The 144,179-nt window shown below is 35.8% G+C and overlaps 1 protein-coding gene across 1 annotated transcript; it reads left to right on the top strand.

Moving 5' to 3' along the window:
- The first annotated feature begins 31,036 nt into the window (after positions 1–31,036).
- Positions 31,037–131,990, top strand: LOC138699422 (uncharacterized). Its single transcript, XM_069825324.1, has 5 exons — positions 31,037–31,119; positions 97,092–97,425; positions 103,337–105,652; positions 113,984–114,452; positions 131,723–131,990. The coding sequence occupies exons 2-5, from the start codon at positions 97,125–97,127 to the stop codon at positions 131,877–131,879; spliced, it is 3,243 nt and encodes a 1,080-aa protein (XP_069681425.1). The 5' UTR covers positions 31,037–31,119; positions 97,092–97,124; the 3' UTR covers positions 131,880–131,990.
- Positions 131,991–144,179: the final 12,189 nt, after the last annotated feature.

The raw sequence follows: 144,179 nt of genomic DNA, 5'->3' as shown, positions 1-144,179 counted from the left end.
AGATTTGGATGTTAGCATTTATTGGTTTTCATTTGCACCGTTGCCCATCCTTGAATATCCTACTTTATAAGGTCAACAATAGCATTCAGATAGGGCTTTGATTTCACTTTTAATTGTTCTCGCACAGGGTGGTTCTAAACTGTGTCTACAAAATGACAAGGATAACAGTGCCATGCCTTGTGTGTGAAGAGTTCTGTTTACATAGGGATGAGTGGACTTGAAATATTTTTTATCCACAATAAGTATATATATATTTTTTTTGTGTGTGTGGCATGTGAAGAAGTAAAGAATGTCTTTGTTGATCAAATAGAGAATAATACAAACAGCTTTTAAGAGTGAGAGATTCGGTGGTCCAGTAGTTACAGGGCATGAAGTAGGGGAGTAGTGGGTACAGTGAGACACAAAATATTAAGACAAGTATGCAAGTGAAATTTCAAGTATTTTTAAAATCAATTGCAATAGAAATAGACATTAAAAATGGAGTACAATAATACATAAACTGAAATGTTAATAGATGAAGGACATAATATACAATGCATGTTTGTAAAAAAAAAAAAATGCAAATGTCTCACTGTTCCCATTCAGGGGGGTACAGTGAGACACCACAGTGTCTATTAACGGACATTGAAATGATTTACATTTATTTCAAAAGAAAGGAAAGCTTGCTGTCTCTTTATCTTGCCATGTTCTGTAGACTTATTTAGAAACATTTTGATGTCTGACTTCGAAACCATTGAAACATTTGGAAAAGTGAATTTTCCATGACTTTTCAAAATTTTGCGAGAAAATAGAATGAATTTTTGGTGACAACAAAGCTTATAATTATAAGAATTTAAATTAATTCTTTATTGTTCTTTAATATCTTCTTAAATTTTGTGAATAATTTTTTATTTAAGAAACCATTAAACGTAATATATCAATTATTTTAAGCTATAGTTCCTAAATTGGTTACTAGTATGTTCATTTTTAATGTTAATTACTGGTAAATGTAATATAATTACTGTTTGTTTTTGCAAATCATTGGTACAAGGGAACAGTGAGACGTCTCAGTGTACCCTTCAATGGCATGTCTCACTGTTCCCTTTACACATAGTTCTTTTAAAAATGGCGCCATCACTTCAAAATCAAAACAAGAAAGACGAAACTTTGCCAAACATAACGTCAAATACCATAGTATTAGGTAACAAAACATTCATATTTCTATTTCATTTGTATATCCAATATAACCTTCATTAAACACAAGCCAAAATTTTACTTCTAGAGTGAAAAATTACGAATTATTTTTTCATCACTCACCTTTATAACTAGAATCAAATCGAGTATGAAAATACTGTTACTTTACTCATGCAACATACAACTACACTGTTACCAACATTTCAACATCAAAATTTACCATCTAATGAAAAATGTCTCACTGTTCTCCCTGTCTCACTATACCCACTTCTCCCCTACCTCTGGACCAAAGTATCGCAAGTTCAAACCTGGTCGAGGTCAGTGGGTTTTAGGTGGGAAAAATCCTAACTGTGGCTTTTGTTTGGTTCAAATTACAGCTTCATCTGCAGAGTAATTTTCTAATTTATATACTCTGTACTTAAATATGGCTTCTGTGCGTCATAGCTACAACACTAGATGATTTTTCCAACTGAAACAGGATTTTCATAACCAGGGCATGGCCCTTCTTTCCTCATATCAGTTTGTAAAGATAGATTGGTCCACTTGCTACTGCGACCACGTGTATTTTCCGTATGGATACTATTTATAGCAATGTGAACTCCTGAAGGAGCAAAGAAATGACACCTTATGACTCTTTGAATAATCGAGTTGATGTTATTTAAAACAGAAAGATAATAGCTTTTAAAATGAAACGTAGTTTTCAGTCCCTAGTGGAAAGCTGTTATCCTCCTGTTTGTCAGCCATGATAGTCTCTGCTTCAACCTCCCCACCTCCATAAGGCCCGTAACACACTTGAAGAGTTTTCGCTAGTGAGAAATGTGTTGCAAGAAAGAGGCGAGTTCTCGCTATCACAGATCACACCTCGCTATGATCATCTATGCACTGCCTTCATGCAGAAAGCATTTTCTGATTATAGTAATCACTTGTTGGGAGAAATATTATAGGTTATGTATTTACGTATATTGTCGTACTTAAATATATAACCTGTAAGTACATTGTATTACTTTACAAACTATGTACGAACGCTATGTTGAATCTGAGTATTCAGATGATGAGGAAATGGAGTTATATGAACATATTTTGTTAATGAAAAGAAGAAGTAGGCCTAAAATTAAAGCCAGAAATATCTGAAAATCACATTGTATCTTACGAAAATAAGGGCGAATTTTGGACACTGGTTTCAATTTGAATGATGATTTGTTAGGCGTTATTTCAGGTTCAATGGACCACAGTTTTTTGCCATTCATGATATGATAGAGGATTCTTTGCTGTGTTCTGATTAAAATTACGTAAACTGTTAAGACATGTAGATACATTATTTCAAATGTTTAATCAATACTATTAAATCTCATCAAAATAAAATATAGCCATATTTATTATCAGATAATCTGATATTTGTCTCCAGATTTCTTCTTTAAGTTTCGTGTTTTTATAGTTTTCATCCCGTGTATCATACAAATAGGCGTATGGTTGGCATCGTACAAATTCGATAAGTTTCTGACTGCAATTATCAGCCATCTTTCCTCATTTTCAAATAAAAACAATACAATTCCTCGCCACCTGTGATATCTTTTTCTACATTCAATCGTCATAAAAAGTATAAATGTCAAACATCTTTGACAAATGTGTCAAGAAAATTAGCTGAGCTACCGATTCCAGCGAGAAACTCGTGCGAGGTTTTTGCCTCGAACGAGAATCTCTTCCAGTGTGTGGACATCCATTTGAATCCATGTTATCAATCTTTGAATGTTCTCGCAACACATTTCTCGCTAGCGAAAATTCTTCAAGTATGTTATGGGCTTAAGATTTAACTTTTTACAAGTCCTCACTGACCTCTTTGCTGATCATCCGCATAATTGCTTGGTTCTAAAGAGTATTTTACTGCATAATTGATACTGAAAAAGCAACAGGTAATCTATTTGGATTTTCTTATCTTTTCTTTTTAATTTCACTGTTTATAGGTGTTATACATTTGAATATAAATAGAGGATAAGACTGTATTATCAATGCTTGCCTCCTCAGTTATCTGAACCTTACACTTTAGAGATATCAGTGGTGTTGTGTATATACATAGCATTGCTATTTCTAAAAATGCTATTATAAGAATTGTAGTTGGAAGACAGTCCACATTTTTATTGTCATTATTTATTCTTTGATTTTGACTATTCTGCTTAACTAAGTACTTTTTCAATTTCTCATTTATATGACACCAGGACTGAGTTTTGAAAATGTCTTTCAAATTCGGCAGGTTTGTTGTGTCTGTACGTTTAAGGGGAGAGGATGGTATTTTTCGGTAAAAAATGAGTAAATTAAAAAAAAATCTTTAAAATACTCTGTGATATGTATGGAATGTATAGCATAATATTTTGTGGATATTTGTGTCCTTATCAGATGTTGAGACGCCATTTTTAAACTTCCTGCATTATGGATTTTTAAATCACTCGCCCGCTTTTATTGTTGTTTCCGGTAAATTGAATTTAAAAAAAAAAATGTTTTTTTTTTTCCTTTAAATACCCTTTGATATGTGTGGAATGCATTGCATAACATTTCGTGTTTATTTGTGCCCTTATCGGATGTTGAGACGCCATTTTTAAACTTCCTGCGCAATGGATTTTTAAATCACACGCCCCCTTTTATCGGTTTACGGTAATTTCATTTTTTGCTACATTGCCAGACAAAAATGGATGTAACTTCTGAACTATTAAAGATACATGCATGAAATTTAGAACACACATTCTTTGGACTATTAGGAAACTTTTCTATGTAACAGAATTTTGTTAATTGATTTCATTTTAAAACTACGTCCGTTTGTTTGCAAGGAAGGAAATCAGAAAAGTGTTATAAAATTTTAATTGTTTATTTTACAAAGGTAGGAACAAATATCAAAATTCTGTTACAGACAGTTTGTAGAGGATGCTTTTGCAAGTACATTGTAAAAAACTGGATGAATCTATCTTTAAAAATGGTTTAGATGTATCGGTTTTAGTAAAATCCTGCATTGAGTATATTTTTTTTCAAATCTGCGCCCCCAAATATTTTTTTTTTTTTTTCAAAATATTTATTTTTGGTTGATTTGCTACAGCTATGAGCTCTCTACATACAAAAAATTAATATTTTACACCAAATAGGAAAAAAGTTTTAAAAATACCATCCTCTCCCCTTAAGTAGCAGTACCAAATACCATCACGTTTCATTCATTAGTTCCTTAGACATTAATTTTTCTTTGTCAGAAGAGAGCAATTGTTGATCCATAGGTTTATAAAATGAGACCTTACTGAAGCAAAGAGACTGGATAGAGATATCACTTGAAGAGGTCTTGGTTGCAAATATTTTGTCTGTTTTGCAATATTATCGACTTCTCTCTTTACAATCTGTACAACAGAAACCAAATGACCTGGAAATGTACAAAAACTTGCCCAGACATGTTCAAACATTTTTAACAAGAGCCAGAACAGGTCACATTGTCACTCAATTGTACCTACACCGATTTCACCTTTCTGATAATCCTACTTGTCTGTGGTGTAATAATCTTGATGAAGATCTGGAACACATTCTTCTATACTGTCCATCCATAAACCACAAAAGAAGTAAATTAAAATCATCAGTACCAGTTGCAGAAGACACAGCCCTGCAGTATATATATTGACTACACCCCAACTCTGGTCGGTCAGCACGTCTGGCTGCAAAACCAGGTGGCCCGGGTTCGAATCCCGGTCGGGGCAAGTTACATGATTGAGGTTTTTTCCTGGGTTTTCCCTCAACCCAATATGAGCAAATGCTGGGTAACTTTCGGTGCTGGACCCCGGACTCATTTCACCGGCATTATCGCCTTCATATCATTCAGACGCTAAATAACCTAGATGTTGATACAGCATCGTAAAATAACCCAATAAAAAAAACCCAACTCTGGCTACTAGCAACAGGCATCTATAATGAACACCAATCAAAATACCCCTCATTTCTCGTGAAAAACAACAACTGAAAAGAGTACAGTGGACTATAGTGGACTTTATTGTTGTCAACAAACAGCTGGATACATTAAGAAGATTGATTGATTAGATATTAATTTTCACGTATTTTAATGATATTAAATTATGCGTAAATTCAAAACATCCTTGACGGCTTCAGAAATTGTTTTTCCTTTTAAACATCTTCTGTGAAGGACTTATATTTCGTGATAAAGAAGAATGTGCATGGATGTTTAAATTTGTGAATTGATTCATAAGATAAAAATTTTCTTACAAATCATAATTTTTGCTTGATAATTTTCTTTATAATTTTTAGAAGTTAAAAATTCATATGATGAAAAGTTTTCAGTGAAGAGTTGATTCCATGCACTACTTTGTGTATTGCAATATGGTGAATATTCTTTGAAAGTCTCGTGTAAAGTGGAGCAAATGGAAGCTGCTAGGAACTTGATTGTTGACCAAAAACGTAGTTTTGAAAAAACGCAATTTTTAGTGGGTGTGTAATTTTAAAAATGGTCGCCAGACCATTAAAAGTAATAGGTGGGAGCTAACTATAGGACAGTGTTAAACAGTTGTATAAGGTAATTACTAGAACTAGGATTTTGATGAAATTGCATCTTTTTTCTAGTAAGCCAGAAACATAGCTGCTTTAGTATTTATATGTTATGTGATAAGCTGAGTGTTTTAAGACATATTTATTAGGGCATTTTTTTGCATTTTTTGCCTGTTTCAACTCATAAGAGCATCTTTTGTGTTATTCGGACATTTTTGAGGCATTTTCATTTAATTTTGGCCACAAATCCTCATTATTAATATAAAATAATGTTTATTTCATTTGATATTTTGTCCATTAATACCCATTATTTTTTTACTTGGTTATTTAATTACGCTGTACCAACTACGAGGCTATTTAGCGTCGATGGAGTTGGTGATAGTGATATGATATTTGGCGAGATGAGGCCGAGGACTCGCCATAGATTACCTGACATTTGCCTTATGGTTGGGAAAAACTCCTGAAAAAATCCAACCAGGTAATCAGCCCAAGCGGGAATCGAACCCGCACCCAAACGCAACTCCGGATCGGCAGGCAAGCGCCTTAACCGACCGAGCTACGCCGGTGGCTAATACCCATTAGTTTGTATAATATTTTAATCGTTTTTCTACACAAATATTACCCTTTTAACGTAGTACATCCCATGTAATGGATCAGTCCAACCACCCCTTCAATATAGACTCCTCTATACCTGCTAATTCCGTATAAGGGTGGCCTTGTGGTGGGCTACATGGAAACTACATCAGGTAAAATAATTAATTAAAGTGTAACACTTAGAAAAAATTACGTAAAATTAAATAAACTTAAATGTTGGTACTAGAATTTAATTTAATTACTAGTCTAAATATTAAGTAGCACAAAACTCCTTTTCCTACTAAGCCAATTTTGGAATGTGAGATCAACTTTTAGAGCATTTTTTAAAGATTTTTAGGTCATAAATGCATTGTTTTTAGGACATTTTTTTATGATTTATAGGTCATCAAAATCCTAGCCCTAGTAATTATGTAAAAAGCAAAATATTTATTTTTTATCATTTTGGCCAAAAATTCAATCCTAGTGTCCCTTAAATGAAACTGAAGGAATGATGTAATCAGTGACTGCAATGGCAATTTTATACTTGACTGTGGATTGTCTATTTAGTTTCTGTGAATGGGGCATACAGTGAGCCATATTAAAGAGACTACGTGCTTGAACACTGGGTAAGAACAAGAAGATATATGTTGTTTTTAAGTATGCTAATTAGTCATGTCAATTTACTTTAATAATCCTGTTCAATGGTCATGTGAAGGACAGATTTTATAAATCTCATTGTATATAAACGTACAGAGGTGTGAAAATTATTAGAATAATCTTAATTTTAAAGGTTTTTAATAGTTCCTTCACAAATATTAATTGAATTGATGAATATTGGTATATATTACTATACTGATGTAGGATATATTTACTACTAACAATGCCGGAAAGCATTGTTGTACATTGGTATTTTTCTTATTTTACAATTGTTATGGGAATTCAGAAATTATTATATTATGTTGGCGGAATTGGAAACATAAAAAAGTATTTGCACAAAACAGATGTATACGTTCATTTGAACCTTCACAACAATGTAAACGCAAAGAACAATTTGTTTAAAGCATTTCTTAATTAATTTTTGATGTTTCCAATTCCGCCAACATAATATAATAATTTCTGAATTCCCATAACAATTGTAAAATAAGAAAAATACCAATGTACAACATTGCTTTCCGGCATTGTTAGTAGTATATATATTCTACATCAGTATAGTAATATTATATACCAATATTCATCAATTCAATGAATATTTGTGAAGGAACTATTAAAAAACCTTTAAAATTAAGATTATTCTAATAATTTTCACACCTCTGTAATTGTAATAATTGTGTTAGTGTTCTGTGTGTATACACAACACAGATAGTATCTCTGAAAGTGGATGATGAGGATGATTATGATGATATTATGATTATGAATTGCCATGAGAGATCTTAAACCTAAGTCTAACCTAATTTCCAGACCATGGAAGAACACAGGAACATTTCCCTTTAAGGAAAAATTCCTGTATTCTTACGGAAATCGAACCCGAGATCTCATGAACTGTAGTCAGAAGCTCTTATCATTAGTCCATGAGGCTGGTCTATTATACAAGTATTAATTACATGGTATAATGTAGAGTTTATTGCGAATATGTGTAAGAAGCACTTTGTCTTCTTTTTATGCCATGGGCTCGAAAATCGAAACTAGCAATGAAATAATACCACAGTCACGAAGCTCAATACGTAGTAAATATGCATCCATAGATAGTTGCTAACCACTAGGATCGCTAATATCGCCTCATTACAGACAATGCGAAATAGTAACGGCATAGTCTATTGTTCCTAGCACCCTCACAACTCAAGCTTCGTGACTGTATATTATTATTATTATTATTATTATTATTATTATTATTATTATTATTATTATTATTATTATTATTGTATCTCCAATGGGGGGGGGGTAGCCCTATTTTACGTATGTGTGCTAGGGCTATAGTTTTACACAAAAATAGGCCTAAGCATAAAAACAAATTGAAAAGAAAAATAAATTAGCTTACACAATGTAAACAAAACATAAACAATCCGTAATTTAAACATTGTGATTGCAAATCAAACATCAGGCATCAATTTGAGACATACAGAAAACAGTTACAACACATAAACATAACATTTCTTATAGCCGTTCTCTATAACACAATTATGCAACTTTCTGTAACATACATAATAAATTAATACACAATAGTCACACAAACACAATTAAACTATAATTAAGACATTGCGACGACATCAAGCATCCCATAACTATGACTCACTTCAACATAGTAACCACACTTTTAAAAGTTACAGATTTGGCTCAGAGAAGAATAAATAGGACACTGTTATTAAATACTGTTATTTTCTACAAGGTCTTAAACACATCTGTAATAAATCTGTGAAGTTCCTTTAAGCAACATTGCTTCAGAAGAACTTTTATTAATGGTGGTGAGAAAGTTGTATCGCACATGCTAAGACGGGTTCCTAGCCGTATCTCTTGCGTTCTTGTAGCGGGCACTCGAATAACAGGTGGTCGACTGTTTGTGTGGGGTGTTCACAGGGACATGAAGAGCCGTTTGGGTTGTCAATTTTGAAACGTTCAAAATATGAATTAAATTTTCCGTGTCCAGTCATAAATTGCGTGGATATGTATGATGGTTCATAATTCTTTGCGGTTAGTCTATCTTCAACTGTGGGAAAATATAGTGATTTTGTGATTTGGCCATTTGTACTATTTAACCACGTTGCATTCCAGTCATTTAACACGTCCACCTTCATTTGCATTTTTACATAAGAGAGGGGTTGTTTAGAGTATGTGTGTTTTGTTTCCTATTTCGCGGCCATCTTGGCTAGATGATCTGCTCTTTCGTTTCCTGCGTTCCCTACATGACCACGTACCCAATCGAAACATATATGTTGCTTACATAGTAACAAAGTTTCCCTAATACCAACTGCAATTGGATTGAGGTTATATTTATCGTCAATTGCTGCGTCTGTATATACTAGACTGTGGTAGTACAGAAAACAATGGCCAACATAAATAACTTTTAATTTACATATAAACAACTTATATATTTAATTAAACATTCATGTTCTTGCTTTGAATACTACCTGTCACTTTTGTGCTCATAAGGTGTCATTTTGCATGCTTATTCAAGTGTTTAAATGTCTATAAAAAGTGTCTTTAAAATATTGGTGCATCTGGTCGCAGTGTCAAGTGTGGTATAGAATGACTCTGTACATTATAGCTAGCTGATTGCTTTCTGCTGTGAGAGGCAGCTAATTCAGTAATAATGCATTGTGTTTGCCTTCCACAGGTACATACCTTAGAGGAGGTTGCTGCCTTAATGTTCTCCTGCTATATCATTGTGTCTCAATACAGAATAAACAGCAACATGGACTGGGACCTGGATGTGTCTTTCCTTTGTGTAAGAGCTACAGTGTTTGATGTGGGAAGGAATGGCATATCTCTTCTTTTGAAAAACAAAAAATCTTTCAGACCATCTTAGTGATAATGATACCCTAGAGTTGATCAGAGAAGAAAGAGAAAGGTTACAGGGTTGTAATATTCATAGAACAAAGCAAGATTTACCATAAGAAATTGGCACTGTAACAGGTTGTTTTTTTTCTTAAGGGGACACTCTAGTGGAAAATGTGAAAATTTTAGAGATTTCCCTCCCTCCTTCCACTTAAAAACATGATTACTATGTGTACTTTCATCCTGTCAAAGGAATTTGCTCAATTCCGCTTCTAATTTGGTTTAAAATTGTTTTTATAATGTTTGTGTGGGCAATAGAATGAACAGCATTTTTAAATTCCCATTGAAAAATGTGAAAATTTTAGGGACTTCCCCCCCCCCTATTTAAAAACACCATTACTAAGTGCACTTTCATCCTGCCAAAGGAATTGGTTCAGTTCTGCTTGTAATTTGGTTTAGAAATGTTTTTATAATGAAAATAGTACTTTTAAAAATCACCATTGAAATATGAAAATTTTAGGAATTTTTTTTTCAACTTAAAACACCATTACTTGGTTAAAAAATGTTTTATAATGTCTGCATGGGCAATAGAATGGAAATAGTACTTTTAAATTGTTATTGAAAAATGTGAACATTTTAGGGACTTCTTTGCTTTCACTTAAAAAACACCATTACTATGTGCACTTTCATCCTGCTAAAGGAATTTGTCCAGTTCCCTTCTAAGTATGTTTAAAAAAATATTTTTATAACATCTGTGTAGACAGTAGAATGAAACATTTACTCTAACTTTTTTTTTTTTTTTTAGAGTATTTCGGATTCTAAATTTTATTGTAAAATTGTCCAATCTTCATAAAATTTTGCAGGCACATAGACAATATATCCTACATCAGTTTCAAGTATCGATTTTATATAATTTTGTTTGTGCCCCGAAATAATTTTTAGTGTTACCCTATCAAATAAAAAAAAAAATGAATTATAAATTTCGAAGGCAATAATTACAAAACTAAAGGGCATACAGGAAATAGTAATATGCATTACAAGAGCAGTATGTTGAAGTTTTCATGTTCGAGGAAAAGTTTGAAAAAGCAAAATGTAGTTGAGCTTTTTTAATTTCCAAGAATTGAAAGAAAACATACCGCTCGTGTATCGTACATTATTTTGTGCGAAGATCGTTTATTACATACCTGAAAGAGGAATTTCTAATTAGTTGCTATGAAATCTCCATCTTGGTTTCTGTTCAATGACGGCAAATTTGTACAACAAAAATATCTATCTTCAACATTGTTACTTTAAAATGTTTTCTGTGTTTACTATACTCCAACAGGCCGTGATATACGTCTGTCTTTTTTTTTTCCCCAGTCCATAAATGCGAACTTAAACGGTAAGGTTATGTAATGATTTATTTTTCATTTTAATATTTTAACAATATTATTTATATAACATATTGCAGTAATAACATTGGCATCTGGAATCTTGTTGATTTTTTCACGGCTTCTTTAATGTTACTTGCATCACGAATCCAGTAACTTAGTGGAGTTGTAGCGTTCACTTAATTTTTGCAAATATTTAAAAACAATAATTAACAGTGCAATTTAGGTGAAATTGCAGTGGTAAGTTTCCAATTTATAATTATTACTATATTGAACGTCTCTAAAAATAATATGTTAGAAGCCTAAAGCAATAAAATCAATATGTCACTTAAGCGGTAAGAAGAGGGAAATTGTTTTGTGTGTTAGGTTGGGAATACTGAATGTGGAATTTTAGACTTACCTGGGATTGGTTTTGTGCGGAAACCAAGCAAATACGCACGATCTCGCACAAAATTATATTAAGAGTTGTTTCTCCTAACTGTTCTGCACTATATATTAAAATCTGATAAACTTAAAATTAAATTTGAGTCCTGCGTCTTGGTGTTGTGGTCTAAGGCATCCTGCCTAGGACTCTTGTTACACAATGCACACTGGTTCATGTCCCCATGGGCGAAGAAATTTTCTCATGAAATTTCGGACAGTGTATGGGACCAGTGCCAACCCAGCATCATAACATCATGATGCATTTGGGAAGCTACAATAGGTAGTGAAATCCGGTTACAAAAGCCAGCTACAATGGCTGGGGTGAATATCGTGCTAACCACATAATATGTCTAATCTGGTTGGATGATCGTCCATCTCTGCTTCGGCATGGTAAACATGAGGCCAGAGCCAGCTGGTCGGTCTTAACGGTATATGTACGTGAACGACCACAAATATTATCAGAAAATGCAGACTCTAAATTTCTAAAATTTTATAAGGAAATGAACTCATAATTGGACAAAAATTACAAGGTACACAACAAGACTTATTAGAACTTAAATATCTGGTAAAAGTATAAAAAAGATTACTAATAATATTTTTTAGAATTCACGTTTTACTTTAAATTAAATTTTCCAAAATTTGAAAATTTTCACACATATTATTTCATAACTCCACAACCATTAGGGATAGAATTCTGAAATTTTGTACACTGATTTGACATGCATTTATGCAAAAGGCAGACTACAATAATGCCCATTTCTTTGCAAATAGAAAAATTAGGTCACAAAACATTATGCATATTTTAATATATTTTATATAGGACAAATAAAAAATTAATTGTATTAAAATAAACAACTCTGCATGTCTGAAAGTAGTCTACTTTTCAGAAATAAGTGTTTATTACATGCAGGAAAAATATTAAAGATGTCGGAGAGATCATAATAATGTTATCGTTATCAAATGACGTAGGCCTAACTGCAGAATTGTTTTTGTTTTTTTTTTTTCATACTTTGGTAAAACTGGTTTGAAAAATATTGTTAGTAAACTTTTTTATACTTTTATCAGATATTTAAGTTCTAATAAGTCTTGTTGCGGCACCTTGTAATTTTTGTCTAATTGTGAGTTCATTTTCTTATAAAATTTTAGAAATTTAGAGCCTGCATTTTCTGATAATATTTGTGGTCGTTCACCTACATATACCCTTAAAAGAGTTGCAGAGCCACGAATTATTATTATTATTATTATTATTATTATTATTATTATTATTATTATTATTATTATTATTATTATTGGGACTAAAAATACAGGGTGTCCAAAAATACTAAAAAATATAATTAAAAATATATTATTAAAAAACTAGGAATTGAGTTACTTTGAAATATTTAATATTTCAGTATGTCAATGCGAACATACTGCGGAAATTTGGTTGAAATCTGTAAAATAGAAAATAATTTTTTATTAAAGTTGCCAGAGTGTCCCCTTACATAATGTTCTGCTACAGCTAGATCTCACCTGGCGAGGGGTGTGGCATCACTGCCAGGCTGAGGTTGAATGAATTCACTGTACGTTTACTGTAGGTCATGGATGGGCATCGTGCCTCACTTGAGAAATAATGCCTCACTGACCTTCACAGAGCTTATCGCTCTGAGTGACATCACCTTCACAGTCCCCGTTCCTCCCTCACGTAGCTCCTAGGCGTGGGCAGGTTCTATATCAGTTTCATAAGCAATATCAGTGGTGGCATAATGGCATTATCAAAGCAGTGTGTATGCGTTAGAAAACGATTATTTCACGAGAAGTGGGAGGAAAAGTTTCTTGCTGTTTAGAAGGGGAGAACATACGATGTATGTTATGCTCGAAAATCCTATTAGGCATTAATAAATTTAATATACAACGACATTACTCCTTATGTCATAAAGAACATGCTGAATTAGAAGGTAAGACAAATTAAATGTTATTTTTCGTACTATTCCGAAGAAAATTTATGATCATAACATTTTCATAGTACATATACTAAATACGACATTATACCTTAAACATGCTGCATTAAAAGGTACGAGGAATTAAATGTTGTTTGTACGTATTATTACCAAAAGAAATTTATAAAAAAAAATATTAAATATGCGTAGAAAACGAAATATGATTTTCTGAAATTATTTTAGGTCGAGAACGTGCAAATCTATTAAGTAATCTTGATAAACGCGGGAATATTCAAGAAAATAAACGTAGACAACGTGATGGAATATTATTGGCTAGTTACGCAATTTCTCGCCTGTGATTTAAATCAATTCAATGATGGAGAAATAGTGAAGAGGTTTATGATTAAAGCTGCCGAATTAATTTGCCAAACTGAATAAAAGTTTTCGAGTCTCTCACGTTAACCAAGCACTGTCCTAATAATTCGCCACTGACCGTCTTAGCGATTACAATAAGGTGACGCAGGTCACAGCAGTTTATATTTCCCATCCTACTCTGCAGTCTGCTCTCCTAGTAAACAAACTATTTCAAATCGAGTGCCTCACGTAACCGAAAATTGTGCCCATGTATGCTGTAGGTTCTGCATTACAATTCAAATTCTGTGACTGTATTGCTATAATTAGAGCAATTTATTCGCAAGTAGTATTGTACATAGATTGATGGGATCAACTGCATGTCCAGCAGCATTAATACAAAAAAAAATCACATCCCATAAACTAGTGGTTCCCAACCTGTGTAAATTTTTCATCATAAGTTCTGCATTTTCTTTCCAAAGTGAGGCATACAGTGCTTGTGAAAAAAGTTCACATTGTCACTCAGAAGTTCAGGACATTTTCTCAAAATATATTCTCGCAATATTTTGTTGAAAATTTGGATTTATCAGAGAAAATTGTAAAATTCAACAAATCAATGGGGATCCAGCGGCGGATTTTCAGGGGAGGCAAGGGAGGCCGTGCCTCCCCTAATATTTTACCAGAACACAATATGGCAATAATAATTTCAGTTGAATTAAGATCTCAGACAAGTTACAGCAAAGGACGAACATTTTTCCTTTTATATTAATTTTACTATTCACTACGACTAAGATGTAAGTTACGTAAAGTCGACCACATCAGTTGGTGATGCCCGCTCGCTATACTGTAGATAGTGCAAATAATTCGTACTGAAAAATTACAGATAGCGCTGTAACCTGTATAGTCGACATCTAGTAGCCTGCAGTGTCTATGCGAGAGCGGGAGAGAGGAGTCGGCTACATGACGCTACTCCCTGGTAACCATGACAACAGCAGTTCAACCAATAAGATAGCTGGTTAGCGGAGTGTTTAAACTTGACTAGAACGCGCGAAGGGAGCCGATTTGGAGACGTCCTACCCACCGCTGACAACTGTACTGCTTAGTCACGGCCGGTTTCGGCTGTATCGGGAAGCTCTCTCTCTTTCTCTCTTCTTGGTTTTAGAAAATTGAGTCACGTGTTGTTAGTTTTCTCTCCCTGCGTAGAAGTTTTCATTTACGTTGTTAGATTTTCTCTTGTTTGCGGGTGTTCTTGTTATTTTATTCTTTTGTGTTACGAGATGTATTTACTTATACAGTATTTTAAATATATCGAGAGTTTAGAAACAAATGCAGATTTGTCTCTAGCTTCTTCTAGTTGCAGTTATTCAGTATGTTGTGACCTATTTGATCAGTTTGCGAAGAAAGAGGAACGTCCAGTTAATTTGCTGTAAAATTAGACTATGTAATAGTATGAGCAAGCCCCGGATTCTTAGGTTCGAATCAATTTTGTTGCTATCTCGTAACTCTCGTTCTTACTCGTTTTATGTAGCAAAGGGTAACATTCTTAAATTCAATATGACCTAAAAAGACCTAATTCGTAGGTTAGGACTTGGAGTGTCCTCAAGAGAGCCAATCTTTACCAAGCTGTTGTAATATATTGACAGTATGTTGTTTATTTTTATTTTTTCCCGTAAAATCATATAAATTCCTAAACATAAGATTTAAAATCCTAAAACATAAATTGGAAATGAATACAATTTAATATTTTATTACTCAGTCAATGACAAATCAATGTGAAATAATGACTTATTTTATAGTCATTAAGTTTATATACATGAATTACAAAATTGCGAACGTTTTCGCCTATTCAGGCATCCTCAGGCAGAGTTATACAATATCTCAATGTCACATACGTAGCTATTGGTGGTGAGTATTATTTGAATTAATGATGTACAAGCCATCTCCATTAATAAAATGTAATATTACAGGTAGTAAACTTAATAATATTAAAAATGTTAAAACCATTTAGTAATTAAACTTCATAATATGTGGAACTCTTGTTCAGTCCAATGAGTGGTGAATATCTGAAATGTATAAAAAATATAATAGAAATGGGAATATCAAATGTAAATTGTAATCGAATTGGATATTTTTAAAAGTACTCACGTCGATTTAAAATGTGACAACTGCATAGTTAGCAACTGTATGGATTACTACAGAGTGATATATATAGAACTGACACATTTCTTTCATTAATTGTTTCAAAACGAATTGTGCTAGCGACAACTTATTATACCTAAAATGTAGAGGAATTTTGGGAGATTATTTACCTTTATAACAAATGTTGAAAATGTCCTCCATCCTGCATAAGGCACAACTCAACACGTCGTTCCATGTTACTGGCCACTCGTTGGAGGACTCTGTTGTCAATAGCTTGAATCTCCTGTGTGATGTTGTGCTTCAGATCGTCCAATGTCTGGGGACGTGTGGCGTAAACCCTGTCTTTTAAGTAACCCCATAGAAAGAAGTCCGGCGTTGTCAAATCCGGAGATCTCGGTGGCCACAGGTTCCTGGAAATTATTCGGTCGTCAAAGAAACTTGCAATTAGTTCCATGGATTTATTTGATGTATGGATGTAGCGCCATCTTGCTGAAAAAATCCTTGACTCAGCTCTACATCGTCCAGTTGCTCAACAAACTCCATGAAAATCAGTCGGTACTCTGCAGTGTTCACAGTCTGGTTAAAAAAAAAATTGGCCCCACTATTCTCTGTGCGGATATTGTGCACCAAACTCCGATTTTAACCGGGTGCATAGGTGCTTCATGGATGGCATGTGGATTTTCGATGGCCCAATGGCATTAGTTCTGTGAGTTCACATAACCGGATAAATGGAACCATGCTTCATCTGTGAACCATGTGATGGACAATATGGCAGGATTTTGCACAATGAACGCCTGAAACCAACGACGATAATTCAATCTTTTTCCTTCAATCTTTTATCCTTATCTGTTCCTGTAGCTGATGAACAACCGTAACCCTATATGGCTTTAGGCTGCCAACAATAGGAATAAAACATAAACATCAGCGCATCTAGTGACAAGGAATCGAAACTCCAGGACATTCTGCTTAATTTGGTGCTAAAATCGGGTCATTGAATGAATTTCCAACGGAATAATTAAAGAAAGAAATGTGTCAGTTCTATATAAATCACTCTGTATAACATCCTGTGTTTAATGTAAATTATCTGTAATGAAATAATAATTAATGTCAATTTTAGTAAAATTTGAAAAATTCATTGGAGGGCTAAATTATGGAGGTACTTACATAATACTTATTAAGTTTACTACCTGTAATATTACATTTTATTAATGGAGATGGCTTGTACATCATTAATTCAAATAATACTCACCACCAATAGCTACGTATGTGACATTGAGATATTGTATAACTCTGCCTGAGGATGCCTGAATAGGCGAAAACGTTCGCAATTTTGTAATTCATGTATATAAACTTAATGACTATAAAATAAGTCATTATTTCACATTGATTTGTCATTGACTGAGTAATAAAATATTAAATTGTATTCATTTATAGAAATTGACAATCTGAATATTCCATCATGCTTTCTAAGTTAATAAATTGGAAAACCTAATTTTAGTTTCTTAAAACCTATAAATTCTGCGCTTGGTAATGAGGTACGTCACAAGCCTTATATTTTCATATTCTCATCATTCACGTCTTAGCCTCCTCAACTTTCAAACCCATCGTCCACTGCTTTGGGCATCATTAATAGAGTTTCAAAACCTTCATTAGTACAAAAATCAACTCGTACTCGTCTTTATCAAATAATAGCTCGACCAGTCTTATGTTATGGGAGTGAAGCGTGGACTATAAGGACAAAAGATGAAAGCAGACTAACAGCTTGCGAGATGAGAACAGCTGGCTACACTAAATGGGATCGGAAGAAAAATGAAGATATCCATCAAGAATTTAATGTGTTATCAATACTGGACTATATCTCCCGATATCAGTTAAACTGGAAGGAACGCGTCTCAAGAATGGTTTCATCCAGGATCCCTAAGGCAATAATGAAGTATTGTCCTAATGGGAAACGGTCACTTGATCGACAAGAATCGCTTTTTCAGGCTGTAACAGTTCTTTTGGGACTAGTACTTGACAGGATGATGATGATGATGATGATGATGATGATACTTTTAATGTTGGACCTATCTACACAGATGGGTCTACTATCGATAACAACTCAGGATCAGGAATTACGTGTGCGTTATTCTCATTTTATCAACCAGCAGGACATCATACAACAAATTTTGATGCGGAAATAATGGCTATTCATATCTCACTCCAACATCTACTGTACAGAATAGATAAATTTCAAAATGCTGTCATTCTCTCTGATTCTAAAGCAGCATTATATGCAATAAATTCATATAAAATGATGTCAATCCAAATTAAAGAATGTCACAAAATGATCCAACAACTTCAAAAAGTACAGAAAAGAATTCAATTGCAATGGATACCTGCACATTGCGGAATTGCTGGAAATGAAACTGCTGACTTTCTTGCCAAAAAAGGATCCAATTTAATTCAGAATACAAATACAAGCCTACCTTTTACATCCATCAAAAGACTAATTAAAAATAAATATAAAATCAAGCAAAACCAAGCACTATGTACCAAAGCCAAAGATAAAAAATGGAGCATTTTAATAAAAAAACAAATTATTCCAGAAATCCCACGTAAATCTGCAGTAGCAAAATTCAGACTGCTTACAGAACACGATTATTTGGCCAAACACTTGAATAAAATAGGAATTTACACAAATCCAAATTGCCCTCTATGCAACAAAGAAGAAGAAATGACTGAAGATCATCTCATAACCTGTGAAGTTCTACCTGATGGATCCACCACAGAGAAATATTGGAGAGCAAGAACGCTAATGACTTCGTTGCCAAAGCCCGGCATTAGATAACAACAACAACATGTTGGACCTAGGTGTTGGTGCTGACATTATGTTTGTACTGTGGGGAGTGTAAAGAGTTCTAGAAGGCAGAGGCTATTAGTCTTTTAGTAGGGGTGTTCAATTTCACAGTAGTAAATTGTGTGAAGGGTAATCAGCACAGTTCACTTGGAGAGTTAGAAGATTAAAACTCTTGTAAAAAGCTGTAGATTCTATGCAAGTCACAATAATATCCTAGAACTTCGACAAATGCCAGTGGCAGCTGCATTTAGAACGACAACATAACTTCCTAAATAAACTTTTGCAAAGTATTGGAATATTTCAATCACATTTTGTCCTTCATGTGATCTCAGTGAAGAAATGACTCAGTTACACCTTCATGAATGTCCAGAACTTATCTGTATGAGAATTATCAGACTTCAAGCAGAGTTCCCAGATGTCCTGGATTTTAAGGAACAGTCCCTGTATTAAAGGAGAGAGGATGGTTAGATTATTATATTTTTCGTAATCGATACACAATTTTCATTTTTTGTATATAGAAATGTCATTGCTGCAACAAATTAAATTCGAGATTATTTAAAAAAAAACATTTGAGCCCACATTAAAAAAATACCAAAATAAATGCAATATTCACTAAAATGGATATATCTGAGCCATTTGTAAAGACTATTACACTTCTAATACGTCATACTATTTTTGATCGATTAAATTGTATGAAAGGATATCTTTCATCCAATCATGACTGCTTATCACACAATTTTATCACTTCCCTAGATAAAATAATAATAATAATAATAATAATAATAATAATAATAATAATAATAGTAGTAATAAAATAGTGCAGTACAAAGCATACAATGAATACAATATTTTTAGGCACACACAGTAAGGAAAATTATGATTATATATAGCTCAACTTATCACATTATAGACATACCATTATTGGAAAATATGAAAACAAAAATATAAAATAAGTTAAATATCACTAGAACATAAAAAAAATGTGAATACGTGAAAACATGCAATACAACACTTGTCATAATAGTAAGTTAGTTTGGCAACTCGTCATAAGATAATTTTCTAACTTGGATTTGAAAGATTTCAATGTTCGGCAGCCCTTGACTTCAGGCAGCAGAGAGTTCCAGTGACGAAGGGTAGCAACTAAGATAAACTTATTTAAAGTTTTGTCCAAATTTTTATCATGTATAGAGTACCTTGAGAAATAGCTTCATTCTTCTCAGTCAAATGCTGTCTTAAAAATGAGAACATTAGATCATAAATTGGTTTTCACATTGAAATTTGAATTCTGTCTTGAATTTTATAATGTCAGTGATTCTTTTCAATATGCAAGTAATGATGATAAAGTGAATGACTTGCATTTTTAATTATGGGGTTCACAACAAGAGCTATTACTGGACACAATTGCACATATGAACAGTGCAGTGTTACTGAGCTGACAAACGACGAACTGTTCATGGAAAATATTATTAAATATAAGCAGTTGAAACACCGTTAACTCACCCAATTAAAGAGATTCTGGAACTCTGCCTAATCTGGTCTTGGCTTGCACACAGACATCAGCCATGTCTTTGGCTCACATTCCAAGGCATTTGCTAATGCTGTGGCTTTCAGTCAGATAATTTGCTTGCTGAGTATATTGGCAATAAAGTGCCACATTTTGCTGAATTAACATCTTTTTATTTAAGCATATCAGTTTGAAATATATAGGGTGAACCGTAGGTAATGTCATTAATTCCAGGGGTTACTCTTTGAGATATTTAAAACGAAAAAGTTTCATACAGTTTAGCTCGTTTTTGCTTCCTTTCTGAGATAAAAATTGTTTTATATGAAATATTTCATAGTATGTTTTTGGAAAGCTGTTGATTTAATTCCCAATATGCTCACTTAATTTAAGAGAGCAGTGTATTATGATAATAAATTATTGAAAGAATTTTAGTTTCGTTCTTTAAATGTGCAGAAATTTAATCCAAACAAATGTAACTTTTTCTTCTGAAAAGAAATTTTAAAATGTTACATTTGAGCAGAAATTTGATCCGAACAAATGTAACATTTTAAAATTCCTTTTCAGAAGAAAAAGTTACATTTGTTTGGATTAAATTTCTGCACGTTTAAAGGACATCATTTATCATTTTGAATCATTTATTATCATAATACACTGCTCTCTTAAACTGACTGAGCATATTGGAAATTAAATCAACGGCTTTCCCAAAACACGCTATTGAAAGATTTCTTTTTTTCAAATGACTTTGACATCTATCAGATATTATTTAAGATAGATTTATTTCTGTCTTTATTGGGTGAATAACGAACAGTCAAGTACCTGCCATAAAGAAATCTGTCTTATTATAGTCATGGCGCTGTTATTTCCGGCATGACTCCTCCTCTTTGCTTACGTCTTAGGAAGTGAAGGCTCTATAAAGTCTAGGTAGGTAGTATCGTTCGCCATTTTTGTTCTTTTGTTGCCGAGCTACCATACGAGGAATCTATTTGCCACACCGTTAAACATTATCATGTCGTAGCTCCTATGATAATAAATCAAACGCACTGTAATTCAGCAAATAATTGAGCGGCAAATAACGTCTTCGTGTGCTTCCTGCGAACGCCAACGAAAGAGCCAAAATGGCGGGCGATTATATTATTTATCGAGCCTTAGGAAATGAATAACATCTTCCTCAGCGAATCACAAGACGCACACGTTTAAATGTAGCCGACCTGCAACGTGAATGGCTGCCGGAAATTAGAGCGACGGGACTATAGATAAGAACATGTTGAAAAAGGCTTCTGGCGATGGTGAATACAGTTATTAATTTGATCCTGCAAGTGACCAAAATCAAAATTAATATCATCACTATCATTGGCATTAACAGTTATGTCCTCTTCTGCTTCAGATTGTGGAGTAAAGGTTAGCATGTCTAACTGTGAAATGAACTGACCTGGGTTAAAATCCTGGTTGGGGTTCCCCCCCCCCCTCAACTAATTGAAGCAGAATTGTTTGGCAACATTCGACATTGGATCTCTGATTCATTTTTCCTTTATTAATTTCAGTTTCATCTTTCAGTAGTTTCAGGTCGATGGAGGATTCACTGGATGTAGTACCGTGTTTTAAATATATGTGACAGTCTGAGGAAGTGCAGAAGTCCCAAAGGAATGGAGAGGTATTCATAAAGAGACTCCAACAGACCTGGGTGATGTGCAGCTCAATCGATAGATGGTACCAAATAGTGAATCATGATATGGTAATGCGACCTTCAGGTAAATATAGGATGCAGCAGCTATTTAAGGAGGCAGTGGCGGCTCCTGCATATTTCTTAAGAGGAGGAAAGAAGTTAACAGCACTAAATGACACCTTCTTGAATGAAACCTGCTACAAATTAGCCTACATGCATACATGTAAGACCAGGTAGTGTTGGGGTTGGCCTTCCCTTCTGTATAGCAATAATCTGTACTTGTAAACTGAGTTTCCTAAATTTTCCAAAATATATTATGATTTCACTTCCATTCATTGTTGAATAATTGCACAAATTAACAATTACAAGGAAATTCACAACCTCGTAGCATTTTTCACGCACACTACAGCATCACACGTGTTGGAAGAGACTAGCTACTAACTCGTAACCGCAACCGTTTTATGGAAATGGAAATGAGAATGGGAAATAATCTGAGGAAAGCAAGAACACTACACCCACCCACGTGGTCTGTGTTGCCACATCAGGGGCGTATTTTGCGGGCTAGCGGGGCTACCAGCGGTAGCCCAAGGAAATTACAAAAGAAAAAGTTTATAATATAACATAATGTAATAATTTTGTATTATTAGTTTTACCATAGTAATTAAAATTAAAGTAATTGTTAGATATATTTTGTGTAATAATAGGGTCAGCGGTAGCTCAAACCCTTTAACCAGTATACGCCACTGTGCCACATGTACATTTTACAAGTTCAGTATCACATGCTTTTGAAGAATGTCGGTTCTTGTAAAGTCATACTATTATTGTTGTTCAAAGCTACCGGTGGCCGATTAATTTTTTATGTTAAAAATGATGTAGTTTGGAGTACCTACTTTCAGTTTCAAATATACTTGTATAAAACTGACAACTTGGCTGTTACCCTGTCTAGTAGACAATGAATAGAAGTGAATTTCAGGGACCAACTACGTAAAACTACTTCCTCTTTGTTTTACATAAACCCGACTTTAACTTTCAAATATCCTTGAAAGTTTCAAACCATGAATATTAGCCTACATAAAGTGCAATGAATAATATTTTTGATTTATAATTTAAAAAAAAAAGTTTACATGGTGTCTTTCATAGCGTTGCGTTAGAACTGTTTTTGTTGTGTCTCCTCTAGATGTGTTATAGTCTGGTTGAATGCAGCATCGTTAGATGGCAGCAGTAGCGAGCTTGCTGCACGACCAGTCGGTTTCTATTTCCCGCCCATGACTGATTCAGAGGAGGCTCTCCTCCCTCTCCGTTCATTTACTCGCTTTAAAACTCTGCTTCTTTCTCTGGCCGCTAGTGCGCTGTTGTCTATGTGTGTTAACTGCAGTAGAGGAGGAATGGAGTGCCTTTCCTCTACACAAACAATCTCGCATCTTTCTCACAGTTTTCTAGCAGCACATGAGCGTGCGTCGTTTAAAACTCGATTAACCGAGGTTTTCTTATAGCTGTGAACTTAAAAATTATCGAATCTTCCTCGAATTTCAAGGCACATATTTTATTTGGTATTTACTTTCAAAAGAAGCAAATGTGAGGAGGACGTTCCTCCCTTCCCTCCCCCGAGGAACCGCCACTGTAAGGAGGCCACCACAATAAATATCAGGCTTCAATGCAAGCCTCCAGGCCCTCTTTTAACACGAAAAAAAAAGCTGTTTTCATCATTACTTCCTTGGCCATCCAAGATCTTTCTCAAGAGCTCTGTAATTAAATAGTCTCTGGAAAATCTGTGGTTGAAAATTAATGTACAGGATGTAAGGTCGTTTATTAGAAGCTAGTTGAAAATATTGTTATATTTGTGTGTTGGTCCACTGCTGTGGCATAATGGTCATAGACAAATAATGGTGAGCTTGCCTGACTGTGAAATGAATGGCCCCAGGTTCAAATCCTGGGACAAGTTACCTGGTTGAGGTTTTTTCCAAGTTTCATTCAGACGCCACATAACCACAGCACTTGATAAAGCATTGTAAAATAACCAATAAAAATAAATCATGGTGTGCAACAAAATTTTTCACTGTTTCCAAAGCAATAACAGACTTCCACTGTATATAGGCCATACTACAGAACGTCCATATGACAGAACGGCCATATGATAAAACGTCCGCTAGGTCAAAATGTCCGTAGTGTCAAACATCCATAATGTCCAAGTTCAAAGGAAAATTCTGCTTGAATAGAACACAGATTTTATTCCATAACTCGTACAAATAAGTTATTAATCATCAGGAATCGGAGCCCCACTTTTAAGATGGTAACCAATACTTTTAAGATTTGAGAGAATTTCTCCTTTTTCTTTGTACCTGTTGTGGTTTCTCACAATCTGGAGAATTTGTCTTTGATTCGTCAAATACGTTTCATTCCCGGCTCTTTAATTTGTGTACGCCTCACTCTTGCTTGCAATATTTGTGTCCAAATTCCATTTTCTTCGCGCTTTAGGCACTGTATGAATCGCCAAGTGGATGGATGTACAGCCATCACGCGTTGAAGAAGATTGTGCCAGTCTTCTACCGCGTTGTGTGCTGCATGCCTTCCAGGCTTGGGAGGTTCATGTTCCTGTATCGCCAATATATTTTTGTCCTATCTCTATTAAAGCCATGATGTTGGTACAGGTATCCACGAAAAGAAAGAAGCGGCTTACCCTTCTGTGACGGCACTAACTGAGGATTTCGTTCCCCCTTTAAAAAATTCAGTTCTAATTAGTTCTGCATTTGAAAATGTTTACATAGGTTACTATAACTACCATGAACAATGGATATAGTGTACATTATAGAGCTATGAACATTATGTCTCTGGACATCAGAGTGAAGTGGACATTATAGAACTATGGACGTTTTGACTCTGGACGATTTAACATGGACATTATTCAATGGACATTATAATCCTGGACTTTATGTCTGGTAACCAATAACAACATCATTATCATCGTCATCAACAGGGATTAGGCCTTTCGACCTGTTCCGTCCTCTCAAAGAAATTGATCTCTCCATCTCTTCGTAGGCCTTCCTCTGTCTCTCTTGCCTTTAGGTTTGTACTCTAGAATCTTCTTAGGAATACGGTATTCTGGCATTCTTTGTACGTGTTCATAATATTTTTCTTGGTATTCTTTTATTTTATTATTTAAGTTGAATATATTCAGTTCGTCTCTTATCGTTTCATTACATTGTCTGTCTGTTCTTCTGTATCCAGCTACTGACCTCAAAAATCTCATTTCTGATACTTCTATTTTGTGTTTTTGGCTTTCTGTTAGGGTCCAGAATTCTGAGCCATACAAGAGAGATGGGACTGCCAAGACTTTGTAAAACTTCAAAATGGTTTCTTTCCTTGTTTTGTTTAATAGGGTTCTTTTAATCGTTCCACATATTTGATTAAAATTTTGTAATTTTCTTTGTTGATCTAATTCTCAGCATCATTAAAGGACATAAAATTGTTGAAGTCAAGCATGGGTAGCTTCGAATTTCAAAGTGGGTCGCATATTAACAAGGAATATGTGCAGTATTTTTGCGTTCTTACATTTTCACGACAAACCTAATTTCGTGCAGAATTGACTTTAGCGTTTCGTATCTCTTCGGGTTTAAAGTGTGATCGTATGTGTAAAAAACGTATAACCGGAATAAATTAACATGTAAAGTATAGGAATTTTGCAGAGACTTCAGAAAAAATATATAAATGAGAAACATATAAAAGAAGTTTTACTTTAGTTTATTGAACAACGATTGAGAATATTTACTTGGAGAGTGATTCTTCTAGGCTTCTGTCCGTTATTCTGATCTGAGATACTTGAGAGAGCAAATAACTTCAGTATTAAATGCTCAGTTTTAACATCAACTAACCAACTCTGGTAGAACATTCTTACAGATAAGAAAGTAATACAGTTGATATCAGCTGATGACACTTTCTTTGCTATGAAAGCATACAACTTCATGCACTTCCATGAGAGAAAAGTTTTTCGAGCAGATAATGTTGAATTGCCACACACAGGATTCTAATCACATCACACTGAGCTTGCTACTGTCAATGAAATAACTAGTTTGATTTATAGAGCTTGTAACCTTTTTTCTTGCTGATCAACCTACATGATATTTTATTTATTTAAAACGATGTAATTTCTCCCTCTGATAAGTTAGTAAAAATGAAAGGAAAAATATATATAACAGAATGCTTTGTTGTGTGCTATGATATTTTAGATATAAGTGGTAAGTTACAATTTGGAATCCATTCCCTATCCTGCCTCATCACAATTAACAGTATGAAAGTGTAGCAAAGGATAAATAAAAGCTTAAAATATTACTTGCGAGTTATCTGTCACATGACTGACTACAAAGAAATACACAAAATGGCACCAGTATTTCGTGGATGATAATATGAATCAGAAGTTCTTCATCTGTGAAAGGTTTTTTTTTTAATTTGATAACATAAATTAAGTATGATGTTCTTAAAGTTGTAGGAATGGTGCTATACTTACCCAGCACATCTAATCCTGGAAATCATGCCTTTCTGATGTGTGAACAGATGAAAAATGTCAGAAGAGAAATGTGTTCTCAAGATATTTTATGCATTTTAATTGCAAAGTAAATTTTATTTTAGCTGAAATCAGAGATAATGGTCACTTTTGAATGTTGTGTTATCACAGATTTAAAAAAAAATGCATCATATCTGACGTAAGACATGTTTGTAATTGATGAAAAATAACAAGCCTTCAATTTATTATTACAGAACAGACAAGATTTTAAAATCGTTTTTAAATAAATAGGGATTTAACATTCTCATAAGAAACCTACGTACAAAAACAATAAAGAATTAACTTAATCAGTGGGTCAGAAATTAGAAATTGTCAAAGCTTGATGTTCTCTTGTTTTACAAATTGTCAAGGCCTGCTAATTTCTAAACATGGCCCACTCATTTAAGTTATTTCTTCATTGTTTTTATACATAGGTTTCTTATGTCAATGTTAAATCCATCTATGTGCTATACCCAGAAAAACACAATGCTAACAAAATTAAGATTTTTTTTTTTGACTTCATTTCATTACTCTTCATTGTAGTTTCATCTCATGTTTGTCTGAAATGAAATTGTACTAGTACTTTATTTTAAAATCTATCATTGTTCCGTATTCTCTCCACAAACCATATTGTATTTTATTTTTAATTTAACCTCTGTTTTGTATTCTGGATCCTAGTGTCCAGCCATAGATGTCGGCCAGATGTCCCAAATTGTGGAATTAATAGTTCAATACATCCCAGGACATTGCAAACTGGTAAACAGTGAGGTCGGAAATAAAACAGCAAAAATAGGAGTTACGTTACTTCATAACCAACCGCTGTCAATAGGTGTCAGTATCATGAAAGAACTAATATCTGGAATAAAACTCTAAACCAACATTAGCTTTGCAAATATCAAAAGGAACTAGACGATTTCCAATTGTGAAATGAATCTAAACAGACAAGTACAAACTTTTCAGCTTGAGCAAGAACAGGTCATGTAGTTATCAGCTAGTACCTGCTTAGATTTGATCTGACAGACTGGAATATACAAGAATGAAAAAACAAGCAATACTATTACATTGTGCCAGTAAAACCATCCTTTAACTAAATAGAGATAAATCACAAAGGGACAAGAATTATTCGTAATAACATCATTACCAACTTATTTTTACTTCAGTTAGCTGCTCAGTGTTTTAGGATTATCGTTAAAATGGCGTCAGTTGATGCTGGTACCATTTTACCAAAAAGTAAGCAAGAATTCAAGAAATGACTGAAGAGAACGTGAATGGTCGGGAACAACAGGTATGTATGGCGGGCCTTTACGTATTTCTTAGCCACTTTTCATTGTTCTCTTGATTTTATTTATAGATTTTGCAGAAAATGGAGATGAAATGTGTTTCTTTAAATAATGCTTTTATATGGAAACAAGAGAGTTTTTGCAGTAGTATTGTATGTTTTATGTAAAGAGTATGTATGATATTATCGCCGCGGACTCATGTTTAACATGTCGGCATCATACAATAACGTGCGGTGTGCTTTAAAAAAATAATTTTGCCGACCGATTGTTGCTCTGTAGGTTTCACTCTAAGCGTCACGTTGTCACATCTACTTCCTCGATAAGAATAAGCACTAGTTTGTTATGTTGTTAAATGGCTATTATTATTATTATTATTATTATTATTATTATTATTGTTTTAATGAGCTAAATGACAAAGGTTTCCGTGTGTTTATTTTGAGATTGGCACCCTTCTTAGCTAATGTGTCAGCCTGTTCATTCCCATGTAGATTACAATGTCCTGGGATCCACTGTAACACAACTGTTTTGCCACGTTATTTTAAAGTTGCAAGTATTTTTTTGACAATTATTGATTTGTTCTGTGTAGGGGTGGTCAGTTTTATTTATGGACAAAATGGCTGCTTTTGAGTCCGAGAGGATGACGGCGTTTGTGAATTTATCCATATGGAATAAAAGTTGATTTAAGGCAACATGTATAGCTTCAATTTCTCCATCATAGGCATTTCGCAACAATGTAGGAAATTACTGAGGGATATACCTCCTGAACCCAGAAGACTGGCAGTTGTAAGTTTTCGCCTTAACACTGAACATGGCATCCTGGGTAAGCACCTCAATCGTCTTGGCATTCTGCATTTTGTGCCATCAACAGGAAGACATGGACAGACAACATCTTGCAAAACGCCCCGCTCTGAAATCCTCCAAGGAAGTCGACCGCTACTGGGAAGCCAGAGCCCGAATGTTTTTAATTACTTAATCCGTAGTTTTGTTGACCACTTTCTTGTTTTTCCCTCAGTCAATGATAGTAAATATCATGTACTAGGCATTAGACAAATAAATAATAATAATTATTATTATTTCATATACGAGTACGTTGACATTCTTAACTCTTAATAATAACTCTTTAATAATAATTTTTAATCACATACCTTAATGTTCGTCCTCAGCACAAGACATTGCAACCTCGGTTTTAGTCCACGTGGATTAGACAAGTAGGTGTCATTTAATAATGGAAGCAGCTTATTGGTTGCAATATTGAAATTGAGGCGAGTGATTGGAGCGGCGACATAGGAAATTGAAAACAATAATACAATTAAATTTCAAAGACCTGCCGAATGTTATGTATGAGAGCACGGCGATTATACCCTAGAAGTCAGGACATTGTTGTCAGAAGATCAGAGAGCTTTCTATCGTATGCGACTTACCCTATTTTTAGCTAAAAAAATTGATAGTGTTCCTTTTGAGCACAAAATATGATCTTCCTGATGTTAAGGATTTACACTAGCTTAGAAAGTACGTGTGTTTGTAACCAAGAAAAGTCAACTTATGAGTTGTTTTCCAAGCCGTGTGGCTGATGACAATGTTACACAATACAGGGCAAAACAGAGGTGGCAACAAACACGAAAATGTAAGATCCACCAAACAAAGAATTTATTTCTTTATGAATAGCTCTTCAGTGGCCCCAATTGCTTGGCTCCTTTGTCCTATCATTCTGCACAATCATGCTGTAGGGCCAGCAGCCCTGGATTTTGGTTTAAGTTAGAAGATATACCGTAATTTAAATAAAATAAATTGTGAGTGTCTCTGTGTATACAGGGTCATATTTAATACAATAATTGCGAATTATGTAATACTTTGCAAATTAAGCTATGTGATATAATTTAGGCTTGTGATAAATTTATATTTAATATTAAATTTGTGGTCCATTCCATAATATCTAATGTTCATAGTTCTATTTATCTGTAAAGGATATTTCTTGGGAGCAATTCTGGTACTGCCTTCAATTTGACATATGTACATGTATTGCTAATTTTATGTTAATTTGTGCAAAATTAAGTAAACAGGTATGTTTTATAAAAAATTGTCTGAAAGAAAACCGTCACTATTTGAGCAAGTGCCAATTTTTAGTCTGTAATTTTAATTTGTTTTTCTTGTATGGAGGAGGGACCCGAAAACTTGCACTGCAGCCTGAGGTTTATTATGCTTACCAGTCCTATTCTGTGAATGACTCGGTAGCCGAACGGCCACACTCTTATACAAGTACAGCACGCTGCACTGTGAATCGAATCTGGGCTATGTTATGGATAATGATAATGATACGTGAATTAATGATGGTGAAATGAGTGCGAGGTCCAACGCCGAAAGTTAACCAGCAATTCTGCTTCAATTGGTTGAGGGAAAAACCCAATCAGGATTCGAACCTGGACCCGCTCGTTTCATAGCCAGATATGCTAACCATTATTCCAGTGGTAGACTAGTTTGTTATTTATGTCGCTGTATCAACTACCGGTACTAATTTATTATGCGTCGACGGAATAGATTATAGCGTGATGGTATTTGACGAGATGAGGTCGAGGATTCTTCATGAATTACTTGACATTCATCTTACAATTGGGAAAAACCTCTGAAAAAAAAAAAAAAAAAAAAAAAAAAAAACCAAGCAGGAATCTAACCCACGCCCAAGCGCAGCTACAGATCCTCTAACTATAGTTTGAGTTACACTGGTGGTAAATCAACATTATTTTGGACATAATAGGTCTACATAAAATGCCAACAAAGTTAGTGCAAAGGCAACGAGTATTTTGTATTATTTTTTTTAGTCAAGTGTTAGATAAAAATACAATTAACCTTATAGTTAAGAAAATGATTATACACTGATTGACTATGACACGGAAAGCCACAAAAAAAAAAAATAATAATAATGATAATTAATTAAATCTCATTTTTCGGTACCCATATACCGGGAATAGAAACGTTTTTTTCTTTAAAATAGCGAAATAGTTTATTTTATTGAAATATACGGTAATGTCGGCTTCTTTTTTTTTAATCATAGGTTGAAATGCTAATTAATTGTTTCAGGAGACAATATGTTTAACGAATATTAATTTCTATAACCATTGCGATGGTACTGATTGCAATGAATGTTCGCTCCAGTTTCCTCTCCGTTCTTTTGTCCTCCCTGGCCTCACGCACATTGATCGGCAATTGTTATTTTAAGTACCATCTATCGGTAGTTTTCCAAACTACAGCAGAAACTGGAAAGATTCGAAGACTTGGGAGTGTGCATGAAGTGTCCATGTTCAACCGCTTATTTCAATTAAATGGGATATATGGTGTTTAAGGTAGGATAAATTGAACTGCTGTTCATTATAATTGACTAAGATATTTATAATTTTGCGTAACACATTATGATTGCAGTAGATTCATAACTGGTTGCTAGTCTAATTGTTATATGCGTGAAAATGACAATTTTGACAGCCGACAATTTGTGTTTTAATAATGAAACGTTTTATATTATATGCAAATTTTATTGTGGTGAAAGACGGAATCATTTAATTCAATGTATGTGATGTGTGAATCATTTATTCTTCAGACTGAGTTCTCGTGTAAATTTTTGTATATGATTTTTTTTTTAAACTTATCTGACGTTTTAATTGTTACGATATCTTGGGTTATTTTATTGTAAATATACATAATATGTGAATAACATAGTGAAATTAAGTGCTGGCCGTACTTGGAAGATGCAATAATATTGTCTTGTAGATTGTCATTAACAACATGACGCTATCGGGATTACTTCTTTTAACATTGTCCTGTGCGTAGTGGTAACGATTTCTTACGCTAATTGCCAGATTTACCCTTCTGAAGTGTAACGAGGTTAATCTCCGCCAGCGCTCCCGGTGGAACGGGGACATTGTTGACAATCGATGCTCAGCTGCTCTGGCTGCAATGTCTACACCTGTTATTGGGGTCTAGGATCTGTAATACGAGCTTCGTTATTATGCCGGGAATTGTATTTTTTTTTCATGCGCTTATTGTTAGTTGTAAAATACTCTCGTTGCCTTGGATTTTTAAGAAATCCATGTTGAGTATTATAATATGCCGGCTATAGAGAATATTAGTATATTGCTATTTTAAATTCATAGGCCCCGACATAGATCGCTAATGAGTTTTAAACGGTTTTTAGCCTATTGACATTGAAGGTTAAATCCACTTCTTACGTTTGCTCTCTATCCAAAAGTCTTAAATAAATATACCTGTCGATATATTTATTTACATTCTATATTTTGAGATAAAATTACAATTCGTACTTGGTGCGATTTTGAAGATCTGTGAAGTTATGTTTTAAATCTTAATTCTATTTTGTTTGGCAATAGTGCTGTATTTAAATGCATGGCCTGCATGCTTTAGAACACATAGGACCCATTAGAATGCAATCATAATTCTATTTTTGTGCATGTTTTTGAAAGCTCGAGACAGGGATATTCAAAGATTATACCTGTTTCTTCCGCTCTTCTTGTGAAGAGACATAACCTACATTAGTAGCATATAGACTAATAAATCAGATAAAGTGGTCAACATGACACGTGGAAATACCTAACTCTGCACACCTTTGTCGAGAATGCTCATTCGCCAGATACGATAGAACTTGATCTACAGCGGGAGAGGATAGGAATTTTGTACGATACAAAATGAAATAGGCTATCCAAGAACCACGGGTTTGCTCAAAGAAAATAAACTGAAGAAGGTCAAATGACACATCTTTAGTAGAACATGTGACTATTGAGATATTGAAGAGACAGCCTACTTCTAAGATTTTCTGAATAAACTGCTATTAGTTGGCAACGAGTTTCTTCTCGAAAGTCTTGGAAGTTTGTTTAGCGTATCACAACCTTTCGCTTGCTGAGTACCATTTTCTTGTTTTGCGAAGATTGAACCGTGTCTGTAACACGTAATTTCATTGAGAGATAAATACGGAGAGTCCTAGCGAACGTTTCCGGTGTTTCTGTCGGCCGTCCAGGGACAGGTTCCTCCCACTTCCGCCGCTCCTTGCATCCGCGAACTCACGGCCCTTAGCCAGATTAAAACTTACTACTCACCCTCCACACAGTAGCTGCTGGAGTGTTCCCCATATTGTGTGATACATAACTCATCTTACATTATTCACAGAACCTGTTTCATTAAACCTATTCACTAAATTTAATGTATTATTTTTCTACATGGAACTGGGCAGCCAGGGACTTTTCCCTTGTTCTGCCACACGATTTATTTTCCCCTACATACGTTTTCAAAATGTGTACATGTTCACACACTGGATATGCAACCATTGCATGACACAACAAAACGTAATACACTGCACTTATTCTTAGCCGAGTCACTGCGTGCGTTTATTGTCGTTTGTCAACGACAGACTACAGAACAGCGAATTTCGGAGGACGGCGATCCACCAACCTTGCAGCTTTCACGTGATGTTCTTACTCTCTTTCCCTCATCGCCCTTTCTCTTGACATGTACACAAAAAAAAGATGGCACTTGAAGGAATGATAAAAAATAAACTAAGCGTTAGGACATCCAACAGACGTGAAGGGTTGGGTTATTATTTTTTTACGACGCTGTATCAACATCTAGGTTATTTAGCGTCTGAATGATATGAAATTGACAATGCCGGTGAAATGAATCTGGGGTCCAGCACCGAAAGTTACCCAGCATTTGCTTGTGTTGGGTTGAGAGAAAACCCCGGAAAAAAATCTTAACCAGGTAACTTGACCCGACCGGGATTCGAACCCGGGACACCTGGTTTCGCGGCCAGACGCGCTGACCGTAACTCCACAGGTGTGGACGCCGTGAAGGTGAGGGGAGACGAACTCATGAGAATATTGGAATCGACATCGTTAGTGGTTAGTTATCAAACAGGAATGTTCAGTTAGAAAACTTAATAAATTATTAATATAACATAGTACGTAGCCTGCCGTAATGCACTGCGCCATAGATGTATGACAGTGGCACAATGTCCACACACATGTGCAGAGGTGCACTCGTTATGAGTGACTAAGTGGCCGGGATCCGACGGAATAAGCGCCGTCTTAAATCACGAATTGATTATTTTTCGCATATCGTATATTATTATGATGTACCGAAGTACATATGATATTTTCGTGCAGAAATTCTGCATCATCTTATGGCGAAAGATGAGTGGAACGGAGAAAAATTCTCTCCGTCACCGGGATTTGAACCCGGGTTTTCAGCTCTACATGCTGACGCTCTATCCACTAAACCACACCGGATTCCCATGCATGAGGGTAGGCCACTAGAGGGAACCCAAGAGGTGGAACTTAAACTGAGAGGATTCAATCCGACATCGGGGTAGGAATCCGGTGTGGCTTAGTGGATAGAGCGTCGGCACGTAGAGCTGAAAACCCGGGTTCAAATCCCGGTGCCGGAGCGAATTTTTGTCCGTTTCACTCCATCTTTCATCATATTATGATGACGCAGAATTTCTGCACAGAAATATCATAGGCCCTATGTACTTCGGTATACTTCGTAATCTATGTACCATTTTCTAGTAAGCATAGGTCATAGTAACTAAAAGCACAGTTTAGTATATACAGTTGCGAAGCTTGGGATGATTTTTTGCAGTTCTCGCGATAGTTGCTAGCCGCATGGAGCGCTGTGAGTACTAGGAATAATAGACTGTGTCACTGCCATCGTGATCTAATACAGGCCGTAAGGCAGACCATGTGACTCGCTTAACCTGATCACGAAATATTATTTTTGGTGTGAAAATTACGTTGTTCGTATGTGTAATACCTGCCTTTATTTCAATTAAATATTGCGAAATTCTTGTACATTCATTTATGAACGATTCAATAATTTTCAGTTGCACCGCACGGATATTTAGATATGTTGAAATTACAGGTTATGTTTACTGTACCAGTTGCCCTTTCTGTCTAATTTTAGTGGTCTCCAATGCCCTGCCATTCATATGCAAATATTATAGGTTATGTTTACTATATCTTATATTCCTAAATTCGCAATTATACATTATAATTAAGCATAATGTCATGTATGACACCCGTCACATTCAATTTGTCTGTATTTTAATACTACAATTGAGTACTGAATTATTGTATTTATCTACTACCTAAGAGACGAAGTAACAATCGTATGTACACTAATTTCATAGGAGTGGTATGGTAAATTTTCTGTCTTTATTAAGGGAGGTAGATGTGCTATATTAAATCACAATATAAATTCTTTTTTATTAAACCTCAAAATAGCTTCCATTCTAAACTTAAAATGTTGATGCGAAAAGATTATGTTAACATGTAAAATTCTCTTCACATTAAAATAACACAGTTTTGTAATTATTTCTGCAACATATTATGCAACAAGAAGTAAAGGGAACTTATGGACACATTACACTAAATAAAGCTTAGCAATGATAAGCAATAAAGTTATAATATAATATTTCACTGAGCTCCATACACTGAAATAGAAAACCCGAACATACATTACGGCCTGGTCTAGATCGAAAAGGCATTGACTGTGCCGTATTTCGCATTGTTGTGAAAAGTTGTGTAAACTGTGAAATGTTCATTATCGGTTGTAATAACTGTAAATGGCTAAAATACAATAATTTGAGTAATAATATGGGACAAGGTTTCGTTTGTAGCACTATAAATTGTAAGAAAAAGAGGTCAGAGTTATCCTTCTTCCGAAAGATCCAGGAAGGTGAGTTTATAAAATATGATATATACTTTATTAAAGTAATATATAAACCTTATGTATTTCGTATTTTAATAGTGGAAGGAAGGTGTTAATTTTTCAAAAGAACACGATATGGAAAGTACAATACATTTTATCGTCTGCTAAGGAAAGAGTCTGTGATGAGGCGATAGTAGCGATCCTGGTGGCTAGCAACTATCTATGGATGCATATTTCAACTGTCTATGTTTGCATATTTAGTAAGTATTGAGCTTCGCAATTGTATATATTAAACTGTGCTAAAAGTTAAAGTCCCCAGCGTAGCTCGGAGCGAATTCTTCAATTCAACCCGACAGATTTCTTTTTGATATCACCAGTCCGACGTTAGATTAGCGCGTAGTTAGTTGATACAGCGTCGTTAAATAACTGATTAAAAGAGCATGATTTGTTAAAAAATGAGCGTTTTTATATAATAATTCTTGCTAGCCACGAGTGAGTGGAGTGTGCTACCTTCCCGAATGAGTGTTTGTATTGGACACGTGTTAAGGATTCAGTTCAAAGACCGGCGATGAAACAAACAAGTTGTGTTTGATGAAGATAGTATTGTGTACAGCGGAGTGAGGTGGAATTTATCACAGACCAGATTCATTTAATGTTAATTAACAGTTAAAAATACTTGTTGGTTGATGAAGGAGAAGAGAAGATACAAGAAAGTAGAAAGAAAGAGAAGATAGAAGCGAAGAGAAAATAAGATACAAGGGAGGAGAAGAGAAGATACAAAGAAAAAGAAGGGAAGAGAGAATACAAGAAAAGCGAAGTGGAGATACAAGAAAAGAGGGTAGAAGAGAGAATACAAGAAAAGCGAAGTGGAGATACAAGAAAAGAGGGTAGAAGAGAGAATACAAGAAAAGCGAAGTGGAGATACGAGAAAAGAGGGTAGAAGAGAGAATACAAGAAAAGCGAAGTGGAGATACAAGAAAAGAGGGTAGAAGAGAGAATACAAGAAAAGCGAAGTGGAGATACGAGAAAAGAGGGTAGAAGAGAGAATACAAGAAAAGCGAAGTGGAGATACGAGAAAAGAGGGTAGAAGAGAGAATACAAGAAAAGCGAAGTGGAGATACAAGAAAAGAGGGTAGAAGAGAGAATACAAGAAAAGCGAAGTGGAGATACAAGAAAAGAGGGTAGAAGAGAGAATACAAGAAAAGAGAAGTGGAGATACAAGAAAAGAGGGTAGAAGAGAGAATACAAATAAGAGAAAGGAAACAAGGTAGGGAAAAGGTAGCTTATATAAAACAGAGGATGAGAAAGAAAACGAAGAAAGGGCTCAAGAGAAGAAGATGAAAATGAAAAGAATAAGGAGAAATAGCAACAAAACTAGAGACAAGAGAATGAAAGAAAAAGAGACAGTGATGAAAAAAAGGGAACTAGACAAGAAAGGACAGGACAAGAGCGAGGAGAAAGAAGGAAAGAAAAGGGGTTGAAAGGGAAATTATAGGAACGGAAGGGGAAGTAAGGGGTGTAGGCCGCACATGGTAGAGTTATTGCAGTAGCGGTGATGTTGCCAAATGCTTTATAGAAACATAACGATTTTCTCTAAAACAGTGAATATTAGAGAAAAACCTATTTCGATTTTAGAATCTCTTCTCATGATCTATTACCGGTTTCAATAGTCCGTAATATCACCCACTAAAATATTTACTATTCGTCATGAATCACCCTGTATAAAGAATGTGGTGACTGAGACAGTAAATCTGAGAACCGTGGAGCATATTTGGTTGAATTTATATAGCTATTTGACACCTTTAAACGCTGACGAATACTTAGTGGGTAGACCTTCGGAATGTTATGCATACCAGCGATCCGAAACAGTGTGTTTCCATGAGAACCTCCTGAATTTTTGTAGCGTTACTGTATGTTCTCTTTGTACTTTGTAAATGAATAAGTAATAGTGTGAGAACGATTGCAATACAGTGCGGCGAGTAAAGAAAAAATAATAACAGCTTCCTGTACTGTACATTGCATATCTTCTTTGACTTCTGAGAGAATGTATCAATTTTGTTTAGAGTGATGTTATTTCTGTCACACAGTGATATGTTCCAAATGGTCAGACACGTTCTGTGGAGAGAATACATGCTCTCTTAGAAACTGCAAAGAAACTGACACTGTAATTGACTGTCGGAAGAACTAACACAATATTTCGTGCCATCTTGAAGTTTCAAGCGATGGTAATTGAACCCATTAATTGGAGCCTTGAGTTGTCCAGCCTCATTTGTCTCTTCCGCTACTGCTTCGCCCACGAGACAGCAGCTGTCACACATCCAGATTTCCTTTACTTGGTCTGCGCTTTCAGTTTTATACAGGGTGGTCCAGTGAAGATCTTTCAGCTCATGTCAGTTTAATTATTTATTACGCTCGTTTTGATGGACATTGGAGCCCTTGAAGTAGCACATAAAATAATGGCGAGTTAAATATTATTTAAAACACGAAGATAGCCTACAACTTTTTTTCCCCCCATTATTACAATTTTTTTTATAGACATTGCAGAACATAGATTTCTGGCTTCACTTAGAAGTGGTTTTTAGCATGCAGTCTATCCGATTTCTTCTGTTTGGCAGGTCTTGTTCATATTTAGTACCTGTATCTAAAAGTCGGTTTATCCAGGATTGATGCACTTGAAATTTAGGGGCCGAATTCATAATCAACACTCATCGTAAGGAAACACTTAAGCAGTTGCTTATAATAATTTCCAATTCATAAATCCCACTGAAGTGAACCTTGTCAGCTTACTCAAGTGTTTCCTCAGATGCATTGTAATCAGCTGATTCGGTATACAATAGATTATGATTTAATTTAATTTATCGAGTTCTGTAATTAAAATGAAAATGAGTTTCGGCAAGCAAAAGATATATCAGAGATATGGAAAACCCTTTAGAGATGTATAATGATCAACAATTTAAGAGGAGATAGCGTTTCGACAAGAACATTCTGGTGTCTCTCATTTCAATTCACAATACAACCATCAGGCTTACCGATTTCGCCACTGCTGAAAGTACGGGTTGCTTTGAGATTTTATGATGCAGCAGCATTTCAGGTAAATTTAAGTGACATTTTTTTTTCGAAAAGTATTCACGTCCCAACAAAGCGTTACTTGTATTTTTGTTTGTATTCTACCCAAGGAATAAGCTGTTAAAATTTGCGTAATTATATCATTTTCACTTTTTTTAGCATAAAAATAACTGAAAAATAAATTAAAATGATTTACTTACAGGAATATTTCCGGAGTTTGCATTAAACTCAACTGCAGTTTTATGCCATGTCAATTTCTTCTTTTGGAGAGAACAATTATTATAATTTTTTTTTTACTTTCCACGATATCTCCATATTTCATAACTAGTTATCTTAGCTCACTTCTTTCTTTTCTGTAAAATGCTTTCTTGTATAATTTTTAGCTCTATAATATTTACTTCTGTATTCGTGTATGACAATAATGCCGATTTAACCATTTGAAGGCGCTGGAAAACAATTGAATGTAGGAAAGCGCTCACGTCTAGCCATGTTGCCATATTTCTTTCGATGTCAAGGGAATGCTCAGGGCATATGAATGAGTAGCGTCTCTGCAATACAATCTGAAATAAGTGCTAAGGAAATGCTCATTACTTAAAGTGTTTCCTCATTTTATAAGTGGCGACTATGAATTCGACCCTTAATCATTTTTAGTAAAAATTAAGGGGATTTTATTTCGAAATAAAATAACAAGAAAGTGACACCGGATTTTTGAAAATCCCTATAATTGTGTGAAACATCTATACAGGAATTAGGCTAATGGAATTAGAATAAATAAGTCTAATGAACAAAGTGAAATCTATGAATAACAGACAATCCTTCAATAATAATAATAATAATAATAATAATAATAATAATAATAGTAATTTTCAGTACATACGAGGGATGATAGTAGGACGACGAAGAATAAAATGCATGAGATTTGTTGACGATATGGCGTTGTTAGCAGAAGAGGAGGCGATATTAAGGGATATGTTACTGGAGCAGCATGACAGCTGTGAGCAGTATGGGGTGAAGATAAATTAATACAAACAAGACGAAGACCATGGTTATCGGAAGAAAAATAAAGAAGGTAAACGTGCGAATTCTAAATGAGGCAGTAGAGCAAGTGGACAGCTTCAAATACTTGGGGTGTACTATAAGCAGTAACATGAGCTGCTGCCAGGAAGTCAAAAGGAGGATAGCAATGGCAAAGGAAGCTTTTAATAGAAAAAGGAGCATCTTCTCGGACGTGCGGAAAAAGAACTAATGAAGACACTAGTGAAGTACTTTGTGTGGAGTGTGGCATTGTACTGATTAGAAACATGGACATTGCGACGAAGTGAATAGAAGCGAATAGAAGCATTTGAAATGTGGATATGGAGAAGAATGGAGCGTATGAAATGGACAGGTAGAATAAGAAACGAAACTGTGTTGGAAGGAATAGGTGAAGAAAGAATAATGCTGAAACTGATCAGGAAGAGGAAAAGGAATTGTCTGTTAACTGGCTGAGAAGAAACTGGTTATGAAGGATGCACTGGAAGGAATGGTGGACGGGAGAAGAGTTCGGGGGAGAAGAAGATATCAAATAATAGACGACATTAAGATATAAGAGGAAGGCAGAAAATAGAAAAGACTGGAGAATGCTGGGTTTGCAGTGAAATATCTGTCCTTTTCGCAGAACATTATGATTGAATGCTTTATATTTTCTCTTCATATGAAGCAAACATTCCGAAATTAGTCCCGGCTCACAAGAATTTTTCTCTATGGCTCACTCACGGTCAGCGCGTCTGGCAGCGAAACCAGGTGGCCCGGGTTCGAATCCCGGTCGGGGCAGGTTACCTGGTTGAGGTTTTTTCCAGGGTTTTCCCTCAACCCAATATGAGCAAAATGCTGGGTAACTTTCGGTGCTGGACTCCGGACTCATTTCACCGGCATTATCACCTTCATTTCATTCAGACGCTAAATAACCTAGATGTTGATACAGCGTCGTAAAATAACCCAATAAAAAAAATCTTGGGTTCACTCAAAGTGTATCGCACGTGACTATTATCGCTTTAATATTGCAGAACTTGCGTTTATAGTGGTAACACAGATCTGTTGCTGGTCTCTATGCCGAGATAGGTATTACTGAGAGAGGCCGTGTGGTACGGCTAACTTTATACGCAACTTCGTCGTCCTCATACCTGGAGAGATGGCGTCATTGGGCGTGGTCACGCAAGTTAAATTGGTTCATGGCCTGACTATTAATAACAGTAGTATTGTATTTATTAACATTCCATGGTATTCATACATTGCTTCACAGCTAGAATATGGAACAAGTCAAAAAACTTAATAGTACTATAAAGTCTTAATTTATAGTCACAGTCTAGATGAAATATATACAGACGAGATTTACAATATAGTCTACTAGTACAACACAAAGTTTTAGTATCAATTTCATGAAGCGTTATTGAATGTCATGAATTCACCTACAGAATAGAAGGCGTGAGAAATTAGGTACTTCTTTAATTTGGCCCTAAATAATTTTATGTTTTGAGTTTGATTTTTTATATCGATAGGGAGGCTATTAAAAATTTTTCCTGCCATATACCGCACTCCTTTTTGATAGCACGATAGACTTGCCGATGGAGTATGAAAGTCATTTTTTTGACGTGTATTTATTCTATGAACTGTTGAATTAGTTACAAAGTTTTCACGATTACATACGAGGAAGATTATTAATGAAAACATATACTGACAAGCCATGGGCATTATTTGTAGTTTTTTGAAAATAGTCCTACACGATTCCCTAGATTTGGCACCTACTATTATTCTAATTACTCTTTTTTGTAATAGAAATATATTGTTACTATCTGTGGAATTTCCCCAGAATATTATTCCAAAACTCATTACCGAGTGGAAGTATGCAAAGTATATTGTTTTTAAGGTATTGATATTTACTATCTTTTGCATAGACCTAATAGCAAAACAAGCTGAATTTAGTTTGGGGGTAATTTCTTTAATATGATTTTTCCACATTATCGATTTTTAAGCCAAGAAATTTGGCTGTCGTTGTTTCTAATAGGGATCTATTCTTAATTATTGCGCTAGAAATTTGCGAGGTTGAATTTGGACAGGATTTAAATTGAATTATATTAGTTTTGTTACAATTTAATACTAATTTATTGACTCAGAACCAGTCACATATTTTGAAGGGAATTTCCTCTGTTGAAGATTGGAAGTGTTGGTGTTATTGGCTGTAATTACTATACTTGTGTCATCTGCAAATAATATGGCATGACCTACATCGGCTGTGCCTAATATTGCTTAACAGTAAGCATTTTAAATTCTACCATTTTTGTTTCACCGAGGTTCCGTGCTTGGTGAAGGGAAAGAGCTAGGCATATTCCAGTCTGTTTTCTGAAGTCAACGATATTGGATTTAGTTTCTGGACGGTGAACGGTTTGGCTACAGGGTCGACAATCATAGAGTGTAGAGATGAATTACACAACTTACCTGATCGTCACTTTAAATTGAGGCTCGGTGTGTGATGCCGTATCTTAGCAGCAGAGATGTGACTTGTTTTGCACGTCGCACCCTTTGTCCTGGTGGAACAATGCATTTCCCCCGTGTCACACCACATTTAACTTACTGTTCGTAAAAACAAACAGTCTATCTCTAGTATTCATAGCTGAGATTTCTGATGGTCCTTCGCGTACAAGTTACGGTGCAGAAGCTTCGCTTTGTTAATGTGTCTGAGTTTTGGATTAAATTTAATAATGAAAAACGGCGAAATCGTTGTAGGAAAACAGGGATAACTGGCGACAATCTTCAACGCAAAACACATGCTTTTGGAAGTATCCCTTTCGATTATTCTGTTACAGACGAAACTTTATGATTATGATCAACATGAAAGTGTAGCAAAGCCACATTTCTTAGAGACTACGTTGTCATATCGCTCAAAATTATACTCCCCTCCCCGGGAAATGTAAACTTCGACACAAATCTTGACGAGAGTTTTTCAACTCAATTTTGAACAAAAAACAATGTTGTGTTGTTCTCCTGCGCGAATTGTAGATCATTTTGTACGCATTTAGGTATACATTCTATTATATTACTAGCCGTAGCCGTGCGCTCCGCTGCACCCGTTAGAAATAAATATAAAATAATTACATAATTAATATAGGACATTTGATCCAGGGAACATTCGTGTTTGATAGAAGGATAAATCTTTTATTATGTTACTTAATTTAAATTGAATTAAAAAATTAAAATGCGATCATTTTGATCCAGAGAAACTCATTTGGTCATAAAAATTAGTTTAGGAAATACAGGAAACGAATGTACAGAATAGCCTATCAAGTTTTCTGTGCATAAGAAGCTATTTTAATCTTACCTGTCCTCAATTCACTCAGAAGTTACTGTAATAACATTATAGCATTATGTCCATCTAGAGAAACTACACTTTCCAATGGTGAAATAATAATTAATTATACAAATCGGTTAATTTAGCTTCCGATATTACTTCATACAAACACAGAAACATTCTCTGTAGGTTATATCTAATAGCTTTCGATTGTTGCTGTCCAAGGCCCCTTATAGACGAAGTCATTTGTTTTTTAATTCATTACACGTCCTTAGATGGCAGTTATTTTAATTTTAAAACTCATTTATCTCATTAAATATCAGTCCTATCAAAATTTTTCAGGGAATAAAACTTATCGGAAATTATTTTTAAAGAAACTTTTGTTATGTAACATTTTTCACAAAAATCAATAATAAGCGAGATATTTCGATTTATTTAATTCAGGCCCCCTTATAACCCCCTTTGAAATAATGTGTTTTGAATGCCATATAGCCTAAAATCTAAGTTACAACGAACTTAATTTATATTCCAATTTTTATCGAAATCCGTTCAGCCATTATCGCGTGAAAAGGTAACAAACATACAGACAGACATACAAACAAAAATTTCAAAAAAGCGATTTTCGGTTTCAGGGTGGTTAATTACATATGGTAGGACCAATTATTTTTGGAAAATCGAAAATTACCAGAAAAATTTCGGCTACAGATTTATTATTAGTATAGATATAGGAAACCGTAACTAATGCCATTGATTTGAGGGGTTATTTATTGAGATATTTCAAACAAAAAGTTTAATACAATTGTACTCGTTTTTGCTTCCTTTCCGAGATAAAATTGTTTTATATGAAACATTTCATAGAATGTTTTGGGAAAACCATTGGTTTAATTTCTAATATGCTCAGTTAGTTTAAGAAAGCAGTGTGTTATGATAATTGAACGAATTTTAATTTTGTTCTTTAAATGTGCAGAAATTTTATCCGAAGAGATGTAAGATTGTAAAATTCTTTTGCAAACGAAAAGTTAATAATAATAATAATAATAATAATAATAATAATAATAATAATAATAATAATAATAATAATGATAAAATGAGAACATTAAATCCAGTATTTTGAGATGGTCAGGGCATGCAGCACGTATGAGTGAATCCAGAAATGCATATTTATTTATTTATTTATTTATTTATTTATTTATTTAATACTTTGCTAATAATTGTAACATAAAATATAATATATACAGAAAAACTTTAGCTCGCCCCTGAAAGGGTAAAACTCGTGCTCAGGGGCGGATTCCTGAATTGAAATTAATAATTATACAATACAATTTGTCATATGTCTACTATGCAATTATAGTATATAAATTAAAATTTACAATTTTTCAATTTTTATAAAATCCATACATAACTTTTTAAATTTAATACTAGAACTATTCGAATTGACAAGATTAGGATATTTAAATATACATTTGTTATATATTCTTGGGCCTAAATTACTACTATGATTAAATATTGTAACAGTGTTGCATTTTGGTTCAAACAATCTTAAAGAATTCATACCTTTTGTTTCATAACTATGATAATACAATTCAAAATTATTTCGATTTTTATGTATGAATTTTATTAATACAATATAATAAATTTGTCTTACGTTAAGTATATTAAAGTCTAGAAACAAATTTAGAGATGGAAAATCAATAGGTTTATGAAGACATATTTTAATTATTTTCTTCTGTAATAAATAAAGTGGATTAAAATTGGATTTAAATGAGCTACCCCAGCCTATAATTCCATGCATAATTACCGATTGAAATAAAGTTAAATATATTGTGCGTAATAAACTTATTGACAAGTAACTCCTCACTAAAACAAAATAATATACCATTTTACGTAATTTATTACAAAGGTAATTAATAGACTTCGTTGAATTACCACACGCAGCATGCAATCAGGTTGCCGATGTACGGTAGTATAGATGAGGTGAGCGACCGCCCGGTCTCGTAGTATAAGCAGTTCATGTTAAGAGTTGTGACCGGTCCAAATAGATAGAGCAGCTACAGATAATGTATACCTATGTAAGCATTTGTTTTTGCATTACTGTGGTTGGAATAGTCAAAGCTTAACATGTGTTCAGTGTAGACAAGAATTCAATCAGACATGCTACAATGAGTGTGTTGCTGTTCCTGGAATATCCCCGCAACCAGTCTTGACCACGTTGAGAAACGTGGTTGGATGCTGTTAATTATTATGCAGAATATTACGGAAAAATAATGGAGGTAATTGATGAATTGGATAGCACAGACAGTTCCGCTGTTGCAGCTGTAAAATCATTTCCTTCTGAACAGCTATTGGAAGATATTCTGTTCATTGATTCTAATTTTAAAATCGTGTCCGAAAGCATCACCCTGTTAGAATCGTCTAAACTACAACTCTCAGAAGCCTTTAATATAGTGGATAAATTATCACAAACCGTTATCCAAAATAACAATTAATTAATTTCAGGAAAAGTGAAATGTAAGTTGAGAAATATTATTGCTAAAAATTCTGCCTATTCACAATTTGGTATTATAAATTATGTACTATCAGATCACGATAATACGTCTGAAGTTGATGTACCAAAAGTAGTGACTTTCCGTTCTTCAAATATGCACCTACTACATTGTGTGATGTCGAATGTACATTTTCCCAATATAAAAACTGTTTAAGTGACCATCGTAGGAGGTTCGCTTTGCAATCGCTCAAAATGTACGTAACTCTTCACTGCAATGCGCATATTCAAGAATGATGTGAGTATCTTACATTAAATTTTAAGAGTTAATATATCTCACTACACAATAATTGTGTATTTACATGTTTAGACATTTCCTACTTCAATGATCAGTCATTATATTTCTTGAATGCAGGATACAGGTTTTATTGTAACTGTAGTATACTGCTCAGTGTTTACATCAGAGGCATACTCCATCCGTTGCACAACCCCTTCTCATACAGTCTATACCGCGTGCGTAGTAAACTTACGATTCTCGTGGCAATTCCACGAAGTCTAGTAATTAATGTGTTGGTTCCATTTTAAATGATTATCGAAAATTACGCCTAAATACTTAATGAAGTGTTAGTTGGGAGACCTGTCAGGGAAATATACCTTTGGGAAGGCCGAGACGTAGTTGGGAAGATAATATTAAAATGGATTTGAGGGAGGTGGGATATGGTAGGGACTGGATTAATCTTGCTTAGAATAGGGACCGATGGCAGGCTTATGTGAGGGCGGCATTGAACCTCCGGGTTCTTTAAAAGCCATTTGTAAGTAAGTACGAGTAAGTATGCTTCGTCTTTAACGGCAGCTCGAATGTCAAAAGTTTAAAAAAGCAATAAGAGTACAATTCTCACATTTTTTTCTTTAGTGATTGTTGTTGTTATTATTATTATTATTATCATTATTATTATTATTATTATTATTATTATTATTATTATTATTATTATTATTATTATTACTAGTCGTACCCGTGCGCTCCGCTGCACCCGTTAGAAATAAATATAAAGTAATTATATAATTAAAATAGGACATTTGATCCAGGGAACATTCGTGTTTGATAGAAGAATAAATCGTTTATTATTTTACTTAATTTAAATTGAATTAAATAATTAAAATGCGATCATTTTGATCCAGAGACACTCATTTGGTTATAAAAATTAGTTTAGGAAATACAGGAAACGAATGTACAGAATAGCCTATCAAGTTTTCTGTGCATAAGAAGCTATTTTAATCTTACCTGTCCTCGATTCACTCAGAAGTTACTGTGATAATATTATAGCATTATGTCCATCTAGAGAAACTACACTTTCCAATGATGAAATAATAATTAATTATACAAATCGGTTAATTTAGCTTCCGATATTACTTCATAGAAACGCAGAAACATTATCTGTAGGCTATCTTTCATAGCTTTCGATTGTTGCTGTCCAAGGCCCCTTATAGACGAAGTCATTTGTTTTTTAATTCATTACACGGCCTTAGATGGCAGTTATTTTAATTTTAAAACTCATTTATCTCATTAAATATCAGTCCTATCAAAATTTTTCAAGGAATAAAACTTATCGCAAATTAATTTTAAAGAAATTTTTGTTATGTAATATTTGTCATAAAAATCAATAATAAGCGAGATATTTCGATTTATTTAATTCAGGCCCCCTTATAACCCCCCTTTTAAATAATGTATTTTGAATGCCATATAGCCTAAAATCTAAGTTACAACGAACTTAATTTATATTCCAATTTTCATCGAAATCCGTTCAGCCATTATCACGTGAAAAGGTAACAAACATACAGACAGACAGACACAAAAATTTCAAGAAAGCGATTTTCGGTTTCAGGGTGGTTAATTATATATGTTAGGACCAATTATTTTTGGAAAATCGAAAATTACCAGAAAAATTTCGGCTACAGATTTATTATTAGTATAGATTATTATTATTATTATTATTATTATTATTATTATTATTATATCTCAATCTCAGAGAGGGGTAATTGCCTCTTCTGCCCCCTCTGATAAAAATATATACATTCTTTTTCCACTTTGTGTAATTAAAAAGTATAATAAACTGGATGGCTTCATGAACTGGACCGTCGCGTCGCCGGCCTCTCAAGAACTGGGATGTTGTGTGCATGGTCAACAAGTCAGACTCTGGCTGTAATAGATTGCATGCTAGACTCATTTGGTCGGTGCGTCTAGCCGACGCATCGTATCGACCAGCTGGTCACTGCGGGGTTAAGAGCAACTCACCACTCTCCTTTCGTCGCAGACAGATCTATTCCAAAATTTGACAATTTAGTGCCCCTTTTTATTCTCACCACTGTACGAAATAGCAAAGTAATGTGATGTTCGGAGTAATCGGTTTTCCTGAAATTACGTGTTTGTCGCTTCTCTGATATGGAACAAGATGGTTTTGGTAAAAAATTAACATTTTCTTTAAATTATCCATTCCTATTTTATTTTCCCCTCCCATGTACCCTGTTGCTCACCCTCGACACAAAAGACCATTCTTCTTCATCGGAAGACAGGCGACAGTCTGTTCGCTGTGTGTTGCGGGTTTATTTTCGTAATTTTGGAACTGAATTTCGTTAGATTTCACTTCGAATTAATCGGATTACAGACGATTTTTTTAACATTGTGTTGTATCTTAAGGGACCGCGCGACAGGTTTGAATTATTCACGATTTTGAATTAAAAACTTTTTTAATTCGACTGTATCATGTCCAACGTGGTAAAGAATTGAGTTTTTAATAGGTTTCAACGACGCTGTGTCAAATACTGGATTATTTAGCCTCGATGGAATTGGTATTTGGTGAGAGACCGCGAATTCGCCATATATTACCTGACATTCGTCTTACAGTTGGGGAAAACTACTTCATTACACGGATTTTTATAATTACTACAATGTTTGACTGTTTATACCAGGGCTGGGCACATTACGTGATTCTGATAAATGAGCGCTGTGTGCTTTAAAGAGCGAGTCTTGCGAGCGCTGTGACGTATGCATACTGTACGTCATTCAGTGTCGGTGCAGTGGTGACTCTGCATTATGATGGCGAACTTTGAAGACGGAGCTTCCGCTCATACACTGAAGCGGCCCGCTACTCCCAATGCTTTTAATGTATCATTGGAGGAGGAGTTCTTTTTGGTAGAGAGCAGTGGTTTAAAAAAGTGTTTAATTTGTCGTAAAACACTCCCACTGATTAAGAAGTTCAATATCCAACGGCATTATTCTTTACAACATGCTACTGAATATGACAAATATGTTGGTAATGAACGCCATAAATTAATACAACTTAAAGAAAATGTTTCTCAGGTACATTATATTAGAGTATCTATTTGATATTTACATTGCATTATAGGTTACTATACATTTGGTAATATATAATTTTAAATTATACAAGTAGGCCTATTATGATATATCATAGTAAAGTATATTACAGTTCATGATATATCATATTATATATTATATTATATTACTAGCCGTACCCGTGCGCTCCGCTGCACCCGTTAGAAATGATTATAAAGTAATTACATAATTAAAATAGGACATTTGATCCAGGAAACATTCGTGTTTGATAGAAGGATAAATCGTTTATTATGTTACTTAATTTAAATTGTATTTAAAATATTAAAATGCGATCATTTTGATCCAGAGAGCACTCATTTGGTGCAATGACAATTCCTTTAACATGTTATTAATTGTTATTACCAATTATTTTTGGAAAAGCGAAAATTAACAGAAAAATTTTGGCTACAGATTTATTATTATGTTTATATTATATTATATTATATTATATTATATTATATTATATTATATTATATTATGTAAAAAGTGTGTTGATAACGGATGTACTCGAATTAGAAAGTTTTTAATTTGTTGTGGGAGCTCTTGAATCTCAGGAGGAACAGCTTTTACAACAGCGCCACATAATCTGCTTGGCTCATTACCCAATTTTTTTGCATTGCATTTATTGCATATGTATTTTATGTATTTTAACACGATTCAATTGAGCATAGATAAAAATCTGAATTATAAAATAATGGATTGCTAAGCTAACGTACTATTACGGCATACTAAATCAATACACTCTCGTTGTTCGTTAATTCTCTGAGATAAAAATGAATATGTTCATAAACATTATTTTAAGAGATACAGGAAATGAATATACAGAATAACCTATCAAGTTTTCTGTGCATAAGAAGCTATTTTAATCTTACCTGTCCTCAATTCACTCACAAGTTACTGTAATAACATTATAGCATTATGTCCATCTAGAGAAACTACACTTTCCAATGATGAAACAATAATTAATTATACAAATCGGTTAATTTAGCTTCCTATATTACTTCATAGAAACACAGAAACATTATCTCTAGGCTATGTTTCATAGCTTTTGATTGTTGTGTCCAAGGCCCCTTATAGACGAAGTCATTTGTTTTTTATTTCAATACACCGCCTTAGATGGCAGTTATTTTAATTTTAAAACTCATTTATCTCATTAAATATCAGTCCTATCAAAAGTTTTCAGAGAATAAAACTTATCGGAAATGATATTTAAAGAAATTTTTGTTATGTAATATTTGTCATAAAAATCAATAATAAGCGAGATATTTCGATTTATTTAATTCAGGCCCCCTTATAACACCCCTTTTAAATAATGTATTTTGAATGCCATATAGCCTAAAATCTAAGTTACAACGAACTTAATTTATATTCCAATTTTCATCGAAATCGGTTCAGCCATTATCGCGTGAAAAGGTAACAAACATCCAGACAGACAGACAGACAGACAGACAATCAGACAGATAGACAAACAGACATACAAACGAAAAAAAGCGATTTTCGGTTTCAGGATGGTTAATTATACATGTTAACACCAATTATTTTTAGAAAATCGAAAATTACCAGAAAAATTTTGGCTGCAGATTTATTAGTAGTAGGTATAGATATTATATTATATTATATTATATTATATTATATTATATTATATTATATTATATTATATTATATTATATTATATTAACAGGTTGACAAAATGCACTTACTGAATCGGCTATGAGAATTAGCTACAAAATTTGCCACGAAATTGCAAAGGAATTGAAAACATTCAACGAAGGTGAATTCATCAAGCGATGTTTAATTATATTGGCAGATGAACTCTGTCCACAGCAAGTAGGGGAAGTGGAAGCCATACGCCTGTCTCGTAGAACCGTGGTGAGGAGATTGCAGTATGTGCGTATGGGTTATGTAAATAAGCCTAATGATTTGTGTGTGTGCATAGAGCGAAGTTTATTCCATTAAATTAATAAGAGTGTTATAAATTCTGTACTGTACAATGGATTGATGTAATATCCTTATAAACTATTATGTACTGGCAGACTGAATGACTAGAACAACCGTGGCTCTTGTTACATTAATGCAGGGAAGGTAGCTGTAATGCGAGTCCGCCACTGCGTGAGCGTTCTGCTCCGGCTTGGAATTGAAGTGCCTTGCGGAGCGAGAGCAGCTCTGGCCGACTAAATGGAGCCGCTCTCATGTCCGGCCCTGGTTTATACAAAACTATAATTCCTTATTTACCGAGAATTACCACGTTTTGTGGACATTTTCTGACACCTGGCGTCACGAATATGAGCGACATGATCTTTTGCTTCGCACCAGACTGTTCCTTCACTTCTGAGTGCTGTGAGATGTAAGGGTCAGTTCCTGCACGCTATTTCTGCTGTTTAATGCACATCTCACGTGAGCACCACTAGCTGTCTGTGTAATGTAGGTCGAAAGAAAGCCACTGAATATTGGCCCAGGCTGTCCCGACAGGGGAAGAAAGCCTTCAACGGGGAGATAATATCGATAACTGTGCCCTAAGGGGTCATCACGTTACCTATAAAACCATTAGCGTTCTTGCTTTCCAGTATTTTCTGATGATGCTTCTTCTCGAGGGTGTTTCAGTGTTAAAATCTGTGTCCTCCAGTAAAACAGAATGGGTTGCTAACCCTAAAACTTATATTATGTCGAAAATAGATAATACAATTATTGTCGATACTGATGAAAAAGGTATATACGTGGGTCTTTTAGAAAATATGGGCCAGTAGACCATTAAACAGAATATGCGAGTAATATAATTTATTTCTATATGTAATTACTATGACTATTCAACTTATAAGATTAATTTGCGATATTGGCCTTAAAATCAACCAATCACAGTTGTGTTTCTTTGTGAAGCGCTTTATAAGGAAGCGTCATATGGCGTCTTATCTGATAAGACTTTAGTGTCAATCACAGAAAATCAAGAAATGCCAACAAAATTTAACTTTGAAAATGACGTTTTCAATAACTGTAACTTCAAGTAATAAATAAATGTCTGTAAAAACCTTTCATGTTTTTATTCTGATAATGTAACATTTCAGCTTATCTTATTGTTGTGTCTTATTTCCACTCTGAGTAGTTGGCAATAGTGTTTAGTATGCCGTGTTAGATAGTAATTTGTTTTTGAACTTCGTTACAAGGAAACATAATAATGTCTTATTGCTGTGTTTTACAATAATTATTATTATTTACGTAAGTAATATTGGTTTTGCAAGTTATTTAATTTTATTCGTTGAATAATCTTATTAAATGGCACTCGTGGTTTCATCTTCTTAGCATAATTTCCCTCGCTCTTTTCGTGCAATACTACAGGCTGTTTCGCTCATGTACCAACGCACCAATGGAATGTAAGAATCTATTGAGTTTTAACCAATCAAAGCCAAGTATCAACTGCAATCTTGTCGCATCTGATCCGCATTTGTTTAATATCTCGTCGCATATTTTCATTGTTATCATAGCAATGCAGTGAGCCGTGATGGTGTGTGTTGGTCGTGGTAGCAAATTTAATGTAAGTATTAAATGTCTTAATTTATAATATAATCTGTTTCTGGATATTATAAATTATTTATTAATATATTCGCGAAATAGTTTTATTCAGATATCATAAGAGTTCTCATCTTGTCGATAAATACTTCGCTATAACCTCAAATATTTGTTTAATTTTGCTCGTTCCACTAATTAATTATAATTTCTACGGCTATTGTCGAAAGTGTGTGTCTATCCACTTCACATTGCGTGATTCGGTTTCCGCATACAGCGGATAGATGGCAGGACTGTGACCCATTTTCAAATTGCACTCCGCTTGGGTGGGCCACGTTATGCATGATGTGTATCTGTGAAGAGTTACGTCGTGTATTAGGGTGAGTGTATGTTAAGTGTAGTGTAGGGAATGGGTGAGGATGATGATGATGAGGAAGAGAGAAGGGGAAACCCGGTGTCGGCACGCAACCTCCTATCGAATAGCACCAAGAGGGCCGCCAGGCTTGACGTCCCCATCTGACGGGCGAATCACTATCAACAGTGACATTTGCCTTCTCTTCATATGCACTGCGGAAAGATTTGGGATTTAACCCAGGCATATTGGTGCACAATTCAGTGATTAGAAGTTTACAAGAAAATTTCTGACCCCGCCGGGGATCGAACCCAGGCCGGCAGTCTTGAGGCAGACACGCTACCACAGAGCTAACTTGGCGGACCTATTATCAAATGTTTACCCATGAATTTCATACTGCAGGAAATATATAAAGTTAGCAACTTAAATATCGTATTTAATAGTGATTTAATTATGCTATCTTCTTTCTATTATTTATTTATTGTTATTCACTAAATAGCATTATTTAACTATGACACGAGTTCTCATCTTTTCGGATAACATTTAAGATGAGATCTCTGTATTTCCTAAGGCTACTGAGCCATTTGTCGTAGCGTAATGTAAGGCTTTCAACGCTTCCATCAAATAATATTGCTGGAAGTGACGGGAGCATTTACTTTCGAAAAATTCGCGATAAATATATTACACGAGTATTTCGTGATTCGAACATAGGTTAAGGATGTTTGAGAATAAGGTGCTTAGGAAAATATTTGGGGCTAAGAGGGATGAAGTTACAGGAGAATGGAGAAAGTTACACAACACAGAACTGCACGCATTGTATTCTTCACCTGACATAATTAGGAACATTAAATCCAGACGTTTGAGATGGGCAGGGCATGTAGCACGTATGGGCTAATCCAGGAATGCATATGGAGTGTTAGTTGGGAGACCGGAGGGAAAAAGACCTTTGGAGAGGCCGAGACGTAGATGGGAGGATAATATTAAAATGGATTTGAGGGAGGTGGGATATGATGGTAGGGACTGGATTAATCTTGCACAGGATAGGGACCAATGGCGGGCTTATGTGAGGGCGGCAATGAACCTTCGGGTTCCTTAAAAGCCATTTGTATGTATATATGTATGTATTTCGTGATTCATCACGAATGAATTATAACATATACATAAATACATACATATATATGTATATATATGCACAGAAATACTCACAGAAGCATGAATTTAAGAAAATAAAAACTTAAAAATGCGAAGGGTACCTCTTACTCCAAACAGGAGGCCTCTCACAATCCATTGATTGAATGAAATTTTATATTTTTCTGACAGGAATGGCAGGCAGGGTTCGTAGATAGCCTGGTTCTCAAAATTTACTTCCTCCGCCCGGGTGGTATTCCATTCGAAGCGAATCGTGGGATCTAAAACCAATGCTATATTTTCATTCCTTTCAAGTGCTATGGTGTCAGCTCTCCGATTGTAATCTTCTACAGAAAGACAGTGAACTTCCTCATGCACTTCTCATCCATGGTGTTGTAGGATTTGAGTTATAGATGCCCTGACTCGATGGTGACGATTGTTTCGCAGCATTTCGGTGCTTCGGCAGAACCCCAGCACATGTCCAAGGGTTTCTGTCTCGTTGCAGCCGATTTGGCGACAACGGGTTGAGCTGAAAGTTCGACCAGGCACCGACCTTACTGCCGTGAGGTGCAGGACATCTTCAGTGCATTTATGTAGCCTATTCCGATGAAGATAATGGTGATTTTATAGACATTCAGAAATTAGCGTTAGGGCAGTCTGCATATAATGATACTCCCTTTCCCTTATGCGGTAAGAGATACCGATTGAATACTCTTTCAAATTAAAATATTAAAATCTAGCGGTGCCATTTAAATTTTAAAGGGTGGGAGTTGAGAAGGTAAAACCTAAAATGAAATTAACATGGTTTTAAGTTTCCCCCTCAATATGAAAATTGACTTTCTTTTTTTGTTTAAATTAAATTAATTGAAATAAATAGGTTAGGTTAGGTTAGCAAAAGCAGACAACAAACACACATTCAAAGTATACAGAAAACCCACAACAACAACACATATACACAACACATCCAACCACCCCACACAACACAAACAAGCTGCATTCCGAACAATGGTACACAGACTACTCAACATACCAATGAACCAACAGGATTACAACGAAGAGCTAAACGCAATCAAATACATAGCACAAGAAAACGGATACAACCCTAACATAATAAACAACATAATACGTAAGACAAAACAAAACCACAAAAAACAGAAGAATACAACACAAACACAAGAACACAAAAAATATATCACACTAACATACGAAAACAAAAACGCACATAAAATTGCAACTTCATTCAAGAAATTAAACCACAACATCGCATATAGAACAAATAATACTCTACAAAAACATCTCAACACACAAACAACACAAACAAACAAATACAGCCACACAGGCGTATACAAACTCAAATGTAACATCTGCAACAACTTCTACATAGGACAGACAGGCAGATCATTTCAAACACGTTACAAAGAACACATCACAGCCATAACAAAATTACAAAACTCCTCCACATATGCAGAACACATCACAAATGCCAACCACACCTACAGAGACATCAACACAGACATGGAAATGTTGCACATCCAACCAAAAAGCCAGAAACTAAACACACTAGAACAATATGAAATATACAGACACACGAAAACACACCCCAACGATATTCTCAACACACAACTCAATTTCAAAACACACACATTCTTTGACTCTACACTACGAATGCACCCAGACAGGAAATAAGAGGCGCCAAGACAAACAACGACCAGTTTCGAAGATGACCGAAAATAGGTCGAAACATGTTAACAAGGTACGTTAACAATATTTAACACGAGAAAGTTCTTATCATACATATACAGTGTTAAAAGTTGTGTAATCAGGATGTATAAATACTTACTTAGACAGGGAAGTTTTGAAATGAAATCCCTGTATGAATACCGAGGCTTTGAGACGTTTCGCTGCTATTATTACTACTACTGCTAATGGACGACGATGAAGTTGTTTCGGATGAACCAAGAAAATATTATTTTGTATAAAAGATGTGATTTTTTTAAAATAACTACATCCGTGTTATCATCACAATGACGAGATTCGAGTTTTAAATCTATTTGTTCTTGTTGGCAGCATGATATCTGCTGCAAGCAAGATGACAATGACAGATGCCATTGTGCCGCGCGTATCTGTCGCAGACTCTCCTGCTTCATTGTCCTGGTTTCTAATCTAGTCTGTTTTATCCGGGACCCAATCTCACCTGCAAGCCGGCAGTCATGCTATGCTTCCACAGTGTGCATATAAATCACTGCTGCAATATTCATTGTCAGCAGCTATTATTATTATTATTATTATTATTATTATTATTATTATTATTATTATTATTATTCTTATTATATTTTCCGTATTGTAATTATATTATTGCCCTTATCACTTACTATGTTATCACCATTATTATTATTATTATTATTATTATTATTATTATTATTATTATTATTATTATTATTTACTGGCTTTTAAGGAAGCCGGAGGTTCATTGCCGCCCTCACATAAGCCCGCCATTGGTCCCTATCCTGAGCAAGATTAATCCATTTTCTATCATCATAACCCACCTCCCTCAAATCCATTCTAATATTATCTTCCCATCTACGTCTCGACCTCCCTAAAGGTGTTTTTCCCTCCGGCCACCTAACTAACACTCCATATGCATTTCTGGATTCGCCCATACGTGCTACATGCCCTGCCCATCTCAAATGTCTGGATTTAATGTTCCTAATTATGTCAGGTGAAGAATACAATGCGTGCAGTTCTGTGTTGTGTAACTTTCTCCATTCTCCTGTAACTTAATCCCTCTTAATAATAATAATAATAATAATAATAATAATAATAATAATAATAATAATAATAATCCGTGCCGCTACAGCCCGTGAAGGGCCTAGAGTCTAGACCGACCAGCCGGCTGCTGGCTTCACGCCCACATGCCGAAGCAGAGGTGGACGATCATCCAACCAGAATGGAGGTATCGTGCGGTTAGCACGATGATCCTCCCAGCCGTTATAGCTGGTATTCGCAACCGGATTTCGCTACCTATCGTAGCTCCCCAAGTGCATCACGATGCTGGGTGGGCACCGGTCCCAAACACTGGCCGAAATTTCATGAGAAAATTTCTTTCCCCATGAGGACTCGAACCAGTGCGCATTCCGTAACGCGAGTCCTAGGCGGGATGCCTTAGACCGCGACGTCATCCCTCTTAGCCACAAATATTTTTCTAAGCTCCTTATTCTCAAACACCCTTAACATATGTTCCTCTCTCAAAGTGAGAGTCCAAGTTTCACAACCATAAAGAACAACCGGTAATATACGGTAACTGTTTTATAAATTCTAACTTTCAGATTTTTTGACAGCAGACTGGATGATAAAAGCTTCTCGACCGAATAATAACAGGCATTTCCCATATTTATTCTACGTTTAATTTTCTCCTGAGTGTCATTTATATTTGTTACTGTTGCTCCAAGATATTTGAACTTCTCCACCTCTTCAAAAGATAAATTTCCAATTTTTATATTTCCATTTCGTACAATATTCTCGTCACGAGACATAATCATATACTTTGTCTTTTAGGGATTTACTTACAAACCTATCTCTTTACTTGCTTCCAGTAAAATTCCCGTGTTTTCTCTAATGGTTTGTTATTATTATTATTATTATTATTATTATTATTATTATTATTATTATTAATATTAGTCATCAAGATGGCTTAGTATCTCGCAATACAGACAGCAATATTTTTTAAAATTGGCTTTGCCTCGCTCAGTGCTAACATGTTCAAAGCGAAAGTGACACGAATCTGTGTATCTTGTTCTCTGAGTTCGAAACTCATTTTCATTTTATAGAGATAAAGCCGAATCTGCCTTCTCAGAATTCTCCACACCGTTAAATAACTCATCCCCAAACGCTCTGCAACTTTACTAGCACTAGAAACATTACATGCAGAATTTTCACGAACTTCCTGCACTAGAAATGCACTCACCTCGTCTACCCGATGGCTTTTTTTTTTTTATCGGTAACTGCATCAATTTTTTCAGCCAGCTTACGAAATTATTTCACAGGGAAGGATCCAATTTTCAGCCCACGTAACCTTCGAAATCTTCTCAATGTATTAGGATATTGTCTATTGCATTCTTGATAGCACTGAAAGAGGCTGATACGAACTTGTAAAGACAAAACCATTGTAAAAATTATTGCTATGTGTATTCTTAATCACAATTTACAAGCGTTACCATAGCTACGAAATGCATATCGGTGTGGGGGGGGGGACAATCCCACTAAAGCACAATGGTATCTATATTGAACCAAACTGTTAATATGTACAGAAGATGCACCCATTCTGAACTGGGAACTTACTTTAGAAGAAACTTATATATACTATGGCATTCGATAAGTAATGGCAGCAATACTGTAAATCAGCGTTCCTAGCGGTGATCATCGGAATCTATTTTATTTATTTATTTATTTATTTATTTATTTCTTTATTTCTTTATTTATTTACTCTGGTGGAGTTAAGGCCATCAGACCTTCTCTTCCACACATAACAGAGTAGTAGGTAATGGAGGTGCGATTGTTGCATAAATGTGGAATATTAAAAGTAACCTTATTTTATGAATAAGGGACTGTTTCTGATTTGCATTAAGTAATACCACCCTAAAAATGTTCAGTAGATATGAACGAAGTTGCTTCATAAAAAATGGCTTTGAGGGCTATCCTTCCTTAAGAAGATTCAAGAATAACTTAAAAAGTTGTGTATAAAGTGCAAATTAAAATAAAAGTGACATTTAACATTTATTTTTTTAAGGTGACATGTATTTATTTAGCCTGACGAGTTACTCCCTTGGTTTGAATTGTAAATTATTTAAAAATAGCGTGTAAGAGGGTCTTAGACTAGAAATGTTTAGCTTAAATGTAGTTCTGTTTATAAGTATGCATAAGGGTGTAATTATCTGTCTTATTTGAACTGTTGTATCAGTGAAGCGAGGTGAGTCAGTGAAGTTATGGTTTTACAGTGCAGTGAACAGTTCCGATCAGTGATAATTTATAGCGTCAATGAAATGTGTTCTATAGTGTCAGTGAAATGTGTTATAGAGTGTCAGTGAAATGTGTGCTAAAGTGTCAGTGAAATGCGTCATAGTGCCACTACAGTGAGTGAGATGAGAGTAAAGTGAAAGACTATTGAAACTTATGTAGGGCCTATACATATGTAATTATTGTGTTAAATTGTATTGTGTATTCTTATTGTATTGTGTATTGTAATTTTATTGTGTATTGTTTATATTGTGTATACCATTGCTACCGGGTGCTTGCCCACTTGCAATGTAAATAAATAAATACATACATAAAAATACAAGTTGCAAGAGGAAAAAATGCAACCCGGTGCTTTACAGCTTCAAAAGAAACTTATTGGAGATGCAAGATGGGTGGAAGCAAGACATTCGCTTTCTATTAACAGTTGGCATCCGAAGAGCTTTAGATTGATGAGTGATAGAGACATCCAGAAATGCTGCTGCAGATGAGGTCCGCCGTCTCCCAAGAATCTGGCAACGTAGCCTATTGTTGACATGAAGTATGTAATGCCAAAACTAACCTGAATAAATGTAGTGCTGTTACTTTTCGAATGCCCTGGTATGTAGGCCTATTAGTTAATTTTGTACAAATTTACATGAAATGGCTGTGCGTATGCTGAAATCAATGCAAACATTTTTGTCTATGCAAACCGATATTTAGCCTAAAAATTATACAAGTGTTACAAATTTTATGTTAAACAGTATAAATGGGTTGATGGATGGATAGGTGTGTGGATGGTTTAGTACAGCGTTTCTCAAACTATGTGGTCCTCGAGGTCTGCCCTTGTGGTCCTTCAAAAAATATAGAAGAAAACATAAAATTCAAACGAATTGCGTATCACACTACAACTGAAAATCTCAGAGTTTGTAAATGACACATGGCAATCGCCTTTCACTTTTTCTCCCAGTACTGACATTTTATGAAATTTATTTACCCTACCCGTCTATAGACTTCCCAGTCTAATCTCAGCAAAAAAAGAGGTATTTAAAGCACTATGACCGTGGTGTTTCTCGCTATCTTTTCCCTGTACATCTGGCGCCGAGCCTGTAACCCACCTAGGGACCACCCGAATTCATAACAGGACCAAAGTACCTTTTCTTAATAGTTTGCACATTGAAATGGTTACGTACTGTACATCGTACACCAATAATAGAACATGCAAAATTGCATCTTTACTTGTTGAAAACCGGGCATTTTTCTGCATTAATTATTTTATTTATCTTGTTGGAGACGACGATATAAGAAATTTCCTTCTATTAACATTAACTTAATTAGTTAATACTAATATAAAATTAATTGAATTAATTTTAATTAATTATTTCTACATTATAATGTAAGTATACTGGTATTAAAATATGCTACATAAATGATAAATTTGCTTTCGAAGGGAACAAGAGTAAGGTGGTCCGCGAAACTGTTCTGACTTAAAAAAGTGGTCCCCACTTCAAAAAAGTTTGAGAAACGCTGGTTTAGTAGATGGAAGAATGGGTGGATTGATGGATGATACATTAGGGTTTGAAAAATGTGGTGTGACTGGATATGCGGAAGATGCATGTATGGATGGATAGTTTAGTAGGTGGAAGAATGGATAAATGGATGGATGATTGGATGGGGGGATGAGATATGGGCGCATGTATGAGTCAGTGGGAGGATAGATGGATAGGTTGAGCTATTGAAAGGATGAATTTGTGGATTTATGGATACATGCATGGAAATGGATGGTTGGAAGATGAGTGGGTAGGTTTTAGAATGCATGAATGGGTGGACAGACAGATGGAATACTGAAGCAGACCTCTTTAATTGCCACACCGCGCAGCAGGGCGGTTGCTACACGACGAGTATTTGTAAGTTGGTCGTACTACCGTCCGTACACGACGTGCGCAGGCGCAAGGGGTGAATGTACAGAGAGGGAAGAAAGATCTTGGCTGGCAAGACAGAACTTTGCTGTCCTCGTCTGAACGGCACGCGTTGTGGTCAATAGTTGAATTGCACAGTCGACAGATAAGGATTGCAGACGACGCTCCGAGCGTATGTTCAGAGAGCATTTGTAGTCGACAGAAATCAGGATTTGAATAGTAATATGCGTTACAAGAGCGGTATGTTGAAGTTTTCATGTTCGAGGAAAAGTTTGAAAAAGCGAAACGTAGTTGAGCTTTTTTAATTTCCGAGAATTGAAAGAAAACATACCGCTCGTGTATCGTACATTATTTTGTGCGAAGATCGTTTATTACATACCTGAAAGAGGAATTTCTAATTAGTTGCAATGAAATCTCCATCTTGGTTTCTGTTCAATGACGGCAAATTTGCAAAACAAAAATATCTATCTTCAACATTGTTGCTTTAAAATGTTTTCTGTGTTTACTATACTCCAGCAGGCCGTGATATACGTCTGTCTTCCCCCCCCCCCCCAGTCTATAAATGCGAACTTAAAACAAACGGCTTCCTTAATGTTAGGCTACTTGCATCACGAAATGCAGTAACTGTAGAGGAGTTGTAGAGTTTACTTAATTTTTGCAGATATTTAAAAACAATAATTAACATTGCAATTTAGGTGAAATTGCAGTGGTAAGTTTCCAATTTATAATTATTACTATATTGAACGTCTCTAAAAATAATATGTTAAAAGCCTAAAGAAGTAAAATCAATATGTCACTTAAGCGGTAAGAAGAGGGAAATTGTTATGTGTGTTAGGTTGGGAATACTGAATGTGGAATTTTAGACTTACCGCGGGTTGGTTTTATGCGGAAACCAAGCAAATACGCACGATCTCGCACAAAATAATTTTGCACTTAAAGCCACGTACATTAATCTCGGTTAGTATAACCTCCGGTTAAAATTGCCACGTAACCATTGGTTAAGAATTTTTACGGTGCATTGACTCTGTTAGGACTTAAAAACAAGAGGTTAACCGTTAAAAATATGTAGCTGCCCACATTCGAGCGGTTAAGGGGAATTACTACTGCGTGTTCTATTCTGCAATTTTAAAGTTATAATTGTGATATAATGTTTATGTTCTTATCGATACATACTAGCCTATACCAAATTTGAGCTCTGTGGGTTTGTCGGTTTTAAAGTTATTAACTTTTAATATTATTACTGATCGATATAATACGTCCCTTACATGACAGTCCTAATTAATATGATCAACAGTGTTAGGTGCTCGTTTTGTTTTTTATAGAGTAGATTAGTAGTAAATCCCGAAAAGACAAAATACTTATGATTATGTCTCGTGACGAGAATATTGTACGAAATGGAAATATAAAAATTGGAAATTTATCTTTTGAAGAGGTGGTGAAGTTCAAATATCTTGGTGCAACAGTAACAAATATAAATGATAATCGGGAGGAAATTAAATACAGAATAAATATGGGAAACGCCTGTTATTATTCGGTTGAGAAGCTTTTATCATCCAGTCTGCTGTCAAAAAATCTGAAAGTTAGAATTTATAAAACAGTTATATTACCGGTTGTTCTGTATGGCTGTGAAACTTGGACTCTCACTTTGAGAGAGGAACATAGGTTAAGGGTGTTTGAGAATAAGGTGCTTAGGAAAATATTTGGGGCTAAGAGGGATGAAGTTACAGGAGAATGGAGAAAGTTACACAACACAGAACTGCACGCATTATATTCTTCACCTTACGTAATTAGGAACATTAAATCCAGACGTTTGAGATGGGCAGGGCATTTAGCACGTATGGGTGAATTCAGAAATGCGTATAGAGTGTTAGTTGGAAGACCTGAGGGAAAAAAAATCTTTGGGGAGGCCGAGACGTAGATGGGAGGATAATATTAAAATTGATTTGAGGGAGATGAAATATGATGATAGAGACTGGATTAATCTTGCTCAGTATAGGGACCGATGGCGGGTTTATGTGAGGACGGCGATGAACCTCCGGGTTTTTTAAAAGCCAGTAAGTAAGTAAGGGTAGATTAGAGCTTTCTCATTTGTTGACTGTCTCCTGAAGAAGTTTGGCCCGTCTTCTCAACATCTGCTCTGTAAGTTTTGTGATACTTTGCAATTCGATTTATCACTGTATTTACTCTCACATCTTGACTTACGTTTAAGCTGACGTCAAAATTACTTCACTTATCCATTTCAGATTCAAGACAGATCAGTTACGAGCGTCTATGTCTTTTCTTCGCCTCGCGAAGATTCTGTAATTTCAAGGACTGTATATGTAATCGCAGTTCACTTGTTTCTCCGTATGAACCTGTTCATCTTCTACTATATAATATTAATTATGGTTTATTTAACGACGCTCGCAACTGCAGAGGTTATATCAGCGTCGCCGGTATGGCGACATTTTGTCCCGCAGGAGTTCTTTTACATGCCACTAAATCTAGTGACATGAGCCTGTCGCATTTAAGCACTTAAATGCCATCGACCTGGGCCGGGATCGAACCCGCAACCTCGGGCACAGAAGGCCAGCGCTATGCTACCCAGGGCGACTCTACTATAAATGTTTCGCAGTTGTTCTAACAGCATATTCATATATGCTATCCATCTATTAGTATACAGAGCCTAGTATGGCAGCTACACCACGCATTTTATGATATGTTGCAAGATTCTCTTATCAGTTTCGTGGTAACTACATACACATATTTTACGTAACTTTGAACTGAATATTATTCAATTGATATCTAGTAAAACAGATCTCGTATGTTTGTTTACCTCGTGTGTTTTACCAATCAGCACATAGACTACTTGTTACACCTTGCTCACAGTGTACGTAATTTTCATGTAGTTAATGTACTTTTTAACTTGTTGCACACGTACAACATTGCCGAAATATTCAATGTATTTCAAATGTTTTAACACTTGACAATTTATGCTTACACTCTTGTGTAATAGCCCACTTGGTTTGATTTTATGCAATCCTGTTTCACAACTGTCATATAAGTTTTCATTTGGCATGTTATGATCTGAAGATGACTCAGTTGAGTCGAAAACATTAATCCAATTAATAAAATTATGTACAAATAACATTTAAGTTATTTTTGTCTTTTAATTAAGATAAGCATAGATCGACTTATTGTATTCAATTAATTTTATAAGGTTACAGCTTAAGAGAGAAGTTTTATATGATATTCTTATTGAATTTGGTATTCCCAAGAAATTAGTTCGATTAATTAAAATGTGTCTCAGTGAAATGTACAGCAGAGTTCGTATAGGTCAGTTTCTGTCAGATGCGTTTCCAATTCACTGCGGGCTAAAGCAAGGAGATGCACTATCACCTTTACTTTTTAACTTTGCTCTAGAATATGCCATTGGCGAAGTCCAGGATAACAGAGAGGGTTTGGAGAGAGGAACATAGGGTAAGGGTGTTTGAGAATAAGGTGCTTAGGAAAATATTTGGGGCTAAGAGGGATGAAGTTACAGAAGAATGGAGAAAGTTACACAACACAGAACTGCACGCATTGTATTCTTCACCTGACATAATTAGGAACATTAAATCCAGACGTTTGAGATGGGCAGGGCATGTAGCACGTAAGGGAAATCCAGAAATGGACATAGAGTGTTAGTTGGGAGGCCGGAGGGGAAAAAACCTTTAGGGAGGCCGAGACGTAGATGGGAAGATAATATTAAAATGGATTTGAGGGAGGTGGGATATGATGATAGAGAATGGATTAATCTTGCTCAGGATAGGGACCAATGGCGGGCTTATGTGAGGGCGGCAGTGAACCTCCGGGTTCCTTAAAAGCCAGTAAGTAAGTAAGTACAGCTTATCGGGCACACATGATGGCTTTTAATATTCTCTGAAAGAAACCAAATCATGAAATGTTACCTCCGGATGAGAATGGAGGTAATTTTCCAGCACCTTTATTTCCTCTTTTTGGGACTTTTATTCTCTTTGTCCTTCACTCTGTCCATACTCCCCTTTTCTGCCCTTTTACTGCTACTTTTTAATATTTTCCACAGCACATTTTGTCAATTTACTTTTGAATTTCGTGGCATTGCAATCTGTAATACGTATCATGTAGTGAACGCAAGATGAATGCAAAGCACATCTGCAACAATGGAAAATCCCATTCGCTGACCGTTGTTAAGTTGCCTCCACTGTGAAGCACAATGTGTTTGTAACGAACTCTCATTTTAATTAATTTCACTGGATTCGGTAGCAGTGTTGTCAGAACAGCGGAATTTCTGCCAGATCTAGCGGATTGCGACCTTAATCTAGCTGGAATATTTTCTATCTAGGGGTTAGCGGATTTTCTAGCGGTTTTCAGTTTAATTTTAGCTTTATGCTAGCGGTTTTACATTTCACTATCGAACAGAAACTTTTTTTTAAAGATGCCACACTTGTGCATATAGACTGTAGAGCAATTATGTTTTCGCTAGCTAATTGGAAGCATTAATTAACAAATAAAAAATCAATAATGTAGTTTTTGCCAATATATTAGAATTATTAAACCTTTCCTGGTGCCGTACAATCCATTCAGCCGCCAATGTGCCCGTCAAAAGGCACCACTTTTCTATTTGGTAACAAATGAAACATTGGTTATTGAATTAATAATTCAGGGTAATTGCCATGAAAATCATAAACAGAAACATAAATGGACTGTGTACAGATTACGGTAACCGTACACTAATTATGGCCCACAGTTTTCAACATGTCTGCCACTCTGAAGGATACAAAAGTTCAAACGATAGGTCATCTCGTGCATTCTCGAAAACATGACACGAATAACCTTGTGTATCGTGTGCACGATTAGTTCAGGGATATTTCGTGGTTTAATTGCATAAATCCCCATATAAATACTAAGAGAGTTTGGTCTGGAGATCGTGGAGGTCAGTACTTCCAGTCAGCATTTTAGCCGTCTATTTCATGTCAACAATGTGTTGGTGCACAGGATGCCAACTCATCAGGTATACCAACAGCAAATGAACACTACGCATGGAAATATGGCGCTTTCTAGCGGGAACATTTGTGACTAGATTGACTGTAAGGTCCACACTAGAGGAGTAACGGTTAGGGCGTCTAGCCGCAAAACCAGGTGGTCCGGGTTCGATTCCCGGTCGTGGCAAGTTACCTGGTTGAGTTTTTTTTCGGGGTTTTCCCTCAACCCAATATGAGCAAATGCTGGGTAACTTTCGGTGTTGGACCCCGGATTCATTTCACCGGCATTATCACCTCCATCTCATTTAGACGCTAAATAACCTGAGATGTTGATACAGCGTCGTAAAATAATCAACTAAAATAAAAAAAAATTGACTGTAAGACACCTGGAAATATTTTATTGGCAAGGATATATAATATGTTTGAGAATCATCCCTGTCGCTAACGTTTTAGAGTGATCAGTTATTTATGAAAGAAACTACTGTATATACCGGGTGTTTCAGAATTCAACTGAAGACATTTATAGGGTTGTGGAGGTGTGCTAGGCAAGTGTTTTGAGATAGGAAACTAGGGGTTCACACTTGCACGTAATGGTGTGAAATATTTTTTTTTTGTCTAGTACGTCACTGATAACCTGCGCGTGGCATAACGGTAGATTTGTCGGGTACGATATTGCTATATCTCTGTGGCGTTGATGGTTTCTGTCAGAGTATGCGGTCGAACGCAGGTACTTTTTTTTAACTTAAGGAATGTAGCTTTAAACGTGTGTTGTAACATTAGAAAGTTACCTGGTTGAGGTTTTTCCGGGGTTTTCCCTCAACCCAATACGAACAAATGCTGGGTAACTTTCGGTGCTGGATCCGGGACTCATTTCACCGGCATTATCTCCTTCATTTCAATCAGACGCTAAATAACCTAGATGTTGATACAGCGTCGTAAAATAACCCAATAAAATAAAAAATAAAAACATTAAAAAGCAAACTCTAGTTATTTTGTAATGATAACAATTGTTTAGAAGGATGAAGAAAGAATATAGTTTGAGAAATGCATATCCATTACTCTGGACAAGTTACGAATTTCATACAACTTAAACATTTTAGGGCAAAAGTGCATGAAAAAATAACACAGAGCACAAAAAGGTCATGAACTCGTCACCTTTGCAACCAACGGCCAGCGCGTTTCTAACAAATGCCTAACTGAGCTCCACAAGAGTCCAGTACGACTGGCTTGAGCTCAAGTGAACTGTAATGAACCGTGGCAGTACTGTGCGTGTATCTTGCCGAAAGCTGTAATGAATAAATCGATGCATAAGAAGTAATATATATCTCCTATCTACAAAAACGTTGTTTAATTTAATTACGAGTACATTATTATTTAGATTACACTATTATAATGTTCACAAACTAGGACAGTCATTCATAGTGTTCTGCCCAACGGCAGGTCTTTTACTGGAAATCCAGCATTCTCCAGTCTTCCCTATTTTCCGCCTTCCTCTTAGTCTCCGCATATGATAAAAAAATTGCACAGTTAACTAATATTTTGTCCTTGAGTAGAAGATGTTGCAAAACAGAAACGTATGCAAAAAGGTTGTCTATTTTGAGAGAAACTACATTTTAAAACAATTTTTTTCTTTACTTGCAAATACGCAAGAAACTAGTTCGATTAATTAAAATGTGTCTCAGTGAAACGTACAGCAGAGTTCGTATAGGTCAGTTTCTGTCAGATGCGTTTCCAATTCACTGCGGGCTAAAGCAAGGAGATGCACTGTCACCTTTACTTTTTAACTTTGCTCTAGAGTGTGCCATTAGGAAAGTCCAGGATAACAGAGAGGGTTACATCAGCTGCTTGTCTATGCGGATGACGTGAATATGTTAGGAGAAAATCCACAAGCGATTAGGGAAAACACGGAAATTTTACTGGAAGCAAGTAAAGAGATAGGTTTGGAAGTAAATCCCGAAAATACACAGTATATGATTATGTCTCGTGACGAGAATATTGTACGAAATGGAAATATAAAAATTGGAAATTTATCTTTTGAAGAGGTGGAAAAGTTCAAATATCTGGGGGCAACAGTAACAAATATAAATGATACTCGGGAGGAAATTAAACACACAATAAATATGGGAAATGCGTGTTATTATTCGGTTGAGAAGCTTTTATCATCTAGTCTGCTGTCAAAAAATCTTAAAGTTAGAATTTATAAAACAGTTATATTACCGGTTGTTCTGTATGCTTATGAAACTTGGACTCTCACTTTGAGAGAGGAACAGAGATTAAGGGTGTTTGAGAATAAGGTGCTTAGGAAAATATTTGGGGCTAAGAGGGATGAAGTTACAGGAGAATGGAGAAAGTTACACAACACAGAACTGCACGCATTGTATTCTTCACCTGACATAATTAGGAACATGAAATGCAGACGTTTGAGATGGGCAGGGCATGTAGCACGTATGGGCGAATCCAGAAATGCATATAGAGTGTTAGTTGGGAGGCCGGAGGGAAAAAGACCTTTAGGGAGGCCGAGACGTAGATGGTAGGATAATATTAAAATGGATTTGAGGGAGGTGGGATATGATGGTAGAGACTGGAATTAATCTTGCTCAGGATAGAGACCTATGGCGGGCTTATGTGAGGGCGGCAATGAACCTCCGGGTTCCTTAAAAGCCAGTAAGTAAGTACTTGCAAATACGAGTATACGGATACGAGGAATCATTCTTAGCCATCGAAATACTACAATACGTATTTCAGTGGTTCAGAAAAGAAAGAATTCAGAGATCTCATTAATAAATTAAGACGCATTGGGATAAAAAGAACTACCCAGACGCGTTCGTTATCCCTTAAGCCAGAGCTTCTTGCCGATAATTCGCTTCTAAAATAGGCGAAATAACGAAAATGAATGAGGGTGAAACAAAAAACAGTGCAGTGGCGTAGTGTGTCATTTGCCTGCAATTTTACAGATCCTGGAAACGCTACATTTTGAGAACACGTTTGATTAGTTCTTAAGAGTCTGTTGGGCTTCATGCAGTCCCTAATAATGTCGGAAACCGTCTCATATCTTTCCATAGGCTATCCATATTTCATTTTAATACTGGATTTTATGAAATGTAAACAACTTACCAACACTGATAACTCAGGTATTTTTCGTCGGACTCAATTGCTTCTCGACACCCCCTCTATAAGCAGATAAATTTCTTCGGTTGAATTCTGAAACATTCTGTATAAACAAAACTTGCTATGGGGATTTAATATTTTGTATATGTTATATTTTACTATTCAGAAACTTTTAATTTCATTTGTATTATTAGCCGCCAGGATGGTCTAGTGGCCAGAGCGCTGGACTAATAATTTTGTGGACTCGAATTCGATCCCTTCGTACCCCCGACGTGTAACTTGTCCGTTGTCCAGGTAACAGGGATTTTCTTCTTTGGCATTCCAACAAATCTTCATCGTCTCATCTCATAGCAGCGATGTGTGCAATGGAGGGGGAAAGGAACTAACCACTCTACCGTGGGACTGAAGCCGGATGGTCTATGGCGAGTCCTCGGCATCAACCCCTTTGATATGTTAAATGTTATGTTTTATTTAACGACGCTCGCAACTGCAGAGGTTATATCAGCGTCGCCGGATGTGCCGGAATTTTGTCCCGCAGGAGTTCTTTTACATGCCAGTAAATCTACTGACATCAGCCTGTCGCATTTAAGCACACTTAAATGTCATCGACCTGGCCCGGGATCGAACCCGCAACCTTGGGCATAGAAGGCCAGCGCTGTACCAACTCGCCAACCAAGTCGACCCTTTGATTAGATTACCTGGTTGGATTTTTCCGAGGTTTTCCCCAAACCAAAAGGCAAATGCCGGGTAATATTTTGGCGAATCCTCGGACCTCACCTCATCTCACTACATCTCGCCAAAATATTCTAAAAAAATTGCACAAAATTGTGAAAATTGTAGAAAATTACTAAATTGTAAAACTGTAAAAATTTGTAAGAATTGTAAATGTAATATTGTAAAATTTTGACTTGTTCCACATCTTAAAGCTTCATTGCTCATGTAAGATCTATGGAATAAAATGAATGAATGAATACCCCATTATCTCCTGGCTTAGTTGCCTCATAAATGATGCCTTGTTGGTGTCACTTTCAGACCTGTCTTCGGACATTCGACTGAACAACAACAACAATTTTTAAATGTGAATTTTAATTTTTAGATAGTTTGGAAATGAATGCCGCATCGTTTGTAAAGTCTTATTTCTTACCACTATATGTTACTTTAGTGTGCATTCTTGTAGGGGGAAAGCATGTTAGCTCCAAGCCAGTAGACCACTTGTCTCATTCCGTTTAAAGTAACCCAGACAATTTTGAAGCGAAATTCCCGAGTCACCCCATACCTAGCGAGAAGAAAGACGTAGGCTAGTTCTAATATAAACAATAATATTTAATTGCATTAACTTCTGCGGACTACTCATGACAAGACATAGATGGTGACCTTCATTTCAGACACTTTGGGCGAGATCCGATTTCTAGTCGGGATTTATCTTTGTTAGGGAATTGTCTGTCCTATAGCACACGCTGTAATGTAGCTAGGAGAAAGACAAAAATGTCGGCGAATGATAGTAGAGAGGTCCTTATTCCGAAATTTTAAGTTACATATTTTAACATGTTTCTGATGTATATCGTATATTTTTATGCATATTAAATATTCCCATATTTTGAAGCAGGGGTAATCATCTATTGTCAAATAATTGCACAAATCAATATACATTATTTTTACCGTTTTATCCTCGATGTTTATCAATTAATATGAGTTTGGTGATTGTTTATACCGACTGTCCCTCCGTGTACGAATGAAATATTTAATATTTTTGCACCAGAGTTGATTCAGATTCTGACAAAGAACGGACATCCTTTTTCCTTTTGATAGTGTGTATATCCCTTATAGAGTAATAGTAAGATGCCGTATTTACTCGCGTAATAGACGCCATCGTATAATGTACGCACTCGAATTTTTAAAGTAATATGTAGGGGGGAAAATCCCCACATAATGTAGGCCTTACTTACTTGCTTGTAAGGAACCCGGAGGTTCATTGCCACCCTCACACAAGCCCGCCATCGGTCCCTATCCTGAGCAAGATTAATCCAGTCTCTATCATCATATCCCACCTCCCTCAAATCCATTTTAATATTATACATAATGTAGGCCTACACATATTTCCAATTGCTACCTATGGTAATATATGCAATAGTATATATATATATTATATATATATATATATATATATATATATATATATATATATATATATATATATAATTTGAACTGGTAATGGAAATTACTGGAAAACGGCTGTACGGATTTTAATAAATGACCCCTCATTTTGAAGATTAGAACCCGAAGTTTTTCAGAAAAATACTAACTTTCAGTGAAGCGTTAGTTTTACTACATAATTTTCATATTTTCCAAAATCCACCTTCCGTCAGTTTTGAGAACTAATTGCATCATGCAAATCTGGTCTTTCAGGTGAAGCTTCCTGTAAAGCAGATTTGAATAATTTCAAGGGAAAAATTGTTCCGGGGCCGGGTATCGATCCCGGGACCTCTGGTTGAACGTACCAGCGCTCTCCCAACTGAGCTACCCGGGAACTCCACACGACACCGTCTGAACTTTTCCCTTTATATCCACAAAACTCGCGTGGGCTGACGAAACGCCAGAGACCCACATCGAGTGCACAATTCCAAGTCACACAGAGTTTGTGTGCACTCGATGTGGGTCTCTGGCGTTTCGTCAGCCCACGCGAGTTTTGTGGATATAAAGGGAAAAGTTCAGACGGTGTCGTGTGGAGTTCCCGGGTAGCTCAGTTGGGAGAGCGCTGGTACGTTCAACCAGAGGTCCCGGGATCGATACCCGGCCCCGGAACAATTTTTCCCTTGAAATTATTTTAATTGCATCATTTCAGAATAAAACAAAACACACACTAGCCTACAATAAACAATAGGCTATTACACGAAGGCCATGAACGGCAGGATTGCTGACATATTTACAGCTCAAATTCAATTGGTTATTAAAAACTTCAAGGCTTACTAAAAATAATTTACAGGTCTGATTGTGCGGTGCGTAATTTTATGAGTACAGCTGTGTATTGGATATTAAAATCTACAAAACTTGAGATGGTTTGATGACATTATTACCATTAGAATTGAATATTGTTATAATTAATGCCATAATGCGACTAGTTTTCATTTATTATACATATTAATGCTATATTGATGATATGAAAGTGAAGCTTTTGGGGTTATATAAGTAGATGTAGAGAATATATTAAATTAGTTCTTCATTTCTATAATTTACTGAATGGCGGCTATGTAGTATAAAACTACAAAACTTACTTACTTACTTACAAATGGCTTTCAAGGAACCCGAAGGTTCATTGCCGCCCTCAGATAAGCCCGCCATCGGTCCCTATCCTGTGCAAGATTAATCCAGTCTCTATCATCATATCCCGCCTCCCTCAAATCCATTTTAATATATTCCTCCCATCTACGTCTCGGCCTCCCTAAAGGTCTTTTTCCCTCCGGTCTCCCAACTAAGACTCTATATGCATTTCTGGATTCGCCCATACGTGCTACATGCCCTACCCATCTCAAACGTCTGGATTTAATGTTCCTAATTATGTCAGGTGAAGAATACAATGTGTGCAGTTTTGTGTTGTGTAACTGTCTCCATTCTCCTGTAACTTCATCCCTCTTAGCCCCAAATATTTTCCTAAGCACCTTTTTCTCAAACACCCTTAACCTATGTTCGAACCACGAAATACTCATCTCATTCAGACGCTAAATAACCTACGCTGTTGATAAAGCGTTGTAAAATAACCTACTAAAATAAAAATCTACGTCTCGGCCTACCCAAGGTCTTTTTCCCTCCGGCCTCCCAACTAACACACACTGGATTCACCCATACGTGCTACATGCCCTGCCCATCTCAAACGTCTGGATTTAATGTTCCTAATTATGTCAGGTGAAGAATACAATGCGTGCAGTTCTGTGTTGTGTAACTTTCTCCATTCTCCTGTAACTTCATCCCTCTTAGCCCCAAATATTTTCCTAAGCACCTTATTCTCAAACACCCTTAACCTATGTTCCTCTCTCAGAGTGAGAGTCTAAGTTTCACAACCATACAGAAGAACCGGTAATATAACTGTTTTATAAATTCTTTCAGATTTTTGGACAGCAGACTGGATGATAAGAGCTTCTCAACCGAATAATAACACGCATTTCCCATATGTATTCTGCGTTTAATTTCCTCCCGAGTGTCATTTATATTTGTTACTATTCCTCCAAGATATTTGAATTTTCCCACCTCTTCGAAGGATAAATCTCCAATTTTTATATTTCCATTTCGTAGAATATTCTGGTCACGAGACATAATCATATACTTTGTCTTTTCTGGATTTACTTCCAAACCGATCGCTTTACTTGCTTCAAGTAAAATTTCCGTGTTTTCCCTAATCGTTTGTGTATTATCTCCTAACCTATTCACGTCATCCGTATAGACAAGAAGCTGATGTAACCCGTTCGATTCCAAACCCTGCCTGTTATCCTGATTATTGTAGGGATTCGTAACAAGCTGTTTTTTTACGGTGATGGGTTGTTAGCGCTTCGCCCAACCCCCAAGCTGGAGGACCACCCCTTACCTGCTGTCCACGACTGCTTATTCAATATATTCGCAGCTACCCTCTATATCTGGAGGCCGTCTCCTCTATCCGCAACCTGAGGACGCGCCATGCCGTGGTGATAGGGACCCACAATATTGATATTAAAAATGAAATATTTTATAGATATTAATCAAGTGAGGTTGGGTCTTTTTCATATACTTAATGGCGGTGTGGTGTAGATAATATTTGTAAGCGTTATTCTCTTCAGTATTGGCTCGAGAGAGAGCAAAAATTACAGTTCCTAAGGAAAGACCAAAAGGTATTACTTACTGATAAAATAAGAGGCCTACAAAATTTTGTAGTCTCCCGATCATTTCAGCAAGATCTTTTAGTAGGATAAAATGATTTTACCCTCTACATTTCAAGCTCTCCATGCAGCAGCTATACCAAGATGCTATGTCTATTGTTCGAAAGCATAGCAAACCTGACATTTTTTTAACTTTCGCGTACAATTCACAATGACCTGAATTAGCTATTATTTAGTCTCACATGAAAAAGCCACTGATCGCTCTGACATTGTTACTTGCGTTTTCGCGTTTAAACTAGAGCTGGGGACAGAGCGAGTAGATCTGTTGAGTTACCCGGTTCTATCGGTTTATGTGCTTGGCAGCGGAGCACCGGAGTTACTCGGTTAACCGTAGCCGTTACCGGTCAGTTCAAACAGAGTTCTCGTATTTTACTTAATTCTAGCAGACAACAACGTAGGTACTGTTGTATTTAAATATTTTCTGCTGCAGGACAAATTATTTCCTTATCCCCAAGGCGGGCTGAAAGGCCTCTAGTATTGAAGAGGAGTTCATCCTATTATATGACCTGTCAAGTGGGCCTAATGAACACTGATAATCTGAACATATTACTGTACATAATAATATTAATATATTATTATTATTATTATTATTATTATTATTATTATCATCATCATATTAGAGTGTTTGATTAATATTAAAATATGTTAAAAAAGAAGTACATTATGTTTTTCTTCTATTTGTGCTTATTGGATTTGTGTTACTTCATGAGTCATCATTTTATTTGTATTTATTTCTACGAATTATGTTAACTAATTACTTTAATTTATCCATAATATTACTCTTCACCAAAGAGAACATGGTTGTATTGAAGGCTAGTAATATTATAAAATAAATAAGCATTGTGTTCTTCAGTTTAAGATTCCACGTTTTATTGATTATTTTATCCACTTTCCGTAATGTATACTAATAATAAATCTGTAGCCGAAATTTTTCTGGTAATTTTCGATTTTACAAAAATAATTGGTCCTAACATATATAATTAACCACCCTGAAACCGAAAATCGCATTTTTGAAATTTTTGTTTGTATGTCTGTCTGTATGTTTGTTACCTTTTCACGCGATAATGGCTGAACCGATTTATATGAAAATTGGAATATAAATTTAGTTCGTTGTAACTTAGATTTTAGGCTATATGGCATTCAAAATATTTTATTTAAAAGGGGGGGGGGTTATAAGGAGGCCTGAATTAAATAAATCGAAATATCTCGCTTATTATTGATTTTTGTGAAAAATGTTACATAACAAAAGTTTCTTTAAAAATGATTTCCGATAAGTTTTATTCTTTACAAAATTTTGATAGAACTGATATTTAATGAGATAAATGAGTTTTAAAATTAAAATAACGCCATCTAAGACGGTGCAATGAATTGAGAACAAATGACTTCGTCTATAAGGGGCCTTGGACAATAACAATCGAAGCAGGGGCCTTGGACATCAACAATCGAAAGCTGTTAAACATAGCCTACAGAGAATGTTTCTGTGTTCGTATGAAGTAATATCAGAAGCTACATTAACCGATTTGTATAATTAATTATTATTTCACCATTCGAAAGTGTTTCTCTACATGGACATAATGCTATAGTTATTACAGTAACGTCTGAGTAAATCGAGGACAGGTAAGATTAAAATAGGTTCTTATGCACAGCAAATTTAATAGGTTATTTTGTACATTCGTTTTCTGTATTTCTTAAAATAATATTCATATACACTCATTTTAATCTCAGAGAATTAACGAACAACGAGAGTGTATTGATTTAGTATGCAGTAATAGTACGTTAGCTTAGCAATCCATTATTTTATAATTCAAATTTTAACTGTGCTCAATTGAATCGTGTTAAAATACATAAAATATATATGCAATAAATGCAATGCAAAAAAAATTGGGTAATGAGCGAAGCAGATTATCTTGCGCTGTTGTAAAAGTTGTTCCCTGGATCAAATGTCCTATTTTAATTATGTAATTACTTTATATTTATTTCTAACAGGTGCAGCGGAGCGCACGGGTACGGCTAGTAGTAAATAATTCTGTGTGTTATGTTAGGCAGCGCTTCATGGAGCCCGTTTCTTTCTATCTTCTTTTTTACTTAGCTGCAGCGCTTAACGTTTACCTCACATGTTAATTTATTAGCTGTTAGTATTATAAATTGTTTTATCAATTTTATTTCGTCTGTCATATATAACAACACTGAAAGTTAAATAGGCCTTTCATACAAAATAACTCCGCAAATGATTGTAATCGCGCAAATGAAATTTGCAACCGCCATTTTTCAATGAAGAGAAGCACTTTTTTCTCGTCAATCGGCAAAGCGAAAGCGCTTTACTACAACGCTTTTAAAACACGCTTGGTTTCACTTTCAAAGTACGTTCTAACATCGACTCAATCTATCTAAATTTTAAATCTGCCGCCACAAATTTGTACTCGGTTCAACCGAGTAATGACGTCACAATAACTGCTCCAAACCGAACCGCTCCGTCCCCAGCCCTATTTTAAACTCAAAACCTGAAGGTGTATAGGTTCAAGAAAAAAGTATTTGGCATAAAAAAACATTCAGAGGGAGTATGTTTCATTATTATGGAAGCAAATAACTTTCATAATGACTGGTATTGAAAATAAATCTGAAAAATGTTTATTTGAATGTCTAATTTACTTAGTTTGCAGCATTTGCTGTACAAGCCACTAGTTATTGTATAGATTCCTCGTGTTTACACTTTTAAAACAAAGAGTTAATTTATTACAATCGTTTCTTTTTAAAATGGATTGTGATTGGTTGTTTTTTTACTTTATTTGTATTCAGTTTTAGGGTGTATTGTGCTACAATTTTTATTCATTTCATATATTACGTAAGCGTTCAATTGGCCTATATCGATACTCTCGAAGTCGTACAATCGATTTTCAATATTACTTGAATGTCCGATGTCGAAACCAGCTGTGATTATTATGTGGGATATCAGGTAGTTACGATTTTTTGTCGCATATAATACGCGATTTTTAATATAAAACTTATTGAAAAAAGTGCGTCTATTAAGCGAGTAAATACGGTAATGTTTTTGTAAGGAACAAATCCTAATGCTAATGGTGGGTTCCATTGTATAGTTACTGTACTGCTACTTAATTTGTCCTTCGAAAGAATCTACCGGCAATTGATGGTATTTTGTTTTCGTTCCATTTTTTCCTCCATTTTCTTGCATAGGCCTACCTATACATTTGTCATAATGCAAGAGTATGTAGTAAAAATCAAAGAGGAAGGCAGAAAATAGGAAGGATTGGAGAACACTGGATTTGGGCAGAACACTGAGTGAATGTAGGAAAATACAGTAAATATTACAGTGAAGCAAATGTGATGAGCAATAGGCCACACAAAATAAAGTGTTTTAACTCTCTTTTCTTACTTCAGAAACAATTCAAAATAAATTCATTCAATAAGTTAAAATTTTTAAATTTATTACATACTAGTGGCTTGTGCAGCAAATGCTGCAAACTAAGTTCATTAGAAATTGAAATAATATTTTTTCAGATTTATTTTCAATGAAGAATAGGCCTACCAGTCATTTTAAAAGTTATTTGCTTCCATGGTAATGAAACATACTCTCTCTGAATGGCTTTTTATGCCAAATACTTTTTCTTGAACCTATTCATCTTCAGTTTTTGAGTTTAAACGCGAAAACGCAAGCAACAATGTCTGGACGATTAGTGGATTTTCTTATATGGGAGTAAAGCAGTAGTACAGGTCATTGTGGATTGTAGGTGAGAGTTAAGAAAATGTCAGGTTTGCTATGCTTTCGAACAATAGACATAGCATCTTGGTATAGCTGCTGCATGTTTCGTGAATTACCTAAAAAATGTAGAGGGTAGAATCATTTTATCCTACTAAGAGATCTTGCTGAAATGATCGGGAGACTACAAAATCTTGTAGGCTTCTTATTTTATCAGTAAGTAATACCTTTTGGTCTTTCCTTAGGAACTGTAATTTTTGCGCTCTCTCCAGACAATACTGGAGAGAATCACGCATATAAACATCCACATCACACCGCCATTAAATATATGAAAAAGACCCACACCACTTAATTAATAACTATAAAAATATTTCATTTTAATAACATAATTTTAACTTACGTAAGTTTTTTGAGTTTCATGTCATCAATAGGTTATATCATTAATATGTATATTAGTGACAAAAACTCGTATCATGGCATTACCTATAATAATATTTCACTTTTAATGGTGATAATGTCATCAAACGACTTCAAGTTTCGTAGTTTTTAATATCCAGTACACAGTTGTACTCAGAAAATTACACACAACAGAATCAGATCTGTAAATTTTTTTTAGCAAGTCTTGAAAGTTTTTAATAACCAATTATAGAGACGTTATAAACAATCAAACGAATAAAGATCGACATATTGTTGTCATTATTATGTCACAGAATTTGCTCTGATTTGCTCTAAATATGTCAGAAATCCTGCAGGTCATGGCCTTCGTGTAATATTGCTTATTGTAGTGTGTGTGTGTTTTGTTATATTCTGAAAAGCCATTAGTTCTCAAAACTGACGACAGATGGATTTTGTAAAATAGGAAAATTATGTAGGAAAATTGACATTTCACTGAAAACTACTATTTTTCTGAAAATCTTTGGTTGCAAGCTTCAAAATGAGGAGTCAGCATTAAAATCCGTTCAGCCGTTTTCCCGTAATTTCCATTACCAGTTCAAATTATATATATATATATATATATATATATATATATCTACATATTTTGCTAATTTTGGCTTAATATTTATGTAGACATTTTTCGCCTTCATATTACATAAAATGCGGGATCTAAATTACTCTTCTAAAACATGCCTTTTGTCGACAATAAACTACTACCGTACCTCAAGTCACAGGAATTTTAACCCGGTTTTCTGCGTTCGGTTAATAGAAAAATCAAAAGCTCTAGCAGGGTGTTGTTAAATGTAGGCTACTTATTGTTACGTGGTTCCAACATAAAGCTAGCATTCACCGATATTCAGAAGAGTTCTCGGACAGTAGAGTAGGCCAAGAGAGTCGTCGTATCCCTGGATACGAAGCTGGACTACTGAGGAGCCGCAACGACCTAGCCCAACAGAGATGTTGGCCGTACGGCAACGGTGCTCTGGTTGATATGGCAACGCCGCGCTGTGTCGTCACCAAGATCGATATTATTATGAAGCCTCATGTTTTGTATAAACCACTGTAAAAACATTTCAATCACACTAAATATAACTTCGGGCTCTAAAATTAGTCTCACAAGTAAACATGGCGGTTTGCCGCGGAACCTCCTCACGACGCCGGCAGTGAAGTGAGAGTGCGGAGGACCCGGGTTCAACTCTCGGCGATCCAGGAGGGACAGTGACAAGAATTCGATAGGATTGTGGCGATTTTAAGAACATCTCTTTTCTCCTTTACCCTCCTATTCTTTATTTTCTTCTGTATTCCACAGACAGAATAATTAGCATGTTCCGTTACCCGTTTCATTTATTTTGCTCGATCTGTCTTTTGTTTTAATCAATTTATTTTTTTACAGAAATTGTCCTTGTGATTTGACATAGGCTATGAGTAGAGCTATCCAGCTATCATGAAATAACACGCAAATTATATTGTAATGCAGATTACCAGATATTTATACCAAAGTCCGACGACTAGCTTTAATATGCATCAGGCAAATTAAGCAAAATATCTTTTATATCGATGTAAATACGATAAGATGATCTGTAATCCTACTTCTATGCCTACAACAATGGAAATAAAAGACAAGTGACGATCGAATTATATGAAAAAGCAATTCAGGAAATTTCGATAATTACATTGTATTTGAGAAGCCCGTTTTCAGATTACGGAAAATCAGTCGTGAGTTCAAGTCATGCTTTAATCGATTTCCTGGTAGGTTTTTTTTCTCCTAAGGTTTTCTCTAACAGTAAGACGAATTTGAGGTAATTTCATGGCGAAACGTCGGACTCATCTCGCCAAATACCATCTCGTCACCACCAATTCCACCTATATAACCCAGTAGTTGATACAGCGTCGTTAAATAATCGATAAAAATGAAATGACTGATTTAAATACGAAATTACGAACAAATATGAATATACGGGGTGGTGAATTGAAACATACACTTTAGAGACGTCAGTGCTAAATTGAAATATTAGCTCTTCTAATTATTTTACAAGAAAAGGTTATAACAATTTTAGGAAAAAAAAATCTGCGGTCATTTGTTCTTTAAAATTAATATTTTGATTACTTGTGTAATGGTATTCATACAAATTAACAAGTAGTAAAATGTTAATTACAGTAGGCCTTGGAAGACTGAATTTGTGATGTGTTTAAAACAGAGCAGTTTTGGATCCAGTCAGCCGTGAGAAAACATAATGTGAGATCTTAATGAGTTCTTTTATTTTTTTTTTTCCTACAGATTAATGAAAGAAATATAAGGGTTTGCATATTTTACGGTAAATTTCAATAAATGTTCAAATAGACTTATGTTTGATGCCTAACAATAACCCAGTCTATTAAAAATCTCTCGTTTGAAATGTTCCGTCTAGTTGAATTCTTTTGTACTGCATTTTTCAAGCGATCGAATTCCTCAAATGTCCTCGTAAGATATTTGATAGCTTTGTACTCAGTTGTTTGTACTGATCCATGGCCAACTATGATTAGCATGCATTAAACATCAGTGTAGTTCCAGTAGCAAATGCGATACGTACTATTTTTTTTTCTTCTTCAGTTTTATGATATTATCCAGAGAGAAAAGAATAGGTCTACTTTTAATGGTATGAATGGACGGATAATTTCTTTCTACAGAAAACTCTAATATTTTTTTTGAATAGCGATTATAGGGAAGCTAATATTTCAATATACGAATTTCTGTATTGTAATCCATATGGTGCGTGTTCTAATTCACCACCCGGTATAAGACGAACAGGATTATTAAAAGATTTAAGAAAACAAACTAATGACAGTTGATACGAAATGTTCTCTGTCTGTTTCATTACATTTCTGACATCTCCGAGGATTTTTCTGAAGTAATCGACAAATCTGTTCTTGCAAAATGTATTTTCGGATGTTTTCTTCCACTTTTTGCATAACTTAAAACTACAAAAACTCGCTGCTGTACAGGATGTTAATGAACTCATGTTACAACATTTCAGGACAAGAACTAGGTGCTGTAAGGAGATTTTGCTAATAAACCTGTTGTCGGCAATCCTTTTTTCTGCCAGAGCATGCGAAAGATCGCACCTAATGGATAGGCCATCCATTGTGCACGACATTCAAAAGGTGTTGACTTGTTTTAGGTCAATCGTCGCTCCATTTTAGACTGTTCTGAAAGTAAATTTCGACCTGCTCACCCATAAATTGAGAAATCTGCATTTGTCAGAGACTGCTGTGAGTTGGTTCGAATCCTACTTACGGGAAAGACAACAATGTGTTGTATCCGGGAATCGAAGCTCTTCCTGGCTTAACATAACATCAGGTATACCACAGGGTTCGGTACTCGGACCATTGTTGTTCACAATATATGTCAGTGATATTACATCTCATGTAAGGCATTGTAACTATCACTTGTATGCTGACGACCTTCAATGCTACATCTCTTCCCGCTTAGATCGAATAAATGACGCTATAGATAAATTGAACAAAGACATTGACTCGATTGTGACATGGACAAAGAAATTCCATCTTAATATCAATCCTGGAAAGACACAAGCAATCATATTAGGACACAAACGGCAAACCGACGCTGTAAAGCACCTCGACATTTCCCCCGTTAAAGTAAGTACAGTGCATATCCCTTTCAGTTCTTCGGTAAAAAATCTTGGCATTCACATGGATAATAATCTCAACTGGGACATGCAAATCACAGAAACCTGCAGAAAAGTATATTCTATTATTCATGTGCTAAAAAGGATAAATGTTCATCTTCCCTCTTGCTTAAAAAAGTCCCTTGTGCAGACCCTTGTATTTCCCTATTTTGACTATGCTGACATTTTACTGACTGACCTTTCCAGCGACAACAAAATGAAACTTCAACGTGCTCATAATTTGTGTGTACGTTTTGTAAGCAATGTTCGTAAATATGATCATATTACCCCATCCCTGGAAGCAATAGGTTGGCTTAAACTAGATAAGAAAAGAAATTTACATTCACTTCTCTTTCTCTTCGAAATCTTGAACTCTTCTATTCCTTCGTACCTGTCGTCTCGCTTCACTTACCTTTCTTCCCACCACAATCTGAACACACGCTCTCGCCATGAAACAATACTAACAATACCATCCCATCGCACCTCCTCATACTCATCCTCTTTCACAATAGCCCTGCCAAGACTCTGGAATTCGTTACCTACTAGCATCAGGGACTGTCGAAATAAAATTCAATTCAAACGCAAACTTACTAGGCACTTGATCAGTAATTGAGACTCGTTCAGACATGGTTTCTTGTAAATAGTTCTTTTAATCTACCACAAAATATCTCAATATCCGGTAATTTCATCACTATAGAATTTTGTTATTGTAGGTTTAATTTGTAATTTACTAAATACAAAAATATTCTTTGTTCTTAACTTCTATGATAAAATGTCTAGCTTTCATTAATCAGGTATTCTTGTCGTACTTTAATTTTTATTGTAATTGTAATTGTAAATTTAATATTAATTGTAATCTTATTGTTCATGTTATAGTTGTAATCCCCTGGTAGAGGGGCAGAGAAGGCCTGACGGCCTTATCTCTACCAGGTTAAATAAATAAATCTAATCTAATCTAATCTAAACATTGTGGGAATTGGTGAGCGGGATTGTGCAGAAAGTGCAAGTGAATTCGTCAGCGCTCGACTCATTTACATACACGTAGATAGCGAATCAGTCAGTAGTAAAACGCGTCCGTAATTTCTCATTGCAATCAGAAGTGAAACGAAGTACACCTTCGCTCAATAAACAGATATGCTTCTGATTTACGGGGAAGTTGAAAGAAATAGAGGGCTGCTCGCCGATTCTATGAAGAGAGGTACCCTGATCGATGTATTCCAAACATTTGGAGGTCGCTGGATTTGTTTAAAGAGGTCTGTACTATGGCCACCACGTTCACCTGACCTCAGTCCCTTGGATTTCTTTCTGTGGGGTGCCTGAAGAGTCGTGGAATCCGAGGAGGATCTGATCGCCAAGACTCACTCCACCATCGCAGCTATTGAAGAGTTACGGGAGTTTTCACGAGTCCAACAAAACATGTTAGACTTTGTCAACAAGGCCGATAGCCGCCACTTTGAACTTCTAATGTAGAAAATGTAATACTTCTTCTTTTATATAGGTCGTAACCTGTTTTTCTTCACTCTTTATCCTGGAGATTCACTAGATGTTGAATGCAGACCATCTTTCCATCTTTGTTGCGGCCTTCCTATACCTCTTCTTCCTAGGGGTTTCACGTCCCTGACTATTTTTGCTATTCTATCATCCCTCATTCTTGTAATATGATTATTCCATTCCTTTTTTCTTCCTTTCACAAATTTATTAATGTCTGTTATTTCACACTGGTCTCTTACTTCCTTATTTCTCACCCTATCTCTTCTCGTCTTCCCTATCATCGATCTTAATGTAATATCTAAATTTAAAATTACACTTTATAAACTGTTGTGAAAGATCTGTAAGATAAATGAAGGCCTAATGACAGAAAAGTCATAAGAAACCCAGACACAAATTAAACAAAAACCAAATAAAACATGAAAAAAGTCAAAACGTAATCTTGGCTCGTGTTCCGTGTATGATGCATGGCCTATCTATTAGGAACGTTCTTTCTGTATAGTACGTACTTCCTATCCTGAAATGTTGTGACATGAGTTCATTAACACCCTGTATGATATACACTAGGCGTATCAATTGATGCCCATAGGAGCAAGCGCGCGCTTTAGAGCCCAGGAGAGCCTGAGCGCTTTACAGCGGAAAGGAAAGAGACAGACGAAAGAGGTGGTATATGCCGCTTGGTCGAGCTATATTCAGGGATGGCCAGCACTGATGCAATAGATAAAGGGAAGAGAACTTATTAAAACTGTATCCAGGTTAATTTTTAGATTTGCCTGAGAAGTATAAGTGCATTATAAGAATGGAAGTTTTAATTTTAATGATTTTTTTATTCAAAAGAAATATTTTCTCAACTTTTCGTATAGAAAAGTGAAATTTTCAGATATAGGCCTATTTATTTAGTAGCCTTACAGAATGTTTTCGTAAATCTAATATACCGTATATACGTATTACTGAAGATAGTGTATTGAAAATGTTGAAAATATTCGCATGGAAATTGTTTGTAAGGAAATGAATTAACAAAGCAACTGCTGTTACATCATAAGCAAAAGATACATGCCCATGTGTTGTAAAAATGTCAGCTCTATAGCTTCAGCACATTTCGAGAAAATAATTTAATATTCTGATGATAGGAAGTTGCTCACCAATATCACCTTAATGCGATAAGAGTTTTGTTATGTAATATTAGTTACACTTAAAACATATACAGTACCTAGGTAACTTTGCTTTGTACTGTGATATTGGTTTTATTAGTTTATTGATTACTTTTGTAAGGCTAAAGATACCATCAATATAAATTCCAACTTTTCATGTCTTACTCAATCTCTTTCTTTGGAATATCACTTTCTTTATGAATGATGTGTTTCATCCACTTAATACAGTATAATATTATACTACTATCGAATTTAAGTGAATATTCCTTCTTAATTCTCTATTATGTTATTAAGATTTAAAACACAAGTGCAATATTAAGAAATCAGTGTTAGTACTTTTGTTTTACAGACAATATAGATAATATTAAACAGAAAGAAGCCATATAAAAATAACGACATAAAATTTCACGTTCCGTTTGAAGTTTGTGCACCACCGTTTTCTTAATCCAACAGGTTGCTTATTCATATATACAACACTTCCTCTTTCCATACTTAGCGCTTTTTGTCCGCACACGACGTCAAGGTCAGAAAAATGCGCTTGCTTTGACATCACTGATATGCCATTCTCGTATCGTAGGTTTGAACATAAAAGAAACTTATGCCTGAAGGAGTGCTCCAGGGAACATTTTTATCGGCCATTCCTCGCCATGTTGAATAATAGTCTCTGCAGTTTAAGCATCTTTATGTAAATAAATACTACATCCGGGTACGTTTTGGAGTTAGTCTAGTCAGAAATTTTGGGGTACAAAGAATGAAAACTTCTCATAATTTTGACAGTGACGCGGAAGTCACTATTGTATTCCTGCCGAATTATTTACACTTTATTTCCTTTGAAGTCTTTGAAGTGGAAGGGAGCAGCCAGACAGCGTGACACTTTGACAATATTACGAAGTTGTTCTTAATTACAAATGGGGTCATTGCGCAGAAATCTGTCAGGGCATACATAAATTAGCGTTTAATTATCTTATAATTGAATTCCAGCTACAGGTGCATGTTCTAGTTTTGATCCCACGATTGCAAAATGAAGTATTAAAAATTATTCAATTATCAAAAAGAGTAAGTCATGAATCTTGTCAGAATCTTGTAATTGCATAGTTATAATATAATATAATTTTACTCCACATGTTTATGGAAATAAAGTGTTTTTATACACTAAAACTGAAATTATGGTAGTTCAGAAAAGAGAACAGAAGATTCTCACCAATATATCGAATGAGATCAGGTAGACCAGTGATGTCAAAGCAAGCGCATTTTTCTGACCTTGACGTCGTGCGCGGGCAGCAAGCGCTAAGTATGGAAAGAGGAAGGGTTGTGTATATGAATAAGCAACCTGTTGGATTAAGGAAACAGTGGTGCACAAACTTCAAACGGAACGTGAAATTTTATGTCGTTATTTTTATATGGCTTCTTTCTGTTTAATATTATCTATATTGTCTGTAAAACAAAAGTACTAACACTGATTTCTTAATATTGCACTTGTGTTTTAAATCTTAATAACATAATAGAGAGTTAAGAAGGAATATTCACTTAAATTCGATAGTAGTATAATATTATACTGTATTAAGTGGATGAAACACATCATTCATAAAGAAAGTGATATTCCAAAGAAAGAGATTGAGTATGACATGATAAGTTGGAATTTATATTGATGGTATCTTTAGCCTTACAAAAGTAATCAATAAACTAATCAAAACAATATTACAGTACAAAGCAAAGTTACCTAGGTACTGTATCTGTTTTAAGTGTAACTAATATTACATAACAAAACTCTTATCGCATTAAGGTGATATTGGTGAGCAACTTCCTATCATCAGAATATTAAATTATTTTCTCGAAATCTGCTGAAGCTATAGAGCTGACATTTTTACAACACATGGGCACGTATCTTTTGCTTATGATGTAACAGTAGTTGCTTTGTTAATTCATTTCCTTACAAACAATTTCCATGCGAATATTTTCAAAATTTTCAATACACTATCTTCAGTAATACGTATATACGGTATATTAGATTTACGAAAACATTCTGTAAGGCTATTAAATAAATAGGCCTATACCTGAAAGTTTCACTTTTCTATACGAAAAGTTGAGAAAATATTTCTTTTGAATAAAAAAAAAATCAAACTTGTGAAAAATGAGCATTAAAATTAAAACCTACATTCTTATAATGCACTTATACTTCTCAGGCAAATCTAAAAATTAACATGGATTCAGTTTTAATAAGTTCTCTTCCCTTTATCTATTGAATCAGTGCTGGCCATCCCTGAATATAGCTCGACCAAGCGGCATAAACCACCTCTTTTGTCTGTCTCTGTCCTTTCCGCTGTAAAGCGCTCAGGCTCTCCTGGGCTCTAAAGCGCGCGCTTGCTCCTGTGGGCATCAATTGACATGCCTGAGGTAGACTAATGTTGCTATTTAAGTAGTATGATTTCCAGTGATAACAGATCTGCAATATTGAAATAGAAAGGAGAATTACACTAGCAGACAAACTTTTGGTGAGAAGAAAATTTATTTAGGGCAAAAATATAAGCATAGAAAAATGAAACAATATTTGATAAAGTCTTATATTTGTAATGTACTGTTTTATGTTTGTAAATTTGAATTCTGACAAACAGTAATACAAAGAGATTGGATGCAGTGGAAATGTGGCTTTGCAGAAGAATGGAAAGGATTAGCTGGACAGATGAGAAAACAAAACAAGTTCCAGACGAAATGGAAAAAATATAGATCAATAATTTGTAAAATTAAAAATATGAATACAGAGTGAATTATAAGTAATGTAATTAATTTTAGGGGGTTATTCTTCAAAGATATTTCAAATAAAAAGTTTAATACAATTTTGCTCGATTTCGTTTTCTTTCCGAGATAAAAATTGTTTTATATGAAACATTTCATAACGTGCAAATCAAGCTTTCAAGTATAACTCCCTGTAAAGTTGATTTGAATAATTTCGAAGGAAAAATTGTTCCGGGGCCGGGTATCGAACCCGGGACCTTTGGTTAAACGTATCAACGTTGTACCAATTGAGCTACCCGGGAACTCTACCCGACACCGATCCAATTTTTGCCTCTATCCACAGACCTCAATGTACCAACGCTCTATCAACTGAGCTACCCGGGAACTCTACCCGACACCGATCCAATTTTTCCCTCTATATCCACAGACCTTAATGTACCAACGCTCTATACCAACTGAGCTACCCGGGAACTTTACCCGACACCGATCCAATTTTTCCCTCTATATCCACAGACCTTAATGTACCAACGCTCTACCAACTGAGCTACCCGGGAACTCTACCCGACACCGATCCAATTTTTCCCTCTATATCCACAGACCTTAATGTACCAACGCTCTACCAACTGAGCTACCCGGGAACTCTACCCGACACCGATCCAATTTTTCCCTCTATATCCACAGACCTCAATGTACCAACGCTCTACCAACTGAGCTACCCGGGAACTCTACCCGACACCGATCCAATTTTTCCCTCTATATCCACAGACCTTAATGTACCAACGCTCTACCAACTGAGCTACCCGGGAACTCTACCCGACACCGATCCAATTTATCCCTCTATATCCACAGACCTTAATGTACCAACGCTCTACCAACTGAGCTACCCGGGAACTCTACCAGACACCGATCCAGTTTTTCCGTCTATATCCACAGACCACAATTTAAGTCATTAACCAAAGGTCCCGGGTTCGATACCCGGCCCCGGAACAATTTTTCCTTCGAATTATTCAAATCAACTTTACAGGGAGTTATACTTGAAAGCTTGATTTGCGTAATACACGTCACTGTTCGTTAACAGAAAACCACAATTTAAGTCACACAGAGTTAGTGTGCACTCAATGTTGGTTGCTTGACGGTTGTCAGCCCACTTTGAGGTCTGTGGATATAGAGGGAAAAATTGGATCGGTGTCGGGTAGAGTTCACGGGTAGCTCAGTTGGTAGAGCGTTGGTACGTTTAACCAAAGGTCCCGGGTTCGATACCCGGCCCCGGAACAATTTTTCCTTCGAAATTATTAATTTCATAACCTGTTTTGAGAAGCCATTGATTTAGTCAATTTAAGAGAGCAGTGTGTTATGATAATAAATGATTGAAATAATAGGCCTATTAGTTTTGTCCTTTAAATGTGCAGAAATTTGAACCGAACAAATGTAACATTGTAAAATTTCTTTGCTGAACAAAAAGTTACATTTGTTCGGATCAAAGTTTTGTACATTTAAAGGACAAAACTAAATTTCTTTCAATAATTTATTATCATAATACACTGCTCTATTAAATTGACTGAGCATATTGACAATTAAATCAATGGTTTCCTCAAAACACGTTATGAAATGTTTCATATAAAACAATTTTTATCTAGAAAAGAAAGTAAAAACAAACAAAATTGTATTAAGCGAAATATCTCAAAGAATAACCCTATGACATTAATGACATTACTTACGGTTTACTCTGTGTATCCTTTTTGGTCATATATTAGGCCACAGAAAAGTCCTTAAAACAATTTTTGAAGGAGAGATTTTGGTGAAAGTGAAAGGACATTCATCAAAATGGACTTCTTTCAAGTACACGTATTTATTCAAATTCACATTTCTAAGAGATAAAAATCGCTTAATAGCGTGACAGTTCTCTAAAGTTAAAACTTTCTGAAACGACGAGAGTCTTATTATTATTATTATTATTATTATTATTATTATCATTATTATCATTATCATCTTCTCGATGCGTTTCCAATTCACTGTGGGCTAAAGCAAGGAGATGCACTATCACCTTTAATTTTTAACTTTGCTCTAGAGTATGCTATTAGGAAAGTCCAGGATAACAGAGAGGGTTTGGAATTGAACGGGTTACATCAGCTGCTTGTCTATGCGGATGACGTGAATATGTTAGGAGAAAATCCACAAACGATTAGGGAAAACACGGGAATTTTACTGGAAGCTAGTAAAGAGATAGGTTTGGAAGTAAATCCCGAAAAGACTAAGTATATGATTATGTCTCGTGACGAGAATATTGTACGAAATGGAAATATAAAAATTGGAGATTTATCTTTTGAAGAGGTGGAGAAGTTCAAATATCTTGGAGCAACAGTAATAAATATAAATGATAGTCGGGAGGAAATTAAACACAGAATAAATATGGGAAATGCCTGTTATTATTCGGTTGAGAAGCTTTTATCTTCCAGTCTGCTGTCAAAAAATCTGAACGTTAGAATTTATAAAACAGTTATATTACCGGTTGTTCTTTATCGTTGTGAAACTTGGACTCTCACTTTGAGAGAGGAACATAAGTTAAGGGTGTTTGAGAATAAGGTTCTTAATAAAATAATAATAATAATAATAATAATAATAATAATAATAATAATAATAATAATAATAATGTTTTATTTTCGCTGGCAGAGTTAAGGCCATAAGGCCTTCTCTTCCACTCAACGAGCCTTAATCATTACAATACATATTTAAATTATAAATATATACACTACACTTAAAAGGTTCTCCAGCAATATTCTTCACTTTTAACGACTAGTGGACTACATATTTATTTAAATTTAGATAAACCTATAACGCAAAGCAGTAACTTAATTTATGAGCTAATTTAATTCATTCAGTTATAATTAATTTAATATTTCAGATAGCTAGTAAAATGATGAAAATTAATTTAATATAAGCTTACTAGGACTATGTTGTTACAGGGAGAAAAAAAAATATATATATAAAATATATTTCTATAATTTCTATAATTTTCTTAGGAAAATATCTGGGGCTAAGAGGGATGAAGTTACAGGAGAATATAGAAAGTTACACAACACGGAACTGCACGCATTGTATTCTTCACCTGACATAATTAGGAACATTAAATCCAGACGTTTGAGATGGGCAGGGCATGTAGCACGTATGGGCGAATCCAGAAATGCACATAGAGTGTTAGTTGGAAGATCGGAGGGAATAAGACCTTTGGGGAGGTCGAGACGTAAATGGGAGGATAATATTAAAATGGATTTCAGGGTGGTGGGATATGATGATAGAGACTGGATTAATCTTGCTCAGGATAGGGACCAATGGCGGGCTTATGTGAGGGCGGCAATGAACCTCCGGGTTCCTTAAAAGCCAGTAAGTAAGTAACTAAGTAAGTAAGTAAGTATCATCATCTTCTCGAGTCTTGTGTCGTGTACTCGTGCGCCATCATGATGTCCCACGATAATGTTCAGTCGAGGCCGCACGGTTCATGACAGCGATTGATTCGCGTTATTTAAGCATTCCGTTTGGAAAGTAGGTTGGGCTCTTAAATATTTCAGACTCGGCCGGACTTGGAGATCTGTCTCCGACATTCCAAAGCATATGCAGACTCCTTCTTCACATGAAAACAAGCCTGTGCATAATGTTCAATTAATATGCAACACTTATTCTCAATATACGCACTACATGTTTTATCATTATTTAAATATTTGTATTTTACATTTTTATTCTGTTTGATTTTTGGTTACGAAGGATATGAATGAGATTTTCTTCTTCAAATAAAATATAACTATGCTTAATATAATACTAACTTATTTTGTGTACTGTTTACAGTACACAATTATATACAGACTAGTGGCTTGTGCAGCAAATGCTGCAAACTAAGTTCATTAGACGTTCAAATAAAAATTTTCCAGATTTATTTTCAATGAAGAATACCAGACATTTTGAAAGTTATTTGCTTCCATAATAACGAAACATACTGCTTCTGAATGGTTTTTTATGCCAGATACTTTTTATTCAATCTATCTACCTTAGTTTTTGAGTTTGAACGCGAACACGCAAGTAACAATGTCAGCAATAGCTATTTCAGGTTATTGTGGATTGTAGGTGAAAGTTAAAAAAAGTCAGGTTTGCTATGCTTTCGAACATTAGACATAGCATCTTGGTATAGCTGCTGCATGTAGAGCTTGAAATGTAGAGGGTAAAATCATTTCATCCTGCTAAGAGATCTTGCTGAAATGATCGGGAGACTACAAAATTTTCCAGGCCTCTTATTTTATTAGTAAGTAATACTTTTTGGTCTTTCCTTAGGAACTGTAATTTTTGCGCTCTCTCGAGCCAATACTGAAGAGAATGACGCATATAAATATCTACACCACACCGCCATTAAGTATATAAAAAAGACCCAACCCCACTTGATTAATTACTATAAAATATTTGATTTTTAATAACAATATTATTATCTTACGTAAGTTTTGTAGTTTTATATATATATAATAGCCACCACTCAGTAAATTATAGAAATGAAGATCTAATTTAACACATTCTCTATATCTACTTACATAACTCCAAAACGTTTCACTTTCATATCATCAATATAGCATTAATATGTATAATTAATGAAAAATAGTCGCATCATGGCATTAATTATAACAATATTCAATTTCTAATGGTAATAATGTCATCAAACCACCTCAAGTTTTGTAGTTTTTAATATCCAATACACAGCTGTACTCATAAAATTACACACCGCAGAATCAGACCTGTAAATTATTTTTAGTAAGCCTTGAAGTTTTTAATAACCAATTGAATTTGAACTCTAAATATGTCAGCAATCCTGCAGGTCATGGCCTTCGTGTAATAGCCTATTGTTGATTGTAGTGTGTGTTTTGTTTTATTCTGAAATGCAGTTAGTTCTCAAAACTGACGAAAGATGGATTTTGGAAAATATGAAAATTATCTAGGAAAACTAAAGCTTCACTGAAAGTTACTATTTTTCTGAAAATCCTTGGATGCCAAGCTTCAAGCTTCAAAATGAGGGGTCATTCATTAAAATCCGTTCAGCCGTTTTCCCGTAATTTCCATCAGTTCAAATTATATATATATATATATATATATATATATATATATATATATATATATATAACGATAGGTTGCATATTACATAACTTTCGTCGCTTATTCACTTTCAAGTAGAGTACGCAACATTAGACAGATGGAAACATCCGTATCTCTTGGGATGTGGAGCATGTAGTATAGAAGTCTTGAACTTTGTAGGGTTGACTGTTATCCATAGCTTGTTTCATTCCCTTCATTAGATACACTTAAATCTTACATCAATTGTGCGCACCTGGAGAACTAGTTCTGCATCACGTGTTTCTCTCCAGCCAACCGTTCATGTAATAGCGTTACCTGGTGACGGGCTTCCGTCCCTCAGATCTCTGAAACGCCACCACAGCCATCTACCGATCTTTGAATATATCACGAGGACAGATGTTCGTGACAGGTGGAAAATCCAGCTCCAGACAATAAAGAAGTCTTATTTTCTAACCAGAGATGATAATTAGAAAAGGAATTGTGGAGAGTGCTGTTGGAATGAAGAGAAGAAAATCTGGCGAATGTCATGTAAACTTGGTTTTGTCCACCACACATGTCATCTTCGCTAGGTCCCGGAATTGAACCCAGGCTTGCTTAAACATGATATCTTATACGCTGGCTGTCAGCTACCAAGGAGACTTAGAGAAAATTGTCGAAAAGAGGCCGTGACGTAGTAGGATATGTGGAAGAAAGTGAGAGAAATATGTTGCTAAGCCCTAATCCACAAAGATGCAGGACGAAGTCAGAAGTAGTGAGATGTCATTCATGAGTCAGAATTCAAAACGAAACTCCTATAAAGTTGCAGTTCTTGCTATCGAAAGAAGAGGACTCTTAAATCTGGAGGAAAGAAGAAGAATGAGTTTCAGAAAACGGGAAATGAATCGTTTTTTGATTTCTTGTAGGGCTCTTTAAAGCCGTAAAGAATCTAATAATTATATTGAAAGTTGAGAGGACTCTAGAACCGTTCACAAAGTTATAAGACTAAAAAAATTCCTTTCTTCGCCTGTATTAACCCGAGGGTACAGTATTATTCGTAGATCCTAGGTTAGACAATTTTGATCAGTATGTAAGTTTTCCATAAGCTTTGATTATTGTTATTATTTTTTTTTTTGTACTTTAAACAATGTTTATATTCTTGTAGCCTAAGTAGACTTCACAATAGTGTCACAATTTTACTCTTGTACTCACTATTTCTTTTTTGTGTGTGTTTGTGTTTTGTCTATGAAATTAAAGGCTAAGAAAGTACATATTCTGAACCAAAGAAACTTTCAATAATGGTGCCAAAATATTTCAGCAGCAGTGAGAGTTCAATTCGTTTTTAAAATTATTAAATACGTTTCCAAATATTTCTGGTATAGTTACTTAGAAATATACAGAAGCAAGAAAAGCCAATGTGTAGACAGTGGGCCAAAGAAAACTACACAAAATTTAAGTGGTTATATTCCAGTTGCTAATGATTTCACTTGAAGTTTATTTCACAATCCTTGTAGACCGGGAAAATACTGTAATATTTAATTTTTTACCATTTATTAAACATTATTTTTTATTTTTTGTAAGGCAGTGCAAAATCGATCGTTTATGCCGAACTAAGCATTATGGTCTTACGAGTTCAGCAGGCCAAGCCGTTTGTTGTGCTATCGTCATTTGTTTTCTTCCGTTTTGAGTTCTCGTTTTGTGAATAATGGGTCGCTTAACGAACGAAGACAAGATTTTCATTAAACATTTGCACCAATATGATAATTTATCTGCCCGTCAAATTGTAAGGAACTACGCCCAGCGAGAATGGTCTGTTTCAAGTGCACAACGATTGATTAGCAAGATACGGACATGATATCCCTCCTGAGAGATTATTGCGTGAAAGATCGCATTTCTCAGATTCTCTGATGGTTTCCGCTGGAGTTTCAAACGAGATCTTAATCCTATGGACTATTTTGTATGGAGTCAACTACGAAAAGCAGTTTACTACAAAACAAAAATTCGTAATATTGAACATTTAAGACAACGCCTTCTTGAATGTTGGACCGGCTTGATCAAAGACAGATATCCAGTGCTATTGGACAATGGAGAAGACGCCTACAAATGGTTGTGCGGGCAAATGGCGGTCACATAGAGCATCATTTTTAATTTTGATTATTTTAAAGATCATTAATTATTATTAATTTTACCAACATTCAGTTTCTGCATTTTTAATTAAAAATTGTCTTCAAAAACCACATTTTTCGCATCATTGTGTATTGACCTCCATAAGATTTTAATTGAGCCTCAAAAAACATAATAAAAGGTCCTGTTCATCTTTGAAGTTTACTCTTTCCAACAGTGTATTCATTATAAATTAAAGTTACGTATTTCCGAAAATAGAGTATTTCTAATTTTGTGCCGTTTTTTGGCACACTGTGTATTTAAAAAAAAAACGAGTGAATTTTTAAAATTAATCTTGTCTTCTCTCCTCCGGATTATCTGTTGGTGTCCACACCTGTGGAGTAACGATCAGCGGATCTGGCCGCGAAACCAGGTGGCCCGGGTTCGAATCCCGGTCGGTCAAGGTTTTTTTCGGGGTTTTCCCTCAACCCAATACGAGCAAATGTTGGGTAACTTTCGGTGCTGGACCCCGGACTCATTTCACCGGCATTATCACCTTCATTTCATTCAGACGCTAAATAACCTAGATGTTGATACAGCGTCGTAAAATAACCCAATAAAATAAAATAAATTATCTGTTGGTAGGGTTTATTGCACAACTCGCAGGCAACTCACAAGGGGAGGCCACAGTGTTCCGGACACCAATTTTATTGAATTTTCCTTGGGTCGCTCTAAAATAATATCCACCCGAAAACTCTGTCCAGTGAGGGCTAATTTGAGAGATTTTAGCGTATGATTTTTCTTCTGCTGCACCTTATAGGTCGTTACGTAAGCACCTACAGTTCAAAGAATTTCGTAGTCTGGTGGATAAGGAAGGTGCTGCACTAATAATCGTGAGGACTAATCATATTATATTTTAATTTCGGCTTATATTAATACTTTAAACCACTGTCATAAGACTCCAGTTTGTGTGACTGAATACTGAGCGAATTTGATGGTCTCATTTTATCGTCAGCATTGGTATTGCTTTACAGGACTGCAGCACGCTGTCTGACACGGAATGCCGAAGTGAAATTGATGAACTTTCTGACTCCTCACAAGTGTTGAATCATTGTATTGCGTTACAGGACTCCAGCATGCTGATGTAACGTGGATGTATGCATGTATTTTATAGCCTCGCTGGATTCTCAGAAGTGTTGAAACATTCCGTTGCTTTACAGAACTGCAGCGGCCTCTTGGCTTCTAAGAAGTGATCAAGCATTGTTTTGCGTTGCAGGACTTCGGCATGCTGATGTGATACGGAGCTCTGTGTGATTTCAGTGGCCTCATTTGATCATAAGGAGAGTTGAAGCATTGTGTTGCGTTTCAGGGCTGTAGTGACATGGAATTTAGAGTGAGTTTGATGGCCCTACGGGCTCCTCAGAATTTTTGAAACATTCTGTTGCTTTACAGAACTGCGTAATCATGGTGACACATAGAATTGTGAGTGGATGTGATGAGTTCATTGGCATCTCAGAAGAGTTAAATTATTGTGTTACGTTAAAGGACTGCACCGTGCTGGTGTAACATGAACTTCTAAAAGAATTTGATGGATTCATCGGCTCCTTAGAAGTGGTGAAGCAGTGGCGGTTCCTCGGGGGAGGGAAGGGAGGAACGTCCTCCTCACATTTTCTTCTTTTGAAAGTAAATACCAAATAAAATATGTGCCTTGAAATTCGAGGAAGATTCGATAATTTTTAAGTTCACAGCTATAAGAAAAACTCGGTTGATCGAGTTTTAAACGACGCGCACTCTTGTGCTGTAGAAAACTGTGAGAAAGATGCGAGATTTTCTGTGTGGAGGAAACTCAATCCATTCCTCCTCTACTGCAGTTAACACGCATAGACAACAGCGCACTAGCGGCCAGAGAAAGAAGCAGAGTTTTAAAGCAAGTAAATGAACGGAGAAGGAGGAGATCCTCCTCTGAATCAGTCATGGGCGGGAAATAGAAACCGACTGGTCGTGCAGCAAGCTCGCTACCGCTGCCACCTAACGATGTTGCATTCAACCAGACTAACACATCTTGGAGGAGGCACAATAAAAACAGTTTTAACGCAACGCTATGAAAGACACCATATAAACTTTTTTTTAAAATTATAAATCAAAATATATTATTCATTGCACTCTATATAAGCTACTATTCACTTGTTTGAAACTTTCGAGGATATCTGAAAGTTGAAGTTGGATTTATATAAAACAAAGAGGAAGTAGTTCTAAGTTAGTATCGCAGATCTTTTTGGCCTCTGAAATTCACTTCCATTCATTCTCTACTAGACAGGACAACAGCCAAGTTGTCAGTTTTGTACAAATACATTTGAAATTGAAAGTACTCCAAACTACATTATTTTTAACATAAAAAATTAATCGGCCACCGGCAGCTTTGAACAATAATGATAATATGACTTTACAAGAACGGACATTCTTCAAAAGCATGTGATACTGAACTTGTAAAATGTATATGTGGCAACACAGACCACGTGGGTGGGTGCAATGTTCTCGCTTTCCTCAGATTATTTCCCATTTCCATTTCCGTAAAACGGTTGCGGTTACGAATTAGTAGCTAGTCTCTTCCAACACGTGTGATGCTGTAGTGTGCGTGAAAAATGCTACGAGGTTGTTGAATTTCCTTGTAATTGTTAATTTGCGCAATTATTCAACAATGAATGGAAGTGAAATCATAATATATTTTGGACAATTTAGGAAACTCAGTTTACAAGAAAAGATTATTGCTATACAGAAGGGAAGGCCAACCCCAACACTACCTGGTCTTACATGTATACATGTAGGCTAATTTGTAGCATGTTTCATTCAAGAAGGTGCCATTTCGTGCTGTTAACTTCTTTCCTCCTCTTAAGAAATATGCAGGAGCCGCCACTGTGCTGAAGCATTGTATTGCGTTACAGGACTGTAGCATGCTGATGTGAGTGAATTTGATTGCTCCCTCGGTTCCTCAGAAGTGCTGAAGCATGTGTTACAGAACTGTAGCATGCTACAGGACTGCAGCATCAGCCTTATCGGCCGCTCAGAAGTGTTGAAGCATTGTGTTGCGTTACAGGACTGAAGGATGCTGGAATGCTGAGTGAATGCAATGGCCTCATCGGCTCCCAAGTCGAAGCGGAGCGGCTACAAGCAGAGGCGGATGGGCCCTGCGCCCTTTGCTTCATTTGAGGACCTAAGCGACGATCTGGAAAGCCCGGAGGAGAAACAGCCTCTGGCACGCCCTCTGCCAGGGATCAGGGAGGACGTGACCCTTATGTCTCCCGGGTCTGCAGGCGGAGGGTTGCAGACCCCTTCCACTCCGCGCATCGATATCTCCAGAGCCAGCAGCTCTTCCCACCACGACAGCAATAACAGCAGAGATAGCTCGCCTGAGAGAGAGCTCTTTGCAGGTAGTGAGGCTGTCTGAAACATCTGGAAATGCTGTGTTAAGCCCGGTTCAGACGGTGCGTGTTTCTGTAATGGATTCCAAGGTGGCTGCGCGGATGGATAGCCTGCGTGCTCACTGGCTGGCTCCCGTTTTGCCTACGGTGATGGTAGTTGTTCACACGGAGCTGGCTCTTTTCACAGTTCAAATTGGAAAATCATCTACTGCTTCATCTGCTGCCAACACTCATGGTCAAAAAGAAACTAAACCGTGAGTGGAAAACAACTAAAGTCCTACATTAACAGTAGTAAATGTCGTAATAAAGTAATTTAAGCATAAGTGCAAAACAGCTAAAGTCCGATATTTAATTATTTCTTAGAAACTAAAGAATATAGAAAAAACAGGTTTAGTTGGAAAACAACAAACATGGCGACATGGTTTCAGTGGTGATATTATATGATCATCTTTGGTTTCCAGCCTGCAAACCATCACGAAAAATAGCAAGGAACCTACCCTCGAAATCCAGCAAGCTAGGCATCCAAGGAGCCACCAGAGCGCATTACTTCCGGCGAGTGAGCACGCAGGCTACCCATCCGCGCAGCCACCTTGGAATCCATCACAGAAACACGCACCGTCTGAACCGGGCTTTAGATTACATTGAATCAGAGGTGCCAACCGTTACGGATTGCCCCCACTATTACGGTATTACAGCCAAAGGGAAAATTATTACGGAAAAACAAATTATCACGGCAAAAGGAATATATACGTACGTTCGGAAGAAAAGAGAAAAAATATGTAAAGAAATTTTTACTTGCGAATGAATTTCTTAAGCAGGCAGGAGTTGTAGATATTTCACGTACACAAAAAAAAAAAAGTTTCACATTCATATCTTGAATATTGTATTCAAAGATTCCTAATTTGTTTAATGAAGGTAAATATGGCAGACTTGAATAGGAATTTGCAGCTTGCCAATGCGATACTATTCCTGAATAGGCCTATATTATTAATGGACGAAGAATAGATGGAATTAGGCCAAAATGTCAGACTTCAGAAATGAGTGGACAAATAAAGTATAAAAAATAAAGTTGTCTTTGCACTACTATGTGTGCTTCACAGTGACTCCTTCGCAAAGGATCTTCAGTGTTGTGAGAAAATATTAGACAGAATACAAGAAGATGAAGATGACATCACAAGGGGAAGTATTCTTCAAGAAGAGATGTGCAGAGAAACAGCTGCCATATGCAAAACATGGTACAAAGTGTTTTTTCGCAGAAAAAGTGACAGGTAACATAATTATACAGGTTGTCTAAAAATGACCGACAAATTAATGTGGTAGTAGGGACTTAATAAAGAAATTAGGCTATTTTGAATGTTTTTAAAGTTATCATTCTGTGAATTTGTTAAAGTCCAGTCCCAATAATGAAAGTTAGACAATGTCTCAAACCCTTAAAGAAGAGAAAGAGTGTGTGTGATTTGTAGGAAAGACATTCCCAATGGTTCGTTTCTTTTCGTAATTTCCACTTTTAAATAGGTAAAATCATGTAAACTCAACCTAACTCAGAGTGATTAGACAGTGTATGGAAAGCTGTTCTCAGATTTTGCGGCAAGTTGACAGTTCGATGCCAGGTAATAGACAAATGTCCAATATGTATTATGTATATTAATCCACTGCCTAATGACAAAGCCTGTTTATTTAATATCTTAAGAAATACGGTATTTGATTTAGAAGATTAAAATCTTTTGCGTTTGTGATTTTTTTAATTAAAGAACATATCAGAAAGTTTTGTCGGGTTAGTTCTGAGACACGCTGTATGTAACATGCTTTAGATCTGACTTTGCCAGAAGGGGAGGAGATACGCACTGTAGGGTTACTGATAATCCACTCGAAAGGTTGGCACCTCTGTTGAATTATATTTTGGATTAGTGGAAATCTCGTATTGATATTAGCCTTTTGCTTCTTTATATGTTGAACAGATATCAGAATATTATTTTTGGAAGTTCATATAACAAATAACATGATTTTAAAACGAGAATTAAATAAACAAACTGATAAAGCAGCGCAAATATCAGGATGTTTGAAAGATCTCATAACGTGACAAACACAATGTGACAGTAAAAAGTCGTTTTCATTGTATTGTATTTTATTTGTTAACATTCCATGGTATTCATATATGCTTACAGCTAGAATATGGAACAAGTCAAAAAACTTAATACTTTTATAAAGTCTTAATATATAGTCACAGTCTACATGAAATATATACAGACGAGATTTACAATATAGTCTACTAGTACAACACAAAGTTTTAGTATCAATTTCATGAAGTGTTATTGAATGTCATGAATTCACCTACAGAATAGAAGGCGTGAGAAATTAGGTACTTCTTTAATTTGGCCCTAAATAATCTTATGTTTTGAGTTTCATTTTTTATATCGATAGGGAGGCCATTAAAAATGTTTACTGCCATATAACGCACTCCTTTTTGATAGCACGATAGACTTGCCGATGGAGTATGAAAGTCATTTTTTGACACGTATTTATGCTATGAACTATTGAATTAGTTACAAAGTTTTCACGATTACATAGAGGAAGATTATTAATGAAAAGATATACTGACAAGCCATGGGCATTACATTTATAAAAGGGCAATTAGACCAATTTTAGCATATGGACCAGAAGCTAGGGATAAAGAAATGATGAAGACTTACGAAATATACAGTTTAAGGACTTTTCAAGGAAATACATTATTTAACAGAGTACATAATGCAGAAATTAGAAGACATAGTAACATTCAAGATATTACAAAAGTCATTAAAGACACAAGCAAATATTGGAAAGAACACATTAATAGAACGGAGGAAACTCAACTGATGAAAAGAGGAAGAGATGAAGAATATTTAGGTGAACATCATCAGACGGAGAAGCTTGCACTGGGCAAACAAACGGTACACATCCTAGGTTGTACAGTAGAATATCGTGATGGATGCTGGAGATGTGCTGTAGGTGGCCATCATTCCAAAACATTACAACCAACTTATTACATGCTCACGTGACAACCGTAATTATGTTTAGATTATTGAAAGTATCGGAGAGACCATATTTTGGAAATAAACGAAGGAATCTTTGTCCGCATTATTTTTGAATAACCACAAGTACTGGGCACCAGTATGACTTCTTAAAGCATCGCTATAATAATAATAATAATAATAATAATAATAATAATAATAATTAGCTGCGAATATATTGAATAAGCAGTCGTGGACAGCCGATAAGGGGTGGTCCTCCAGCTTTGGGGGTTGGGCGAAGGGCTAACAACCCATCACCGTAAAAAACAGCTTGTTACGAATCCTTCAAATAAGGCCGGCGGGAAAAAGACCTTTGGAGAGGCCGAGACGTAGATGGGAAGATAATATTAAAATGGATTTGAGGGAGGTGGGATATGATGGTAGAGAATGGATTAATCTTGCACAGGATAGGGATCAATGGCGGGCTTATGTGAGGGCGGCAATGAATCTCCGGGTTCCTTAAAAGCCAGTAAGTAAGTATAATAATAATAATAATAATAATAATAATAATAATAATAATAATAATAATAATAATAATAATAAACTGTCATGTCACCTGGACATGGAAACATAGGAGATCATTGTTTGTAGAAATATGTGTTGTGCCAACAGTAACGTAGAAACTGCTTTAAATGCTTAAGTGAAATATAATACTGCAGAAATGTAATACATAACATTTCAAATATCGTAAATTGTAACAAATTTTTAAAACTCCCCTTTTTTTTAAAATGTTTTCCCTTCTTTGCCGACAAGATTGTACATTCTAGTAGTGCTTAAGGTACGTTTTCCTCGGTGCAACTATTGCGATGATCATTCAACGATGATCGTGCAACGATGACCGTTGAGCACTATTTCTTTGTATTTTCTAGAGTCGCTCGGAGGAAAACAGATCCATAGAAAATACAAAGAAATAGTGCTCAACGGTTATTGTTGCACGATCATCGTTGAATGATCATAGCAATAGTCGCACCGAGGAAAACGTACTTTTACTATCCACGGGTTGGATCGTACGATCGTACATGATACCCTAAATCAGCGGTCATCAAAACACTGCACGCTCGGGCTAGCGTCCCTTACCCGCGGACGAGACACAGCCCCAGAGCGCATTCGTTGCTGCTGGCGGGTATGCTGTCTCTCTATCCCTTGTGCACGACGGAGCAGAGTTCCTTACCCTCCATGCACTCTACCCACTTCAGCGAGTGCTGATGACCACTGAGTCCTACATCATATATACTGTGATCTAGGATGATACCAAGTTATCACGGATGTACATATAGTCCAGATAGTGCGGTTGGCAACACTGGTGTTCGCTGTTTGACTAACTTCGCGTCATTCTATACTGTTGACTAGTTTCCGCTCTCTCATCCAGTACCAAATCAACATTTTATAAACATTAAATTACTTAATTTTATGTTTTATCAAAATGTATCAGTTGCACTACACATTAACTAGTTTAAGGAAATCAATGTAAAAATAATAATAATAATAATAATAATAATAATAATACATATTTTTCATTGCCGGATTGCTAAAGATTTTATCGCACTTTAAAATCCATCGCCCTAAGCGGGGTTTGAACCTATGTATGGACTATTCCATCTCAAATCCACCGAAATATAGAGAAAATTGACCTTGCAATTTTTAAATACAATTAAACTTTTTCTGTCCATTGACAACTGTGATACAATGCTTTGTGCAAAGTTTGAGGCATCAGAACTTCATACCCATAGTGTTTAAATTAAAAATATTTAAATTTATCGTATTTTCATAAAATTAGCAACTTTAAACTGTTGTGGCTCCGAAACCCTTTCACCCAGTGATCAAAATCATGGTTTATTTTGATGCTGAGAAGTTAAAGTTTATATTGACATATAAACAGTTTTTCTTACTTTTTATGGAAATGGAGAAATTTAGATTTTTCTTCATTAAGACACCTTTGACCACGAAAAAATATTTTTAAAATATATGGTTAGATTCCGCATTGAAAGTACAAATAAACACATATTTTTTACTGATGCAACGTTAATAAGAAAGTATTGAAAAATCAAATAAAGAAAATAAATAGTAGCGCGTGAGCTAACCAGCTGACTGTGAGGCGGGAGCTAGCCTAGGCAAGCAAGCCCAGGAGACATAAACACGTGATGTTTCGTCTAGTAGCGCATAGCTGGGCTAGCTTTATCATAAGTTTTCATAAACACAGGAGTAAAATGATGCCCAAAGATCGCTTATCTTCATCTCTCGACCAGTTCGTGGGGTACTGCGACGTTCAAGTCCAGGCGTGTGAAAATAATTTATTTAATACCCTCGAAACTTATTGCCGAGCCACTAAGCAAACAATGCCGAATCCCTCTTAATAATGCGAGGTTTCTTCTCAATATTTTTTTACATTTTTACAAATGGGCAAAAAGCCTAAAAGTAAGTAAAATCAGATTATCTGTCTGTCTACAATAAAAATAAGGATTACTTCTTAACATAACCTACCAAATGTCAGCTTCAAAATGAGCTCTCGTTCAATGTTCTGCAGTAAATGGTTCCAGAGTTCTGAGCGCTGAAAGAGGCTTGTTTTTATAAAATACGCTAAATTTGTCGCTCAATAGTACGAAAACCGTTTGACTTTCGATAGTATATTTTTGAAAATGCACTCTCCTCAGCACTTGGTATAAATAGGGAAAAAATTAGAGTATAAAAAAATGCGAGGTTTTTTAGTGATCGATTTCATATGGAATAGCCTGTATGTAGGATCCAGTTTCCTGTATGGTAGTAGCTAGGCCACAGAGGACAAGATCTGATGAAGATGATAAGTGAAATAATGATGTTAGGCTGACGGAGGAGACCAATAATGTTGAATAATCACTCTTTCATGTACTTTTCAGGCTCTGGTGAAGGTTCAGGGGCCAAACTCGGGCTTGGTTTCAAGGAAGAAGGCGCGGCAGACTTGCGGTCGAGCACAGAGGAGCTGGACTTCCACGAGGAGCCAGGCACCGTCACGGAGCGCGAGGCACAGCGGCGACGAGAACGGCGCCTTGCCAGACAGCAGCAGCAACAGCAACAAGCGTCAGTGTTCAAATACGAGCTGGAAGCACAAAGCGAGAAGGAGCGCAAAGACTCGGCCTGCAGCGATGTGGCGCTGCTGTCCATCAGCGGGCGAACCAGCCGCCTGTCCTCCATCGGCTCTGGGGGCTCGGGGGCATCCCACATCTCCGGCATGTCGCACCTGTCCGTGGTGTCGGGTGTCTCTGGCCAGTCGGCCGCCTCCAGCGGGCGCTCCCCGTCCCCACACAAGATGCTGCTCGAGACCTCCTTCTGCGGCAGCAAGCCCATCCCCACGCAGAGCATCGACCTCGAGTCGCCGCCGAACAAGCACGAAACGGAGTCTCTCGAGAAGGCTCTGCTGTCCAGACAGGTGGACCCCACCGTGGCGATCGTCGGGGATGTGAGAACTGAGGATGCCGTGCCGCTGAGAGAGAAGCTGCGGTTAGACGACACACAAAGAAGGCCGTTAGTTGAAGACAAGCCTGTGAGGCACAAAGAGACACCGCAGGCCGAGGAAGTGCAAGTGAAGCCTGTGGTCGAGGATAAACCTGTGAGAGAAAAAGAGTTCGAGCAGCGTATGGAGTTCAGAAATGAATGGCAGCTGAGAGATCGCGATGAATGGGGACCTCATATCAAGCAGAAACCAGTGACTTTGAATCTCTCGGACCCTGGGAAGAAGCCGGTGACCTTCTCACAGCTTGTGCAACAGCAGCAGCAACAACAACAACAACAGCCAACTGAAACAACTCCTTCAGCCTCTCCAAAGATGTCCCGACATGCCGCTTTGAAGAAGACTGACGACAGTGGCTCGCGCACCCCGTCACCTTCGTCTGCCTCCAGGAAGAGCTCGTTCACGAGTCTCTTCAAACGCAATGAGGGCAGTGTGTTGAGTCCGGAGTCTCCAACGGTGGTACCTACCAAGCGCAAATCAAGTGGCTTTACGACAATCCTGAAAGAAGCAAGTGAGGGCTTGAGGGAGAGGAGTCGATCGAGGAGTAAAAGTCGTGAGAGGGTTGCTCCTGGCATGACGGTGGCGCCTCCCGATGCCAAGGGCAAGAAAGACAACAAGAACAAGAGTGTGTTCTCATCGCTGTTCAAGAAGCGCGATCGCAAGAAAGGGACCAAGACAGTGGAAGGAGATGTGATCTCGCCTATGGAGCTTTCTTCCCCCGAGCAGAAGTTGCCAATCATAGAGCCGATCGGTAATGTGGAGTTCACGTTCAATTCAGATGGGAACTATCAACCTTCGGAGTACGGGATGATCCGTACAGGAGAGAGACAGCAGGCTGCTAAAGACCACGACGAGCGTGTTGTTCGGGACGATAGTGCAATGAAAGACGATCGTGTGGTTCGTGAAGATCAGGCGGCCAAGGACGATCATGCCGGTCAAGATCGTGTAACTCGGGTTGATGGTATAATTCAAGACGGTGTTGTTGCAGAGGGTGACGGCAGAATTGCACAAGTTGATCTCTACAAGAGGGATGATAATGCTGGTAAAGTTGATCGTGTGACTAAAGGTGACCGTGTGAACGCACTTGATCGAGTCAGTAAGGATGGCATCAGCAGAGAGGAGTCTTCTCGCACTGAGAGTTTGCTGCCTTCTGAATCAGTGATGCTTCCAACACTGTATCAAGATGAAATAAGCATCAGAAACACTCCGAGTATCTTGCCTTCCGAGGACGACACCAAGTTGAGGGAGCCCTCAGACGTTCAGCAGGACTCTGCCAGCATAACAGACCACCATTCATCGGAGTCGGAGAGAGACTCCGAGCTGGAGTACAAGAAGAAGCACCAGCCTCCGGAGCTGGAGCCCGAGGAGGAGGACCACGAACGGAAGGGTCTGGTGGTGCAGCAGGACTCCTTCGAGGACGAGCTGCCGTACGTACCCACGACCCTGCCACAGGAGCGCTCGGTGGCGGTGCCCATGGTGCCCATCAAGCAGCGAATAGCGGAGGTGAAGACGTGCCCCATCGAGAGACCCCGCAGCACCACGCCTATCAATCCGTCCCTGCTTGAGGATTACGTGCATTCCGAGGACGCGCGCGAACAGAGTGTCGAGAAGATGAGGATATCGCTTCCGCGGGAGGATTCCATCACCGGGAGGTCCAAGAGTCCGAGGCGAATCACAAAGACCTGGTTTGAATTTGCTGAACAAGGTAATATGTATCTTCTTTATGTGCAGTGAAGTTATTTGAGTTACGGGCAGCCTGGGCACTGCTGCTACTGGGGAAGTGCAGCCGCCACGACTGGAAAAGTGGAGATAGATTGGCAGCATGTAAAGTTAGTACTTCCTATATTTTTACTGAAAGCATAAAATGATAAACTGATAATAATAAACAGTAGCCTGTGTTTAACTAGGATTCCCAATCCTCCTGTATTTCCCGGCATCTCCCATATTTAGCCTTTATTATTATTACACCTGAATATAATAGCACAAAATTTCAATATGAAAATTTTTCCAAACAAAACAAAAATTATGACGTTCCAAGGTAAACAGCCAGTTAGGAGTAAAATTTGCATTGGAACCCATACGTTAGAACAGGTAAAGTCATTTAAATATTTAGGTTATAATTTGACAAATTTACCTGTTACTGATATATCTGAAATTATTCAACATTTTAATGGAGCCTTAAGAACCATCAACCAGGTTTTCACAACCACGAAAACCCAAAAACATACCAGGTTAAAAGCATATAAAGTTCTAGCAAGACCTGTCCTCACGTATGGTAGTGAGGCCTGGACTGTCCGAAACTCAGATGTCCAATGCCTAACAACTGCGGAAATGAGATTTCTAAGGAGGACTGCCGGCTACAGCTTGCTTGACCACAAAAGGAATGAACTAATTACAAAGAATTGAAAATTACACCTATTTATGAACATCTCAACCACTATAGGCAAAAATGGCTTAACCATGTCAATAGAATGGACCATTCCAGACTCCCAAGACAAATTCTCCAATATATACCAAGCGATCTTTGGGATGCCCCCTGAAAAGATGGACGGAGACCGTAACAGGCCACTAGGCCTAATACCTGCAAGGACGACGATGATGATGATGATGATGATTATTATTATTATTTCGTATTTTCTACATAATATTGTTAATATTAATTTCTGCAGAATTTCTCTTGTTGTGTTACTTTATTTTATAAAAGCACTACGATATTTTCTCCATTTGTATTAGAGATTTAATTCAACCATTGTGTTGCTGCAGTTTAGATTATAGCATTAAAGAGAAAATAAATACTCTAATTAACGTTTGAAACAGTAATACGAAAATGCAATAAAATGTTCCAAGGTTGTATTATAACAAATCTTGTCATGTTTAAAATAAAAATAGTATCACGAGACAAAATGCTCAAGCAAAGATCAGTCAGTTGAGCTTAATAGCATATTTTCAGTAGCGTGATATTTTTGACCACATGCGCCTTCTAACGTTATAACTAGGGATCTGATTTTTATGTAATATCAAGGTGTGAAATATGTACATATTTATGTAAGAAAAATAAGCTGAATATGTACCAAAATATGTAAAATCATGAAAATATTTAATATCAATATCTGGCAGGTATAGGATAGGTAAGACTCTCCAGTTGTGATTTCATAGAGCACCCGACTTTTTTACCCTCTGTAGTGAAAGCTTCGTCCATCGCAATCCATGATTTTATTTTTGTCGTTAGGGTTGAAGATACAGGGGCCATTTTAGTTAGTTAAAAGCAGTAGATAAACTCACTTGCACTTTATATTGTAAGTACTAAAACTAGAGAACTGAGTGAAATGAATGACACAACAGTACTGCAAGCACTGTTTCGCTTTACTGGATTAGGAGAAAATAAGAGGAAATGTGGGACACATGCATTTTAGCTGCTCCCTGTAAGAAACAAAGTACCTACTAAAACCTCAAACTATAGGCATTTACAAACTGTTGTTTGCCTGGAACCAAGGACGTTACGTTTTGTGCCGAAATATATCTTTTCTTGGGTAGGTAAAAATCTATGTATTTCAAATTGTAAACTTCCCTAACAGAAGTTCTTTTTTTTTTTTCCTTTTAGAGAAGTAAAAAATGAATAAACCCCCTAAATATGTAGATTTATGTAATACCAAGCCATAATATATAATGTGGGGTAAATATGTAAAAATATGTGGTATCAAAATTGATTATAGTAATGGTAATTACAAGATTCGCAAAGATTTGTTATTTATATATGCTTAGGTTGAAAGGAATATAATATGTAATTACATAAAAATCCGGTCCCTAGTTATAACCTGTACGCACCTTCTCCTTGGTTAAGAGATCCTGTCTCTCTTAACTTTCTAACAAGTTGGCGAATTTTTTCTCTATCTGGAATAGGTTTGCCAGAATATTTTCTTGTGAATCGCCTTACCACTTCTCTGCAAGAATTCTTTTTCTTATATCTGTAATACTTACAAGGGAAGGGTTTCGGCTCGAACAGGAATTTTTGGTTAAAAATTTGTACAGACGCTTACCTCACGATGGTGATGAAGACCGTGAAAGCATTCATTTGTGTAACACTCCGTTTGGTTGGTATTGGTCAATACACTTCTTTAAAAATGTACATGAGGATTCTCTATAAAATGCATGAAACAGCATGGAGCAGAGCAATAAGCACAACACGCAGAAGCAACACCTGAACAATCTGCTGAACCACACTCCAGTGCTGAAAAATCAAATGCCACCTGAATTACATTTTTGAAGTCTGAGACTTGTTCAGGATTCACGTAACCACCTGACTGCCAGGAATACTGAAGCATAGGGCGGTACACTGGAGCAGACAACTGGTTATGAGTAACAGAGTGCATTTTCAATATAAACACTCGATTTCCCAAGTTAAGTTCTGGATTCTCAGCAAGAGTCCTTATGCAATCTGTTATCCTCCGAGCATATATTTTGTATTGTCTAAGGAAATAAATATTCAGAGGCTGGATATATTTAGTATTTTTTTTAGGTGGAATGATCATACATTCCATGCCCTAGCCTTGGAATGATTCATTTATTAAGGTTGCGTCCTTGTGCGGATTCAATGACTCACACAACAGTGCACATTTTTGATTAGCGGCAATATTTTCAGACAGAACGTTGGAGAAAAAGTTCTTAAATGGGCTTTAGACATTTTATCACTCGCATTAGCTTCTAGGCTAGGCTAGGCTTACGGGTAAGGTGTCCCATCCCCTTAACTTGTGCAGTTCTCCCCCCACCCCTCAACTTGTACAGTGCTCTAACAGACAAACCACACATTACACAAACGAATGCTTTTGGGAGCTTTACAGAGATGTAAAGATGGGCCTGTATACAAATTTTGGATACGAAATTGCTGTTCGAGCCGACACTCGCTACCTGCACATACATTATACTACTGGGTTCAAAAAGTTCCCGGAATTTTACTACCATTTTTCATATTAATATATAACAGGGGATATTATACATTTGTTTTGTTGGTAACATTCATGATGTCATTTCCTTAAAGTTTGTTGATAATGGCGATTGTTGGTTTTAAGTTGTAGGCAATTGTTTATCATAGTGTTTTGTTTGTTCGTCGCATTTTGTAATTATGTCTACAGAGCAACATACAAACATCAAGTTCTGTGTTTTGTTACACAAAACTCCTGCAGACACATAAGATTGTTGGAAGAAGCATATGGCGAAGCAGCAATGGAAAAAACTCAAGTGTACGCCTGGCATAAACGCTTTTCTGGTGGCCGCAATAGCATCAAAGATGACGTACGCAGCGGCCGACCAACAACTGCAACAAATGAAGCAATCGCTCAGCGTGTGCGTAATGTTGTGAGGGACGACCGACGTAAAACCATAAAAGAGATAGCAGCAGAGGTCGGAATATCAGTCGGAAGTGTACACAATGTTATTCACAAGCATCTCAACATGCATTATGTGTCTCAGAAGTTAGTTCCGAAAATGTTGTCGGCAGAACAGAAAGAAACAGGAATGACTCTTGCTGGGGACATGATTAGTATGGCTGATGAAGATGGTGATTTCTTAAACAAAATTATTGCTGGTGATGAAACTTGGTGCTACTTGTACGACCCAGTCCCTAAACGACAGTCATGTGAGTGGAAATCGAAAACATCTCCTCGGAAGCAAAAATTTCCTAGGGACACTTCCAAAGGCAAAGTTATGTTGGAAGTTTTCTTCGACTCTCAGGGTCTCATCCACCATGAGTTCATTCCAGAAGGTCGTACTGTAACGAAAGAATTGTACGTAGAAATCCTCCGTCGCCTCCGGGACGCAGTGAGAAGGAAACGTCCAGAAAAGTGGGTAGAAAACAACTGGTTCCTTATGCATGACAATGCACCTGCTCATCGCGCAATTATTCTAAGAATTTTCTTGCCAGGCACAACATAAGTGCTTTGGATCACCCACCATACTCTCCTGAGCTCTCACCACCTGATTACTTTCTGTTTCCCCGTCTGAAAAGTCATCTGAAAGGACGGAGATTCAATGCTGAAGAGGTTATCGCAAACGCGACGAGAGCACTAAGACGGTTTCACAAAATGGCTTCCAGGCCTGCTTCCAGGAACTCTACACGCGTTGGCAAAAGTGTGTTGTTGCGGAAGGCAACTATTTTGAAGGGAATGTTGTAGAATAGTGTTTAAGGTACGTTGTTGCTATGATATTAGCAAATTCCGGGAACTTTTTGAACCTAGTATGTACAACTGGATTGTCCCAGCACATAGTTGCGCTAAGGCGGTCTGTAACTCATATAACATCACTGTATATGGAGCTTAACATTGGGGCCATTTCAAGTAAATAGGATCATGTGAACATGGCTATGTTGTTGTTTAGTAACTGTCCGAAGATAAGTTTGAACCTCACAAGTGACACCAATAAGGCATCACTCATGAGGCAACTGAACTAGGAGATAATGGGATAGGGTGGCCAGTTCCTTTCGCCCTCCATTGCTTACATCTCTGACTAGTAACATATTACACTAATCGGACTTCAGATATGGCGCTACAACAATTCGAATCTTAAGAGAATAAGTAGGAATTTTATCACCATTAAAAAATACGAGAACAAATGGGTGTGAGTGTTCCATTTTGTTAAGTCATAGATATGCATGCCATTTGTACCATTACATCATTAAGGATAAGTGGCCGGGTAGCTCAGTTGGTAGAGCAGCTGGCTACAGACTGGAAGGTCCGGGGTTCGATCCCAGATGGTGACAGGATTTTTTCTCGTTGCCAAACTTTCAGAACGGCCCTGAGGTTCACTCAGCCTCCTATAACATTGAGTACCAGTTCTTTTTCCTGGGGGTAAAAGCCGGTCAGAGCGTGGTGCCGACCACACCACCTCATTCTAGTGCCGAGGTCATGGAAAGCATGGGGCTCTACCTCTATGCCCCCCAAGTGCCTTCATGGCATGTTACGGGAATACCTTTACCTTTTTACATCATTAAGGATAACCATTTGGTAAGAAGTAGACTATACGTACAGTATGCTACTTTGGACAGCTCTGATAGAGCACGTTAAATTATTATTTACTGGTATGCAATACCTACATTTTATTTCGAACTGTCCACACCTGTGGAGTAACGGTCAGCGCGTCTGGCTGCGAAACTAGGTGGCCCGGGTTCGATTCCTGGTCGGGGCAAGTTACCTGGTTGAGGTTTTTTCCGGGGTTTTCCCTCAACCCAATGTGAGCAAATGCTGGGTAACTTTTGGTGTTGGACCCCGGACTCGTTTCACCGGCATTATCACCTTCATCTCATTCAGACGCTAAATAACCTTAGATGTTGATAAAGCGAAGTAAAAAAAATAACCTACTACTATTTCGAACTACAACAAACACCAGAACTGTGTGTAGCCACAAGTTATAGAAAAGAATCTCTTTGGAATGGAATGAACACTGGTAAATACCAGACAATTCTCTTCATCCAGAAAACTCCTGAAAATATTAATTAATTTTTTTTTTTTTTAAACTTTCACAAGAAGGTCACAAGCTTTGTAGAAAAAGCAATGATGTAACAGTAAGCTTACATAAATATTTAAAGTTGCAGTCAAAGTTTGTCTGAATTTTAAAGTTATATAAAATCTTAAATCAGTGTGACTGGGATTTTAGGACACTACAAATGTGTGTTTAGGCGCCTAAAATAAGCTTGTAAAATAAATAATCAAATAGACACTTAAAAGAGTACATAATAGACCTTCAATTTTATTTTCTAATAAAACTTAAATATGAAAAAATTACACTTTTGTTCATAATTTGCTTTCAAATACAGAATAATAATCTTTTTCAAATTGTTCACTGTGAAGCTATTTGTTGAAATGCTGGCAGAAAATTATTTTTCCGTCAAGAATAGTCCATGGGAATTCTAGGAGCCACTGTCATGTAGGTATAAGCTACTTTTTTTATGGCTCTCTCTAGTCATCTCTATATTTTTTCAACAGTAATCTCACTAGAGGTTTCGATTTATCTAGAGAAAATCAAAACTCGAATTGACTATTACACGATTAGAAGAAAGTATATAAAGATTAGAAGAAATAAAGTACTCTAATACAATAAACTATTAATTGACTTAGTAAAATTCTATTTCACTAATTTTAGCTTCACCAAAATGTTTGAAAGGAGCTACCATTTTCAGTCGACTAGGTATCTATGCAGGAAACAAATGACGATCGCAAAGCATGTTTTTTATACCGTAAAGAATTTGCAGTTTGAAATGTTGGCAAATAAAGAAACAAATGCTAGGGAAGTGGTCAAATTGTAGTGATAAACAGCCATGATAGGTTGAAATACGTCCTTTCGTACTGATAAAACGGTATGAAAAGTCAAAAGTAGTATGACGTAGCAAAAGTGTAATAGTCAACTTAATTTACACACGCAATAAGAAAGACAATAGAACGCATCAGAATCCGCACAGGTTTATGTTTATTGTTCATTCTATAAGATTATAACCGATAATACTGCTATCTCACAAAATGAGAAGTTAAAAAAAAAAGCTGTTTATAATTTTGATTCTTGATTTTAACTACATATATAGTACAAACGTGAAGGGATGTGCATGGTTGGGTTTCTGTCTTCTATTTTTGTAAAAATTAGTAAACATTTTAGAATTTAATTTTTTAAGAAATAGAAATAGGCATTTAACCACTAAAACCATGAAATAGACACTGAAGTTCTGAATAGGCATTAAAGGGTACTATAAAACTCTACTAGCTTTCATAGTTTTCCACGAAACGTGGACGTATTTTCAAAATGTTTAATTATTTATTTATTTAACCTGGTAGAGATAAGGCCATCAGACCTTCTCTTCCCTCTACTAGGGGATTACAACTACAATATTAAGAATACAATTATAATTACAATTAATATTAAATTTACAAATACAATAAAAATCAAAGTACTAAAAGATTAACTGATTAATAAAAGCTAGACAGTTTATTGTAAAAGTTAAGAAGAGAGAAGCATTTCTTTTATTGATTAAGTAAAAATTAAACCTACTCTACGCAGTAAGAAAATGCTTAATAAGTTTGCTTTTGAACGCTACTAAATTCCGACAGTCTCTGATGTCACTGGGTAGGGTATTCCACAAGCGCGAGAGCGAGATTGTGTATGATGATGAATACGATGATGTCTTATGTGTTGGTATGGCTAGTATGCGGCTATTTTGCGTGCGTGTGAAGAGATTATGATATGATGACAGGTAACTGAAACGGGAGGCAAGGTAGGTGGGTGTAGAGGTGTGAAGGACTTGGAAAAGGAGAACAAGAGAATGAAAATTTCTACGTTCGTTAAGCTGTAGCCAGTTTAGAGTTTGGAAGGATGGGGTAATGTGGTCAGCGCGACGGACATCGCAGACGAAGCGAACACAAGAATTATGAACACGTTGTAATCTTTGCGACTGGTTGACACTGAGGTCAGTCAGTAGAAAATCACAATAATCGAAGTGGGGCATTACTAGTGTTTCCACTAGTATTTTCTTGAGTGATAGCGGGAGGAATTTTCGAATGCTGTTTAAGGAATGTAGTATGGAAAGCACTTTTTTGATAATATGGGTTACTTGGTTATTCCAGTTTAAATTCGTGTCAAAGTAAACTCCAAGGTTTTTAACACAGGAAGCAAAAGGGATTATTGTGTCGTTTAACTTGACTGGAAGAGCAGGAGTAATGTGGCATAATAGACGTTGATGTCCCACTAGGATTGCTTGTGATTTTCTTGCATTGAGAATTAATGCATAAGAAACAAAATAGGGAATTACCCTAAAATCCCAGGTCTAGTTATTACCTTGAGTAACTTAAGCAGAAAACTTTTTCCATCTTTCGTGTGGCTATCCCTTTCTGTTTACAGTAGATGAGGCAAGACTATATCACCAGTGGGTAGAGTCATGTAATGTTAACCATCCTGATCACTTCCTGTCTATCGCTATCTGTACATCTACTAATGAATTTTGCTTCATCCTGCGAACTTTGTCACGTGGACTCTTTTTAACGTGCATTTTGTACTGCTGCAGGTTTGCAAAGCCCTCGAGAGTACCGGAAGCCATCTCTGTCGCAGTCGTCTGAGAAGAGTGTGACGTCACCGTCTCCCCCTCCACCCCCACTACCCCCTCGTGCCCAGCCCACGCCGCCGCCGCAGACGCCGCCCCCGAAGCCCACGGGATGGATAAACTTCGAGGAGATTCCAGAAAAGCGGAAACCTCCAAAAAGAATCCAGACCATCCCGTCACGTGGGACTTTGGACTTGCCGGGGGACGCTTCCAAGCCGGGATCGGTAGAAAAGACAGTGTACAGTTACGTGAACCCAGAGGAGTGCAAGTGCGAGTGCCACGAGACGGCGGCGGGGCAGGCCACGCGGCAGCCGCCCCCACCACCCCCACCACCACAACAGTGTTCACACAGCAGCGCTGCCGCCACCAACGGGCAGTCCGAAGTGTCGCGCCTCGACGTGGACTCCGCAGGCGATCGACATTCTTATATGAGGTAATGAGTGGAAAGTTTCTTATGAGCTTGTCAGTGTAGAGAGAGGTAAACTGGAATCACGGAAAAGGAGGCTGGAGTTTCAAAGTGTTGGGTCAGTAATGAGGAAAATGTCAGGAGTGTATACGATGACACAGCTACAATCACTGTTTCCTCGTAGAATACCCTACATCTGGTTCGTTTTACAAGATTTTATTTATCATTGGCAAGCTTTACATCGGCTAAACCTTGAGCTCAACTATTTCAAAATTATTTTCCGTCAAACTTCTTTAAACTTTATAAACTGGTATTACTCAATCAGAACTTGTAATTCTGAACCGCATGACACCAAAATGAGCGCTGTACGATATGTTGTTGTTGTTTTCTAATGCCAGGCGTTTGACAATAAAGTCATTTGACCTCTTGCACTCCAATATTTTTCAAAGATATTATCATGGTGAAAATGGCAAGTTGTAGCCGATTTAAGTGAACACCATATTTTAACGTTCTATCATTACTTTGAAGGGCAGAGTAACAAACAGTCAAAGGTTACGTGAACATCTTTTGCCTCTTGATTTTCAAAAACAGTTAAGTCCAGATTAAATTAAAAAAAGAATCTTATTTGCCATGAAGAGGCAAGCCTGGAATTGACATGATTACATTTAGTTCATGAGGTCCCGGGTTCGATTCCCGGTTAGAGCACAGGAATTTTTCCTTAAAGGGAATTATTCCTGTGTTCGTCCATGGTCTGGAATTTAGGTTAAGCTGAGATTTAAGCCCTCTCCTGGCACCACATTATCATAATCATCCTATCACATCATCGGGGTAATGTAACTCCACCTTCCAGGCGCCCCAACCTCAGAAGTGGGTTACAACTAAGCCACGGCCAGGAGAGAAGACCAGAAATGTCGAAAAGACAACCTGGTGGCATTGGATAAAAATATATATATATTAACGTTTTGGTGGCTACTTCATTCACACACAACCCCCAGAATGTGTGGAGGACCACACCTGCTGTTGGTCGACGGGTCCATTGGACCTAGCTGGGAGATCTTGTTGATCACCAGCTTTCCCTCCTTAAGCCACTGGAGGACGATTTTAGTGCCATAGCAGGTCAGCACTAGGAACAGAAAAGTAGAAAGAGGAGGAAGGAAAGGGAAATGAACCCCTAGGCCTCGAATGCTCTAATGCCGTCGGGGTCGAAGAAAGTAAGAGTTCAGTCAGAGGACTGGATAGGAAAGGGTAGAGAGGGAATTAGGTATTGAATAGAGGAAAATTATACCAAATTCAGTCATTAACTCACCAAGCTGACCAGTGCTAATTGATGAGTAGCCCCTCCCTTGTAAAATTATGCTTACTAACAGCTGCACCACGGGAAGGCAGGGATGGGACATTGGGTATTTGTCCAGGTTGGTTCCTTAAGGCCTTCAACGGGAAGGATTAATGGCTCTCCCCCCTGTATTCGACAGATACGCTTTTGCAGCCACTGTACAATATTTGTTGCCGAGTTACGACTGTTTACTAGTGCATGACAACATTGTCTCCCTTCAAACTGACGCAACCCCTACCACTTCAACAGTGATATCTTTAGCAAAATTATATGAAGAGGTAGAAAGAGAAGAAATAAATATCGAAAAACAAGAAAAGAAAATACTTGATTCATGTTATTTTCTAACTAGATATATACATGTAGAATTTTCCACTTTATTTGACTGTATTCTAAGATTTCGTTGTATGGGGATACTTTGGATTTTAATTTTTACCTTATTGATTTCCCTTAATTTACTTATTTCGTTTCAATTATCACTGGAATAATTATTACCGGTAGTTATTACAATAGTACTTTCGTGTTTCGTCATACAATAGCAGATTATTCTGAACAAAATTTATTATTTTTCCTTCTTTCATGTTATTGAATTGTAATTTTCTGTATACATATTATTTCAGCAATAAATTTCAATAAAGAAATTACGCTACCAAAAATGAACATGGTTAATTTGTTTTTTCACGAAGGCTTTGCGAGAACATACGATCATACCCGAAACAAGAAATTCTGTTCTGGCAGTGGAATAAATATTCTAGCCCATGAATTGTATTCCATTCGATTCGACACACCACTTTCTGCTCTCTTCAATTTAAATACATTGGCAAGAGAAATTCTTTTTTTACTAGAGATGTTATTAATTGGCCCAACAGAATAATATCTGTATAATGACAATTAATATTTGTGGAGAAAAATTCGCTCTGGCGCCGGGGATTGAACCCGGATCCTTGGTTCTGCATACCAAGCGCTCTGACCACTGAGCTATTATAACAGATATTATTCTGTTGGGCCAATTAATAACATCTTTAGTAAATTCGTCTAGCTAGCAGTGCATATTCTTTACAGATTGCTATGCACTTTACTGCGGAATCCCGGCCATTAGTCACTTAGCTGAGTGCGCTCCTTGTATAATGGCAGTTGACTTGAAATATATAAACGTCAACGTAATGCCCAACTCGGAGTCAGGCCATAAAAGGGAAAAACTGTGGGAGGAGAGTTCGGTCCGGTGCTGTGGATTGAATTCGGCGTAGCTCAGTGGTCAGAGCGCTTGGTACGTAGAACCAAGGACCTGGGTTCGATCCCCGGTGCTGGAGCGAATTTTTCTCCTCAAATATTAAGAGAAATTCTGTTTGATTCGATTCTGCTAACTGGGAGCGGGCCTAAAGACGTATTCTACATTAGAAGGTGAATTATTGTTAATAAACACATTAAATATGTTTCCACTGGCACACGGGAAACAGAAATACTGCAATGAAAGAGTAATGGAACGGAGAAAAATTCTCTCCGGCGCCGGCATTTGAACCCAGGTTTTCAGCTCTACGTGCTGATGCTTTATCCACTAAGCCACACCGGATACAACCCCGGCGTCGGACAGAATTGTCTCTGATTGAGTTCCAACTCTTGGGTTCCCGGCGCCGGAGAGAATTTTTCTCCGTTCCATTACTCTTTCATCGTATGATGACGCAGAATATCTGCATGGAAATATCATATGTACTTCGGTACATTGAAATAATATATGATATGCGTAAATCACGAAGTGATTTAAGACAGCGCTTATTCCGTCGGATCCCGGCCAACTAGTCACTCATAACGAGTGCACCTCAGCACATGTGTGGACTTCGGTCCTATGTTCATAGACATCTATGATGTAGTGCAGAGGGCGGCCACTAGAGGGAACCCAAGAGTTGGAACTCAATCAGAGACAATTCTGTCCGACGCCGGGATTGTATCCGGTGTGGCTTAGTGGATAAAGCATCAGCACGTAGAGCTGAAAACCCGGGTTCAAATCCCGGTGCCGGAGAGAATTTTTCTCCGTTCCATTACTCTTTCATCGTATGATGACGCAGAATATCTGCATGGAAATATCATATGTATTTCGGTACATTGAAATAATATAAGAAATACTGCAGATTAGATTACATTACATTACATTAGACCTGGGGTAACCACGGTTTATGACTTACGTTGGGCAAACCCATGGTCTGTGTTTTATCTGGGATCTCCGGTTACCCTGTGGCATCCCAACAAATCTCCTTATTCTCATCTCATCGCAAGTGCATTGTAGACCAGCCTCCTGTGTTGCACCCTGGGCAACGACTCTGTCGGTAAATTGGTCTATACATATGGATGAATGACGAACAGTCAAGTACCCGCCATTGGGGTGGGAAATAGTACTGTCGATTAGCATATTTCACACACAATCATTGGATTGTACTTTTGAATCAGTCTTGTTGAGCTTTGTAACATAATCATACAATTCACTACAAGTCTGATCTTTTATCACACCGAACAGGAGACAGAAAGTGATACCACTAGTGGAGTTTGTATGACCCGGTGCAGCGGGGCGTTAGTAACGCTAGTTGTTGTGCAAATGCGCAAGGAACAGGGAAGCATGCAGTAAGATTCGAGTTTTGAATCAAATATAATTCTGTTTATTTATACTTGTAAGTATACATTCTATTTATAATACAACTAGTGGCTTGTGCAGCAAATGCTGCAAACTAAGTTCTTTAGACGTTCAAATAAACATTTTTCAGATTTATTTTCAATGAAAAATACCAGACATTTTGAAAGTTATTTGCTTCCATAATAATGAAACATTCTCCCTCTGAACGGTTTTTTTTATGTCAAATACTTTTTCTTGAACCTATCCACCTTCAGGTTTTGAGTTTCAACTCCAAAACGCAAGTAAAAATGTCAGGACGATCAGTGGGTTTTTCATGTGGGAGTAAAGCAATAGCTATTTCAGGTCATTGTGGATTGTAGGTGAAAGTTAAAGGAAATCAGGCTTGCTATGCTTCCGAACAATAGACATAGCATCTTGGTATAGCTGCTACATGTAGAGCTTGAAATGTAGAGGGTAAAATAATTTTATCCTGCTGAGAGATCTTGCTGAAATGATCGGGAGACTACAAAATTTTCTAGACCTCTTATTTTATCAGTACTGGTAAGTAATATCGTCTTTCCTTAGGAATTGTAATTTTTGTGCTCCATCGAGCCAATGCTGAATCTACACTACACCGCCATTAAATATATGAAAAAGACCCAACCCCATTTGATTAATAACTATAAAAATATTTGATTTTAATAACAATATTATTATTTTACGCCAGTTTTGTAGTTTATATATTAACATCATGGCATTAACTATAATAATAATTAATTTCCAATGGTAATAATGTCATCGAACCACCTCAAGTTTTGTAGATTTTAATATCCAATACACAGCTGTACTCAGAAAATTACACACCGCAGAATCAGACCTGTAAATTATTTTTAATAAGTCTTGAAGCTTTTAATAACCAATTGAATTTCAGCTCTAAATATGTCAGCAATCCTGCAGGTCATGGCCTTCATGTAATAGCCTATTGTTTATTGTAGTGTGTGTTTTGTTTTATTTTGAAATGCAATTAGTTCTCAAAACTGACGAAAGATGGATTTTGAAAAATAGGAAAATTATGTAGGAAAACTGACATTTCACTGAAAACTACTGTTTTTCTGAAAAAAACTTAGGGTTCCAAGCTTCAAAATGAGGGGTCATTTATTAAAATCCGTTCAGCCCTTGTCCCGTAATTTCCATTACCAGTTAGTATATGATTATGTCTCGTGACCAGAATATTGTACGAAATGGAAATATAAAAATTGGAGATTTATCCTTCGAAGAGGTGGAAAAATTCAAATATCTTGGAGCAACAGTAACAAATATAAATGACACTCGGGAGGAAATTAAACGCAGAATAAATATGGGAAATGCGTGTTATTATTCGGTTGAGAAGCTCTTATCATCCAGTCTGCTGTCGAAAAATCTGAAAGTTAGAATTTATAAAACAGTTATATTACCGGTTCTTCTGTATGGTTGTGAAACTTGGACTCTCACTCTGAGAGAGGAACATAGGTTAAGGGTGTTTGAGAATAAGGTGCTAAGGAAAATATTTGGGGCTAAGCGGGATGAAGTTGCAGGAGAATGGAGAAAGTTACACAACACAGAACTGCACGCATTGTATTCTTCACCTGACATAATTAGGAACATTAAATCCAGACGTTTGAGATGGGCAGGGCATGTAGCACGTATGGGCGAATCCAGAAATGCATATAGAGTGTTAGTTGGGAGACCGGAGGGGAAAAAGACCTTTAGGGAGGCCGAGACGTAGATGGGAAGATAATATTAAAATGGATTTGAGGGAGGTGGGGTATGATGATAGAGACTGGATTAATCTTGCACAGGATAGGGACCGCTGGCGGGCTTATGTGAGGGCGGCAATGGACCTTCGGGTTCCTTAAAAGCCATTTGTAAGTAAGTAAGTATATATATATATATATATATATATATATATATATATATATATATATATAGATATGATAAATACAGATGCAAAATATACATGCTTTAAAAAATGTGTACTCCAACTCAGTCTTGAAATTTCAATCGTTTTGTCATTCACAACAAATGAATCCATCTTTACAAGCAAATCGCCTGAAAAATGGCCGTGGCAAACATAGTATTTACGACTAAGAGACTTACCCTTTCTGGGAATTGCCCTCACCCACTAGGGGGCCTGAAGAAATGCATTTCTTTGTAGGAATCTTTGCCATGTCCATTCCTACACCCTGGCACAAAATAGGACGGCATTTCAGTTTATTTTAACACACACATACTACTTAGAATGTCCGTAAATCATAAAAAAACTAATATTTAGAAGAAAAACACAATTCAAATGGTAAGAGACACATAAATACAGTAGAAAAACACATTTTAACACGCAAATCTAGCTTTCAGGTATAGCTCCCTGTGGAGCAGACTTAAATAATTTCAAGGGAAAAATTGTTCCGGAGCCAGGTATCGATTCTGGGACCTCTGGCTGAATGCACCAGCGCTCTACTGCCTGAGCTACCCAGGAACTCCATGAGACAGTGTCAGGTGGAGTTCCTGGATAGCTCAGTCGGTAGAGCGCTGGTGCGTTCAGCCAAAGGTCCTGGGATTGATACCCGGCCCGGGAACAGTTTTTCCCTTGATATTATACATTTTAACACGTTACTAATATGAAACCAACTGATCTTGCAATAACAAGCGATCATCACGCTGTAGTTTCTGTGTTTCGCTCAGAGCCATTCACGACAATACCGAAGCTATAGTGCACCACGCGACCTCACTTTCTGTCTTGTTGAGTTTCATACAGACCATCAGTTTAAGAGACTCAGCGTTCAGTTTGTTGAGCTTCTTTGGCACTGTGCAGTAATTGATTAAAATATTCTTTCAACATTTGCATAAAAAAACTTAGTATTCTGAACAACATACAGTATTATTGTCATTGGAATAGTTTCCCCATTGATGCTAATACAGATATGGACAAATTATTAGCAAAATTGAAGATTTGTATTGTATATTTTTACAAAAGTTAACTCTTCAATTTGGACTACATTTGATATTTTTGCATATTTACAAATTATTAGCAAAACTGAAGGTTTTTATTATATATTTTTACAAAATTCGACTCTTCAATTTGGAATACCGGTACAGCTGACATTTTGGATATTCCAAATTATTAGCAAAACTGAAGATTTTTATTATATATTTTTACAAAATATGATTCTTCAATTTAGACTACAGTTGACATTTTTGCCTATTACCAAATTATTAGCAAAATTGGAGATTTGTATTGTATATTTTTACAAAATTTAACTCTTCAATTTGGACTACATTTTATATTTTTGCATATTTACAAATTATTAGCAAAACTGAAGGTTTTTATTATATATTTTTACAAAATATGATTCTTCAATTTAGACTACAGTTGACATTTTTGCCTATTACCAAATTATTAGCAAAATTGGAGATTTGTATTGTATATTTTTACAAAAGTTAACTCTTCAATTTGGACTACATTTTATATTTTTGCATATTTACAAATTATTAGCAAAACTGAAGGTTTTTATTATATATTTTTACAAAATTCGACTCTTCAATTTGGAATACCGGTACAGCTGACATTTTGGATATTCCAAATTATTAGCAAAACTGAAGATTTTTATTATATATTTTTACAAAATATGATTCTTCAATTTAGACTACAGTTGACATTTTTGCCTATTACCAAATTATTAGCAAAATTGAAGATTTGTATTGTATATTTTTACAAAATTTAACTCTTCAATTTGGACTACATTTTATATTTTTGCATATTTACAAATTATTAGCAAAACTGAAGGTTTTTATTATATATTTTTACAAAATTCGACTCTTCAATTTGGAATACCGGTACAGCTGACATTTTGGATATTTCCAAATTATTAGCAAAACTGAAGATTTTTATTTTATAGTTTTACAAAATTTTACTCTTCAATTTAGACTGTAGTTGACATTTTTGGTAATTTACAAATTATTAACAAAATTGAAGATTTTTATTATAAATTTTTACAAAATTTAACTCTTCAATTTAAACTACAGTTGACATTTTTGCATATTTCTGTCTATTGTAGCCTAATGATTGAAATATGCAAAATTGTCAACTGTAGTCTAAATTGAAAAATCAAATTTTGTAAGCAGAATTATCATAAAAATCGTCAATTTTGTTAATAATTTCCCCACGTCTGTAGTTGGAGAGCTATTGCACTGTTGAAGTCAGTTCTTAATATCTCAATAAAATGTATGGATAAAGAACTAAAGATTTATTGACAGTTCAGAATTATGTTTTAAAATTGACGTATTAAAAATCAGATGATTAGTATTTTTCACAAAAATAAAGACATTTAACAAATTAAAAAAAAATAATAATAATAACACAGATAACAGGAGGCCCTTCAAAATGCAGATAGTCTATGTCTTGTTAAATACGGACTTCTGATAATCCTATGTGAAACCATTGACTTTCTTGCACTCAAATATTCTCATAGATAGTTTCGTTCTGCAGAGTTGTACAGTTGGTGAGATGTTGACGATTCATTTCTTCCTCTAGTATGCACAACAGACATGTGGGAGATATTCCGTGTAAGTGCTTTGCCGTGCAATTGTGGTCTGTAGTCAGTCTGAAGCTGTTTTCTTAGGTGTATCTTGTATTACGATTGAATTACGGCATATGCCTTCACATTTTTTCCATTTGAAAATTTCTGTGTCGTGTATTCTGTTTATTTTTTATCTATACTACAATTTTATTAATCTTTTGGCTGAATAAAAGGATATTTTTTCTGTGGGTCTATAAGAGAATGTGTTACTACTTTTGGCTAGTGTATTTGCAGTTTTGTTTCCAATAATTCTGCAAAGAGCAGATATCCATTGAAGGACAACTGTCTTATTTAGAGTTTTGCAAGCTGTGACAGTGTTTTGGAACATTCTATGGTTTTAATGGGTTTTGTTAGTATTTCTATTGCAATTAATGCTTGGAAGTTAGGTAGCTGAAGTTTACAGATTTGGTGTAGTAAGTTTTCGAATTACTGAATGAAGGATATCTTCAAGTTATCCCACGATAATTATTGTTGCATACCCTGACTGTAAAAAGAGAGCAGGGGAAGTAATATGACATTGAAGCATCAGCCATTCAACGGTCATAGGTTTGTTCTTAGAAAAGTCTTTCACTTAAGACAGTACTGTCTCAATATTATCCTTATACTGTGTTTACATTCGAAGGAACATTCAACCAATCAATGACCCAAGCAAAGAACCAGACACTGTGATGGACAGAAGTCGCCTACAGTGCACTGCACTTCAAAATGAAGATATCACTTCACGCTACTGGGATGCAAGATGGCAGATGGAAGTTCACAAACATGCGGAGTATTAGCCATCAACAGTGACTGTTTTCCTCTGTTCACTGTGAGTGATATTATCTCAGCATTATCCTTATCCTTGTCCTGTGTTTACATTCAAAGACACGTTTATATCTCATGGAGGGAAGAAACCTTCAACCACTCAATAGTTAAGAATTTCCTCTGTCCATAATAGTGTGTTCCTTTGAGCAATATTACCGCAACACGAAAATGTACGAGGGTGGATCTGAAAGTAACGCACAATAATTTTTTAAACAAAACGTTTAATAGGTTAATTGATTAACTAGCGGACTTACTCATGTTAATTATGTAAGATTTGTGCGGCTTACAGCTGTTTCAGTGCTTCACGCACCATCCTCAGAGCCTACTAGATCACGGCGTCATCTCGAACTTCTCTGCCTGTTATGTGGGTGTGTTTGATTGTTGAAAGGTGTTGAAGAGTGGAGTCAAATTGTGTGTGTGTTCTGAAATTGATCTGTGTGTTGAGAATTTGATCAGGGTGTGTTTTAGTGTGTCTGTATATTTCGTATTGTTCTAGTGTGTTGAGTTTTTGGTTCTTGGGTTATATGTGTGGGATTTCCATGTCCGTATTTATGTTATTGTATGTGTGGTTAGCATTGGTTATGTGATCGGCGTATGTAGATGTATTGTGTCCTCTGGTTATTGATTTAATGTGTTCTTTGTATCGAGTTTGGAATGATCTGCCTGTCTGTCCTATGTAAAACTTATCGCAACTATTACATGTGAGTTTGTATACGCCTGTGTGGTTGTATTTATTTGTTTGTGTGTTGAGATGTCTTTGTAGTGTGTTTTCTGTTCTGTATGCTATGTTGTATTTCTGCTTTCTGAATGAAGATGCGATCTTATGTGTGCTTTTGTTTTCATATGTTAGTGTGATGTATTTCATGTGTTCTTGTGTTTGGGTTGTGTTTTGCGTGTTTTTGTGTTTGTTAAGTTTTTGTTTTGTCTTTCTTATGATGTTGTGTATTATGTTTGGATTGTATCCGTTTTCTTGTGCTATGTATTTGATTGTGTTCACTTCTTCATTGTAGTGTTGTTGGCTCATGGGTATGTTGAGTAATCTGTGTACCATTGTCCTGAATGCAGCATGTTTGTGTTGTGTGGGGTGGTTAGATGTGTTGTGTATGTGTGTGGTGGTGGTGGTTGGTTTTCTGTATTTTTTGTAGGTATGTTTGTTGTCGATTTTTGTTATGGTGATGTCTAGGAAATTTATGGAATTGTTGTTTTCAAGTTCTAGTGTGTATTGAAGTTTTGGGTGTAATTTGTTTATGTATTGGTGTAGTTTGTGTATTTGACTTTTGTTTCCTTTGTATAGTATGAGTATGTCGTCTACGTATCTGTGCCAGTATATTATGTTGTCTGCATATTTGTTGTGTTCATTGTTGAGTATGTATGTTTTTTCTGTGTTGTATACACTGAAACAGCTGTAAGCCGCATAGACTTACATAATTAACACGAGTAAGTCCGCTAGTTAATCAATTAATTATATTCAAGTGTTAAAATTAGTGTACGCAAGATTCAAAATGGGTTTAATAGGTAAACAGAAATAAAAAATACACAAATGAACTCGCATCTTTTAGCTACTTTTCTAGGCACCAAGTTTCTCAACAAATTTCTCCCATCGTGGTACCAGAGTCAGTATACCCTGTTCATAGAAGTCATTCAGTTGGAGTACAGCCATCTGCGGACAGTTGATTGCACTTCTGCATCGGTCGCAAAACGATGGCCAGCCAGGAATTTCTTCATTTTATTTTTATTTTATTGGGTTATTTTACGACGCTGTATCAACATCAAGGTTATTTAGCGTCTGAATGAAATGAAGGTGATAATGCCGGTGAAATGAGTCCGGGGTCCAACACCGAAAGTTACCCAGCATTTGCTCGTATTGGGTTGAGGGAAAACTCCGGAAAAAACCTCAACCAGGTAACTTGCCCCGACCGGGATTCGAACCCGGGCCACCTGGTTTCGCGGCCAGACGCGCTGACCGTTACTCCACAGGTGTGGACAATTTCTTCATGGGACCAAAGAAATGAAAGTCCGACAATTGAAGGTCTGAACTGTATGGTGGATGCTGAAGCACCTCCCAACCAAATGTGTTGATTTTCTCACGAACAGAAGCCGCAACATGGGGGCGAGCATTGTCATGAAGAAGTTTGACATTGTCAGCATTAATGTTACGGCCTTTGTCACGAAGGGCACGACGCAACTTTGAATGTAGGCTGCAGCATTCACAGTGGTCCCGAGTTTAGCAAAGTCCACCAACAAAACACCATGCATATCCCAGAACACTGTCACAAGCTCTTTCTTAGCAGATTGCGTCACTTTGAATTTTTTCTTTGCCGGGGAAGCAGCATGTTACCACTCCATAGAGGCCTGCTTTGTTTCGGGTGTGTAGTGGTACGCTAAGGACTCGTCAAATTTTTTCCATTTGCTTCCAGAAAGTCACGCCCTTCTGCAGCGTAATGCCTTAAGTGGTCCAAGCATGTCATCATTCGCTGGCCCTTGTGGTCGTCTGTCAAGTTCTTAGGAATCCAGTGGGCACTAACTTTATGAAATTTCAATGTGTCATGCACGATATCGTACACCACACCGTATGAAATGTTGAACTGCTGAGATAAGGTTCGCAGTTGGATCCGCCGGTCATTCAAAATTGCCGCATCAGTGCCTGTGACATTCTGCTGGGTTGCAGCTGTTACCAGCCGTCTGGAACGTGGCGAATCACAAAGGTTCTCACGACCGTCTGCGAAGAATGAGCACCATCTGGAGATGTTGCTATGGCCCATACAGTCTTCCCCATACACGCCACACATGTCCCTGTGAATTTCACTTAGGTTATGTTTTTTAGCCCACAAAAATCGCACAACACTTTGTTGCTCTTCACAAGTTGACAACAGTAACATGCACGCCATCTTTGTTGTGTAGTTCACGCTTCACTCGCTAGAGCTGCACGTGCAAAACAAATTGTGTCTGTAGTGAAAACTTCAAATTATATCTCGGTGAAATTTCAACATCCCAGCCACAATATGTTGTTGTTTTCTAATGCCAGGCATTTGACAATAAAGTCATTTGATCTCTTGCACTCCAATATTTTTCAAAGATATTGTCATGGTTAGCTACTGACGCACAGATTTTGAGGTGTTCTGAATCCATTTCTTGATTTGAGTTGCACAATGGACAGTTAGGAGACTGATATATTCCAATTCTATGCAGATGTTTGGCCAAACAGTCATGGCCTGTTGCCAATCTAAATGCAGCTACAGACGATTTTCGTGGTAAATCGGGAATCAACTGTGGATTATGATGCAGAGATGGCAAGTTGTAGCCGATTTAAGTGAACACCATATTTTAATGTTTTGGTGGCTACTTCATTCACACACAACCCCCAGAATGTCTGGAGGACCACACCTGCTGTTGGTTGACGGGTCCACTGGACCTAGCTGGGAGATCTTGTTGATCACCAGCTTTCCCTCCTTAAGCCACTGGAGGACGATTTTAGTGCCATAGCAGGTCAGCACTAGGAACAGAAAAGTAGGCAGGAAAGTGAAATGAACCCCTAGGCCTCGAATCAATGCAGAAAAAAATTATTGTGCGTTACTTTTCGATCCACCCTCGTAGATACCATCATCTTCACACAGCAGTGATGGATACTTATCATTGGTCCGTTAGTGCTTTGCAGTTTAGTGCAGGAAGTAAATAAGATGAGCCCCAAAAAGTCGCTATTGGGCAAGGGCCTGCTAGTTGGTGGTAGAGTTGGCTCAATAAACTCAATCACCTATAAGTTGGTCTTGTAATCGGTTTAGTTATATTCACAAACACATCTACACACTCACAAATGGTTCTACTAAAAATAATACAGACTCCGTAACATATTCTTTATGAATAAATGAAAAAATCAATTTTTGAAAACATGTTCAAAATATTCCCTTTTTTTACACCACCTATAAACCTTTGTACATAGAGTTTCTTGTCCACACCTGTGGAGTAACGGTCAGCGCGTCTGGCCGCGAAACCAGGTGGCCCGGGTTCGAATCCCGGTTGGGGCAAGTTACCTGGTTGAGGTTTTTTCCGGGGTTTTCCCTCAACCCAATACGAGCAAATGCTGGGTAACTTTCGGTGCTGGACCCCGGACTCATTTCACCGGCATTATCACCTTCATATCATTCAGACGCTAAATAACCTAGATGTTGATACAGCGTCGTAAAATAACCCAATAAAAAAAATAACTCAATAGAGTTTCTTTCAGCCATTCCAGTTGTCATGGATTTTACAATTTTACTATTTTCAAACTCTGTACCGTATATTGAAAATGAAATGACTTTTGTCAGCTTTTATTATTAGAATCAATTTAGAAGATCATTACAGAAAAAAAATTTGTTGAATAACATTTATCATTATTGCAGAAAATAAAGAAAAGGTTCCATCACGGATGTTACAAGATTTGTGAACCCACTTCACACCTTATTAACAAAAAGTGTAAAACACAGGTCTCTTCCTCAAGCAAAAAAAAGATCTATTCTCATATAGTCCATGTGAAAACTATGCAAATCTCATGGCATCTAGTTAGTTCACAAAAACATAATCAATAAATATTTTATAGCTGTTTTTTCCATGTTACAGATGTTACACATATTTTGTCACAGATGTTACACGTATTTTGTCACAGACGTTACAGATGATTCAATGTCCTTCATTTTTACAGTTTCAAAACAACTGTGACATTTCTAAGTCAAAATATTCACTTGATCTGTAAGATTGCTAATCTTATTGTTATTAGCACAAAGTACTGAAAATAAATGATAGAAAGAATATAGTGCAGAGTAAAAAGTTCCTTGATCCTGGAGCTGTGGAATTAACATTGCAGACGCTTAAGATATTTCTTCAACAATAGCTCCTTGAAAAACAGACATTAACAGCTGATCTCTCTATGAGTAAGCGCTGCATACTTTAGAGAAACAAAACAGTAGGCCTACCTATTACCTAGCCAACACCACTTAGATTCAATGCTCATAAAACTTGTAAAATATTTTTCTTTTGAAAATAAAACTTTAGAATATTTAAATTTAGAGCGTCCACACCTGTGGAGTAACGATCAGCGCGTCTGGCCGCGAAACCAGGTGGCCTGGGTTCGATTCCCGGTCAGGGGAAGTTACCTGGTTGAAGTTTTTTCCGGGGTTTTCCCTCAACCCAATACGAGCAAATGCTGGGTAACTTTCGGTGTTGGATCCCGGACTCATTTCACCGGCATTATCACCTTCACCTCATTCAGACGCTACATAACACTAAGATGTTGATAAAGCGTCGTAAAATAACCAACTAAAAAAAATTTAGAGCCGTATCTTTATTTTACACGAACAATACACAAATATTTCTGAAAAAGACTTTTTCATTGGAATTTTCAGTTTGCCTGGAATGGCTGTTTTATAAAATTAAAAACAGAAAAGCTATAGATATAGTGTTCCAAATTTTGTATTCACCTTGTGTAGCTAATTCCGAATGGTAATATTTTCTTGCTTCCATTAAGTTTTATTTAAGTTTGTTGTGAATGTAGCTGGAGTGTTTCTAATTTTTGGAGGCAAATCGTAAATTTTAAGTTTCTGTATTGTTTCATCTGCAATATCATTACTGGAGGTAGGGGTTTTACTTGCCTAAAAACATCCAAATACGATAAAGAAAAACTATAACCTAAAATAATTATTAAATAACTAAAATAATATATATTATAAAAATATAAAAAAACAAGTGTATATTATATACTTGTAAATATGGGAAATGCCTGTTATTCGGTTGAGAAGCTTTTGTCATCTACTCTGCTCTCAAAAAATCTGAAAGTTAGAATTTATAAAACAGTTATATTACCGGTTGTTCTGTATGGCTGTGAAACTTGGACTCTCACTTTGAGAGAGGAACAGAGACTAAAGATCTTTGAGAATAAGGTTCTTAGGAAAATATTTGGGGCTAAAAGGGATGAAGTTACAGGAGAATGGAGAAAGTTACACATTGCAGAGCTGCACGCATTGTATTCTTCACATGACATAATTAGGAACATTAAATCCAGATGTTTGAGATGGGCAGGGCATGTAGCACGTATGGGCGAATCCAGAAATGCATATAGAGTGTTAGTTGGGAGGCCGGAGGGAAAAAGACCTTTAGGGAGGCCGAGACGTAGATGGGAAGATAATATTAAAATGGATTTGAGGGAGGTGGGATATGATGATAGAGACGATTAAGTTTGCTCAGGATAGGGACCAATGGCGGGCTTATGTGAGGGCAGCAATGAACCTCCGGGTTCCTTAAAAGCCATTTTTTTTTAATTACCGGTATATACTTGTTGTGGATAATAAATAAATTACAGTTGGGGGCAAGTTCACTATATAACATTTGATTCTAACTCGTTATGTTTTTATAAATTCAGAAATGTTTTTTATTAATCTAATGACAGGTACTTGACTTAAGGCATTCACCGAAGTGTCTCCATCTGTGGCCAACACGCTGAAGCTGTGTAGTTTTTAAGCCACTGTAGGTGTTGCCCTTGGTGTAGCACGGGAGGTAAACTACAAAGCTCTGCATGACGAGCATTATTAACGGAGCAATGGTGGAATTTTGGTAGGAGAAATGGGAGTATCCTGCGAAAATATACCACCAAGCTCCATCTTTTTCACAAATTCCAGTCAGATCTGCTGAGACTCGAACTCGTTTGTCTGTAGGTTCACAATATATTGCAGACAATGTTTTTTTGTTGATTACTACAATGTGAACAATTTCCTGTACATCTTCAGCCAGATGCTGCAGAATTTAAGGGGAGAGGATGGTATTTTTTGGTGAAAAATTGAGTAAATTTTCAAAAAAAAAAAATTTTTTTTTTTTTTCCCTTTAAAATACCCTGTGACATGTATGGAATGCATAGCATAACATTTTGTGGGTATTTGTGCCCTTATCGGATGTTGAGTCGCCATTTTTAAACTTCCTGCGTTATGGATTTTTAAATCACACACCCACTTTTATTGTTGTTTCCGGTAAATTAAATTAAAAAAAAAATTTTTTTCTTTAAAATAATAATAAACGAGAACTGCGCACAAACTGTGCAAAGAGTAGATGTAAATATAATCTTAGTTGTCCTTGCTATAAGCAGCGATAGATCTGCAGCGTTTCTTGCACTTTAATATATGGTACTTTTCACATTTTTCTGAGCACAAAACACATATGCACGTATCGTCCGGATCGTGGAATGTCTTATTGGAGCACAGCTTTTTTTTTCTTTAAAATACTCTGTGATATGTGTGGAATGCATTGCATAACATTTTGTCGGTATTTGTGCCCTTATCGGATGTTGAGACGTCATTTTTAAACTTCCTGCGCTATCGATTTTTAAATCACACGCCCACTTTTATCGGTTTCCAGTAACTTCATTTTTTTTTGCTACATTGCCAGACAAAAATGGACATAATTTCTGTACTATTAAAGATACATGCATGAAATTTAGAACACACATTCTTTAGACTATTAGGAAACTTTTCTCTGTAACAGAATTTTGTTAATTGATTTCATTTTTAAAATACGTCCGTTTGTTTGCAAGAAAGGAAATCAGAAAATTGTTATTAAATTTTAATTGTTTATTTTACAAACGTAGGGACTAATATCAAAATTCTGTTACAGACAGTTTGTAGAACACGCTTTTGCAAATACATTGCAAAAAAAGTTTGAATCTATCTTTAAAAACGGTTTAGATATATCGGTTTTAGTACAATCATGCATTGGGTGTATTATTTTTTCAAATTTGGGCCCCCAAATAATTTTTTTCCAAAATAATTTTATTTGGTTGAGTTCCTACAGCTATGTGCTCTCTACATACAAAAAATTAATATTTTACACCAAATAGAAAAAAAGTTTAAAAAAATACCATCCTCTCCCCTTAATAGACTTTAAGGTTCGGACGTCTGTTTGATCTAATACAATTGTTTGACCTTTGCAGTGATTCTTCGTACGAGTACCCAAGCCCATACAGCCTAGGGGACAGTACTGACTATTCAGAAGGTCTAAAGCCCATGAAGCCATTTGGCATGGATCTGGACGTCAGCAGCAACAGGAGCAGTATCATCTCACAGGTAATGTGTTCCCTGCAAAGGTAATCTCAGAGCACTTCTATGCTCCGCGGCAAATCTCCTGCATATGACCTTCAGCAGCTTCACAGCTCCTGCGAATCACAGGAGTGCAGCGTTGCCTAACAAAGGAATATCACTATCAAATGGACGTTGGCGGTCGGGCATTTATTTAATTCTGAAATTCAGTAGCTTGCCAGATATAAGTACGTCCGAAAAAAAACCGTAATTTTATATCAGACTGTTTCCTTTGTACAATTATTACAAGGATATGGGTTATAGTGCAGTGTTTGATCTTAACACATTCTGGAAGAATAGCACTATTGCTTAGAATGCCTGCATCACTCAAGACACCCATCTCTAAGCTTCAGTTTGGTAACTCAGTGAAGTCTTTTGCCCAATTGGAAGTCTACTTTTTGTCCGTCAGAAGGATAATAAATGTCGGAAAATGTGAAATAGGGGAAAACAGACACTGGAGATGGCGTAAGGTATAGTGTGCTTATATTATAAATGCCCAAATAATTATGAAATTATTGAGATAATGGGTACAAGTTATATATTTTATTTAAACTAGAAGAAATAAGCTTCCAGATGAGACAAAAACATTATGTTCCAACATTTTAAATAAATCTGACATTTCTAGAGTCAATGAATTACTTGAAGTCAGTTTAGTAAAATTTTCTCAAGAGAAATTTATAACTTCGCAATTAAGCCATCTTGGAGTTTATAATAAAGTATTAAAATTTATGAAAGTGAATAAATAGATTAAAAAATAAAATAAAAATATATATAAAATGTAGATTATAAAATATGTGAAGTAGTATGTGACAATTGAATAATTAGATTAAAAATAAAATAAAGAAATATATAAAATGTAAATTTTAAAATATGTGAAGTAGTATGTGACAATTGAATAAGTAGATTAAAAAATAAAATAAAATATATATAAAATGTAAATTAAAAAATATGTGAAGTAGTATGTGACAATTGAATATTTAGATTAAAAATAAAATAAAGAAATATATAAAATGTAAATTTTAAAATATGTGAAGTAGTATGTGACAATTGAATAATTAGATTAAAAATAAAATAAAGAAATATATAAAATGTAAATTTTAAAATATGTGAAGTAGTATGTGACAATTGAATAAGTAGATTAAAAAATAAAATAAAATATATATAAAATGTAAATTAAAAAATATGTGAAGTAGTATGTGACAATTGAATAATTAGATTAAAAATAAAATAAATAAATATATAAAATGTAAATTTTAAAATATGTGAAGTAGTATATGACAATTGAATAAGTAGATTAAAAAATAAAATCAAACATATATAAAATGTAAATTAAAAATATGTGAAGTAGTATGTGACAATTGAATAAATAGATTAAAAAATAAAATAAAAAAGTATATAAAATGTAAATTAAAAATATGTGAAGTAGTATGTGACAATTGAATAAATAAATTAAAAAATAAAATAAAAAATTTATAAAATGTAAATTAAAAATATGTGAAATAGTATGTGACAATTGAATAAATTGATTAAAAAATAAAATAAAAAATACATAAAATGTAAATTTTAAAATATGTGAAGTAGTATGTGACAATTGAATAAATAGATTAAAAAATAAAATTAAAAAATATATAAAATGTAAATTTTAAAATATGTGAAGTAGTATGTGACAATTGAATAAATAGATTAAGAAATAAAATAAAAAAGTATATAAAATGTAAATTAAAAATATGTGAAATAGTATGTGACAATTGAATAAATAGATTAAGAAATAAAATAAAAAAGTATATAAAATGTAAATTAAAAATATGTGAAGTAGTATGTGACAATTGAATAAATAGATTAAAAAATAAAATAAAAAATATATAAAATGTAAATTTTAAAATATGTGTAAGTAGTATGTGACAATTGAATAAATAGATTAAAAAATAAAATAAAAAAATATATAAAATGTAAATTTTAAAATATGTGAAGTAGTATGTGACAATTGAATAAATAGATTAAAAAATAAAATAAAAAATATGTAAAATTAAGAAATATAACAAAATAAAATAAAAAAAATTAATTACAAATTGTAACAGATAAAATAAAGGCCAAAACTGTAATGGGCCACTCGAGAAATAATGGTGTTATCATAAGCGCGAAATGTAGAAATTCTGCCAGAAACTCAGAAGAAAATGAATATGTGTGAGAAACATATAAGTTCGCAAGTATAAAAGAAGTTTTACTGTAAATCCTTAAATTAAGCTTCTACTTTGAAATAATTCTTTGAACATATTTTCTTTTCAAAAAAGACATGTGGAGTAATGGTTAGCACATCTGGCCGTGAAACCAGGTGGCCCGGGTTCGATTCCCGGTCGGGGAAAGTTACCTGGTTGAGGTTTCTTCCGGTGTTTTCCCTCAACCCAATATGAGCAAATGCTGGGTAACTTTCAGTGCTGGACCCCGGACTCATTTCACTGGCATTATCAGCTTCAGCTCATTCAGATCCTAAATAACCTAAGACGTTGATACAGCGTCGTAAAATAACCTACTTAAAAAAAGAGACGTGCAGCTGTTACAAAAGAATGGCTATGAAATGAATATGTTTTCTTGGATGGCGTTGATCAAGCTAACGGCTGTTGTGTGTGTTGCAGGATGAACCACAGTCGCCAGACCTCGGCTCTCCGAATGGCAATGAAAGTTAGCTGTCATGAGGAAGACTGATTTTCTACACCATGATAGCTGTCTGTCTCGTTGTTTCTGCTCAGACCACGGGCGGGGTCGACCACGTTGTAGTGTAGCAGCGGCATCGTCAGTGTCTTTGTGTTCATGAGCGTGCTAACCATTGGGCTCTCGAGGTGATGACGCAACAGTATTTCCCAAGTAATGTCGGTACCTGGCCAAGTCCAGCGCTGCCTGTAGCTAATCTTAGTGTACAATCAATTATAACCACAGATATGCAACACAACTTTGTAGTTCAGCTATGGAATATTCACTGTTGAATTCACGGGCGCAGTTTTGAAGTTGAAAGCAAAAGTATATTTAAGCTATTATTTTTATATAAAAATCAAATACTTATTATTGCACTTTAAATTCTGCTTTCTGCTCAATTTACTCGTTTGTGACTTCAGTAAAATCTGTTCAAATGTAGCGTCGATACAATCAGCTAAAATTTAAACACCTACTGCTTTAAATTACATTAATATTAATAAGGAAAATGTCAAATAAGAGAAGTATCCATAACTTGAATTCCTCATATATTCTACACAATCTTAAAAATTCTGACACTAGCATATTACACAAGAAATGGGATTTTGTACATCACTACCCATTTCCACAACTTCATCGTAACTGTTCACCATTTTGTTTTTGTACAGTAACAACCTCTCTTCAATGCAGCTCTCAGTTCGTGTTTTGAAATATCTGCCACAGGGTATGCGATAGAGTCCTTCAACTTATCAATTGTCGTAGGTTTGCTTAAGAACACTCTTTCCTTAAGAAAGCCCCACAACCAGTACTCTGCTGGGTTAATATCTGGCGATCTTGTGGCCAAGTTACAGAAAAGTGTCCATTTTTTCGTTGAATAAGCCAATGTCAGAATTTTTAAGATTGTGTAAAAAGTACGAGCAACTAAGGTTATCTTTTGCTTGTGAAAAATCTTATATGCTTTTTCGAGACGAGAGAAAAATGATTACTGGTAGTTGATCTAATTCGTTGTAATTATCTCTGAAAGGAAATTAATTTTTCTCATGGAATAGGAGAATTCAGCCCTCCATGACACCCCTTGAATTCAACATTGCAAGTATTCTATAATTATTAAAGATCAATGTACAGCTCTTTCATCGTCTTTGTAAACAATATAAACTGGACTTGGACAGTTTTCGACTTTGACATTTGTGTTATGGCTTCCAGTTAAGTCTTCTGTAGCTATGAAAGATATATAAAGGTCTACATTTTTATTCTGTAGCAGAGCAGTACGTATACTGCATTACATCAGATTAATCAATACATTTCATCCACTAGAAGTTAATAACAATTATCTTATTTTTGTTTCTATTTTTATATGTCTTAGAACTTCGGAGTTAGAATTTTTATATATCTTACAAGTTGACATATTTTATAAATAGTTACCTCTACGTTGTAGTATAGTGCTGTGTCCTTTTTCATTGACCCATAGCTTTGTATTTCTCGTTATTTTAAGTCTAGGAAAATGTTGGATAAGCATAGAGAACTGTTCAACAGTGACTTACAGTAACTAAATCAATTACACTCGATTAAAACGCTGGATTTTAAGCTTATTTCACATTGAGAAGCAAAAAAGAAGTTACATGAAGCCAGGCTTGAGTTGTGACGGTTGAAGAATGATTCCACATTTTGATTTGCTGCATCTCATCTTCTGCTTCCTGTAAGTGTGAGCAATAGCAACAGAAGTATACAGAGGGCATATTGAAATGAAGAAACTCAGAAGCAGATCTGACGTTTCTTGACGTTCTGAAATTATAGATTAAAAATTAATCAGTAAAATTATTTTGCTGTATTTCTCAAAGGACTAAGTAAGACCTAGGAGAGGCAATAAATACTAAGATTGATAGTTTCTTCTTTCTGCCAGATATTGAGTGAAGCAGAAATTCTGGTCAATTTCAGAATTTCATTTTTGAAGCCATATTTTCCTTTAAGAAACAAATGTTGTTGACGCAATGGTTTTCATCTCTATTCCAATTCTACATCTCTAATAGCATTTCTCTCTCTCTCTCTCTCTTTTTATACCAGAATTGAAAATTATGATGATCCAACGGTTTGCTCTGGAGAAATTATCCCATTTGCTTCCTAGCAATCGAGTGTAATGCATTCAGATTGCTGTAGGTTTTTGTCCAGTTCTTTACAGATTAACAGGTGTTCTGTGGTCATCTTTCTGTGTTGGGTTTTGAATTTTTCCAGCCTGTTTGTTTATTTTCTCGTGTTTAACCCCCTTGCTTGTTGTTGGGCTGTGGTTTTGTGTAGTTTGCTTATTTTTGGTTTTTAGTTTTTGTTTCAAGGAGGATTTTTCCAATTTCTTGTTTCATTGTGAGAGTTTTGTGGCTTTTATGTCATTTGATCTTGTATTTCGTTCTCTGTTATTCTTATATGTGACAATATCTATTGCAATATGATGTTCTTTTGTAGTTTGGTAAGCATTTGGATGATTTTCCTAGTCTCTGGTAAGGTTGATGACTGGGGTGTGAAGTTCGAGGTTATGGCTTGGATGACAGATTTAGAGAGTACAAACATTACTTCATTTTGTGTGAATAATAGTTGGTGTAAACCAAAATGTTTTGCTTTTATTTCTGCGTTGAAGTCGGTCTCATGTTATCCTGCCAGGGTATAGTGCGAGATTAGCAGTTATTGTATGCCTGCTCCTGCTGTTTTTTTATCTTGTAACCATCAGTATATATTATGTGAAATCATTTATCTGCTGGATATCTTTCGTTTATTGTTTTCAGTGTTAGCTGTTTCAGTACTTCAGGGTTGGTCTCTTGTTTTTTCACTTTTTCTTTCAGTGAGAGATGTGTGTTTGTTTGTTGGTAGTCCAGGGGGTTTACTGTAAGGTTACCAGACGTTCCCGTTTCCAGGGGACAGTCCCCGAATTTTGCTTTTTGTCCCTGGACAATGTTCGTACCCGGAATGTCTCCAGATTTAATAATATTTTGCTACATATCCCCGGATTTTCATTGTTAATTATTAATATCGTTTGATGATCCTTGCATATTGCTATGATAAATTTGCTGTTTTTTCAAGATGCCATAATTAAAACTGAAGGTGAGGACGTACTGCAGTTAAATCTTCCATTGTTATCGAAGTTAATGAAAACAATTGAACTCCAGGAAAAAAGACAAATTTATTCCATCATCAATTAAGCAAATTCGGTCATCTTTAGAAGAAGAAGTGATTCTTACTTTATAACAGAATTCTCAGTATCTCTCATTAATTTCATGGAAATACTGTTAAATATCCCAGTGTCTGTGTTATTCATTCACAAGATAAGATAGCTATGAAATGTATTTACATTACTGGGATTGCCTCTAAAAGAGAAAATATTTGAAGGACAGTCCATTATTTTTCTTCAAATGTAGATGAACTTGACCTGCAGATGAAGATAATTTATTTGATGAAATTTCTTGCTTGAAGAAATATGTGACTTTAGAGGAAATGGCAAAGTGGAATGGAGAAAATGATACTTTTTGCTCAAAATGGCATTTTTATTTATTTATTTTTTCTTCTGAGAAAAGATTCCCTGTGCACAACTCCAGAAGTTGATTGAATTATATCTCTGCCCTGGAAGTAATGCTTTAGTGGAGAGACTTTCTCCAACGAACATGATGTGACATTCCAAAAATCTAGAATGAGTTTAGAAACTTTTCGTGCAATGCTTGCTATCTTACCAACTTCGACATGATCTGTCAGGAATTTTCTGAAAAAACTGGGATCTAGAGAAAATCTGCTTAAAAAATTCTTCTGAAAAAAATACAGTTAAGTTCACTTTGAATGAATATCAATATTTCAATTCTTTAAATTATGTAAATCATTATGTCAAAAGCAATCTTAGAACTAATGTTAAAAGTATTTTTTTATGTTGTTTTCTAATACCAGGCGTTTGACAATAAAGTCATTTGACCTCTTGCACTCCAATATTTTTCAATGGCAAGTATTTTTTTACATGCTGATATCTTTCTCCGGAAATTGTGGAAAAAATCTGGTAACCTTAGTTTACTGGATTGGTGATTGGTTCTAATTCAGTGTGTAGTTGTGGTTCGTTTAAATGATTTTTAGTTAGGCTTCTTGGGGTGTTTTGTGTCTTCATTGTTTCTTTAATACCCTGTTCATTTGCCCAGGTTTGGTCTTGTAATGCTTTTTACCAGAGTGTACACAGTTTATTGTCAACTTGTAAACAGTGGAGGAACAGTGGCATCATATTATTTCATTATGATTGGAGGTACAAGTCCTAGAAATGTGAATTAAGTACTATTACCGGTACCAGTACATCTGAAGGTTTTATTATTATCATCATCATCATTCATTTTTCACATAGTTTTTCCATGGATTGCATCTAAATTGTTAATGATTATTTCAAGAACCACCAACTCCTTGTCCCTTCTTTCATCTGTTATATTTATGTCGTTTCTGCATAGATTATTATATCATGTATGTGGAATAGAAAGATCTGAGCTAGCCAGGAGATTAAGGACCTGAATCCAATAGCTGCATTGCTATTGACGCCTTTTATTAAAGAAGGGCTGGGCCCTTATAAAATAAACAATGTTTAGCATGTGTAGATGTTACCAGAGCTTGAATAGCAATGCAGCTGGAAATGTGTTTCACTTATAAATCAAAACTGCAAAGCGGATTTTAAGGTCGCTGTTTATTGCTATGCCTTGGTGAAATGGTGTGAGTCATGGGATGAATGGAGTGGCAAGGGATTGTGGTGGTAGTAATGATCTGGATATAAGATTCTGAATTAGAGAATATTCCTTCTCAATTTTTAAACACCTAATGTTGCAATATTGAAATCTATGTTGAATTTTGTTAATGAGGAATAATCTTTGAGGCAATGGTGAAGAAGACGATTGGAAGCAAGTTATTTGGGAAATGTTGTTGATGCTGTTTTGTGTCAAAGCTGTATTTCCACACTTCAAAATGTGAGTTGCATTTGCAAATTTGAAAGACACTCACCGGTACCTATAATTCACTTATCACTAAAATTTCTTGTTTCATACTATGTGAACTTTAGGAAAATAACTCTGCAGTACATCACATATTGTTTGAATATAGGGTGATTCACGAGTTATTGTAAGCACTTACAGAACTTTTTCTTGAGGTAATTTTGAGTAAAAATAGTTAGTGTGGACAGGAGTTCGATATATCCTTGTAATTATGGTGATGTAAAAATTTGAGTCTGGAGTGGTAAAAAATGAGAAAATACAACCTTTTATTTTCTGGACTACCAAAATAAATACTTATACCGGTGACATGAATACAAGGTGAACCGTAAGTAATGTCATTAAATTCAGGGGGTTATTCTTTGAGATATTTCAAACTAAACATTTTAATACAATTTCGCTCGTTTTTGCTTCCTTTTCGAGAAAAAAATGGTTTTATATGAAACAGTTCATAGCGTGTTTTGGGAAAGCCATTGATTTAATTCCCAATATGCTCAGTCAATTCAAGAGAGCAGTGTATTACGATGATGAATGATTGAAAGAATTTTAGTTTTGTCCTTTAAGGGGACACGCTACTGAGTTTTCGTCAATTTTGATCAGTGTTAAAAGTTAATTTTTTTTTACTGATGAACTGTATTGACTAGGAACAAACCCATGCACCATTTCATTGTAGGTAGTCTTTGCATCATTTAAAAAGTTTAAGAAACAAATTATCTTTATATGAGACCCAGATATTTGTTTACTAAAATTATAAACACTTTTTTATATTTTATTTTTTTCCGAGTACATTTTTCAACATAAAATTTTGAAAATAATTGTGCACATGTAACTCGTCAACATCTATTCGATTTTAAAATTTCAAAAACTTACAATCAAAATTGTGGAGATTAGAAATCTCAGTAGCGTGTCCCCTTAAATGTGCAAGAATTTGATCCGAACAAATGTAACTTTTCGTTCTGCAAAGGAATTTTACAAAGTGACATTTGTTCGGATCAAATTTCTGCACATCAAGTGGAAAAAACTAAAATTCTTTCAATAATTTATTATCATAATACACAGCTCTCTTAAATTTATTGAGAATGTTGGGAATTAAATCAATGGCTTTGCCAAAACACACTGTCAATGTTTCATATAAAACAGTTTTTATCAAGAAAAGGAATCAAAAACGAGGAAAATTGTATTAAACTTTTTTGTTCGATATATCCCAAAGAATACTCCACTGAAATGAATGACATTACTTACAGTCCACCCCATATATTTACGTACATGTGATGGCAAATATAGGTGTGAGTGTGATTTTTAATTACCGTTGCTTCATTCCATTAGAAGTATATTACTTACCTTTCTATTCTTTTTCGTCTTCAAAAGAGGTTAAAAAAAAGACTGTGGAATGAATAACAGATAGTGTTTTGTCTCCGTAACTAAGAGAGCTAAGTATCTCGTTTATACAAGAAATAAACTCTGACAGACTTTGAGACATTAATATCTAAATATTGGATATATAATACCGGTACCAGAGTTAAAGAAAACCATCATCAGCACTACTTCCTGTTCGAGCCTTGGCTTCCTTGAAGATCTTCTCCCAGGACTTCCTATCCCTGGCAGCCATCCACCATCTTTTATCTCCGATCCTATCCAGATCTTCCACCACTCCATCCAACCATATCGAATAAAAGAAAAACGTTGGCAGTAAACTTGTTTTGGTAAATAAATGTTGAGAGAATGTTTAAACGTTTTTTAATCAAACTTGCTATTAGTACTGGAAGCCATGAAGTGTGTTCTCTCTTCAAAGCATTACCAGTACCTCATATTTTTATTCATTATCATTTAGGAGTGTTTGTGTTCTGAATGGAAAATTACGAATGAATCTGAAACTACGTTTTGTAATACTTTTATTACTCTAAGTTTGGCATATGTATCATTTTTACTTCTCTGGACACAACACAAAATGCCAAAAGAAAAACTTGGAAATGTACTATGTCATTAATCAGGAGTACATGCTTACAACACAGAATAAGTTGCACATCATCTTTGTGTTTTAGCTCGAAAAAAAAGTTTAAACCATCACTTTGTTTCATGCAGCATAAAACAGTAATCACTCCTCCATGGATGATACGTTTGTATCTGGGAGATTTTGTTCTCTGTGCTAAAAGCAAAAGTAACAGTATGTTTGTAATAATCTAAAAAGAAATCACTTTCTATGTCAATAAATTTGGTGGCATGAATTGTGTCCAACCTTTAAAGATCATGCACCCAGTCAGTTGTATTGTACTGTATTTATTAACATTCCATGGTATTCATACATTGCTTACAGCTAGAATATGGAACAAGTCAAAAAACTTAATACTATTATAAAGTCTTAAAGTCACAGTCTAGATGAAATATATACAGACGAGATTTACAATATAGTCTACTAGTACAACACAAAGTTTTAGTATCAATTTCATGAAGTGTTATTGAATGTCATGAATTCACCTACAGAATAGAAGGCGTGAGAAATTAGGTACTTCTTTAATTTGGCCCTAAATAATTTTATGTTTTGAGTTTCATTTTTTATATCGATAGGGAGGCTATTAAAAATTTTTACTGCCATATAACGCACTCCTTTCTGATAGCACGATACACTTGCTGATGGAGTATGAAAGTCATTTTTTTTTTGACGTGTATTTATGCTATGAACTGTTGAATTAGTTACAAAGTTTTCACGATTACATACGAGGAAGATTATTAATGAAAAGATATACTGACAAGCCATGGGCATTATTTGTAGTTTTTTGAAAATAGTCCTACAATATTCCCTAGATTTGGCACCTACTATTATTCTAATTACTCTTTTCTGTAATAGAAATATATTGTTACTATCTGTGGAATTTCCCCAGAATATTATTCCAAAACTCATTACCGAGTGGAAGTATGCAAAGTATATTGTTTTTAAGGTATTGATATTTACTATCTTTTGCATAGACCTAATAGCAAAACAAGCTGAATTTAGTCTTTTTAACAAAAGACTATCACTTCAAATCTGGACATGTTATACATCTTTGGATTCAGAATTGAGAGAGGAGCAAAAATATGTACTAATATACGGGATGTTCCGTTTGAAATAAGTTCAGGTAATTTCCGGTTAAACCGGAAATGGTATTTAAATAACATTTGCGAATGTCTGTGTATTTTATATCACTTAAACACTTCCCAAATTGTCACGTAAATGGTAGTATAACTGTAAAATATATTTGGGGTCTACCAGAATCCAGTTACACCCGGTATACCGGCAACAACTCTCCTCACAGACTTAACTCTCTGTAGTAAAGTTGCTCATCTTAAATGTCACAGTACAGACTGGCTTAAACAAATGGTTGGAGTATGATAATCCATTCTTCAAAGTCAACAGCAGCATATCATTACTGGCGCGAAACCAGGTGGCCAGGGTTCGATTCCTGGTCGGGCAAGTTACCTGGTTGAGGTTTTTTCCGGGGTTTTCCCTCAACCCAATATGAGCAAATGCTGGGTAACTTTCGGTGCTGGACCCCGGACTCATTTCACCGGCATTATCACCTTCATATCATTCAGACTCTAAATAACCTAGATGTTGATACAGCGTCGTAAAATAACGCAATAAAATAAAAAATCATTACTGGCTGCTTGGTTTGTTCCATCGTCAAACCGGGTAATGTCTAAAGTCTTCCTACATGTCGTCAACTTAGCAGTTTGCATTTTTGTGTAAGTCTTCTTGTGCCGTGGCGTTTTTAACCTGTTCACATTTTTTTTTTTTGCATTAAATTAAAATTAAAACCATTTAGTTCAGTACACATATCGACATATCAACATTTTCAATGTAATCTGTTAAGGTAAAACCCACAATTGATGTAAAAAATAATTTTTGATTTCATTTTAAATACCAGACAATATACTGGTAGCATTAAGCTTCATTAATTGGTCCAGCCATTAAATTGTTAATACTGTTTTTTAAATCCTTCTCGATTTCAATATTTAACATTTTTCTTGCAGATTTGTGGAATTTCCTGTGAAATCTCTGTTAGTTTAAGGCTATATGTACGTGAACAACCACAAATATTATAAAAAGTGCAGGCTCTAAATTTCTAAAATTTTATAAGAAAATGAATTTACAATTGGACAAAAATTACAAGGTACCGCAACAAGACTTATTAGAACTTATATATCTGATAAAAATATTAAAAAGTTTATTAATAATATTTTTCAAACCAGTTGTATCAAAGTATGAAAAAAAAAAAAATCTGCAGTTACATCATTTGGTAACCATAACATTGTTATAGTCTCTCTGACATTTTTAATATTTTTCCTGCATGTAATAAACACTTATTTCTGAAAAATAGACTACTCTCAGACATGTAGAGTTGTTTATTTTAATACAATTAATTTTTTTATTTGTTGTGTATAAAGTATGTTAAAATTTACATAATATTTTGTGACCTAATTTTTCTACTTTCAGAGAAATGGGCATTATTGTAGTCTACCTTTTGCATAAATGCATGTAAAATTATTGTACAAAATTTGAGAACTCTATCTCTAATGTTTGTGGAGTTATGAAGTAGTATGTGTGAAAATTTTCAAATTTTGGAAATTTAATTCAAAGTAGGAAGTGAATTCTAAAAAATAT

Source organism: Periplaneta americana, chromosome 1 (assembly GCF_040183065.1).
Source record: "Periplaneta americana isolate PAMFEO1 chromosome 1, P.americana_PAMFEO1_priV1, whole genome shotgun sequence".
NCBI classification, from domain to species: Eukaryota; Metazoa; Arthropoda; class Insecta; order Blattodea; family Blattidae; genus Periplaneta; species Periplaneta americana.
This window is presented reverse-complemented; position numbering and strand designations above follow the sequence as displayed.

What these genes read in the sequence shown, in the direction of transcription:
- LOC138699422 (XM_069825324.1), top strand. Translation starts at nt 97,125, where the DNA reads ATGGCCTCATCGGCTCCCAAGTCGAAGCGGAGCGGCTACAAGCAGAGG. An exon ending in GTTTGAATTTGCTGAACAAG is followed by an intron (nt 105,653 to 113,983) that starts GTAATATGTATC and finishes GTACTGCTGCAG; the next exon opens with GTTTGCAAAGCCCTCGAGAG. An exon ending in GATCGACATTCTTATATGAG is followed by an intron (nt 114,453 to 131,722) that starts GTAATGAGTGGA and finishes TGACCTTTGCAG; the next exon opens with TGATTCTTCGTACGAGTACC.